At 46.9% G+C, this 144179-nt stretch overlaps 4 protein-coding genes and 1 pseudogene across 4 annotated transcripts; 1 reads left to right on the top strand and 4 right to left on the bottom strand.

Annotated features, from left to right (window-relative positions):
- Positions 1-11212: 11212 nt before the first annotated feature.
- On the bottom strand, positions 11213-14255 carry LOC149342138 (uncharacterized). The gene is made up of 3 exons (XM_089546758.1): positions 14098-14255; positions 13076-13250; positions 11213-12329 (listed from the first exon to the last, which is right to left on the bottom strand). Exons 1-3 carry the CDS (start codon positions 14253-14255, stop codon positions 11994-11996), a joined length of 669 nt encoding a protein of 222 aa, XP_089402884.1. The 3' UTR covers positions 11213-11993.
- A 5056-nt stretch (positions 14256-19311) lies between these two features.
- LOC149342137 (cuticle protein 10.9-like) lies at positions 19312-26161 on the bottom strand. The gene is made up of 3 exons (XM_089542117.1): positions 26150-26161; positions 24380-24451; positions 19312-19668 (listed from the first exon to the last, which is right to left on the bottom strand). Exons 1-3 carry the CDS (start codon positions 26159-26161, stop codon positions 19414-19416), a joined length of 339 nt encoding a protein of 112 aa, XP_089398243.1. The 3' UTR covers positions 19312-19413.
- A 10883-nt stretch (positions 26162-37044) lies between these two features.
- Positions 37045-42763, top strand: LOC149342136 (uncharacterized; annotated as a pseudogene).
- Positions 42764-50652: 7889 nt separating this feature from the next.
- LOC149342135 (cuticle protein 10.9-like) lies at positions 50653-77865 on the bottom strand. The gene is made up of 3 exons (XM_089542116.1): positions 77734-77865; positions 53292-53357; positions 50653-51755 (listed from the first exon to the last, which is right to left on the bottom strand). Exons 2-3 carry the CDS (start codon positions 53325-53327, stop codon positions 51495-51497), a joined length of 297 nt encoding a protein of 98 aa, XP_089398242.1. The 5' UTR covers positions 53328-53357; positions 77734-77865; the 3' UTR covers positions 50653-51494.
- A 14228-nt stretch (positions 77866-92093) lies between these two features.
- On the bottom strand, positions 92094-105170 carry LOC149342134 (uncharacterized). The gene is made up of 3 exons (XM_089546757.1): positions 104743-105170; positions 93508-93760; positions 92094-92631 (listed from the first exon to the last, which is right to left on the bottom strand). The coding sequence occupies exons 1-3, from the start codon at positions 105168-105170 to the stop codon at positions 92167-92169; spliced, it is 1146 nt and encodes a 381-aa protein (XP_089402883.1). The 3' UTR covers positions 92094-92166.
- Between the last annotated feature and the right edge of the window lie 39009 nt (positions 105171-144179).

The raw sequence follows: 144179 nt of genomic DNA, 5'->3' as shown, positions 1-144179 counted from the left end.
GCCATCACGACGTTGACAGAAGATTACTGAGAATTATGCTGCCATTTTAAACTCAATACGAAATAAACCCTGTCGTGCGTACTGGTGTACTGTCACTGGAGTGCAAAACTGCCTTCTGATGTGCGGCACGGCACGCCACAAACTTATCGCACTAACACAAACATAACCAGGATTGTGGAAGAAAAAAATGTCTGTGAACTGCACGTAAATGAGGTAGTTATCATGCCTTTTCAGCGAGTAGCTTTGTTCTGTAGGTGTATGGTAATGCTGCGTTTAGTTGCAATGTGAGTTATAGATTACAGCTGATGCACCGTTACCACACACTTACATAGGGAATTAGTTTCCAGGCCCAAAAAGTATCACAGCGAACGCGCCTGTGCCTTACTTTCGAGAAGGTGTATCAATACACTGCAATACGGGATAGCCTGCAGTCCTCTGGACGGTAACGTTACCCTACCAAAAGAGGCGTAAGGATGCACCTCAACGAGCAAAACATACACACTTGCAGAGCAATGTTACGCCGACTGATACGGTGCAAAGTTGCACTTCGGGAGCGCTGTTATAAACTGATTAGGTAGGTTTACCTATAGCCCTTGCGAGGGTAAGTTTACGCTTAACATTACCCTTTCTAACACGGTGTAATGGTGCACCTGAAAAGATCAAAACCATAACCTATTGCAGAACAACGTTACGCCCATTGATAAGGTGTAAAGTTGCACTTCGGGAGCGTTGTAGTAAGCTCATTTGAAAGGCTTAATTGTAGCCCTTGTGAGGATAAGTATACGCTTTGAGATCGAGCATAAGCTTATTCCGAGTGGGTGCAAACATGCACCAGAAAGTAAAGCATATGTTTGCACTTTCACGGCCTAAGCGTCAGTCTTTCTGAGGAAGGGTAACGTTAGTCATAAAGGGCTTATACTTACACCTGATCAAACGGAATAACATTAGTCCTATTGCAGCCTAAACTTTACACCACACAGACTTAGTCCCCCGACGATGGTGCAAATTTGCACCAAAAGGGGCTCGCCACAGCGTCAGTGGATTTACCCCCTTAAAGGACTAAAATCACACCTTTTTTTCTTAGAGTGTGATATCATGTAGAAATGGCAGATTTGACCTGTACGTCTAGGTGCTACACTAACAGATAGTTTGCTCGACAAACACCCACACATCGTCGGTTTTGAATTGCTCGATGAGAACAGTTCTAAGAACTGCTTGTTATCAGTACGTTTCGAACTTCATACTCTTGCCTACCTCATGCTCTGAAGAGTCACAAACCTGTGAACCAAGATATTTAGCGGGCCCAGATTTCACCTCGCTCCTTGAAGCTCTTTCAGAACGTTAACGTAAGAAATTGGGCTAATTGGTACGCATTCATGGTTTAGGTGCACGATTGCTCTTTCAGAGCATTCGTGCACCTAAAGACGAGCAGTAAGTTACATCTGCAAATGAACTTTATTATATAATAACAAATTCTAATGTACATTTGTATTTTCGACCGTACACATAGAGGTTCGTGGTTTTAGTACATCTGCCATAAAAGCGATGTATTCAGGGCACCATGCTGACGAAGATATTTTCATTACCTTGTCGGTGCTTGTAGGGAGCAGAACCACCGCACTTAACACTTAATAGGGCCGCTGCTCACGAAAACTATACGGAAGCTTACGGAGCCTCTGCTGTTGTGTTTCGTTGATCAGCACCTTCCTGCTGATGCCAGCTGGTTCAGAATTCAAATCCGGAATTCCTTTTCCCGCTCCAACGAGCTTCAGGGAGCGCCAAAAGCATTGAAGAAATGGGAGCGCATCACCCTCTGCCTGCTCCGGTCATTGTTGAGGTGGCTTGCCTGCTCTGCTAAGAGCAAATCAATCACAGTTTTTAGCCATAAGGTCGAAATGAGTGTTTACAATTCTTATTCATGCATCCCGAGGGACAAGGCGATGTCCAAGAGCTGAAATGATTATATGCTGCGATGGCGGACTGAAAAAACAATTTTGAAGCATTAAATGCACCCGTGAATGTGATATGTGTCCTTTTGTGTTCCTCGTCTAGTTTTTGCGCTGAATTCCTCTCATTAATGCTTTAGCTATCCTTCTCAGCAATCTCAGTAGAACAAATTGAAATCACGGCGCAAGTGGAGCAGAAAGCGAGGCGAATTTCCGCCCTAATGGTAGTCATATATGCCGCAAAAAATTTGAGAACGCATTGGCAACCCTAGTGATAACTTATTGTGATAGCGATGATGGTGGTGATGATGATTTGCTGGGCAGTCGCTTTGTAATGAGTGGACATGCATGATTTCTCCCGGCGAATGGCGTGCGTGCACATCGCGCGCTATCTCTCGGTACACCACGCCACGCTCGTAGTTCCGGTGGTCGGTTACATTAGGACAAGTCAAGCGGATTTCGGTTACTCCTATAGGCTTTGCTAATTTGCATCAAGAACTGGTGACGCTAATTCAACGTTTAACTAACTACATGCTGTTAAACTCTTTGTTAAGTACTCTGCGGTGAGTGGCGCTCAAAGCCCCCTTTTATCGCGCTCAAACCAAACTCCTCTGTGGTCGAGGTGTAGAGCGCCTGGCTCTCTACCCAAGGGGCACGGTTTCGAGTCACGACCCGACCACTTTTCTTTTCTGCGCAGTTGTTTTTTTTTCTTCAGAGGCACTACGTAATGGCGGCGGATCGACGTCGCAGCCCGGTAGCATGATGAGGAAACGAGCATTAATTGACCTCGATACTGTTACACTTTGTTATCATTGTGGGGCGTTTGAATTAACTGCGCTAAGTCATCTGGTTGTGACGTCACATAGTCACTGATTAATGGGAATTTCCCTCTCACTCGACCGGAGCCGGGAATTTAGTTCTCACAACTAGCTTGCTGTTGAAGGTGCTTTATTATGCGTTGAAGGAGCTAGTATGCCCTTTGGCCGCCCCAAAGGAAGAAAAAAAAAAGAGAAATATTCAAGTTTGTTGCTAAGGTACCATTCGTTGAAGAAATGGCGACGTGAAAACCGCATGAAACTTCTTGCCAGCAGTAACGGAGCTTATCGCATAGGATACTCTGATATCTTCAAAAGTCGGTTAGAAAGGGACTCAGTTTATGTGCATGGTGTGTCATCTTCCCCGGGCCGCTGATGATTATGAACCCTGGAGTCCTGTTTTAACTGCCGTATTTCTGCTGTCGCTTGATATCCTCGAGCTCCGGTATCACTTCGCAGTGGATAGGGAAAACAGCTACAGATGACTGGAATATTGTTGTTTCAATTGTTCGTTCGCCCCTTACCTACCTGCTTCCTCTCAAGGCTGCCAGCCTTATGCTGGAGAGTACATAATACTCAATTGCAAATGATTTGTTGACGTTATTAAAAATGTAGGTCGGGAAGATGTTATTTCACTGAGGGCATAGTAGAGGCGCGAAAAACACTCCTCATGCAAAAACAATGTTCGCAATATTTCATACTTCAGTGAACATTATTCATGAACGTTTGAAAATTTCGGCTTAATGCCTTCCAAAAGCAACGACGTTACAAATGTGAATTAAAGAGAAGCTGAAATGTTTTTTTTTTAATTTGAGGTACTCCAAGAATTTGAATGCATGAAGCTTCTAGGTAAAGCATGACTAGTAGTTTAGTTTGCCGCTTGCATTTCAAACGCTGACCTATGATGTTCAGGCTTCTCCTCACTGCGCTGGAGAAGAGCGGGGAAACACGTCATGACGTCATTGTAGCCGAAGTTTCAGATGCCCGCTGCTTTCATCCACATGCTGCCGACCTCGCTCGATCCGCCAAACAATGCTTTGTGGTCTGAACCGAAGTTTAAGACCACAAACAAGGTTATGGCTCTAACAAACCGTTCGTGCTTTTACCTGTACATTTATTTGTATTCTGCCTGTCTACGTATTTCATGGACTTTGTATTCTACACCCGCTGATCAGTGGGACCATTGAAAATGATTAGACCGGACTTAATTATGCTAAAAGTGATGCCCAGAGCGTCTCCACAATAATTAACCAGTCTGCAAATCTTCCTGGCTATCAGCTAATAGTACAATGCTGTCCGCATACATTAAACCGGAGAGCCGCTATTCTACGGTCTTTCCGCCTGATTTGTACTGCATATTATAGCCTAAATTAATGTCATGTAGCTTTTCATATTTTTGATATAAAGCGTGAAGAGCAGCGGTAATAGAGCACAACCCTGCCTTAATCCTTTGCGTGGCTCGGCAGTCGTCTTACTTCTTATCCCTCCCCATCTATTTCTCTAGAAATGTAGCATCGCCGCATGTGACGTCATCATTGCGGCCTGTTCACGTCACTGTACACTGCAGAGAAGCCTGAACGTCGACGCGGCTGTATGCGGCAATTACGCAACAATTTAAAATGTAAACACGAAAAGAGTTCGCATGCTTTTCCTGAAAGCTTCACCCGTTTGACATCTTTAAACTCATGAAATTATGAAGCCTCTTCAGTTGCCCTTTTATAATAATGCCTTTTTTTTTGCTTGCACTCACTCGCTAAGCACGCACGCATTATGTTCTAGTCGGAAAACAAAACGCTTTTGAGCATTACTAGACAGGGTATCTTGTGAAGACACTGAAAGCAGTATCTTGTGTGCTTTAACAAGGCTAAGTTGGTATTCGTCGGCCCTGTGGTAGAAATAAAATATTATGTCTTTGCCATCTCTTCAACTTAACCCAGAGCTGATTGAGCGATTGAAGCCAAGTAGGCGACAGCAGCTTCTGTCAGTGCAAGGTGTCACGACCCAGTGAGACACATTTAACGAAGCTAGTCAGAAGCTACAGCACAAAACTCAGCGGGAATGCATTACAGAGGCCGCAGCATCACGGAAGTGAGATTACTCCCGGGACTCTCCCTCTCTCTCGTTGCATTGCATTAGTCAGGCCGGGGCATTACGGAAGTGAGATTCCTCGAAGAATTCATTCTCTCATTTCGAAGTGTGGGCGCCTAAGTCAATGCTAGTAAAAAGAAAATTCACGGTGGCAGCCGACTGCAAACATCGCGGAGCGCCGCAGGTCGTTAAGGCCGTGCAATCTCTGTGACTCGCCTACGTCGAAAGCGCGTCGCCGCAGCGCACGAACACTGTCCAGCGCTTGGCCTCCACGAACGTGGGTCGAGTAATTCATGGGAAAGTGTCAACTGCGAAGAATGATGTCCTCCCTCCACACTAGACAGCGGCGCCACCTCGACTATGGGAGCGAAGACGAAAACTGGGTCTACGTGCTTGCGAGGAGGACAGAGTAGAGAAAAAGAAGGTCGTTCTCTTGCCCTCTTTCTTGCAAACGTAGCTTGCGATGAATTCTAACAGGTGGCGCTGTCTTCCCGGACAATATATGTGATGGTATCCATCCGGATGTCGATGCAGGCACAGTCGCTCTTTCTGAGGCCCTAGGGTTTAAAGATAACAATGGTCATGTAAATAAATCTGCAGTGGAAGTCAGCAAAAAGCGATTGGAGGATTGGTGGCTGAAAAGCAGAGATGTGGCATAAGGTTAGAATAGTAGGAAACCGTAGGCAAAGGTGATGGAGAATCTTAATGAGAATTGCCAACACAGTAAACAAAAAAAATAATAAATAAAGAAAAGCTGAGCATGGCGGCAATTCCCACCACCCCGTTTCAAAGGGGGCGCTCCTATCCATCCATCCATCCATCCATCCATCCATCCATCCATCCATCCATCCATCCATCCATCCATCCATCCATCCATCCATCCATCCATCCATATAAGACGGTAGGGTAAGGCGACGTTATTATACGACTGTCGTCTTCACGTTGATTTTATTTCTTACGAGGCTTTCACGACACACAACGCTTGCATTGAATTTTTGATGATTTAGGAAAGACATTATAGCGAATTCTTAAAAATTGGATGAGGTTCGAACTACCACTAGTTTGGACGATATTATAGACAGCGTTCTCTTCCGAAAAGTTTTTCTTTGAGAGCGTATCAATACCAGCACGCGAAGTTGAACATTTTTTTTTAAACTTCGCATTAAATTTGCGTTCATCGTTGGCATGGGGGCTCTGGCGTCTATTTTCTCTTGGTATCCGTTAATCCTTATGACGGATCCATGTATCTATTTTCTCTTTGCATTCACGCTCTTTTTGTTTTCATCCACGTGGAATACACTGCGTAGATTACAAAGTATACTGATCTTGCTGAGTAATGTTGAAAGTTGCATGCCAGTTACGATTTGAGGGTAATTACGGTCAATGAATCATACGTCCTTAAGAGAGCTTGTGACGTTTGGGAGTAAACTGATTAATGCTGTGTTTGTTTCCTATGCGCTTTAGTATTTTGACCGATTGCGTGTCTCAAAGTCGGTTAATTATAAAACTTCTTTTTTGTGCGGAGTGAAAAGCGTTGTGTAGGGCGCAGAGCTATCAGCTTACGTTTGACGTAACTTCGGCGAGAGGTTACGAATTCTGATGCGCTGAATAAACATTTTTGAATTCCTGCCTTCCTCACTATTTTTCGCTGCAGGATAAAATAATACGAGTATTTTTTCTAAACAGGGCAGGAAAGTTCCCAATTACAAAAACAACGTCTTTGTGATTTATTGGGAAAAAATCTGTTAGCAAGAAAGCTTCAGCTTGCCAGCTGTCGCTTATATTTGCCTCGTAAACTTCACTGAAAGCTTTTCAAAGCCTGCAAGGGCTCTAGTTAAATGAATTCTCACAAATAAGCCCGAAGCGCAAAAATACGCGAGGCTCGGAATTCGTTGCCTTCGTTTTCATTAGTTCTTTTCTCTCGACTGTTATCTGGTTGGCTGTCATGATTGGTCAGCACTCTGGCACTAGTCAGACAAGAAGCGTTGTTATGTGGCAGGGGTTTAATGAACGCAAGGTGAAGGTTTCTTTCAGAGGTCCCGACCTGCTGCAACTTTATGAGGATACCTCCGCAGATTCAAGTGGTTGAAAATAGTAGGCAGGCATGTAAGTGAGTAACGTAATGAGGGTGCTGGCTGAGAGAGGATGTAGCTGTCTATGAGCACAGTGGACTACTTGGGCCCACTGCCGCTTGCCAGAACAGACGGGAGAACCTAAATCTCAAACTTATCGACAAAAATGCTGCTGGTTAGCCAACTCCGTATTAAGGTTCAAGCGTGCTAAGAAAAGTCAAGCATAGGCGCTCTGTGAGTGATATTTCGAGAGACAAAATTCGCGTAGACCAAACTCTGCGCCATCTAGTGACCTTGTACTTCATTAGAGGCTGATATCTTTCGACACTATGTTCCTTTGCTTTGGAACTTTGCGATAAAAACGGCCTAAAGATCATGTTTCGTAATGCTTTATCGCAGTCGACCGCTTACAGATGCCAGCATATATGCAACTGCCTCCTTTGATTTAGCTCCAAAGAAATAGCAACCGGGAACATTACCATAGCTTGGACTACTCCTGTGCTCGCACGTAAGCTTTAGTTATCTGGCACAGAGACTCAGAATGTTTTTGAAATGGTAATGACTGTGGACAAGGTAAACATGCACAAAACGGGCTTAAGTTTTCCGTGTCTTGTGAGGTACAGCTGTCATGTTCTTTTCCATTTGCGTCAACGGGTCAGTTCTGCCGTGTAGATTAGGCCTTTGTGAAGAAGCACTAAAATAATACCTGGATTTAAAACTGAGAAGAAAAAGAAAAATTGACCTTCAAATTAGTGGATGGAATTATACATTACGAACAAAATATTAACTTTCCTTTGTTTTCGATATGCGCTGTGTTGCGTGGTTTCCCAGTCGTAAAAGAAAAACGACACAATCCTGCCCAAAATGCGGCAGAATCTTTTGTCGTTCTTTAGTAACCACACTTTTTCTGCAGTATTACAATTTTTTCCTGTAGGATTGCAGTATTTTTTTCTAATACTGTTGTATTCTTTTGTAGTTCTGCCGCTACAACAAGGGACAGCGCTACATTACAGCACTGTTGTTGCTACAGTTCATGTCCCCGCCGCCGCGGTGGCTCAGCGGTTATGGTGCTCGGCTGCTGACCCAAAAGACGCGGGTTCGATCCCGGCCGCGGCGGCTAGAATTTCTTTGGAGGAGAAATTCTAGAGGCCCGTGTACTGTGCGATGTCAGTGCACGTTAAAGAACCCCAGGTGGTCGAAATTTCCGGAGCCCTCCACTACGGCGTCTCTCATAGCCTTAGTCGCTTTGGGACGTTAAACCCCATAAACCAAACCAAACCAGTTCATGTCCCAGAATACTGACGTCTGTGTTGACGACAGAAAATTTGCTGTAGTGTTTTCGAGAGGGTTCATTCAGCTTCTGGTCTCTTGCACGGCATGGAAAGGTCGCGAACCTGCCCCATTCCGTAAGCACATGTAGCATGCATAACAATAAGTAAATATCCGGTACACCCACACTGCCGGAGAATTAACAGATATATTGGAAATGCTATGGGGCCAACTCACTTTTACGTCAACAACATAACAACTTTCTCCCTCTCCGTATTCCTCACACATTCGCATCTGTGCCCCAGCACTTTGGTGTTACATGACATGCTATAGCCTTACTGCAGCCTTGGCGACATGTAGCACGCCTTGTATTAGACAGAGAAAATTAGTTTCTTCTTTTCTCGCTTGTTTCTCCTTGCATGTTTTCTACCTGTGCGAGGGTCTATTCTTGCAGAAAGTGACGCTTGGAACTGGAATTTTTTTTTCATTTTAGTGACTTATTTTCTATTAAATTTGACCCTTTGTTTTTATTTTTGCTGTATTCAAGATTACAAAGCGCATGCCGCCAGAAATAGGTACAAAACTTTCCTCTTTGTTTTTTTATTTATTGCTTGGATAGAAAATTAAGCGTGCAAGGAAAGAAGTCCGAGAAAGTTATGACCTTCCTAATGAACTGAGCGTGATACATCCATTCGCGTCGCAGGACGCGGTCTTCGTGCTTGAGAAACTGCGTCGTGAGCGAAAACGCTCAAACTCTGTAGGTGGGAAGCGGAAGATCACTCGTTCGCAGTGAGATTTAGCCGATGTGGGCTTTGCGGAGCTTGAGTGCGCCAGAAAGGAGTAGATTAAAAATTAACCTAATACCATACCGTGTGTCACATGACCAAAACAAAGAAATCTCTCGTTCTGACGACCGAAGAGTGGCCCAGCATGTCTGATTCTTGGTAGAGTTGGTACCTATCCTCACCATCACCAGCACTGTGAAATGGTAATGTTCAGTAAGAACAACTGGATTATGGAAATGACTTCTCGCTTGTACACAACCTGTTCACGGTTTTGTACTTCCCGCAGAAAATTTACTCCATTTGCTTACTTATGCATATTTTGAGCACCGTTATTGAATTAAAACGGTTCTTTCAATGGTGGAGTTTTTTAGCGATGGTGTAATAGTGAATGCGGTTTTTCAATATTAGGTCTGGTAAAATGAATTTCGCGTCGTGACGCGATAAACACGAAGTAGGAGAGAAGTGTCTGTGCCACAAAACCCTGTCACCTGAGGACAAATTGTTATTCAAGAGCTCGTCTTTCCAGAAAAGGCTTACATTCTATACTTAATGCTTGCTGCAGAACTCAATGTGGCGGGAAAAAACGCGGGAACCTACATTTCTTGGGCACTTCATAGGCCCACATATTTTAGCCGGTTGAATGTCTTCACTGTGAATTCGCAATGATACGTATTCAATCGCGAGAAGAAAAAACCAATAACGGAAGAAAGTAATTCGGAGGCTGCAACCCACAGGCATGGTTTAAAATAACGTGCTTTTTATTTATTAGTTGTTCATCTCTTTTTTGTGGCAGTCTTTAACCTTCTTTTGGGAAGTTCCTTATAGTTACGTATCGCCCATATAGCGGTATCAGAACAGCAACGATAACTGTAAAGGCTGGAAGGCATGCAAAAACTGCGACAGTGAGACGCGTAACAATTTTCTTGTTTCTCTCTTGGTTCGTGTCCTAACAAGAACACCACGAACGGCACCATGTCTGCCTTTTTGAAAACTTTTTATTCGTCCTCCGTCTCATCACTTTGTTATTTTCAGGTTTAAGCATTCAGTAACTGACTGAATACGACGTCATTATCTGTCATTTAAAAGAAAAACTTCGGACGATTTTTCTCGAAGACTCTTGAGGAGCGATGTTTTGCTATCCTCAGAAAAATTGTTGCCAGTGCCTTCAGTCTAGGAGACAAACTCAAGTGATAAATGGCTTTGGATGAACTTGGCGCATTGTGAGCGTGCCCAGTCGGAAATTGCTCTTCACAAAGAGATTAAGATAGATGAATGGTTTGAGGGGGTTTAACGTCCCAAAGCATCTCAGGTTATGAAGGACGCCGCGGTGAAGCGCTCTCGGAAATTTCGACAATTTGGGATTCTTTGACGGGCACTGACATCGCACTGTCCGCGGGCCTCTAGAATTTTGCCTCCATATAAATTCAACCGCCGCGACCGGGATCGAACCCGCGTCTTTCGGGTCAGCAGCCGAGCGCTAAAACCGCTGAGCAACCCCGGCGGCAAAAGATAGAAATAAATACTTTAACACATTTACTCATGTTCTATCTGGGTCCTCTGCCACAGGGGCAGTGAAGAGGTGCTTTGCAATTTAAATCCTTTATCAAGCTTCTGGTGGGTGCCTTCGCATAATGCCAATTATGGGTGCTAATAGCCACCGCCTTGAAAGTCTTTAAAATATGCGTAAGCAGTGGTCCAGCTCTTCCTGGACTAGGGGCATTTGGTGGAAGTTGATGGTTTCCACTCTTCTGTTCTCCTGCAGAATATGCTGCGAGGGAGGCCGAAAAAATGAAGAGTGAGTTTTGTGACTCTTGTAGCCGGTATTTGGTTCTCTAAAGATTATAAGCTGGGATGTTCACTATACCAAGACGAGGCAGCACCTAATTTTGTCCTGTGAAAACAAGGGGAAAATATTGCGATGGCTTGCAATGTCTTTCGCATTTCCTGGAGCGCAGCGATGATCTGTTAAAATGCGCGAAAAAATCGAGAGATGAGGATCGAGACATAGCGAATGAATTGGTTTGCAATATTCTAGTTTTTTATTGTGGTGTAAATAAATAGGCGACAGACGGTACAAAACACACATACAAGCAGAAGCGACGAACAAGGGACAACGAGCACCATACCGACGCGCAGCACGAAAAGACGCCACTCGAAAGCCAAGTGAGAAACCCCGATGACTCGAAACGAAAAGGAATTCGCGGCTCTTTACGGCCGGAAGCCCATCGTTGAGCGAGTCAGGCAGCCTCGGCGTAAAACCATCGCAGTCACATTCACGCAAACAAGCAGTAGCGCTGCCGTTCTCGTGTGCACATACCAACACAAAGAAACATCACTCGACGACAAGTTGTGCAAGTTCTCAGGCCTTGCAATGCTGCAGAAAGACGGACAGGAGCAGTGAGCGCGAAATGGCCTGATGCAACAAAGACAGCTAAAGCACTGAAGGAACAATAGCCACATTAAAGACGTTACAGAGAACAGCGGCAGAGACCATTGAGGAAAGAATTCTGCTTCCCGACGCCAGAGAGCCTTCGTCCCCTCGTATGCCCGCGAAGCCCGCCGCCCAGTGGCTCGGTTGCGTAGGAACTGGAAAAACGTGGCCAGGTCGCTATCGGAAGCCCTGTAGTGGCAATGACGCGCGGAAAACTACCGATCTGCCACGGTGGCGTAGCGCCGCATGCTGGAATGCACTGCCTGAATGCGTCGTAGATCATGACTACGCTCTCGTCAAGAGCGCCATGTCTGCACGTTTCTTACTGAGGCGCAGGCCGCCGCGGAACTTACGGCGCGTTGTCTGTCCACAAGCCCAGAACACAGGTACCCTCACGATTCGGATATGGCGAAGAACTCGGTCATGAAGATGTGTCCCTACATGAACGAATGAACTTGGCTGTTCCCTAAGAAGGGCGCTTTTAAGTGTATGCCTGTGCATGGCAATAGAGGAGGACCTGCGTTCTGTACAAGTGGGAGGAGCTTTTTCCGTCGTGCGTCATTCGTGACCGTTGGAGGGACAGGAACTTAGTATTTGCCGTAGTATCCCGGTACAGCGTAGGTGGGGGCCAGGAAGGCGGCGGCCGCCTTCACGTGGTGGTGCTTGTCGACGACGGCGACGGGCTTGGCATCGTAGACGGCTCCTCCGGTCTCACCGGGAGCGGTGCCGGGCTCGTTGGTCTGCACGGTGGCGCGGAAGCCAGCGGCGTCGGCGACGTAGTTGACCTGGCGGTAGATGCCGTTGGCGTCGGTGTAGCCATAGGAGCCCTTCTTCTGGTTGTTACTGTCGCTGCTCTCCTGGCGGGTGAGCCGGGTGCCGAACTCGTCCACAGTGTCGTAGCCGAACTCGTACGGCTGCGGGGGCTACGTGAAGACACCAAGAAGCAAGCGCTCGGTGTTAACAGAGTTGTACTTTTAACACGCCTCAATGACACTAGCATTCGCCTCGATGGTTTAAGGCTGGTCGAGGACAGCGAGGAGACGATTGACTAATCTTACATTCGGCGGGGGCGCAACATTGCAAGGTTGACTGTTTTTCAAGACATTCCTTTTTAGACCGCCATGATTACCTGGGAGTAGATAGGATGGGGTACATGACACATGAGTAGAACGAAGGAGTGTCCTTCATATCCTCCGCGAAAAGTGGAGCTTTAGTGCTTACACAGTAGCTCAGAAAGAATTTTTCGGAAGTAACCAGACGCACAATATGACGTCGCATTCAATTCAAGATTCACATTACTTCTTTTACCTAGGTGCTGGTCGCTAGTTATTGCAGCTATTCTCGGTTTACACCGTCACTGGTAAGTGTTCAAGGCAGGACCATTGAAGCAGAAGCAACGCTGTTACCGGACAGAAGTATAATGAATACGATAAGTTTACTCAACTTACTTGTGGCGTAAAACTATATACCAGCTTGAAAAGCGTAATGTTCTTAACAGTGCACTCTCGCTGGATGAAGGCCGCAGCACAAGCTGAACGAGAAGTAAAGAAAACGGTGCCTTTAGTCATCCATAGTCAACTAGTCAAATCTTTTACGATGTTTTCTGCCCTCTTTAGAGTTCGGTTTAAGTTTACCCCAAATAATAATATTTCGCCAACACTCCACTTACATAGACGGGTTCGGCCGCGATGGCCTTCACTACAGCCGGGGCAGCGATGAGTCCTCCACCGTAGCCAAAGGCGCCTCCGCCGTAGTGTCCTGCGCCGGCTCCGTAGTGCGTGGCCAAGCAGGAGGCGTATCCCACCAGAAGAGCGAAGGTCACCTGCGAAGACAGCAGCGCAGTTTGTCAGGTTATAAATGAGTTGGTGTAGTAGATTATGCTGGCTTTTTTTTTGTGGCAATAATTTTCAGAGAGCAGTTAGGACGCGCTTTTACCCCTTACCTAGCCTCTTGACTACGTGTCATGCGTGTCTGTATTCATATTTCTAAGTTCTTCTTATGGATACCCATTTTCAGACTTGTTCCCTCAGTGACATAGCTTACGAAAGAAGTTTTTGTTTAACTTTGTCAAGTGCTCAATTTGATGTACCATCAGCTTTTTTCGCGTGGAGATTAATTTCTTTCCCTCTCTTCCTTAATGTTGCATGCTATGTAGCAGAAGTGCCTTCAGTAGCATAAACATTAACGAGTTCTCGGCAGAAATTCCCTACTCCTCGATTGGAAGCTACTCCTGCGATAAAACATTTCATTCTGCTACAGTTAATGGATATAAGTGTTTTGCGACAGCAAAATGTTATTCCTTGTTCCTACAATAGCCTTCAAGAAAGCCTCCTTAGCTTAATCGCACATCAAATTTCTGTTGCCTACATCACGAGTCAGGATTAAAAAATGGTCTCATTATAAAATCTATTAGTCCAACATTATTATTATTATTATAGATCTTATCTCCTAACGACCAATTTCGGCGCTCAGTTTTGACCAGGAGAAGTTAATTACCATTTCGCTAACCGTAATATCTTAGTTTAATATTCCCATGCTGATATCATAAATACAATTCCGAAAATAGGGGAGAAGTTGAGACATAATACTACTAGCTTGCTTTAAACAAGCAGAAATCCTGGAGAGAGTAGGGAGTGAGCAAGAAAAAAAAGGGCTGCTGTCTTAATTCCTTACTTCCCTTTACTCACTTACTTGATATCCTCACTTCCACTTTCGACTTCGTCTTGCACGCTCCTTTGAATGCTGTCGACGCTTTTCCCTTCGATTCCCCCGGTACCCGTGAATCCCGCGCCTTCGTGACTCGGGACCATCTGAGGCCTATGAGCGTTCACCTTTGCAGCGCGGTGCATGGGCACTACCACTGCGACTTACCTGGGCGATCATTATTCCTGCGGAGGAGATGGTTAGAGGAACCTGGGAGCTGAAACAGTGAGGAGCGGATAGCGAGCAGCAGCGACTGACGACATGTTGCCGGCAGCCGGGGCCTTCTTATACCCGCGGGTCCACGCGGCTCGCGGTGTGCGTCCATTGTCCCAATTCCGAGGTCACGCGTTTCGCGTCTCCGGATCGTCCGTCTCCGCCTTCGCTCGCCGCACAGGCGAATCGCCGGAACCCCAGCACCCTCTCGCCTGCGTCAGTAACGGCAGCGGTAGGGTGGCGGCGGAAAAGCAGCAAGTAAGGCGAAGTCATGAAGAACGCCGGCCATGTAGCGAGGGAAACGCGCGAAAAAGTAATAAACATTAAACACCCGCGCAGAGAGCGAAGGCAGTAAGGGAAGATGATGTGGACGACGTGGTTGACGACGAGAGCCCTTTCTTTTCTGCATTATTGTTTTTCTCGCTGTCTCGACGCAAAAAATAAATGCAAGTGAGGTGTCTCCCCTTCGCTTGCCCTCTTCCGACGAGGCGTTTCACTTTCACCCCGTACAAAAGCCCGCCCTGTGTGTCCGCGGAGACGGAGAGGGCACAAACGCGCAGGAAGGCGGAGAGGTGCGAGGTTTTGCATCAGCCTGCTACGACCTTTGTGTCGCGCGCAGGAACCGGGGCTCGCCCCGTCGTCTACAGACGGAGCAGCAAGCTTTTTGATGCTGCTGATTGCCGCTGAACGTTGGGCCATTGTGTCGCCGGACGACCGGCGCGTATAGTCAAGGTAGCGCGCAAGGACATGACAGGAAGAGAGAGAACTTCGATGATGGTGGCACGGGGCGGCCCGCTAACGCGTGCCCGCGTCGTCAGGTTCACTCCGTAACCCAAAGTTGAATATGGATCCAGGCGCCCCGTCATCTCGCGCTTGACTGGCACAAGCCGCGCTCTCGCCGAATGTGTGTCAGCGTAACACGCTCGGCTTTCTCGGAGGACGGGATGCTTGGCGGCGGGACGTTTTTGGGAGGCGGCGGCAGCCAAGGTTATTTCCGCGCTGAGTTGTCTGACGTGCGATGGAGAGATGCGGGGACTTGGGGCCCCGTGAGTCGACACTTGAGTGATTAAAGAGGGCGTGAAGCGGGGGCCTTCGCTTAAAGGAGAACGGAGCAGAGTAGAAGGGACACCCACCGCCCTCAACTTTGAGCTGCAATGATTGAGTTCGCCTAAACGCGGCGCGAAAAGCATGTTCGCGCTGAGATGCGGGCTGGATAAACAGGAGGAACTGGCTTTATGCACAGTGCGTCCGCTGCTCGTGGGAGATCGGAAATGAATTCACGTGAATATGTTCTAGCACGCCCACGCGCTAAGCGGAAAGAGCCATGCTGGTGGCTAATTATAGTGCGCCAGCAGTACAGCTATATAAAGCCATGAATGACTTGCGCCCATACAGGAAGGCGTCTTTTTTAGATCGCTCTCGGGCGCGCCATGCTATCAACGTCAAGTGCACAGCATGATATTCTCTTATTCCTGCAAGCCCAAGGCAGCGCAACGCTGAAATGTGCCCGTCAAGGCGCTTCCATCAGGGATAGTGTTTTGTGGGTGTGAGGAAATAGATTAAAAGCTGCATCTTACGCATCCCGACAACTACCGAACTTAGGCGCTCTTTCATAACATCATCTTTAAAGTTCTGGATACACGCACCCGCCAGTGTGGTTAACGGCGTTCGTTTGAAGCAAACTATGTTCGCGGAATATCACGTCAGGTAGTTCTTGACGAGTTTGTTTGTGCCATTGGCTATGTTGGCCACGTTCCGCGGCAGTCCTGACCTAGAAGTGTCTTGGTTGCGCGAAGTACAAGGACAAGAGATTAAGAAAGCGTATGTCTTCGTGTTCCGATCGGCATGTACAACTAGACTATCAAGGACGTATGCTAGAGCGTGCCGTGCACACTTAATGTTTGATACCGAGGCGGCAGTCTCAACTGTGACCGTGAACAACCTTCTTGTGCGGATTAGATGATAGTATAGACGGGGCGGACAAGATTTCTGACGCCTGAACTTGGCATATTGTGTAGCGATATATTGGTTTACGCGTGGTAGCGGCAGAAAGAATGACGCTCGTCTCCACATAAGAACGAAGATTGAACTTGTGCCCAGTAGTAGCATGCGGAAACAACACTGTTACAATCCAGCCAACTACCATTGAACTAGCAGCTCAAAATGAGTGAAATGTTTTTCCTACTGTTACAAGCCACTACTGAGACGGGAAAATGGACCGGGTAATTCAACGCTGAACTATACAGAAGCATTCACAACACGCATTTTTCGGCCTTTGGCACTTCCTGCTTTCTGTTAGGCAGCTCATATTTTCCACAAGAATAGTGGGCACATGCAAGTAGCTCTATTTCACAAGCACAGACAGAAGAAACACGGGGATATATCATAGATGATTTTTGCTTTAAGGATTAGCTTTTAAAGTATGGATTGGTGATTTTAGTGTGCAGTCCTTGAGTGTGATTTATTGTCTAAGGCTTTCTTGGGATTCTTCAGCCACGCAAGACTTACCTGCTCCGTTTTAACAATACTAAGTGTGTAAATGCGTGTGTGTCTAAGAGAGAGAGATACTTTGGGGGACTGTGCATCAGTTCCTGTCTTATCATCTTGCCAGGTGCATCACTAGGGTGACATGTGTCACGATTGAGTAGCGCACTATCTTTGCTCGGCCTATAAATTATGGTCGAATAAAGGTCTTTCACTACTACTACTGCCTTTGCAGCTTTGTTGTGCCAAGCAGAGTCATTAAGGAAGGCGAGAACCGTAGGATGACTTCGCAGGTCTACAGAAGTCTGAAAAAACAGCCACGACTTGCAATGAGAGATACTATTCCATGAATTATACCCTAAAGGGTAGCCTCTCACCCATCGTAGTGCACACCATGTGGAATGAGAGCTATAACAATTGATTCTTAAAATAACATGTTTGCAGAAAATGCAGACAGCCCGTCATCTGAATGATGGAACATTTTTCTTTCATAATATCGCGCTAGTTCTCGCTCAGCCTCATTTGTTGCGAATTCTGCAAGTTTACTCCGAGCAACTTTCGCGCTACAAATTACAGAGCTGCTGAGCCGGGGAAATATGAACAGGGCAGGAAAAAAAACGTAAAAGACTGTGCTGGCTCTGCGCCGCACGTTTTCGTGTGATTGCTTTTACGGAGACGCGGAACAGCGACTTGAGGCAGAGTTGCACTGAGCGAAGTTTATAGTATCTTTGTGTTCATAATAATTATTGTACTGCCTCACTACGATACTCAGTCGCTACGCTCGGTGTAGTAAGTACTGTAGTGAATGTTCGTTTCTGAAACTCTGTCATGTTGGACTTAATTGAAACGGAGTGTCCTTACCATGCTGTGAAGTCTACGTTGAATTTCTAGTTCTTTCAGTGCACTGGCACCTTTGTTTGAAGTCCACAGAGCTTTATGAAGAATTTTTATTCAGGTTTATGAGCGTATTAGGCTTCTGGTATGCTGTGCATAAATGAAGACAAAAATTGATTCAGCGGTTCTTTTTATTGTTTTTTTTCTGTACACAACACAAAACACTTGGACGATGCACAACAAAAAGAAAGCTATGCGATAAACTAGAGACTATTCCCTGAAAGAGATGCGTTGTCAGCTTGCTTGACTGAAGCATTTAGTAGGCACTTGTCCGAATGTTGCAATTCTTTAACGCGTGTTTATGGTTTAGTCTGCCTCAAGATCAATAGAATTTAGTGCGATGAAGTATGTCCTTATAATTTGGTGTTCGTTAAAAGGATAACATGCAAAAGTAGCAATTAAATTTAGGTGGTTTATGAATAAAGCCTATCCTAAGCAACAATGATGGTTTGTGGAGAGAAAACCCAGGCTCACATGCAAAACAAAAGCGCACATCGGAAACAGGACAAACACGATCTCTGTAAGTGCTGCACCAGCAAGCTAGCAGCTGCAGTGTGATGAGAATTTTACTAGTGAAAACAAGGAAAGGCAGACGACAAAGGGTTACAACAAAGCACAATGGTTTAACAATGCATACTGCATTAAACAACGACCGTTTGGACCTTTAGCAATGCAGTAGTAGTACTGGAACTGTAGGGTTGCCTTGAAAGCTCAGGCAGTGTTATGCAACAATGTTCCTATCCCTGCAAATGCACAGTCGACACAAATGCTAACCACAAACACACAAGCACGAACGAAACGAACATACAGTGTAGAGATGTGAACAGAAAGGTGACAAATAAATAGACAAACGCATCACTTAATTACAAATGCTCAGACGAAACAACAATACTACGCACAAGAAATACGAAGACTAAAACCGCGATGTTTTTCATTTTGTTGTTTTTGTTGATGTTTCGGTTATTTCGATTCATCTACGCCGGTTGTCTCTCCGTCACTCGCGGCGTCTAGCGCGTGTAAATCCGCAGTTCTTTTAAGAAAAACGTGGGCGACTGCAGATAATCGCGATGCGCAGTGTTCAGAGAACCAAGTATAAAGTCAGCAAGCGATCGTACCCGCCGTGTAATGAAAAACGTGCGAGAATTTAACATAATATCACTAAAATTTGCTGAGGTCGCAGTAGTTAGGAATTTTTAGGGCATGCAATTTCAGTGTCTGTAGACATCTTCCAGATAATTCACATCTTTCGTAACGCTCAGATTCAAGTCTTCTTAGACTGATGCAAAGGGGAACATTGGAAGCGATTTGACAGCGCTTAGATTTCAGTGAGCCAGGGCCTTATAACCTCACAACGTTCGACTGATAACAATTTCTGCAACGTTCCGTACTTTCGAATGGGATTATTTTAATTCTCAAAATGTGGCGGTTTCTTTTTAACAGGCTGACTTTTGTCCTAGCAAAAAACGCTTTTAAGTAATAAATTTACCCGTACATCCGCGATCAGAAAAAACAAACTGTAGCAGTTTCCGCTCAGCATACCCTGTCAACCCCGAGAAAGCTAATCGTTCCTTCTGAGATCTGTGCTAATAATCGTTCCGTATTTTTTTTTTCACGCCGTCAAAGGGGGCGCGGGAGGCCGTGGGCGTTCGGAATGACAACCAGCCCTGTCTTACGTGCGGCTAGCTGAAGCATGTCAGCTGTTTTTTTTTCTTTTTAGTGGGAATAAGGGGAGTTGTAGTGCACGTCAGCCGGAGCACTGGCGGCGGTTCCGGGCTCGTTGGTGGTGACGGTGGCACGGAAGCCCCCGGCGTCGGCCACGTAGTCGACGCGCCGGGTGATGCCGCTGGCGTCGGTGTAGCCGTAGGAGCCCGTGCGCGAGTTGGTGGCGTCGCTGGTCTCCTCGTGGTAGTGGTGACCACCCTCCAGCGGGTTCACGCTGTCGTAGCTGAAGTGGTACGGCTGCGGGGGCTAGAAGGAGAGAAGCAGATGCAGAAAGCACATTGAAATTTATGCCATTCATTGGATGGAGTAGAAAGGAAGGGAGGGGGGACCTTATTTTGGTGTTTGCCTGGTAGTCTACCTGGCAGGCTGCTCCTAATGAGGGTGAAAAAGTTGAAATGAAACACTTGAGCATAGAACTTTCGCGCGCTATAGAAACAAAACAACATTTTTACAGATGTTGTGTTTGTAGATCTGTTAACATTTTTACACAGAGTGTGTGATACTCGTAGCCTGAAGACAGTTTAACAAACCTTCTTTCTTCCCTGTGACGCCTAAGATGCGTGTCAGGAACAAGTGTATGAACTAGGCAGAGTGTAATCCTGGGATGGCCTAAAATGACTGCAGTGGGAGACCAAGCGTGAACGCGCTGAAGACCAAGCGAGCAACACGCCCCTCTTTCATGCCTTGTGTGCATGTTGTACACCAGCTTTCTTTTGTCTGACCCGAGCGTTACTTTCTCTCACTGCCGTTCCCGGTTCACCGTCGCAAATTGTACGCAAGAGCTGCTGATTTCCTATGTCGTTTCCTTTATAAACTTCTTCGCAGTTTATATATTTTCGGGCATAAACGTGAAGTGAAGTTCTAGGCATAAAGCTCCTTTAAAATTGAAAAAAAAAAACTGCATACTTGTAAGTACAAAAAGCTAGCATAAAGTTAGCTCGTGATTTTGTTGTTTGTTTGTTTTTTTTTCCTCTGCAAATGGAAACCCAGCAGCTCGCGGCGTCTAACAGTGGTTATAGTTACTGTCATAAATATATGCAATATTTGAATCCTTTCACAACAATGGACTTGCGGAGAAGAAATGATAACTGTTTTGCCTTGCATGCGGGTGAGAAATGATTGAATACAAGTAACTGATGAGTCTGCTGACAAAAAGCCTTTGCGTGATTAGGAACTGAAAGGCTAGCACCGTACTGTTCTGTATGACCTGAAGATATCTCTACTTTGCGAAACTGTTTTACTGCGAAAGCAGCTGTAACTCAATGCGTGCCGAAGTGTGCCCGGTTTCAATGTTTGCCAGGAAAGGCGGCAAGAAAACCAGGTTTTTACAGCAAGCGATCTCTCAAACCCTCTGAAGAAACGGGATATTGAAGAAAAAAAACAAAAACTGAAAGCATAAACAAACACTCGTGGTAGGAATGAGGTGCCGTATCACTGCGGGCGGCTAAGCAAACAGGATAACAGCAGGCTTACGTGACGCTGTGCATCCGGCTTCGGTTACCTCAATTTCCTCCTTCACATTCTGTGACGCGTTCTAGCTTGAAGTTAAGGCACTCGACGGTGTTACCTCGTTAGGCCACGTGCCGGAAAAGCGGCCTGGGCCCAGCACGGCACAGTCACAGACGCGAGAAAGATCCCACACGCAATACGAAGAGTAGGAGCAAGAGAGAGAACATCACGACTGCGTAAGCAGTGAAAACGAGACGAACTCGGGGAAATCTATTCACGGATCGCTAAATGGAACTGTAGGCAACGGTGCCTCGGTTTTCCGCGTCATGAAATGTTGAAAACATAGAAAAGGGCAATGCGGTACGTTGCCAGCGCTCACGTAATAGATGAAAGAAGGATTTGTCGTTGCTTTTCGCAGAGATTCGCCATGCAATAGGAAGAGATGGCGGAGGTATTCGTGCTTTCTGATGCAAAAAACAATAACAACCTAAAGTGGCATTTTTGATGCGTTAGCTTCCCGCGCGTGCGCAAGCATGTCTTGCTATTTGTGTGCTCTATTTACTTTAAGTTACCAGAAAGCGTATTGGTATGAATAGTCCTGTCGTAAACATAGGCTGTCGGATAGCTCCAGACGGTACCATTCCCTTACAAAAATTGCTTTAGACAGTCTATAGACTGTCCATAGACTTTTGTCTATAAAGTCTATAGACACATTTTCTATAGACAGTCTATAGACTATAAATAGAGAAAGGAAATATCTATACGAAAGCGACAGAGTATATAAGAAGCCTACGGACACTTTATAGACCATTTCTGTAAGGGTTTTCTGCGAGGTTCAGCTGTGTTTGGGGGCAGAGGGGCCATACTTTTTAAACCGAAAGGACAACATTCAAATAATATTGGAGAGGAGCCGAAGTAGCAAACCAGAAATGAGGATGGGCAGAAAATGAGACTTTTCGATTCTTTATATTTCTTTGGGGGGGGGGAGAGGGGGAGGGGAGGGGGGTGTTAACGTTGCAAAGTAACTCAGGCTGTGAGGGACGCCGTAGTGGAGGGCTCCGGATAATTTCGATCAGATGGGGTTTTTTAACGTGCACTGACAGCGCACACTACACGAGCCTCTAGCATTTTGTCTCAGAAATGCCACCGCCATGGCCGGGATCAAACCCACGTCATTCGGATCAAGGGTCGAGCACCACAACTACTGATCCACCGGAGTGGTTTGACAAAGAATGGATCACAGTAGACTCACCCGATTAAACTATAATGGCTTGCTTCTGATTCCTTCACAGTTGACTTTCTTTGTGTTACATACCTTTAAAAGGCACCTTCGGAATAGATATCCCCATTTCAAATTATAAAGGACACTGCAAGGGCCTGCTGATACTGTCAGGTAAAATAGAGTATTTTGGCATCAAAAGTATCTTCTGGCGGGTAGTTGGTTTGAATCATTCATAATTAAAACTGCGCGAACAAAAACAAGGACACGAGCAAGAAAACAGAAAACACACACAAGCACAGACCAACAGGAACGCGGAAAAACAACTCTGAGGTCACTACATTGGAGCTAAAAAAAGAAGCTAAAAAATTTTCAATCTCATACCTACATGAACAAAAGCCATCTGAAACTTGTTTACACTTGTTTCATGTTTCAGATGGCTTTTGTTCCTGTAGGTATGAGATTAAAAATTTTTTAGCTTCTGTTTTTGGCTCCAATGCTGTGGCCTCAGAGTTGTTTTTCCGCCTTCCTGTTGGTCTGCGCTAGTGTGTGTTTTCTGTTTTCTTGCTCGTGTCCTTCTTTTTGTTCGCGCAGTTTTAATTATGAATGATTTGGCATCAAGCTTGGCGACAATACTCTGCAGCGTTTTTTCATTTCTGAATAGAAGGTGCGGTGTTCAATGTGCTCGCTACCATGCACGCATACCAGCTGAGTTACTACGGATGTACTATCAGTAATGAATGAAACGCGAACAAGAAAATTAAAACGCAAATACAAAAACAGAAATATATTAGCTTCTGGGGTGTTGATACCAGCGAAGTTGATTAATACTTGCGAAGGACAGTCTTCGCACCCTGGAAGTGAAATCAACTTGGGCTAGAATTGAGCTTCCCCCGGCTAAGATTTTTTCATTGTTATGTTCGTGTTTCAAATGTCTTGTTCGTGTTTCATTCGTTGCTGATAGCACGTCCATGTGCATCTCTGTCTACAGCTTGCTTATCCAAATCAACGAATTTCTAGCATCTTGTCGCGCATCGCTCTCGCGGTGTCGTAACAACGTGCTGCTTTCCACCTATCCTCCAGAATCCATCCGCGCTTTGAAGCAAGGAAGACAACCGCATGGGCGTGTAGTCCTGACCTTCAGCTGACAAGGTATTTAGGACGGCCTAACCAGAATGCGGGAGAGCGCTTGCAAGACGGGGTAGGGACAATCTCGCTCGAGCGTTTTGATTTTCTTTTGACGCTATGCGAATAGTTTGCCACGAAAAAACAGTGTGACAAAGAAAACAAAGGCGTTAAACATAACTCTTATGCGTGCCAAGCTGAGTAGAATACATCGGTTAGAGGATGTCATCGATATATTAAACGCCGAGCGCTCGTAAAAGAGGGCATGTATCGTTAACTCTTCTCGAACTATCAAAAAGCAGTATCGCGTATTTTGTGACATTGTTTATCTAAACGCATACAAAACACTTCTCAATTTCGATAGTTTCGACGAGAAATTCTATGACTTGATGGTCACATCAGGCGTATGCCCGTATAGGTCCGGTCATTTTCCTATCGTTGTCGCTGATTTTTTCCAACAGTTTCATGGCTAGCGTTGAATTAAATGACGCCGTTGCTGTCATGCTATACAGAACACTTTTCTAGGCCCACCTTATTCAGCACGCTTGTGTTGCAGCTGAAGTGAGGCCCGTAGAAGAACGTATCGCAGAACACTAATTTCATCCTCCTTTCGGCATGTATCATATACAAGATTTTCTCGCTATAACTAGACTAAGCTGAAACCCTTCAAATATTTTTGAGTATTCTTGATCGCATAGGTATTTCGCGCACGCAAAGAGGAGTATTCATTTCCGAACGTGCGATAAGACTGTTTAAAGGCATTTGTTGCGGCGCGCAACATTACTTTGCGTCCCACGCTTCCCACCGCTCGCCGTCCATTGTTCTAGTGTGCAGTGGCGGCTCCTTCCGCGACTGCGAAAGGCCGTTACGCGTTTTATTGCCACGAGCACCGCAGACGTGTCTGGCACTGTCGGGGTCGCCCCGTGCATTCTCAAGAGGTGAAGGCGAATTTCGGGCCACCTGCAATCTTGCCCCCAGTGACCACATATGTCACTGCGTTACCCGAGTGCTTTTTTCTTTCCCTTTTCTCTTTCTTTCTACTCTGTAACGACCGCCGATTCCTCCTCGTTAAAATACTGTAAGTAACCCTGCCGGGAACAGTGGCTCCATTGTTCGGCCGGCACCGACACCTGGTGCAAGCAGCGAGAGTAACTAAGTGCTTACGTCAACGTAGCCGCCGCCTGGGTAGACAAGCACCTGGGACATGGTGCAGGCGATCACCGCCAGGAAGACGATCTGCGGAAAAAAAAGAAACAGGAATCAAGTGAGCAAAATCTCAGCGCACTTCTTTTCCCAACTGGATCGATACTGTTGAACACGTCATCGCCGTAGAACGCAACGCAGCCTAGTGACTTTTGCGTTGGTTGTGCGGACTGTACTACACTTTACAAGGCGTGTTAGGCCCTCTCAAGAACTCTGGAGCTGGTGCGTTGGGCGAAGAAAGCTACACGCCTGCATAGCTGATAACTTTGTAAGTTAAGAAAGTTAAGATAACATTTTGGGGGGGCAAGTTGTAAATTTGGCCTAGTGGCTTCATTTTTGAAAGCATAAGGATTAATGAGACGTTCAGGATGAGTGAAGGGACGCCACCAGTGCTTACATAGTTATTCTGCATTATGAGCATTATTTTATGCCTTTGGCGGCGCCTAAGTACTAAAAACCGCCTAAATAAGGCGTTCTCACTTCTTGTTTTTATTTTCGAGGTAATAACATGTACTAAAATATTGCTGATATGCTACATCGCTGAGAATTTTCAGACTGTGCACTGTGCACAGACTATGAGATGATAACAGTAATAAAAAAGCCATCACAACTCTCAAGGAATATGCTTGCACCTCTTCAGTAATCACAACACTTGCTGCCAACCTCATAAAAAAGTGAGCAAATTTCTAGGGTGTGAGAAATAGCTGACGCTCAAACGCGTTCAGCTTTCACACTAAACGGGCTGCTTGAAACCGTAATACTGTGCACACAGCGATTTATCAGAAGCATCACATGCACACAGTGCCCACTTTGGCTACAGAGCCATTCTAGTGCTATACATAAGAACTCATGGAACGTTAGCTTGGCTTGGCTAGGGTCGCCTTGAGATTAGCGCAAAATGTTCTCGAAAAGGAACATTTCCTCTTTTACAGGCGCTGAAATGTGGATTAGTCGAACAAACCTTCATCACTCAGTCGACTGACGTAAAGATAACAAAATATGTCCAACAATCTCCGTCAAAAATATAGAAAATTGAAAAATTCTAAGATATTTTTACGCAAATATTCAAGATAATGTTTCATTCCTCTGATATGTAGCAAATTCTTTCTTCTAAAGTGTTTCCATCGATAGCAACGTTAATAGAAAGAAAAAATACTAGACTATCGTCGGGTGATCTGGGTATATATTGACTGGTTTAGGGAAATCTTTCAGTACGTGAAAAACTACGTTCATAAACGGCTTCCCGCTAAAAAATGCTCCTGTCCAGAATTGTTGGGTATGAAAGCGGGGTTTCTAATTCTCCAACACAAGGTGAAGAGAGCTATGAAACGAACATTCTACTCAGTTTGAAAATTACTCCTTCTGAGTCACCAATCATTCAATAGGCGATAACGTCCCGAATGTTGCGCACAAACGCTTCTTGGGCCATTTCCGTTCACAGTCACATCACAGCGACCAGGACTGCGGTGGCAGCAACGTTCTGACCGGTTCTAACAGCGAGAAGTAGCGATAGGTGCATCCTTGTACGAGACGAACGACGAACGGTCATCGATGCATCGCTTTGCTCTCTGAGAACGACGTATTCGGTCCGTTACACCGAGAATAAGTTGCGCACAACCGCTTTTGCCGCCGGTAGAGACGTTGCGGACGAGGCTTCGAAGACGATGTCAGTAATCCGGGGGACCGCCGTCGTATATCCGATGCAGGCTGGCCGCTGGGCGCGGGACTCACCTTAGCGAGCATCTTTAGCTGGTTGTTGAGCTAGCCTTAGCGCTGCTTCAAAGCGACCGTTGGGTTTCGGAGGGCTGTCGGGCCGTATGGACACTGGAGTGACACCGTTCCTGCCTGAAGTCGCTTATATATCCCGCGTCGATCCAGGTCCCAATTGATTACGACCCTCCCCCGATATCAATGGGGTAATCTGGATCCACCCAGGCAGCCAGCAAAGGGGAAGCGAAAAACGCAAGGGATCCTCTTCCTTCCTCGCCCTTATGCTCCTCCTGTGGCCCGCGCAGCGGACAGCTACCGGTGCGCGTTAAGTTATTCTGGAGGCATATGCGGGTTGGCATCCTAGAAAGATAGCGCCTCCGAAAGGTCGCTCCTGCCTTCATGAAATCGAAATCCCCCCCGCGAGGGCTACTCGGCCGATGGCGAGGTGCGAGAGCCTCGGATGCTGCTGGCTTTCGACGCCTTTCTCGCCCCGAACGCGCTTTGGAGCCGGGCTTACCACCTTTCCCTCGGCTATCCCCTTCCTTCTACTCGCATCAGTGGCGATCCTCGTGCGTTACGTAGCCTGGAGAGGACGCGATGCGCGATAGCTCAACTCTCCGGAACAACGCTGCGAGGCCCCCTCGCTCGGCACAATTTTTTTCTTTTCTCTCGTCGGCGCCCCTTCTGCGCGTGTTTCGGCGCTGTTCCGCAACCGTCGATATGTCTGGCTCGCGCGGTTTCCGTGGGCCGCTGCAAGAGATCTTGCTTTCTTTGTCATAGGGCAGATACCTTGTTGCGGTTCTTAGCGCGGGTGTTTTTCGTATTTTGCTTCGGCTGGCTCCCGTTATTTGTCTCACTCATTCACTCCGAGAAAGGGATCAGCGATCGTATTGTGTGCCAAGGCGAAGAGGGTGCAACGTGGTATAAGGAATGCTGAGCTGCCTGCGCGGTATCTTTTATGGCTGCACATGAATTTCAAGCTGCTGATTGCAGCTTTATAGATTCATACGTATGAGGGCTTCCGCAAGCGGTAGCCGTCATTGCGTGTATTTCGCTTACTATACGTTCGGTCTTCGCTCTCTTGCCGTGCTCTCCAATAAATATTTACAATTTCTCCGGATATGGCTGCTCGAAGAAGTGGGCCCTTGTTCTGTCGTATATGTTTTTTTTCTCATTGTATTAGTCTTTACCTTAATTTCCACATTTATATAGCTAGCTGCATGCTGCTAGCCTGTAGGAATACGGAGTTAGCTGTAGCATTCCACGAGGACATCAATATACGAAACATACCAAAGTTCACAACATGCCCCCGTCATAGATCTGGCGAAAGTCATGCAAAGTCGTGGGTATGTGGTGGGTGAGTTCGTTTTGCGTGCATTTGCTAGGATTTTAGAGTCGTAGGTGACTTCGGAGAACTGAGCTGTTGACGTGCTGACAGTAAGGTATCTGAAATGCTGGCAGGACCAATTAAGCAGACAAAGTCAAGGGACACCATCTCCGTTAGTACATGTTAACTGAACGTAGAGATCAAATCAGCTCAGCCAAGGGGCATCGCCTGGCTGACGTTGCTCCGTGTGGAAACCACTGTCGTTTACAGAGAAAACTCAGTATCTGCATACAGGATAAATGCAAATGTACGAGGGTTCCTGCATAGGATGCACACAAAAACCAAGTGCGATGAGAAATTATTCAGGCTATAAAGTATTGCTCACTGCCTGGCCACAACCTCAAGGCTACTGTCATGACGATAGGCCGCTTGCGTGCTCGATAGTCTTGGGCCGCCCCCTACCCATCTCTATCTCGAGGAAAGATTCATTGCAGCGGTAGGTGAAAGCGCATGCAGTTGTGTCCTTAGCACGAATTTGCACACGTAATGCCGTTCAGTTTGTTTGCACATTTTACTAGAGTTCCCTTATTGCTGCATTCTTATCACGCTCTGCGTGCCTACAAAAGCCACTCTCTGGCTTGGTGCTCATCTTTATCGCAACTACATCACTGGAGACTGAGCAAGTCTACGCTCTCGAGCGATCGAATTCCTGACCCTGCAGGCAACAAGCTCCTCGCCATTGGGGAATTACCTTTGTCGAGGATCGTACGGCGTAAACTTTAATCCAGCGCTGCCGATGTCGTAATTTCAGATTGTCCCGATTAGGACCGTGACACCAGGCGCATACAGCCGATCCGATGTTTTGAGGCTGACCTGATTCATCGCCCAAAGAAATTAGTAAATATAGGAGTACTGGCATAAGGATTCCTTCATTTTTTTCCACGGAGGAAAAATCTTCAGCTCCTAAACACCTCGGAGTGGAAATAAAAATATTCTATACGAATGTAACATAAACTACGGTACAGTCGCTTAAAGGTCACAGCAAATCTAAAACTTCAAGCGTTCTTTTATTTTCTTGGTTAGTGTTACGAGTATAAGAGTCGCAGGGACGTAGTGCCAACAAAGGCTCATGCTGCATAACATCTTCTGGGATTATCTTGTTAATTTTCTATCTTCACAAAGCGCCTAACACTGTAACAATGCATCATTCATTTAAAATAACTACATAATATTCGGCTCTTATGCATTTAATCCTTGTGAGTTAAGAGTATCACATTATTCACAGTTCGCTGTATACCGCTGCTGCTAGTCGTGAAAAAAGAACATTTGTGTCGTTAAGTGCCGGATGAATTAATCCTACCACTTTATATACAAACAATAGCTGATTCGATTTTCGTGTCTGGGCACTTGCATGACAAAAGGGCCTCAAGATGCCATCTTCAAGCATATAGTTAATCAAATTCATTCTATGTGCAGGTCGATGCAGAGCCAAGGCTTCCAAGGCTTCCGACCAGTTATTCTGGCGTATGAAAAGCAGAACGTGTGCCTATCAGACCACAGTTCTTATTTATGCTTATACTGTCCTGATATATAGTGAAAAAAGTTTTTGTCTTCTTGCGCTGGCACGGTGCAGGTTAGGGAAATCTGAGATCTGTTCGTGTGTTTCTCTTTTCTAGATAGTATTTAGTCAGACCCAGCTCATGCTTGTGGCACACAAAGTAGAACCCTTCGTTTCATTCCGCTGAAAGTACTGAACGCGGCTCTGACACCTTCATTTTATCTTTTTTGGGTGCTATTTTGTTTTCGCTGACGATTACTGAAATAATGAGTTGCATTTCATTTCTTTTTAGCTTTCGTCGGCTCTGATTTTGGCTTCAAACACATTGAACAGTTTAACCGAGCAACATTGGCTTTGGGTCCAGTGGCGATGTTTCAAAAAGTGGAGTATCTTAGCTGTTCTTTATGCATGCAGAAGATGCGTAAAGGTAATTCGCCATTAGCACGCACAAAGCATTATATGGAGCCAGCCATGCATCGGGCGAAGATTTCGCAAAGTATAGCTCGAACCCAGGCCCAATAACGATTATTCTGCAGGTATAAATTACCGGGCAAAACAAAGTGCTTCCGAGCGAGGATAGAGCTTCCCAGTGCATCGATTATTAAAGCAGCCCTGAACAGTAAATCTCAGTTCTTTTTTTTTTTTTTTGTAGCAGATAATATTCGGAAACACTAGTAGTAGTGACGCAGAGAACACAAAGTTCTCCTTACACTCCATAGACAGTCTGTAGACAGTCTATGGTATCTTATTTGAAATTTATGTTAGGATAATATTCTCTTGCGGAAGGCTTGTGGCTGAGCGCAAAAATCAAGGATATCTCACCGTTTTTGGGTGACTAAGAGTGAATGCTCATTGCATGAAAATGTCGTGCTCAGTTATTTCGAAATATGCTTGACCGCAGTGTAAGTGCCTCATTTCACGCAATCCTTTTGATTTTGGACCGAACAGTGTTACCCTCGACCTAAATTGTGCCCCTCGACCCAAATGACCATGTCTCGAAGGCCACTTTGAAAGCGCTTAAGACATGGATGCTCAAAACTACAGCGGTGCAGTGCGAAAGGCGCACTCTGCTCATTAATTTTAATAGCCTTTCTTCGTAAAAGCATCATCAATTTTAGGCAGAGCGGCTTTAATTGAAATTCTTTTCCCTCGATATGAGAATTCTGGATGAAGAACAGACAACACCCGTATAAAAAAACTACGGAGAGGCGATTGCTTCCGTTTTCATTAGTTTAAAAGTAGTGCGGTCGTACATAAGGCCTGATTTCTTAATTAATGCGTTCTGGCAAGCAATTTTCAAAAGTGAGTCAAACTCCAAAGAAAAAAATAAACATTGCATAGATTTATAGAAGGTTTGATAGATGGCTCTACGCTCCTTGTCGTTCACGTGATAGATTGACGATGCGAGGAGTCAAACTGCTGATTCAACGTTATACCTGCTTGATGGGTGATGAGATTCAAATCAGTAAGATCTCATGGGCACTTCCTACATCTATACATCGCTGAGCAGCCAAAAATAATGAATTATAGCAGCATCCTCAAAAAAAAAAAAAACTGACAGATATTCATGCACTTCTTTGAAGGCGTAAATCTTACTTTCCTCATAAAGAAAAAAATCGTGTGTGAGTGTGTGTGTGTGTGTTTAAGCGCTGATGATTGCCTCAGGGCATAAAACGATATGTAATGATAGATGAGGATGCCTAAATAAATGAGAAAAGGTTCGCTGATCTAACGAAATCGAGCAGTGAATGATGATAAGGTCTTTGTGTCCAAGCGGTGTATGAAGCACTATTGTCGGGCGAAAGACCCGCTGCCGCCAGGTGCCGAACTCTTGTCAGCTTCAGCGCCGTGGAAACCACAGGATGTGGTGAACGTCGGTCTCAAGATTTCGGTTCTTGCAGACTGGACACACGGGGCGGGGATGTAAACCTTCGAATTGTGTGCGTGTGTATGTGTGTGCGTGCGTGTGTGGTGGCATTCGGTGGCACCCATAACACATGAGAGAGAGAGAGAGAGAGAGGGAAAGGCAGGGATGTTAACCAGAAAGGATTCCGGTTGGCTACCCTGCACAGGGGAAGGGAATGAGGGGAATTAAAGAGGAAAGAGAGAAGTAACGGGAAATAATCACAGTCTGTCAATTAAGGCAGTCGCTCTCAAAAAGCGGAAGAGTGCCTTGTAAGCCTTGATGGCAGTTGACTGTTGTGGTCACGGACCGAGGATCTTGGCCTCTGTGAAAGGGCGAGGGTCCAGGCGGTCCAAAGCACATCGCAGTTTATGTCTTTCGGCTACAAAGGCAGGGCACTCACACAAGATATGGGTGATTGTCTCTTCACAGGCGCAGTTCACACAAGAAGGGCTGTCGGCCATCGCGATCCGGAAAGCATACTTATTCGTGAAGGCAACTCCGAGCCATAGACGACGCAGTAGTGTTGCTTCACGACGCGCTACATTACACGGAAGACGGAGGCGCAGTCTAGGGTCCAAAGTCCTGAGGCGACGGTTGCACAACTCACCACAGTTCCACGCTGAAAGTGTGAGCTCCAGCCTCAAAGAACGAAGCCCACACGCTGCGTCAGCTCTCGTTACGGGGATATTAACGGGGATTCCATCATTGTGGGCAGAACGGGCAGCTTCGTCAGCCTGGTGATTGCCATGAATGCCGCAGTGGCCCGGCAGCCACTGGAAAATTATGTTATGTCCTTTCAATGTGGCGTCATGGTAGAGCTTGCGGATTTCGGCAACGAGTTGTTCGTGTGACCCACGGCGTAGTGCAGTTTGCAGGCCTTGAAGGGCTGCTTTAGAATCGGTGAAAACTGTCCAGTCATCTGCAGATTCCTGACTAATGAACTGAACTGCAGCCCGTAGGGCAGCTAGTTCTGCACCAGTTGAAGAGGTGAGATAGGTAGTCCTCACCTTCATTAAAAAAGACCTGGCCGGTATCACCACAGACCCAGCAGAGCTTGTTGAAGTCACTGAGCCATCTGTGTAGACATGTATGCGGTGTTTATGGTTAAAATGCAAATGATGCAGTGTCAGTTGCTTGAGAGCAGGCAATGATAAATCAGATTTCTTATTAATTCCAGGAATAGATAGGTGCACCCGGGGTTCATGGAGACTCCATACGGGTGAGCATGATCTTGATGGGTGGGCGAACTGCGAAGGAAGATAGGCACGGTGAGCTTGAATGACATTTGCAAATGCAGTATGTGGTCTGAGTACGGGAAGAGCTGCAAGATGATGACTCGGAACTCGCGTGAGGTGCCGAATGTGTGTTCTCATGGCTTCAACAGCAATGTATGAAGTAACAGGATGCTCCCCAGCGACAAGAATAGTGGCTGCCGTTGAGGCACATTTAGGTAGCCCAAGGCAGATTCGTAGAGCTTGCGCTTGAACACTTTGAAGTGTCTGAAGGTTTGTCTTTATGATATTGTTTAAAATGGGAAAGCTATACCGCATGTATCCCAGGAACAGCGAATGGTACAGTTGAAGCATCGAGCGTACAGATGCACCCCTGGACTTTCCCCCGAGGAAGGAGAGAATATGAACAATCGCTGTCAGTTTCTTTCGCATGTCGTAAAGATGGGGACTCCACGAGAGTTTCCTATCGATAACAACGCCAAGGAAGCGATGGTTTTTCTCATAGGGAATGGCGTTGCCATTAATATATGTGGGGTAACTTGTCAATTTTTTTCGCGTGAACGCCACGAGGGAACACTTCTCGGTTGAAATATTTAGGCCCTGCTGACGAAGGTATAACGTCAGTATCGTTGCCGCCTTTTGTAGTCTCGCACGAACTTGGGGACGGGTCACGCTTGATGCCCAAATACAGATATCATCGGCGTATATTGAGATCTGGACTGATTGTGGCAATGAGTCAACCAGGCCGACGAGAGCTATGTTGAAAAGAGTTGGGCTGAGCACTCCACCCTGCGGGACTCCGCGCGAATTTAGATGCGAAGAGGTTGGTCCGTCTTCAGTCTGGACAAAACACGACCTCCCTGACAAATAGCTGCGTATCCAGCTGAACATGCGGCCTCCAATCTGAGCAGCTTCTAATGCGTCCAAAATGGCCTGATGCGTTACGTTGTCGTAGGCGCCCTTGATGTCCAAGAATAGTGCCGCAGTCAATCTTTTCAAGTTTTTTTGGTGCTGGACGGACGATACAAGGTCAACCACATTGTCAATGGAAGAGCGGCCACGTCTAAACCCAGACATAAATGCAGGGTAAATTTGGTATCGCTCCAGGTACCATTCCACGCGTGTTAACAGCATTCTTTCCATGACTTTCCCGACACTGCTGGAGAGTGCAATTGGTCGGTATGCTGAAATGTCGAGTGGTGATTTTCCCGGTTTAAGGAGTGGTACGAGACGACTGGTCTTCCATGCATTAGGAACTATGCCCTCGCACCATGACTTGTTGTATGTGTCCAGAAGAACCCGTCGAGCCTCTTGGCCAAGGTTGGCGAGCGCGGAGTATGTCACACCATCGGGCCCCGGCGATGACGACCTTCTGCAACAAGCCAGCGCAGCGTCAAGTTCCTCCATGGAGAACAAGTTATCCATTCGTGAATCCCGCGAGGGTGGAACATCACTGCAGTGCAGCGTTGTGGATGGGTTCGGTTGGCCTGTTATCCTTGCGCCAAATTCTTCGGCTACCGCGACCTCGCTGCGTCTTTGGTGGAGCGCGAGGGATTTAAACGGGTGGCGCTGTTGAGGGGACGTACGAAGGCCACGGATCACATTCCAAACGCGTGACAAAGGCTTTCGTGGGTCAAGTGTCTCGCAAAATGTTCTCCAACGTTGTGTCTGCAGGGCTTGAATTCTGCGCTGGATTTTCTTCTGCAGGCGTCTTGCATCTCTGAGGTCTAAGCGCGACTTTGTGCGTCGGTATCTGCGCTCTGCCCTGCGCCGTAGTGCCCGCAGTTGTTGTAATTCAATCCACATGCAACCTGGCAGGTGGCGGTTAAATGAATGATTGGTAGGGCGAGGCGGCTCGGGAAGATCAGCATGGATCGCACAAATTCCCCCGATGGCAGCACCTGTCACCCCAGGGCATTGGCGCATCGCTTAACCGCTGCACCATGGCACCAGGAGTGGTATGAGAACTCCCTGGGATCTATGAATGTTAAGTAGAGAATGACCAAGCCCAGATATACGGGCATTAACCCATTGGCTGTCGCGTCGTATCCTTAAAGGGCTACTGAAGCGGTTTTAGAATTCGATGAGTTTAAGGTTGCCGAATGTGCGAAACGTGCACGTAAGGCCTGCGAAATTGTTTCGCTCTAGCATTTAAAATGGTGACGTAATCGCCGAATAAAGTCGTAGTCGGCGTTCAGGCTTCTCTGAAGTCCACAGCGACGGGCAGAGGCCCCGATAATGACGTCATGTATGACGGCACTACGTTTAAAGCGAAGAAACGGTTATTCCATGGAAGAAAACCGACGCCATCGAAGGTGAAGCTCACAATGCATTATTTGGCGCCATCTGACGACACACAGCAGCATGCAAGCGTAAGCAGCGGACATCTCAAATTTCGGCAACAATGACGTCACTGCCGAGTTTCCCCGCATTCCTCCAACGTAGTGAGAAAAAGCCTAAACACCGCCACGGTTTTAATCGATGATTATGACGTCATTTTAAATGCTAGTGCAAAAATTATTTTCATGCTTTATCTAGAAGCTTGATAGATTCGAATTCTTGAATAACCTCGAATTCTCAAAAAATCGTTTCAGCTTCCCTTTAAGGCGGAGCGCCGGTCGCGGTAGGGCGGCGAGTGTCTTCACGAAGTTAGCATGCAGATCAGAAGGGATACGACGGCATAGCGGCAGAGGCTGCGTGAAACCATGCAGACTTAATTTCCAGTTGCGTGGCATCAGGTAACGTAATGCCACAGTGCGCTGCGACTGCGCTCACAAAGTGAGCAGGCGGGCTTACGCCTTATCAAACGTAAGCAGTCTGAAGTGTCCCGGCCGACTTTTGTTTAAGGTAGTAATAAATACAAAAACCGCAATAATTAACTCTTTGGACACATTTTGGAAGCTGTCTATTGTCGCACGAATAGCCGATTTGAGTGCTTAAAATAAGAAACAAAGAGACAAATGAGAGCCAGGTACTCATTGGTAAACAGCTGAAAATGGTTGAAAGTAGGTTGGAGTAATATACTTAACTCATTGAAGAAATTACTATGCTTGCCAGTTTAGGGTGAGGTTGTAGCACAGTTTGAAAAAGAAAAAAACATCCATGGAATGCGGCTTTTGCACAGACATGCCCGAATAAATTCGTATTCTTCTGTTGGAGTTCGGAAGGAATTCCGACATTTCCGCCGAAGGACTCGCGCGCTACCCTGTCAATGTCCCTTTTTCTAGGAGCAACCTTTCAGCCTATAAGCGGGTCTTGCAGCTTAGGCGTTGCAGGGTGCGGTCTCCCTATAGAGAACACGATGTGATAACAATGTTACAGTTCGGCAGTGCCTTACGATGCAGCAGTAGCCACGCAACCATGTAGGTTGCCTGCCCTGCCCCTTTTGATACATTTATTTTTCTTTCGCGTAATCTTTTGTCTTCCGCGTGTTGCGCGAGTCGTGCAATCTCGTTCTCTGGAGAGCGCTCCTAAGTGAAGGTCGTACGTGATGCGTAGCCGCCGCAGGACGAGGAGATAAAAACCAGTGACGTCACTGTCTCCGATGGCAGTCTCGCTTTTCACTTCCGCGAAGAGAGGAAGAAATTTCTGGGACCGGAAGCTAGCGACCCGAGAAAACAACAGTCACTAGCAAGAAAAGAGAACGCCACAGAAAACACATAACGCAAAAACTGGCAGAGAGATCAAGAAGAAGGAAGAGATGGCGACTGATGATACTCGCCGGGTCGTCGCCATAGATTGTCGCAACTGAAATGTCCCTTGTTTCTTCCAGACCGTCGTCGCTGAAGACTCGCACCGACCGAGTCTGCTTAGCTCGCCACGGCCGATTGTGCACTGAAAGTGCCGGGCATTGTTGGTGCCACGTGGGAGACCGCCCAGTCGTTTGCAGGAGAGTGCGCGAAGTAGGCTGAAGCGCTCCGAGAGACGGGAGTGCCGAGATGGCACAGGGGGAGGAGGCCAAGTGTCAATGCGCCTGGCACCGGAAACGATCTCTGTGCGAGGGGCCTTGATGCCCGCCGGTGTCGCGCCCACAGGCACGTATGACTGCGATATTTCGTAACCCCTCTACGTGTGAGGTCGTGTGAATTGATTTACTTCACAAAGGTAAAGAATCAATCCGTGAGGTCAACGGGGACGCGAAGGAGATTTTGAAGACTTCGGTGTCGTAATTCTGACACGTCTGGTACCTCTTCCGATGTCAGCGCCGCGTTCGTGTTTCTCTCTGTTTGGAAGAGGACATTCCGGTACCTGGCATCCCGCGTGGCTTCGCAAAGTCATTTTTGTTTTTGGTACAGAATATTTTTCTTTTTTTTTCTGTGATCGTGCCAAACGCTTCTGAGCTGTGGAATTTCGAAACGCAAAGCAACAGGGCAAGTAAGCAACAGGACGCAGAGCAATAGGACGCGTACAGGATGCGTGACGTACGCGTTCAGCATGGTACTGAAGAGTTAGTTGCTTGTTATGCTGCTGTGAGCCGCTGCTATAAATTTGTGGAGCGTGTTCAATTCTTTCGCATCCTGCGGTTTACTGAACAGGCCACTTATGGGCAAATGCTTCAGTTAAGGTGGCATCGTCTATTTCGGCACAGAAGGGGCAAAAAAAAAAAAATCAAAGCAACCTGCTTTGTACTTGTAAGCTGTCAAAGTCTGACGAGCGCTGCAGCCGAACGACCTGAAAAAATGCATTTGACTGCGCCGTTCTCCGCTTCAAGATATGCCAATAGTATGCGCACTTGCGCTGAAACTCGGCTGAATGGAAATAGGAATGCAAGCATTGCCGGTCGTAGTATACAAACGTGACCTACGACCTTGGCTTCATTTCCTGTATGTTAAGGCTCTCGCGCGAATGGAGAGCTCGGTGAAAGTTGTTTTGAATTCGAAACACGCAGGGGCAATGGCGGTGCGACATTTCAAGGTCTTCTGGTTTGAACGAGAAGAGACACGTTCTCGCTGCACAAGAACACCTTGTTTGTAACAGGCGACATGTTGTCACGGGGTACAAAAGACGAACACGCAGAGGTGGCCATGAGCCAGTTTTAACTTGAAGAGTGCCACTGCCCAATGAGACTAGCTGTCTCATTCGGCGATTCAGCACTGACCTTTGAACGCGACTACTGTTTAGGTATACGCCTTTATATTTTTTTCCATCGGTAAGTTCGTAAACGGACGTTTCATACTGAAAACAGCATAATTGACAAGTGCTCTAGCAGGGTTATTTTTATTTATTTTGAACAAATGAGACATTTGAAACTGCAGTTAACCGGAATTTGATGCAAAGAAGGAATATAAAACGAAAACATGCCAGCTATTCATCTTTGTAACGAACAGAACAAGGCGTTAATGTTTAAATGGCTTTACTGGCTGGTTGATTTAGCTTGCCTGGGCACCAGAACGGCAGCCAGGTAACAACGAAATTGGAGAGGTAAAAAGAAAGCAGGGAGGTAGAGCAGCAGCCTGTTCAAATCCCCAATATCAGAAGCTGCAGAAATTAAATGGAAAATTTTATTTCAAAGTGAATAAATTAGCGACACTCACTTGCCCTAAAATACGCACGATGCTACGAAAAATTTTAATGACGAGGCATTAACTACGAAAGAAGGTAAGGTAAAATAAATATTATTTCGCGAGGCTAGGGGTGAGGGGGGGGGGGGGGGGTCATCGCTCCCATCTGGAAACAAACTAGTTAATCTGTGGAGTACGCTTCACTGCAGACAGGCGGCCAGACATAGTTCTGGTCAAGATGTGGGCCTGCGTAGCCTTATTCTGTTCCACACCGTAACCCACATGTAATATTTAGACTTGGCACTGATAACAGTAAACAAGCATGTCTGTGGCAGAACAAAAAGAAAATACGCAAAGAATAGCCCAGAGTGGCTGAACTCTAGTACCACAAAAGAAGGGCGTGATCTACTGCGGACACAAGGTGTGCAAGTAAGACAGCCCTGTGAGAGCCTCTTCATAATGCTTCGATATATGAAAAAAAAAAGCCATGGGTAAATACAGCGCGCCGCAGAACAGAATACAACGAAAGGCGCAGCAAGGAAACAGGACAGAGAAATGAGGGGAGGACAGCAAAGAACACCACGAAAAAGCACCACACACACACAAAAAAATGCGCTGGCGATCACACGAGGTGATGCGAGAAATCTGCGTTTAGTGCTTAAGGTTTAGTGCTGTGTTAGTGGAGGTAAGTTGTTAATAGTGGGTGCAGCTTTCCTAGGGTACGCGTAGGTATGTTAGCTGGTGGTGGGTGGCACCCTCTTGACGGTGAAGGTAGGTGAAGCCCTACTGTAGGGTGGAGTTGGGGTCAGTGGTGGGTGGAGAATTCTGGAGGGTGGCGATGGGGGAATGTCAAAAGTGTACAGGTAATGAGCGGAGCAGTGCTGTCATAGGCGGGTGCGGTCCGCGCCGAGTACAAAGCTCGAGGAGGTACAGCTACAGCGCAGGGATGAGGGGATGGGACGCAGAGCTTTTTTCAACTCTTAATGAACTGGACCTCTAGAATTTCACCTCCATCTAAATGCGACCGACGCGGCCGGAATCGAACCCGCGTCTTTCGGCGCAGCAGCTGATGACCATAAACACTGTGCCACTGTGGCGGCTCTACAACTCCTGAATTGGAACTTCAAAATCTTGAAGCTAATATTTAATATATAGAAAATAGAGTATTTGCTAAACTGACCGCCCCACACGACTAAACAGCAGTCATTTGGTTTCGCTCGGCTAAGTCGCTCAGTCTTTCATGAACCTTCGTTTTGTTTTTGTTGGGACGCCCGGCATGCTGCCAGGTCGGGGTGACAGCAGTCAATCGATAGGAAAGACTGGCAGATATGCGTCGTACATTACCCGTGATTTTTAGGCGGTGTCGTGGCCGCTAACACCAACTCGCCGACGGCGATAGCAGCAAGTGCGCATAGCGGTCGACGAAGCACAGAATCATCAGCGCTCGCTGCTGCGCTCAGTTTAATGCTGAGATTTTCGCAGATAAGGCACTGAAAGCACCTACAATAATCTCGAACAACCTAGATGCAGTTGCGCGCGGCTATAAACATTCGAGATCAGTCTGGTTGTATCTGGCATCGCAGAGGGTTAAAGCCGCGTGCCGGAGTCTTTGAGCATGAAGAAACATTAGAAAGCTATTTGGCATTACCCTTCTTAAATGTTACTTGAGGAATTGGGATGCTAATTAAAAGAAAGCAAGCCAAAATGAAGATCGAAGAGAGAAGCGCTAGCCGCCCATTAGTGCTCGTAATGAGGTTTTAGGAGCCCTAGATGCACTACTTGCGGACGTGCACGACGCTTCTGGAATGCTCCACTCCATCGGGAATGACTTCGTAGCAACCTAGTCGTCGAAGTATCTGGTAAAGTTTGAAATAGCGTCGTAACAGTCCTCGACGGTGGATTGGTGTCCGTTTGCTGACTCTGCACCATGGCTTGCATATAGCGGCGTCAGCGTCGTCGTGAGTCTGCCGTCGCGCTTACTCTGCGCGCTAAAGGTACGCAGCGAGCTCGAGGTTATCTCCATGGTGACGTTTGGCAGCATGCCGTCGAGTGTGGCAGCAGTTTCTGTGCCGTGCCCGATTTGAACGGTGTCACCAGTGTTCTTTCCTGCACTGCAGTGCTGCAAGCCAACAGCACGAAAGCAGGATAACGACTCGGGTATCGTGCTCTTCGTCTACGTACACGCCAGCAATGGCTTCGTTAAGGCGTTCAGTGAGGCCGTTGGTCTGCGGATGGTATGCAGTTATTCGACGATAGATTGTGTGGCTGTAGAGACTGGCTTGGGTAAGCTAGGCCACAAGTGCTGCTCCCCTATCCGTGATGAGAACTTCCGGCGCACCAGGCGCAAAACAGTTCTGTGCGAAGGAAAATTTAGTGACTTCATCAGCAAAGCCATTCGGTAGGGCTTTTGCTTCGGTGACGCATCGTTATACTAGCCCTTCAAGTGTTAGGTTTGTCCGTGCATTACACCGTGGAAAGTAAGCTGCTGCCGGGACTGCTGTAGAACCAGCGGTAATTACTGGTCGGAAGACTCCGTCTTTGGGAGCATAGCGGGTCGATGGTCCAGCAATTCTACCGGACGTCTTCGTGTGGTGACAGCAGGCAACCAAGAAGGAAGACTGCTGGACTCGGAATTAACTACATGGTGCGGCCTACCTGCGACACCACGGTTTCTTTTTGATCAGCACGTCTCGCCGCTGATGCGCTGCTTCTAGCGTCCCTAATCCATTTTTGTTGCGGCCGGCGACGCTTACCCCCGATCACTCCGGCAGCGACGATAGCAGCGAGCGTCAGCGCCCAATGCGCGCCCTTCAACGGTTTTACAGGTTGGTCCACGAGAGCATTGCCTTTACTCTTGTTTGCTTCTGCAACCGCTGCCGCCCGGGTGTTCTGTGCTAAGGTCGTACTTGTCCCTTGATCTGCTACGCAGTAGGTGGGAAAGATAAGGAGTGTCAAGCGTCTTTCAAAGCGCTTTCCGTGGACGGTTCAGCCATGATGTCTATGAATGTGCTGAATCATATCACTGCAGCAAATGCACTGGCGTAACCCAAGTCATGGCAAAGAACAAAAGGAGGGTTCTGGCGTTCCTTGCAATTGCCAAAGCTGCTACTCATATACTTTCAAATGGTCGAAAAATGCCAAGTATCAGCCAGAACTTGATGCCTATGAAATCTTGAACTCTATTAATGAACGGTTGTCGAAGTTAGACGGGCTTCCGTAGAAAGTAGATAAAATCGAACAATATATCAGTATGATGTCCGAGAAATATGATTAAGTTCTTAAGGTGGGGTGAGACATCGTTTGGTCAAAAAATTAATTTTTGCGATATTTCAATCATCGACAGATAATTTCTTCATCTTTCAGAAAATATATTACTATTGGGTATTCGCGGTTTCAAAAATATTTTTTGTCCTTTTTCTTCGACACGTTCACAGGAAAAGGGGGTGTATCTCGACGCAGTCTCTTCGTTTCCGATACGTGCAGAAAATCAATGCTCTGAAGGTTTCGGTTTAGAATTTAATCTTTTATTAGTACATTTTTAAGTTACTAGAGCTCCTCCTGTTTCTCTTTTGTTTATGGCTGCGGGCTAAGCTTTGACGCTGTCCTCTTGTGCTGTCTATGTACTAACCATGAGAAGAAGTCAGCGACTAACGGCAAAGAGGAATTTTCATGCCAACCGGCCCTCAGCCAGTCGTCCAGAAGATTTAGGAAGCTCTTCGAAAAAGGTAAAGGTGGAACCACATGCTTCTTCATCTAAAATATGCTTGAATGCACTGCTCAATGATTCTTTTCAAGGCAGAAGCGCACTCGGTTATCGGATTTTGGACCTCGGCACGCTGTTCGACTTCATCAAAGCACAGTTTGCTTGTTCCCACTGTGGAAACTGTGGCAACAAGTTTGAGTGTGACAGCACATACAATGATTAGTTTGTGCTCTGAGATTAGTTTCAAGTGCACTGCGTGTTGCACCGAGAAAAAAATACGAACCAGCAACCCCTAAAAGAGCGGCCCCACATTTACGACATAAATATGCGATTTGCATATGCGCTCCATGCAATTGGCAAAGGACACGATGCCGGTTAGCTTGTGACAGCAATTTTGGATTTGCCACCTCCTGTGTCGAACTTACATCAATGCATCAATGCAATGCGGTCTACAACAAGCATATTTTCCGAAGAAAGTGTGAATGATGCTGCAAGGGAGTGAGAAGTTTGTGTAGAGAACTTGGTGAGAACAGTTCAGTAACAGTGGACGGAACATGGATGAAGAGAATTACTCATCAAAAAATGGCGTAGTGACCGTGATGTCTGCATACAACAGCAAGGTACGTGACAGATCAATTCTGAGCAAGCTTTGCCAAACCTGTGCAAACGGCGAAGCCAAACAGAACTGCTGCACAGCTAATTACAGAGGGCCTTCAGGTGGAATGGAGCCTGCTGGTGCAGTGAAAATATTCAATCGTTCCATTCAAAGATATGGTCTGAAGTACACCAGCTATATTGGTGATGGGGATTCTAGAGCTTACAGAGCTGTCTGAATGAAAGCCCAATGACGAGCTCACTGAAAAGCTGGAGTGTGTGGGTCACATTCAGAAAAGCTTTGGCACTAGAATGCGGGCACTAAAAAAAAAAGAACAAAAGGCACAAAGTTATCTGATGGCTTATCCCTAGGAGGAAGAGGTAGACTTACTGACCAAGAAATTGATACTTGGCAGTTCTATTATGGAGAAGCCATCCGTGAAAATACAGAAAACGTGCAAGCAATGAAGAGAGCAGTTTGGTCAACTTACTTTCATAAGTTATCTACGGGTGAAAGCCGACAGCACGGACTCTGCCCTAAGGGCGAGGACAGCTGGTGTGGGTACAACCGGAGCCTTGTAACAGGCAATCATTATGTGCATAAAAATTCTCTGCCAAAAGCTGTGATGGACGGTGTAAAACCCACTTACCGCGACCTTGCAGATCCCGCACTGCTTTCAAGATGCCTTCATGGGAGGACGCAGATGTCAATGAGGCACTACACCAGTTGATTTGGGTGAGGTGTCCTAAAACCACCGTTGTCCGTCTCGAAACAGTTTGGACAGCTGTTGATGCTTTAATGATGAAAATGTAGAATGAGTAAGGGTGCTGAAATAGACAGACGGCGTGTCAAAAAACGTGAATTCAAGCTGAGATCTGAAGCAAAACAGGAAAGAAAGGACCGAAGAAACAAAGAGAAAGGGTATGGCGATGCTGCTCCTTCAAAACACTACAGCCAGTGAATTTTCGAAGAATAAAAACGCTTTCAGAATTTACATTTTTCTCAAAAGAACATTTGTGGAAGTTTGTGTACCTTTTTCTCGGGATCTATAGGGCATAAGAAAACAAAATTTATCTGATGTGTTAATTAGTAGGTTACATAACTGGAACCAGACTCAATAGCCTAGGTGCAAGTTTATTTTTCCTAGCATAAAAAGATCTGTCATGAGTGGCAATTTTCATGCATCAGCACAAGCAAATAAAAAGCGCAACAAATCTAGTTTTTGTTGTAGGAGCACAATTCTAGTTCCACTTCTGTGAAGCATTTGTTGGTACCTTTGTAAGAAACTGGAACACTCTGTGGGTAGTAGATCTTAAATAGAAGGTACAAACGTATAAAAAAGTAAAAACAACAACAAAAATACTGCCTCAAAGTTTAAAACTAATTTTTGCCTCTAATGCAAGCAGCGTCTACCTTTAATAGTCCTTTTAAACTTTATGGCCATAGCTTTTATTACTACTGCTGTAAAGCAAAATCTTGAAACTTGATTTCAAAGTCTCACCTCTTTTAAGGTGGTGGCTAACCATGAAGCTGAACTACGGAAGCGAGTTGTGTTGAGGCGCGCGAAGACGAGGATGCCGTTGACAGACTGAGGTTGGTAATCAGTGACCTAGAATGGCGACGCAGGCAGCAGAACTTTGTAATTCATGGAATTCCTAAGACTGACGAAGAAAATTTGCTTACTCAAGTGAATGACGTTGTACGAGTTTTACTTTCTGAACTGAGATTAAACCAATGTAGCTGCTATTCATAGACATCCTGCGAAACCTGGCAACGATCCACGTACGAGGTCTGTTAGAAAAGTATCCGACTTTATTTTTTTTTACAAACAGCTGATGGATTTGAAACAAGCACGCTTGCACCAGCCTACCTCGAACCTTCGTGCGCATGTACAAATTTTTTCCCGCCTGCCGATAGCGTCAGTCGCTGGGACGCAGCGTTTGAATGAGGCAGTGCGCAGTGCTCTCGTCGGTTTTTTATTGCAAGGAAAATGGCGGAGCGACAGGAGCAGTGCTACTGCATCAAATTTTGCCAGAAACTGAGCGACAGCGAAGTGGAAACCATTAGGAATATTCAGACGGCTTTCGGTGACAATGCTATGAGCAGCACACAGATTAAGAAGTGGTACAGTTGGTTTAAAGACGGCCGCACATCGGTGCAGAGAGAGACACGCTCCGGTCGGCCATCAACATGCCGAAATGACCAGGTCATTGCCGAAGTGAACGCTCTGGTGACGCGGGACCATCATGTGACTATCCGAGAAATTGTGGAAGAGGTGGACATCGCCAATTTTTCTGCACATTCCATTATCACCGAAGATTTGGTCATGGAGAGAGATGCGGCGAAATTCGTGCCGAAGCTGCTCACGGTGGAGCAAAAGCAGCATATTGTTGAAGTCTCACAGAATATGCTGGATTCCACAAACAGTGACCCCGACTTCATCAACACCATAATCGCTGGCGATGAGTCTTGGATGTACAGGTAAGACCCGGAAACCAAATGCCAGTCGTCACAATGGCAGCATTCCACGTCACCAAGACCAAAGAAGGCCCGCCAAGTGCGCAGCAATGTCAGAGTGATGCTGACTGCTTTTTTTTTACTCTATCTGTGTGGCACACCACGCGTACGCACTCCGCAGGTTAAACATTGACCAAAAGAATACTACACGGATGTCCTCCGTCGCCTGCGTGGTGCTGTGCGGCGCAAGAGGCCGAAGTTGAGGTCAACTGAAAATTGGCGCATCCATCACGACAATGCTCCTGCACATTCCTCGCACTAAATTCATACTTTTTTCGCGAAAAACTAGACTGCTGTAGCTCAACAGACTCCTTACTTTCTTGGTATGATCTCCTGTGACTTCTGGCTGTTTCCCAAAATCAAGAGGTCATTGAAAGGAGCGCGATTTCAGACAAGAGAGGACATTAAGGCTGCAACGACAGCTGAGCTCAACTCCATTCCGAAAGGGGCCTTTTCGGAATACTTCTAATAATGGCAGCACCGCTGGGGGAAGTATGTGGAGTCTCAAGAAGACTACTTTGAAGGTGATGAGGTTTCCAACACTCCAGTTACGCCAGTTCTTTTTCTTCGGCAAAAGGTCGGATACTTTTCTAACAGACCTCGTATTCTGCGTTTCGCCAACCAATGCGTGAGAGACAATACTCATTATTCACTACAGCGCTAGAAAAGCCGCCGCGGTGGCTCAGTGGCTATGGTGCTCGGCTGCTGACCCGAAAGACGCGGGCTCGATCCCGGCCGCGGTGGTTGAATTTTTTTGGAGGAGAAATTCTAGAGGCCCGTGTACTGCGATGTCAGTGCACGTTAAAGAACCCCAGGTGGTCGAAATTTCCGGAGCCCTCCACTACGGCGTCTCTCATAGCCTTAGTCGCTTTGGGACGTTAAATCCCATAAACCAAACCTAAACCAAACAACTGCGCTAGAAACACTGACAAAAGGGGAGAATAGACAAAAGCAGCGTGTCAGTCGGCCTTCTGTATTGGTGCCAAAGAATGAACCTGATTACCTGAAGGGTGGCATCTTGATTGATAACGCGATTTAGGACGCGTCCAGTGATATCTTCCTCTGCCCAGAGTGTTGTTTTTGTTGTTGGACACGTGCGCATTAGTTCACACCTTGTATGCCGGTTCCGTTTGTGTTTGGTTATTTCGATGACAGCGCTTCTTTTGTCTAATTTACCCTTTTGTCTGTGCTTCCAGCGCTATTGTGAATAATGAATATGTACAGAGGGCAAAACGCATGTCTAGAACACATTCTGAGCGTGTTTAGGGCTGATCACGCGATAACTAGCGATAAGATTTGGTTAAAAATGGTCTGGATGTAAACATGTGCAAATAAACTCCTAGAATGTAATCGTCAATTTTTGCCTCCTTGGTCGCAGCGGCTTTGGGAGCGGTGGACAACACAGTTTGGTTGTTCTAGGCATGCGTTTTGCCCTCTGTACCAACTCGCCCAACTTTTTTACTCATCAGAGATCAATAGTTCGAAAGGAACAAACAGCTGAAGACGTCCAACTCTACCGTGAACCTGACCAAGGTGGATCGTGCGCTGCTTACTTCTGCTAGAAACTAGGCCAAAAGTGATGGTAACGAATATACATGGCATCATAGCCGAAAGCTGTTTGTGCAAAGATCCGCTCGTGCTCCCTCGCATTTGATGAAACGCGATGCGGATTTGACTGGGGGGCCTGTGTAGTGTTAGTGCCTCTTAGTATTGTTTCAACTGTTGGTAGGTACGTACATGAGTGGCGTATTCTGCAAAGAAAGCCTTTTCAGGAGACATCGAGGAGCTTTTCTACTTAATCTCTCACCACGAACTGTTCCATGCGGTGAGAGAACTTACTTAAAAGTACGGTGAATCAGCCTTTCAAACACGGTGCGGATTCATAAGTGAAATCTTTTTGGAGCACTTTGTTATGGACCTTTCTACGACTCTTGTTGAGTCTTAGAAAGTTCGTAAAGTAGTAAAGTTCATCTGTGAGGGCTTTAGAGTTCCTTATCCTTGGCCCGTCTTTTGGATAGAGCCCCTCACATGCAGTTGGATATAGCATCCAACCACCTTTTTCCATGAACCTGTTTCTATTACAGCGAGTCAATGGCCTGTGGGCCTGTTTCGCGGTCGATGTACGTCACCTGCCCTTGGGTAGGCGGTCTTTCCTTCTTCCGTGGAAGCTAGACACAACATTGGTTCCAATGGCATTGTTTGAGGCGTGCTGCCAACCGACGTGAGTCTTGGTAGCGTGTCTCATTTGTTCATGGATCTACGCAAGTGGTCTAAATTCAGTTCTTCCGTTAGCTGCTCTGCAGTGGACCTTGCTTTAGTCGGCTTCTTCAAAGCGCGAACAAAATGTTTCTCCATGTTCACCGCGGCTTTTTCACTAAACCACCCCACGGGAAGCACTACAAAGCGGCCTTCCTTAACTGACTGTAGAGATTCACGAGAGACGCTACCAGGGCTATTGTCGGATGGTAGCAAGCCTCACAGAATGTCTTTGGAACCAATGTCGTGTCTGGCTTCCAAGAAAGAAGAAAGAACCCACAGTTCATCGACTCGCTGTTGTCCAAGGGCCCAAGTAGAGTATTGCGCCCAACGTTAAGAAGCACGAGCTCCTGGCGGTCGTCAGAGGAGTATCGGACTTGGCTCCTGCCCAAGAAAAAGAGAGATACTTCTCGGAGATGTCTTCGGGAACCGAGACACTAATCTACTCACAGAAAGAAGCAAGAGCTTCGCAAAGTGGTCGGTCTTTTTTCTTGAGTAGGAGTTAGCTCTTCTACAGTCAGATAAGGAAGGTCGTTCTGTAGTGCTGCTTGTGGGGGGTTTAATGAAGAGCCGCAGCAGCCTCAGAAAAATATTTTGTTCGCGCTTTGAAGAAGCCGACTAAAGCAAGGCCCGCTGCAGACCAGCTACTTGAGGAACTGAATTTAAACCACTTGCGTAAATCCGTGAACAAATGCTCGGACAATTCCTTGAAGTTTTTTTTTTTTTTTCTCAACGAAGACGCGGAATTTTTCGGGGCCGTTGAGGGCTATAGTTTCCGAAGCAAGTTCCTGAAAAAAAGGCGGGTGGATTCTATCTCCAACACCCTCCAAATAGTCTTATCTAGAATCCCGGTAAGGGATAAAGAACTCTTAACACCTCCTAGAAGAACTCCAACAACACCTTTTAGGAGCAAAGAAAGCCTTTTCCGTAGACATCGAGGATCATTTCTACTCGATTCCCCACGACGAACTGTTCTATGCGGTGAGAGAACTTACTGAGGAATCCGGTGAATCGCACTATCAAACACGGTGCGTAATCACAAGTGAACGCGTTTTGGAGCTCCTTGATATGCACCTTCTTGAACTCTTGTGGAATCCAGTCTTTTTCCTCTTTTGTTCCCTCTTGTGCGCTCGCCTCTCTTTTTTTGATTTTGTTTGGGAGGCTTTGAAAATCCTCTTCAGCTTGCCATATCAACTGGCACACCATTCAGCCTTGCTTAAATTGGTGCGTACTTCCGTGCAAAACCAGTAAAATAAACAGACGAGAAAAGAAGGCACACATCTGTTGACCGGACCATCAACAGAATTTTATTCAAGAAAACACGTTTGCCGGCCAGCGTAACATGGCATGCGCTGCGCAGCCAGTATCAATCATCCGGCAGTCACAATGACAATGGAAGATAGATATACAGAGAGCAAATCTCTCGCCAGGGACATAAGGAGCCAAATCCTTTTTTAAGCAAGGAGACTGAGATTATGCTTATGCAGTCACCACCATGCATCCTGATCGTAGTATATGTTTGTAGAATTTCATTGTTATTGTGATTGGCAGGTGATTGAAGCTGACTGCACTGCACATGCCCTGTTAGCCTTGCCGGTATGCGCATTTTCTGCAATACAGCAGAGTTCACAGCCCCGTCACCATGCGTGTGCCTTCTTTCCTCGTCCATCGTTGATTTGCCTGGTCTGCCTCTTATGAATTTTGCAACATGTTTTATTCTAGAGCGAGTTGCGATGTTTGTTGTAGTGATGATAAGTACTACTGAGAAACTTTCCCTTAGCAGAGTTTTTGCGCTGTTCAGAACATTTGGTTTTGTTATAATTCAAACAGTATTGCTTTCTATAGCAAATGAACGTGTTTATCTTTAAATATACCGCCACTGATGATCAGCGGCGGAATAATTGACAATAATAATAACAACACCAATAATAACAAAGGCGGCGGAGGTCTAGTGGCCCAGAGCATTTCTTTTTTCTCGCCGTTTTTGTTTTGAACCAAAAGTAGAATAAACTGAAGTGAACGGAATTGAAATGGAATGCGGCGTGAGAAATTTCTTTTTTAGCCGCCGCGGCGGCTCAGTGGCTATGGTGCTCGGCTGCTGGCCCAAAAGACGCGGGTTCGATCCCGGCCGCGGCGGCTAGAATTTCTTTGGAGGAGAAATTCTAGAGGCCCGTGTGCTGTGCGATGTCAGTGCACGTTAAAGAACCCCAGGTGGTCGAAATTTCCGGAGCCCTTCACTACGGCGTCTCTCATAGCCTTAGTCGCTTTGGGACGTTAAACCCCACAAAACCAAAACCAAACCATTTCTTTTTTAGTGAAGCAACAAATAAGGTAACTCTGGCCTTTCAGCACAGATCTTTCAATTTCAGGAGTGCAATTATCTTGCTGTGGCCAATCCAAGCAGAATACTACACGGCTGATTGTTCCATTCAGCAAAGCAAAACAACGGGAAATTATCAGCCAGAGTTTTGCCTTATGTGAACCGCAAAGTTGTGGTTTTATGCCGCATAAGTACAAAATAAGTACTAGTGCGTTAGTCGAGCCTCTACTGTGGTAACCCTTTGCCTTGATGTCCTTATGTAACACTCTCTAACATGTCCTATCTATCGCGGCTGGACATATATAGGGAAAAAAACAAAATGAAAGTTTTCTGAGAATCAGTTTAACTTTGGCTTACATGAAAGCTCTTACAGCCGCAAAGTGTGTGCGCTTAAAAGTAATTTATAATTCAGTTACCGGACAAGTGTTTATAATTATAGCTTCGATGTGCACCTTAGGTTCATTCGTTGTACATTCGGTGCTCTACCACGGCCACTTTATGGCAATGTTGGCGCGCTTTCGTCTTATCGGGCTCAGACTTTACGGCCGCAGTGCATCTGACATAAAGCGTCTTGATCAAGGCAGCTGACTGTTTTTGAAATAATCAAAGTATTTTTGCTCGCTTGTCAGGTAGGCTTCTAATACGTATTTCCACCAGAGTTCCAGTTGATAATTATACACATTTTACCACTTCCTGATGGATTTAGCAGAAAAACTGTTTCCTTCCTCATCTTCACTTACCACGATTCGGCTTGATATAAGCCGTTGTCAAACATTGGAGTGCATTGTAGACTTCTTAGTAATATCCTTTTTAATGTGAGGTTGTGTCAGTTAGTTTTAAGCCAAGTGTTATTGCACATCGGGTGTCTGCGAACTACTTTTTGAGTTATTTATACACTGGTAGGCGCACGAAGCCAATAAAAGTCAGCTGAACAAATGGAAATTCATTTCCTGCGTGCCTTTCTAAGTGTGTTTCGCTGCTCATACCAGACAATTTAGGACAAAAGCGGTTTTGAACAGGAAAGAGCTTATGAACGCAACTTTTTCATATATTGTAAGGTTTCACTATAAAAATCACTGTATCCGCCGATTTCTTGTCTAGAGGCTTGAATATTTTTGCTATTAACGTTTTTGCTATCGTCAGAACCGTTCCCCAATAGTTTTATATGGAATTTTTAACTGCTCTATGCGAACGATAAAAAAACTTTAAAACAAACAAAATTGCTACACATCGTGTGAATGGATCATTATTTTCAATATTTCCATGATGGTACATTGCAATTTTTCAGTATTCAAAGTTTTTGTCCCAGAATGTTGGACATGTTTCACCGTGGCACTAGTAATAGCGCAGTTGTTAGTCTAAGCAACGCTTTTCTAATGCAAGAAACAAGTGATCTCTCAGACAGTGCTTAAAATTAATACAGGTGCTGGCTACAGCTTGGTTGAACATGGGCGCAGCCGTAAGCCTTTAAGTTATCGTTCCAGCACCACAGTATAACAGTAGCTCCTGCTGTTCACAGCACTGGTGCCTCCAAAAGCACCGATAGGTGCTGATGATAGCAGCCTGTCTGCAAGCAACGACAGTCACGGTTAGGTTTTTTTTCCGCAACTTGAATTACATGAAATTTATTCAGCTTAGGTGACAAATATCGTAGGAAAACTTTGTTTCACAATTTTCAAACAAAAATCCTTTTCAATTTCGCAATATCTTGCTGCATCCGCTCAAGGCGGCAGGTGAGCAAAAAAAAGCGTTAAGTTGCACTGAAAGGTAATTCCGGAGGGGTGAGCTTGCTGAAAGTTACGAGGGAGCTTTGCGATGAGTTTGATTAGTTAGAGGAAGGGCATGAAGCACGGAAGGGAGAGGGAAATACCGAAGTTATCTGCCTACAGACACTTAACATCTAAACCTTTGTGAATGTGACTTTTTTCAAGACAAATGAAGCACTAAAAAAAAAGAACTAAGCTTACTGGTCGAGTTGCAGGCAATATTAGGGGAATGCACTGAATCATACACAGACGGACAGAAGTGCCTTGTAAAGTAACACTTCTGAAAGCAACCGTGGCCTAAAGACTGGAGATTAAAGAAAAAATAGCGAAAGACGAGGCGACTATTTTTAGACAGCAGCACTAAACTAGGTTTGTAACAATACGGGACTATAACGATGTAAATAAGTAGAATAACGGACAGCATATTACTTTTTTGTATGCGAACGTAAAGAGTAGCGTGAACGGAAAGAGCGAGATCATTTGTAAGAGACTTAAATATGTTAGAAGCGATAATTTAGAGGAGAGGAACTCAAACAATATAAAGACCGCCAAGGTACCGTCATCAGTAGCGAGAGAAAGACGATGGGTGTTAGACGAAGACGAAGAGTTCGTTCGCGGCGGTATGCACTCGACTCTGAGCGGTGTTTTTTCGCTGGTGCGCTGGTGTTCCTTTATTGCGGCGAGCCTACGAGGCGGGCACTGGGTTGGAGTAGAAGGCGTCGGCCGGGGCGCTGGGCGCGGTTCCGGGTTCGTTGGTGGACACGCTGGCGCGGAAGCCACCGGCGTCGGCAACGTAGTCCACGCGGCGGTAGACGCCGAAGGCGTCGGTGTAGCCGTAGGAGCCCGTGCGCGAGTTGGTCTCGTCGCTGGTCTCCTCGTGGTAGTGGTGGGAGCCCTCCACGGGGTTGACCGCGTCGTAGCCGAAGTGGTACGGCTGCGCCGGCTCCTGCGTGTTCACGATGGATAGGGAACTGGTTAGATTCCATCAAAGTTCAAGTGGCTATAGGGGAGATGCCGTATTTTACAACTATTTATTTCCCTGCATGTTGTTTTGCCTTTTTGTTATTGGTCAGCCGTGTCTTTGATCACGGAGCCACAAACTACATTGATTCCTGGATATGAATTGTGACGTCACATATGAAGCTTCCAGTGATGAACGGAAAAAAGAATGCATTTGGCACTGAATCATCGTAATGTACTTTCACGGAATGCATTTCTGCTAAGCGCACCTTTAAAATGTTTTTTTTTCTTTAATTAAGCAGCTCCTGTGGCGGTTACACAAACACAGCCCAAAGGAACGTGGACACAGGATGGTGCTGCTCTACGAGACATACAGTCGCGAGCAAAAAAGATCAGCACAATGACTATATTAGAGCAGCGATACTCGCACAGCACGGCTGGCGCGGCGTAGTGCTTTGCAGAACACATATGTCATTTTTGTTATCAGCGTGTTCGACTTTCCTGTGTCTCTTACAAAATTTTCTTTAGACAGTCTATATACTGTCCATAGACATCTGTCTGTAAAGTCTATAGGCTCTCTATAGACAAATCCTAGAGAGGTCATAGGCAATACAAATGCTATAGACAGCTCTATACACAATCTATAGATTTATGGCCATACACTTTTAGTAGACTTGTCTATAGAGTGGCTATGGATAATGACTGCACAAAAGTAATATCTATAGGCGGGAAATAGTCAATAAGAAGTCTATAGACTCTCTATAAACTATTTTTATAAAGAATTACTGCAAGGATTGTTTTTCGTTGTACGGCACACCGGGAGCGACTGCAGGCTACTTTATTTCTGCTTTCAAATTTGTGACCCCGAGCTGTATGAAGCTGCGGGTAATGCCAAAATCGGTACCGAAGCGTCGTTAACCTTACGTATGCAATAGAACTCCATGGTAATTGTATAACTTGAATTAAGTAGGTGGCAACGCGATCTTTTAAACTGTTTTTGACAACGGGTTACTCATCCTTCAACTCGTATACGTTTCCAGGAGATGAGACCTATTTTAAAGCTTCTGACCACAGCAATGAAAACTTTGGGCATAGAAATTATATATTCATAAATCACTCGGTGCACGACCTTTAAAGGTATGCCTCCTCACAGATTTTTCTAAGGTGTGCTCGGAATGCAGATACAGAAAAACAGTGCCGGAAAGTTGCGTGTAACCACGGCTGCGCTAAAAAGTGGTGCACCTTACTATACAGGCAAAACAGCGGCACATTTCTGGCTTATAAGCAGAGTATTTGAAAGTGGGACGTTATAGAACAACGCATATTTAGCTGTTATTATTCCTCCTCTGCTTGGGCCTGCCATTTGCTTTTATACTGCGGTTTGACTTACGGACGCGATGCCGTATTTTAATCGATTGTTTTCTTTCGTTTGCAATTTAAAAGTGTAAACATAGTGGCGATAACAATGCAGGGATAACTCATTTACTACGCTGCAGCGGAAGTGACTTTTCTATGTACTTACGAAGACGGGTGCCCCCGTGTAAATCAGCTGCGACATGGCGTAGGCCACGAGGCTCAGGAACACGAGCTGCGAGAAAAAATTTTAGCAATGTGTTAGCAAAAATTCCGGTAAACGCATCAGCACGATCACGTGCTCTTGCAGCCTTTGTGAATCGCCATATTCTGATAATGTGATATGCGTTTGTAAGTAGGTACATGAATACTTTTACTCTTGTGACCTATGTCTTGCTTAATTAGCTCTTGGATGGACAACATGTACATTTACGGTGCTATTTTAGCAGCAGCACTTTAAAAAGAAAGAGTGAAGCCTTACAAAAACTAATGGTTGTTGCATGGTTGGTGCATGATGAAGTGAACGCTGGCGAAACAAGGAACCTGACAAGAAAGGGACACCACATGCGCATGCGGTGCGCATTTGGTGTCCCTTTCTTGTTAGTGTTCTTGTTGCGCCAGCGTTCATTTCTTCAGTAATGGTCACCATTATGTCTGTGATTAAAACACCTAATAATTTGTGTTGTACGGAGAGAAACGGTATAGCTAGACTCTCGAAAATATATTGTGCATGCATGGCAGCAGTGCTGAAAAATATAATAAATACGAGTGATGAGTTGAAGGTGATAAGGGCCATTGAGGGGGAAAAAAAATTAAAGACGCAGTTTAATTCCTCAGGGGCCAGAACTGTCAGCACGATTTCACGCCCTTAATGAGGGGAAAAAAGAGATAAGAATGCATGGTTTAATTTCAGCTGTTATGCATTGTATCGAGTAAACAATGAGGTAGCCCTTGACAAAAAGCGCGTTCGAGCGCCCGTAATAGAAAATTCTGATAAGGTATCGAGGTGGCAAAGTGCTCAACTCTGCCTTACAAGGGCATTGGAAAAAAAAAAGTGAGTTTCGAGATTCCAAAAAATTATTGCGCTACTGAACGGTGGCGACCGGTGCTGAAGTGTGCCTCCTGAAGGGAGCCCTGGACGACATAGGTACGGAACCAAAGGGTTAACTTAAAGGAAACAAAATTCAAAATGGTCTTGGTCTATCAAAACAGGAGGGTTTACATAAAAAGAAAATATCCTCTTCCACCGAATACCCCTACCAAATTTGAAGAGCACATAATCAGTCGACTGCAAACTAACACTCTGCCCAATGTATACTTAATCAGTGAATGGTACCCAGACACATACGATTCGTCCTGCCCTTCTGTGGAGCAGTTGACACACTCTTTCACACAGTTTTGGAATGAAAAAAAGAAGACTTGGACAGCAACCCCTATTCGACATATGAGCGCTGGGAGGCAACCCTTCATAGCCGCAGTCCCCGTGGCCAGAAATAATTGTTTGAGAGTGGCCAGATAATGATAGTGACCAATGGGTTTTCCTACCGAACCCACCGAATATTTATGTTTTTAATAAATGTTTTTCCTTCTCCTCCTCTACTGCCCTGCAGTAGAAACCGTCATCTCTAGAAACTCTGTTTAGGATCGATGCCTGAAATGCAGTGTTTTAAATAATAGGAAAGGAAGCCAGCACAGAGTCTGCAGAAAAAATATGCACGTGAATACTAACCGCTGTCAGAATTAAGGCGCTGCAATTATGTTTTCAAGCAGTTATTTAGGATGTCATGTATATCACAGATTGTAAAACTGGTTTAGTTTGGTTTATGGTGGTTTAACGTCCCAAAGCGACTTAGGCTATGAGGGACGCCGTAGTGAAGGGCTCAGGAAATTTCGACCACCTGGGGTTCTTTGACATGCACTGACATCGCACAGTACACGGGCCTCTAGAATTTCGCCTCCATTGAAATTCAACCGCCGCGGCCGGGATCGAACCCGCGTTTTTCGGGTCAGCAGTCGAGTGCCATAACCACTGAGCCACCGCGGCGGCCACAAATTGTAAAATTCAAAGCCAATGAAGCTGTTGATTTTTCACTCTGAAAATGAGTACTAAGCAATTCATCTGGTCAATAACCGTAGGCTTCTCTTTTGCCGTCCCTACGAATAGCTATTTTTAAAAAGACGCCCAAACTTAAGTGGCGTTATTTCGATCCGCACTATTACTGAAAGTGTTTGAAGCACTGTTGGCTGCTCTTAGTCGCGCGTCACCTTCCCCTTGATTTTGTCTGTTTTTAAGGGATGCTACTCGTATGACTTCCATGAAGATAAACGGAGCTGTGGGTCTGGCCTCTTCAGTGCTATTTTAAGAAAACCATTTTGGACAGGCTCTATGCAATGTTCTATTATGCCAGATATTGCATTCACATCTCGAGACTGTTTCGTTACTTCAGTAAACTCTTGTTCAATAACTAGCGTTTCTTCAAAACCGTTAGCAGATGAACTGATTCGATCGTTAATACTTTGCGGCAGAACTGTCTCCGTGAACATATGGTCATTAAAAAGGAGGTTGATTAAGATTTCATTACCTGCTTGCTTTAAACAATACTTTCTTTTTTTATCGCAAACATCTCAACAATTGTGTCAATTTACATTTCTGGGAGCCATTCTAAGGTTTGATATAAACGCCTGTAAGCGAATACATAGTTTGGCTACTAAGATGTTAATGTGGCTTGTTAAGGAATGAAAGATGCGAAGCGGAAAGTTTAGGTCCTTGTTATTAAACTTAAACGAGCTTTCACGGAGTAGTACTTAATCTAAGCCTATTCTAGCGAATGTCTGCTTCTAAAGCCTCTAACTGAACTTTAACATAACGTGACTGACCACCAGCACCTTTCTAGGTCCTTCCTGGTTAAATAAAACAATGCGACGAAGGGGTACGGACACCGTTCGCTGAAAATCAAAATCTCCGCTGTCACATCACGGTCGGAGCGTCGAACGTCACGGGCGCTTCAACAGACAGGCAGCACTGGTTTGTGGTAGATCGCAAGCGGGTCGTCGTTCTCGCCGTTGCCGTAGCGGACATCTTGCGGAGAAGCCGTCGTTTGAGCACTCACCTTTCCAAGCATTGTGTGCGGTGTGGTTGTCTCACGTTCACTGCACCAGATAACTGTGTCGTGGGAGGCCCGCCAAACGGGCTTTTATACCCTCGTAATGGCTCCCCAATGCCGTCGCCTCTCTCGAAGACGACGCGTTGCCGTGAATACGCCATCAATATTCCGCGCATCCGGTGTGCCACTTGTTCCCTTGACTTAATTTGCTCTTCGGGAGAAGCACCTGCTTTGAGGATTACAGGCAGCCTTGCCCGGGGGATGGGGGGAGATTCGGCTGCATTAATGGGCCCTGTGATTCCTAGATCCTTTTCTTTGTTTCTCTTTCACTCTCTCTCTCTCATGCGCACATACACGCACAAACTCTCTCTCTCTCTATTTCTATCTGGCAGAGACGAGACAAGGAGAGAACCCTGGCAGCATCCTCCACCGTCGCCGCCGAGGCGCAGGTCAATTGTTATGTGCGCGTTGTCACGACCGCGATCTTGCGCAACGAAGTGAACTCCCTCCCGTCCCTTCTTCCGAGAGTGCGCCCTTTTATCTCGACCTGCCGTTCCGCAACTTTTCCGGACGGTATAGTACGCTGAGCTTAGCGCCGCCGGAGCTGTATCGGGAGTGGAGACCCCCTTCGCGTCGCCACCGCCGTTGTCTCCGCCTGCTTGTTCTGCCGCTTTCACCCCGCGCAGGAGTGTAGTAGTACGTGCCCGGCCAGCGATAAAACGAAACGCTGTCGTTGTCGAGAGACCGAAGATTCGTGCATGTATACTAAAATACGCGTTGCCCTCCCCGGCCTCCTCTCACGGGAAACGCCCGAAGGAACCTGCCGGATGCAGTGTCGTTACCTTCTATGGACCCTCGCGATCTTGATGACCTGACGATGAAAGCCGAGCTGCAAAACGAGGAGAAAACGTTCGCCTGAATGTCTTTCGTGAAAGAACGAAGCGGATTCCTTGTCTGTGCCGCTTAGAATGCGTAGCCGGTTGTTCGAACTCTGCATTTTATTCGTCAATAAACAAGCATAACAGGCGTGGCTGCCTTTACTTTTTATCTTTTTATCTTTCACGGAGGTTGCGAGGAGCTTTTCTGAAAAGTTACTCATTTAGTAATGCTGAGCAATAAGATACTAAGTTTCCAAACCATTGAACAAATATGCTGCAGGAATTTTGTTAAAGTGGGGCGCCTTGACATGATTTACAATAGCTGCCACAACCTCTCTCTCTCTCTCTCTCTCTCTCCCTCTGGGCTCGAAGAGGCATATAAGTTCAAGGATACATGCGACAGACAGGTCGGAGGGGCACAGAGTTATCCGTTTCTGTATATGCGAACCGAAGTCTGCATTAGAAGACTTGTCTTATTTTCAGTTTAGATTCTTGATTATCACCTCTGAAGGAAAGAGCCAGTTGGGAAACTAACTTCCGCCTCTAACCCCTTCGCAACGAGAGGCTTACGTTGGCTGTTCCGCGAAGTATGAAAGTAAATGATGCAACTAAGTGACCGCTTATCGACAGCACTAATCATAGAGAAGAGGGTCTACACTTGTAATCGGCTTGTAATAAATCATTGCCAGCAACCGCAACATGTCCACAGACGGATCTTCCATTCCAGCGTAATAGTACGTTGCGGAGCTGTGAATTATTGCGGTGGGGATCACTAATTCATCGAAGGAATCTCCATGGGAGATGTTGCTATATGCGCATTACTGTTTCAAAAAGTAACATGTACCAAGCGCGTGCGGGCTGCGTAACTATTCCGCTGCTGCTTAGTTGTGCTATGCCCATGCGATGAAAATATCCGATTAAAGATCGGATAAAAGTGTTAGTGAACCACCAGCGTTTCCTCGTCGCTGGCTACATTAAAGAACTAAGCATTCGTTCGAGTAGGATTCACTTCACAAAAGCAGAAAGATCCTTGGCTAGAGTTCTTCCACAACGTATTTATTTGCAAAGCTTACAATGATAGTTAGAATTTTTTTATTTTAGCCTTACAGTGCATCAGCGAGAAGGTATCATTCCTTCCATGTAAAAGAAATGAGCTGCAGAAAAGACGGGTTTAAAGTGTAATTTTTTTATAAAAACCACATAAAATTGCAATAGGTTGTCCCAGGTAGCTGTATTCATAATGCTTATTAAAATTTCCGGTTTTGGTTTGTTGTGCTCATTTGGATTTATATTGCATACTGGTTGTGCTTACGCATACCGTATCATAGACAGTAAATCAGTAGAAAGTAAGTTAAAATAACCTCGTGACCTGTTAATGCATCAGTATGCCCGTCACAGTGTTACTGCCAGATTTTTTGGCTGGCGTTGTGTGCCCCTAACAGGTGTTTTCTGCATTTACTTGCTTGAATGTTTTGGAAAATGCTATGAAAAAGTTTTACAATGCCATATGCATTTGCAAGCATGAACGAAAGCTACTATCTTAAAGCTCGGTTCGGTCGTGATTCGCTGGTCGTGGACTAAGCATGTACTGTAACGGCATACATTTAATTTATTTGCTATAAAAATCTCCTTTCCTGCAATTAATTTCTTTGCTATAAGACTCAGTTAAGTGTCGCTTTAGGTGTTGCGCACTTCTTTATACTTTACTGGGGAACTTTGACCTCATTAGACCTTACTGTCTTTAGTCACAGCTCCCTCTATCGCCTGTGAAAGAAAAATAAAATTTCAGTGTCAACGCCAAATCTACAATGAACAATGAATATCGGATATATTTGCAGGATCAAAACATCACGCAAAACGCAGATCACTGCTATCAATGCCCGATAAAAATATTGCAAGTGATATTACGTGCCAAGCCCGAAAAATTTTGACACCTTTCTGTTGGCAAATTGGGTGGAATTTGTCGCCGTCTCCGGTTTATTTATGGTCTAAAAGTTTTCGCGGTTTTTCTCGTCTGGAATCGCATCGCAAGCAAATATTTTCAAAGGATAGTACTCACAGACGAACGCCACTGGCTTTATTTTAGCAAAAATTTTCATACAAATTTAACCACATCGTTCTTGGAACCATGCAAATGAGTTTTCTTCAAATACCACAAGGATAACGGAGTTAACATGTCTGGCCCCCGAATTCGAAGGTGAGTCGTGTGTAACGATATGCGCTCCCCGTTGCAAAGTACCTCACCAAAAGGCGACCAGCAAAAGCAATGGAAACATCTTGCAACACTTCTTTTGAGCGCTAGCTGTTAATTAGGGTGAAAGCGTTGTAGTGTTCGTTGCCAAAAAGTGCCCGTGACCACGTGACCAATATGTGCCCATAGCCGGTGCCTTGCACCTTGTACTTAGGTAGTCATTATTAGGCCAGCAAACAAGCGCTTCGTGATTAGGCTGACCAGCAGACTAACGTACATGAAAAACAGGCGAATAAACTTTATTACATTGTGTTGTACTGTGTTGTTTTAGTGTATTTAATGCATTATATTATATTCTACCGTAACCTGTTGTACTGTATTGTATTGTAATCAGATACAGCCAAATGCTTTGAAACGCTCTTCAAGAAAACATCCTCAAATGACTGCCCGACGTGGCATACCGCGTGCCTGCGCAGTAGCAGCCACAGTAATTATGATAAAGCGTCCAGATGTGACATGGTACATGGGTTACGCTGCGGGAGGGCTATGGATGTAGCCGAGGCGGAGCATCACGCTCCGGACTCTTTACGCACGTGGAAGGCAAGAGGTAGAAACGTCCGGCGCGGCGAACAGGGTACGGATTCTGCCAGGACGCTGCCCGCAAAGGGGCTGCACGACAAAATGATCAAACCCATACCCACACGTTTTCCACACCAATGGAGCACTGACTGTAACCCTGCAGAAACTAACGCAAACGTCACCCACTTATGCGTGTCCGCAGCATTCAAAGCAAATGCAGCAACTGGTAAACAACAATTTCTACAAGCAACGCTCATCGTTTCCATTTTCGATGGTGTAATCCTCACTGACTTTTTTAAAGATCAGTTCATATGATGCCGAGCTATTGTTGGCTGCACACTGTTAGACAAGCGTCATAACTTCAAAGCATCGTTAGTCACCAGCTCCATGTGAAAGACAAGACTGACGTGAAGCAAGGTGACAAAGAAGCAAAGCGTTATTTTGAAAGACAAAATTGCGGAAAGATATGTCCCTAGAGGTTGTGAATATTGCGTAACGCAGGTATTCTAACTACATGCACGCTGTTTCGAATCCTTTTCTCGGATCAGTGCTTGAAGTAATGCCCCTACCAACACGGTTTTCACCCGTTAAGGGGTACCATTCTTTCGCCTCCGTTTGTGCCGTCACGCGTGAATAAATCGCTCAGCATACACTGCCCACCTGTCACTGTGTATGCTGCAGACAAACAAGAAGTCACCTGGAATGTACCTAAGATAAACCTCGCAGTTCTCGCGTCAGCGCTTCGGTGCCGTCGCTTTAACCTGTCTGACGGCATGTTGGCGGGAAGCTAAAAAAAAAATAGAAAAATGGGCAACTCAAAAAGTGTGCTTTACGCAAGCTGTGTTTCTGTGAAACTTTGCAGCAGTTACGAAAACGTCCAGAACTTATCGCAGCACCTTGAGGCTCTGGCAAGAAACATGCGGCCGGTGCAAGCGAGCGGTGGTCTCCCAGCACCGCCGAGGCGTGACGATAGAGGCTTGCGCGGCGGCACCCAGCGAAGCACACGGCGGGCGGTCCAGCTCAGGCGCCGCTTCTCGGTCCTCCGTTGTTCAGCGTCACGACGTGAGCCTTGATTTCCGATGCCGGGATTATTTGCCTTCGCCCGTTGGATGGGGGCGGCCCAGACGCTACGCTCAACGACTGCGCACGCCACTGGGTCGTATACACAAATTATCGTGGCGCGGAAAGGAAGCGAGCTTACACAGCTCTGCGCACACCTGGTGTCATCAGTATACTGCTGGAGCCAGCGCTTCCAGCAGTCGTCCATTTGCATCGCTATGCTTGGCAACAGTGCTTCGAATACAGAGCAGCGCGCCTGATGAATGAGGGCGTCCCAGCACTGTATACACGAAAGAGTGCTCCTTTTGCCATCCGAATAGGTAGGTTCGTGCACTGGCCCCCCATATTCATCTCAGAGCACGACAGGGTCTAAAGAGCCCCAACAAAACAAAATTTGGTTACAATGAAGAACTGCGGACGCAAGAAACGCCTCATTTGGCAGGGAGTACTAAATAAACATATCCGATCGGACTGTGAGGACGATAAATGTAAAACGTGTGGGACGAGAGGAACCTTCGACCATATAATTTCGGAGTGCGCTTACTCCCCAGGCAGGGCGCAAAACATTAGGAGTAGGGAAGCATGGGAAACCTTGTTGCGGAGCTCGGACCCTGAGCTCCAACTCACCGCCGTCCAACTGGCAGATGAGGCCGCCGGCGAAACCAACCCGGCCAGCATCGAATGCGACCATCCCGTGCGGCTGGGCCGCTCCTAAGTCCCCTCCCCCGTAAAGGGGGCTGAGACAGAGCGGCCCAGGCGGTGTGGTCCTTATCTTCAATAAAACTGTTGGACAATAAAAGTTTTCCACAACAACACAACATTGGCAGGGAGACATCACGGACGGGAGTGTTCCAAAGTAGTGACTTGTAACTTGGTGATGAGGCAGCAGTGGAGCTCTCCGGATAATTTAATCCACCTGGGGTTCTTTATCGTGAACCTGGGGTTCTTTATCTGGGGTTCTTTATTTTGGTAGCAGTGGTTGCGGAAAGCGGACCCTACAGATACTAATTCCTGTCAACTGCTTCATTCAGGAAATCGGCGACTTGGACGTTGGACGGAATCTGCATGCGATCTGATCCCTCGACAACCACCGCTCGTGCACAGCTACCTGCCTGGTCATCAGGACCAGCCTGCTGCGCCTGACACCTACCGGCCAAGCCTACTATAAGTGGACGCATCACGCATCGCTTCTCGTCATTTTGGCAGCAGTGGTTGCGGAAAGCGGACCCTACAGACACTAATTCCTGTCAACTGCTTCATTCAGGTTGGTGTATCATTATTTGGTTCGCATTGTTAAAGTATTGACCTAATCTTCTGCTGCTTCCACTGCTGCCTAAACTGACTTTAGGAGTGATTGAACCATGCCGTCTTGTGCCGAGCTTGCAAAAGAAATTCAGTCGCTGCGGGATGAAATGGCTGCGATGAAAGAAACCCTAGCCACGTTCACTGATCAGTACGAAACAGTGAAAAAAAACAACGAATCCCTCACCGAAGAAAACGAAGCACTGAAAGAAAAAAACGAACAACTTACACAACGCTTGTCTGATCTTGAGCAATACTCACGCCTAAATAACATCGAGGTAAAAGGTGTCCCAGCGACGCAAGGTGAAAGCTGCGTATCGATTGTTCAAGGCATTGGTGACAAAATTGGCTGTCCTGTCAACCCCTGTGACCTCGACACTGCACATCGCGTTCCTGCCAAAACAGACACCAATATTATCGCGCGGTTCCTATCAAGAGACAAGAAAATTGAGTTCTGTGCTAAAGCAAGGAAGGCTAGGTTGTCCACAGCAGATATCGGGTTCCCACAAAGCTCGGAAGGCCCACTGTATGTGAATGACCATCTGACTCCAGAACGAAAACGACTTTTTGGGCGTGCACGCGAGCTCAAAAAGGAAAAGCAGTGGAAGTACCTGTGGACCGATAACTGCACAATCAAAGCCAGGAAAGCTGATAAGAGCAAGGTCTATCGTATATCGTGTGTTGCAGACCTTGCCATCTTCACGTAGGCGCTTACAGCTGTTCTGTCATCTATCACATTCGCATGAGCGTTTATTCTTACCATCAAGCAAAATCTATATTCCAAGACAAACAGGTTTCACTATCATTACTGCATCTTAACATCCGGAGCATACGCAAACATTATGATGACCTTGTAACATTACTTACTTTATTAGACCACTCCTTTTCCTTCATCTGTCTGTCTGAGACATGGTTATCGCAAAATGATGGAAACTTATACGGGCTGACAAACTATGTCTCAGAATACTGCAATCGTGACAGTTGTCGTGGTGGTGGTTCTGCCATGTTTATCAGATGTGACCTGATCTATACTCGTCGCCACGATATTTCATTTAACGCACTTCCCTGCGAATCCATTTGGCTAGAATTTGAGCACTCTGTGCTGGTATTGAATAACCGCAATACTATAGTTGCCTGCATTTACCGTTCACCGTCGTCTTCTTATATCGAGTTTTGTTCGCAGTTGCAAATAATCTTTAATACCTTGGCACATGAAAACAAGAACATAATAGTGTGGGGCGACATAAATATCACTATTCTCAACCCTAGCAGCTCATGCTGTTCTGAATATGTACAATGTATGCTGAACTTTGGCATTTCTTCTTTAATTCTTTCTCCTACTCGATCAGACATAGCTGGCTCGAATACATTATTTATTTATTTATTTATTTATTTATTTATTTATTTATTTATTTATTTATTTATTTATTTATCTTTTACCCACAGCGCCATTTGGCATTACAGTGGGGGGGGGGGGGTTGATACAGCAACACAGCACATAAATGCAGGTAAATACAAAAAAAGAGAAACAGCAGCCCAAGCATTCACAAAGTAAGCAAAGAACAAAATTGACGCAATGCGCATCTATGTACAGAATTTGTACATCTATGTACATTAATTTATCACATACTGACCAATACGGATGTTGATTACACAGCAGGAGTAATTGACTGCTCAATTACTGATCATAATCCCATTTTTGTATGTCTAGGTTCAAAAAACAAAAAAACCCGTGAATAGTTATAACAAAGCATCATTTAACTACGAACAATTTGTCGAACTTATTCGCCGGATCGATTGGAATTCTGAGTTGGAGGAGGAATGCCCAAGTAAAGCGTTCGAACAATTCTCAAATAAAATTGCCACATGCATTGAAGAATGCCCCACATATACTACTTCTGTGCGGTGGTTTCAAACACCGAGAAATCCTTGGATTACTAACTCACTGATCCGTTCTATCAATAAAAAAAAATAATCTCCGCAAAAAGCTTAAAACCCAGCCTTTTAACAATGCTTTGAAATCTCGGTTTAAAAAATTTTCCAATACACTTTCGGCGGTACTGAAACTTGCTAAGCGTAATTATTATCAAGATCGCGTTCTAAAAAATGGCAACGACACTCGACGCAATTGGCAACTTATTAAGCAATTTCTTAACAGTGATAGTCGTGAAACGTGTCTCACAAAGATAAGATATGAAAATGCAACATATAATAACCCTAGTGACATTGCCAGTGCCTTTAGCCAGCACTTTAACTTTTCCCACTCTTTACAGGACGTAACCACTTTACCTTCCTTGCCACGTTGCTCCCGCTCTTTTTACTTACGTCCTACGTCAACGGAAGAAGTCCATCAAGTCATTAAATCTCTCAAAACAACCGGTGCAGGATTAGATTCGATTCATCCTTCTAAAGTTAAGCTCATTTCAGAAGACATATCCCCAGTTCTCACCATAATAATTAACAAAATGTTCATAGCAGGTGTGTTTCCAGATTGTCTGAAGACTGGTAAAATTATCCCAATTTTTAAGGCAGTTGATCGTAACTACATCAATAATTACCGTCCCATTTGCATTCTCCCTTTTTTCAGCAAAGTAATTGAGAAGCTTTTTTGCACGCGTATAATGAACTACCTTACTACATTTAAACTTTTATCTCCTCAACAGTTTGGCTTCAGACAGGGTTATTCTACCGAACTAGCACTGATAAATTTCATTGAAAATGCCAAACAAGCCATTGATAATGGCTAAATTGTAGGAGCAATCTTCATCGATCTAACAAAAGGTTTTGACTCAATTAACCACCGCATACTTGTTCATAAGCTAGAATCTTTTGGTATTTCCGGTCCAAGTCTTCAGTTCATATGCAGTTATTTAAATAATCGATCACAAGTTATTGCTATAAACGACACTTTTTCTACCTCTCAGATTATAAACCAAGGTGTTCCGCAGGGATCAATACTGGGACCGTTACTGTTCTTAGTATTCATTAATGATCTACCTATCGCACTAAACCACATAAAATGCGTAATATATGCGGACGATACAACCATTTATACTTCAGACAACTCCACCATCACACTTCAGCATAAACTTAACATAGACCTAAATAATATCAGCCAGTGGTGCAAAAATAACATGCTGCAAATGAACCCCAAAAAAACAACTTTCATGCTATTTCACTCTCCTATAAGAATCATAAATATTCCACCATTACTAACACTTGATAGCATGCATGCACTGCATATTTCCGAATCTTTCAGATTCCTTGGGGTCACTTTAGATAAGCACTTGAAGTTTCATCTCCATGTTCAATCACTCATGCATAAGGTTTCCTTCGGCATTCATATCATAATCAAAACACGTGCATACTTTCAACCGCACATCTTACGTTCATTATATTATGCATATATCCACAGTCACCTTAGCAACTGTTTGTCCTGCTGGGGAAATACATATTTCACTCGCATTGAAAGACTTCAGCGCCTTCAGAATCAGGCCATCAGGCTCATGTCATTCAGTTCATTCCTAACACACTCTTTACCACTTTATCATAGCTTGCGCATACTTCCACTCCAACAGTTATTCGCTGTGAAATTATCCATCATTATCTACAAGGTAATTAATAATCATGCTCATATTGATGGCTTTCCTGATCAGCTTATAAATACTAATTCTACTAGGTTTCAACAGCGTAATAATCTTCTGCTACCTAAAGTGAGGACTAATTATGGAAAATTTACCACAATATTTGCCGGCATATCCTGTTGGAATACTTTGCCATGTGAAATTAAAGAGTCGTTTACTGTTCACTCATTTCATCACCGCATTAAAGAGTACTTAATTAATTTCCTGTGTAGTTCACATGCCTAAACAATAGTAATCCTTGTTTAAAGTCTCATTTTCTTTGCATTGTTTCAAAGTTGTTGCTGTATATACTTTTTGTTCCGTTTCTCACACATAACATTGTAAATTTTTTTTGTAGATTGTTTATTTATGCTAATTGATACACTGCCTTCCATTCTTTGCAATTTTACCCCACTTGATTTGTTCTAGGAGGTCCCCCCGACAGTCGTGTACTATGGGACCTCCTTCTGTACTGATTTTATTGTATTTGTATTACTATGTGCGTTTTAAATAAACTTTAAACTTGAAACTTGAACTTGATACCACACACTACGCGGGTCTTTAGCATTTCGCCTCCATCGAAATGCTACCGCCGCGGCAGGGATCCAACCCGCGTTTTTCGGGTCAGCAGCCCAGCACTATAACTATAGCCGAGCTTCATATATGTAATAATAATACACAAAACATGTCTTGTTCAAAAATTCTTGTTCAAAAGATGTCTTGTTCAAAAATTCAAGAGCGCAAATGTTTTTGTTTTTTTTTGTAGTGGACATGAAAGCATAGGAAATGAACAAATGTATTGCATCAGGTAAATTTGGGACTCTTAACACTATGCATTTTGAGCTATTTTTGGGGCCCCGCCGCGGTGGCTCAGAGGTTACGGCGCTCAACTGCTGACCCGAAAAACGCGGGTTCGATACCGGCCGCGGCGGCCGAATTTCTTTGGAGGAGAAATTCTAGAGGCGCGTGTACTGTGCGATGTCAGTGCACGTTAAAGAACCCCAGGTGGTCGAAATTTCCGGAGCCCTTCACTACGGCGTCCCTCATAGCCTTAGTTGCTTCGGGACGTTAAACCCCAATAAACCAAACCAAACCAAACTAATTCTGAGCATTGCGTTGCGCAGAATTATAAGAGGTGTTTTCCCACGCGTTCTAGCCTGTTAAAAGCATGAATTTATTACGCGACATTTCATAACTTCAATGAATCAGCAAGAGTAGATCTGTACATTCAGGCCGCAATGAAACGCGAACACGCATATGGTGTACTTTTCTGCTTTGCGGCTGAATATTTGCTTACAACCGGTTCATGAATACATGATTCGGTCGGCCCTTTACCCAGAAATATGGATCAGGCTTGTTGTATACTGGAGCTGAAATTTTTGTTTAGTTCACAGGCGCTGTTCGTGTTGCATTGCGGCCTGATTGTACAGGTGCACCAAAAGTAAAACGGAGCCCGCGAGCTCTGGATGAAATGGTAAAACTGCATGCCAGTGCGCTCTATCAGCAGATGCGCAGCAAAGAGCCGGAGTGCGTCGGCAAATCCGGAAGACCCACCTCGATGCCTGATGCTCGAATTATCGCCGTCACGAGCGAAGCCGCACCGCTGCCATCAATGCCCACCAAGAGCGCTTTCAGTGCTTCATGCAAGCGTTTGTTTGCCCGCATCTGCAGAAAAGCTGGCCATCGGCGGCGTGCGCTTTCTGCGTCGCCAGGAATGCCACCATTTTCAGTATGCGTGATTGCCGTGTTTCGCGCTTCACTCGGCGGCGAGTTGATTGCGCTATAAAGTATGAACGCTTCTGCATCGGTTTCGCAAGTGCGGTATGAAATAAGGAATAGCATGCATATGTTGGTTCCGTTTTCTTTATGATATGAATGCTGAACTGGACAGTAATTGAGGCAATTGAAGACCACTTGCTTCAGCACAGATTGGCTTTCTTAGACTTGGGAAAACAAAGTTAAACAAATCTCCATAGAAAATAAGGTTGTCTCTCTTCGAGTCGTCCTCGATCGGTTATATTTTGAGCATGTATTTATATCATAAATACAACGCAGCCATACATGCATGTTATTGTTTTTTTCATGTGTTCCCTAGAGCCAAGCGAAATTACAGCCGCACTTGGCAAACTCGCCGCGAAGTGAAGTGCAAACCGCGTCGGTCACGCAGACTGAAAATGGTGGCATTCCTGACGAAGCAGAAAGCGCACGCGCCTAAGGCATGCTTTCCTGCACGATGCGGGCGAACACTAAACCCTTGCTTGAAGCATTGCAAGCGCTTCTGGCAAGCAGTGGCCGCATTTGTTTATCCAGTCCCGGACTACTTGCTGGCAGGTCTCGGCTTCCGCTCGGACAGGAAAAGCGTCATGGTCACATGACCTACTTGCCATAGGCTGCTTTCGAACACGGCGCCAGAGTCGGGCTCCCCCTCGGTTACCGTACAAGGACGCTGTCATCTGCTAGCAGACGATGCAAGCCACGGCCACTACGACGCCGAAGCAACGCCGTGCGCTCGATCATGATACTGAGTCGATTTAAAGACTGTACTGTCAGCTTAGCGTAGGTGCATTACAGAACTCAGCTTCGGAGGTATGCTCGCCGCTACTGCTTGCGGCGAAGTTCGCACAAAGTAGCCCAACTCGTTGCGGAAAGGCGGATAGTCGAAAGCCTCCGCAAAAATGTTGACAACAAGCTCTATAGCTGCTCCAGTATACGAGTGGTTCACCTGCGATGCTTTCAGGTAAGCGTACAGACAGCATGTGGCAAAACAAGCGAACAAGAACCTCTTGACGACACGGGCAAACAATACGCGCTCGCAGCTCCGAACGCGCGTCCGTGTGCGGTGGATTTCAAGAAAATAAACGAAGATGCAAGAACAAAAAGTCTTGCGATGGCTCAGAGAGGAGCTACGGAGCTCATGTGAAGGTTTAACGCATGATATCGACCTCCAGGGACACGAAAAGCACTCAAAATGCACACGGAGTCTAACTTAATATGGCTGCCAGCGCGGCGAGCAGCTATCGTCTGCTGCCTTCTCAGCAGCCCCAAGGAGCCCGCGGGCTGCCATAGGCTAAAAACGAACGCGTTGCTATGGCGATGCAAGCAGGTGGGCGGAGCTTTCGGGCTGCCCGAGAAAAACAAATACCGGACTCGAGTCCGCAAGTAGTCCCGGACAGTCCGGGACTGAAAAACAAATGCGCCCAGTGATGGTAGCAGCGTGGCTTCTCTCGACCCGACGATAAGGCGAGCATCGGATCGTCGAGACTAGATGGGCCAGCCTGATGTGAAGACGCGCCCTCGTTCTTTGCTGAGCATCTACTGATAGAGCGCGCTGGCATGCGGTTTTTCGCAGTTCGTCCACCGCTCGCCTGCTCCGTTTTACTTTCGGTGCACCTGTGCATTCCTTTTGCATACCTTTTGCTTTCACTTGCCAAAACAACATAATAAATAAGCTCAATACGGTTGCAGCGTGGCTTAGCCGTGGCGTATCGTGGATTGAACCAATCACTAACTAATAAAAAAAGCAGCATGGAATCGTAAAAAAAAAACGTTTATTATTTTGAAACAAACTTAGGCCGATTTTAAAAAAAAATTATTTTACTCAGTGACACCGTTTGCCACATTGTCACCTCCACACCAAAGCCAATGATTGCTGTTATCAAGACCGGATTGTGCCTGGCATTTAAACGTCGGCGGGATAAACTTCCGCCACTCTAAGTTCCAACACTACAGCAAATTCTATTGGTATTGCATCAGTGTAATGCAGCCTTTGCCAGATCATTATCAGCTACCTGCGCGTAAGTGACCTCTAGTATCTTGCAGAGGTGACAGCAATGTACGTTTCGCCATGCATACAGGAGCAACTTGCGCGCAATACTAAATGTCGGCATGAGCGTTTCAACATGGACGTTGAAAGGCTTCAGTCTGACCGAGCTACCGGTGAGACACATTCCATTCCTCAATGTCATCGAGTCACCTCTTTTAAAATAAGGCTGGACTTTCTGTGCACTGCTCTGCGACGCTGACATCATTTCTACGGATGTGCTTCGGAGGAGGAATGATGACATTTCGTACAATGTAGCCTTCGCTCTAACCTTCGCATGCTGCGCCCTCGGATAAGTGACGAAACACGGCATGATGGGACAAAAATTTCTGAATTTTCTTTTTCTGTCATTTATCGCTCAAAACCTAAGCGGACAAACCTGCTATAGTCCAGAGATATTCAGACCAGCATGCTATTCTGGAGCATAGTTCTATTGCAACAAAAGACTAAGGATAGAGAGAAATGAGGACGCGCAAGTTCTGTTTATGTCCAGCTCTGCCTCCTCCTATTGTCTTCAGATGAGCTACAGCTGAGTAATAACGTACAGGCCAAGTTTCGACGTTAACAAACTATTCTGGAGCCTCTCATCTTTTCACAACACACGAGGATCATGTACAATCTCAAGTAGACTCGGGTATTAAGCATCTGAACAGGCAAATGTGTCTCCACTCAAATATTCCTTAGGATGCACACCGTGTGATGTACGAACCTCAAACCCTTGTCGTCTTATAGACTTCCTCGGAGGGTGTGATATGTAGAACTTGCACAAGACCATTTTTCTGGTACACGTTCTCGGCTCAGTGGGCAGAGCCGCCTGGTAGCCGCATCGAACAGAGAAGCCACCGAAGTTTTTGTTATAACTTTAAGGCAGCTTTCAGTGCGGACGATTTTTTTTACGTGCGTACGCATGATGTATAATCCCTCCATATTGAATTGCTTTGTGTTGAGTACCATGCTGGACTTGTGGCAGCATGGTGCCGCTAGCGTTTATGCAGCATGTGACCATTTATAAAAGTTTACGGCACATTTCATCTGAAAACACGGTGCCTTCGTTATCTTTATACAAGAAGTGTAATGTCATAGAAAGCTTGAGTTTATCTGTGGAATATGAGACTAAAGGAACACCACGTTATATTCACATGTCGCACTGAACGCGTTCGCAATCAAGTTAATCAAGAAAGTGAATAACAATCTCGAAACCGGAAGAAATGCCGGATGTCTCTAGACAGTTTGCTCGTGATCGAAGTATGTCCTATATGTATGGCGAGCTTTAAAAGCTCGCCTGTAGCTAGTACTTCCATTCGAGAGCATCTGGCACATTGGCAAATGGCACATTGGCAAGTAACCGGTAGCATTTCGTAAAGAAGTAACAAACGCGTGTGTCACCTTACCGCTTCACTCTGACCGGTGCTGGTTGGTAAGGCATATTTTTTCATTAAGCATAGTTTTATGTTTAATGTCGCTCAAGAACCAACACGCTGGCCTTTTGCTTGATACCGGGAGCATCGCTGTGGACTGAAAATGTTGTAGAGGTTTAATTATTTATTCTGATGTGCCCGCTAACGTCCATCGGCTGTTTACAGTGGTGCACGAGAAAATAACAATGAAAAGAATAAAACAAGAAGGAGAAATGTGCAATTAAAGCAATGCATAGGACTATAACGACAATAAATGGTACAAAATAGGAGTCAAAATGCGTTATAGTCTCAGCGAGCACATTAGCTTTCGCCTTAAAGATTTAAAATCGTGATGAAATATATCAAGACCACATGATGTCTTGGCATGTGCGTACACATCACTCCTACAACGCGGCTTATTTTGAAAGGTGACACATCAAAAACGCGGCTTTGTTGTACGGACCGTCCAGGTAGCTGAAGCTTGATCGAAGATGCTAGCTGCATGCAGCTAATATGTCCACGTAACTACTTGAAGAGGAGAACAAGGCGCCGCGCCTGTCGTCTAGTGTCGGCTAGTACCAGAGATCGTAGGACAGCCCTGAAATCGTTTCGGGTAGTAGATAAGCATGCCGCAGGGTCCAAGGCGTTGCTCACAAGCCACGTTTGCACGTTTTCGAGGGTTTTCGGCAGATGCGATTCTTTTTCTTCCTGTTGCGTTGCGATCACCCGCCACATGACAGACACTAGTTCTTAATAGGTACCCTTCATTACCGGCTTTTTTGCTCCCTCATTCATGAAAGTTTCGGCTTTCTGCGATTGATTTGTTTGCATATTACAAGAAAATTTTTCTTCTCCTTATTATAAGTTTAGCTAAGTAAATGCAGTTGTGTAATGCACTTTTTTCATTCGGACACTCCACGGCTTTCCCAAGCGTTCCTGCGCTGACCTCTAAACATCTGCTGTTTTCCTGCCTTCCTGTTGCCCCTCCAAACAGTAATAGGTTTCTCCTCCAGCACGTGTATATCCGTGCGACCTCCGAACTATGACCGTTGCGGAACGAGCTGGCCGTGACTAACGCCAGGCACGTTTAAACGGTAACAAAGACAACGTTGTACCCAAGACAAGGACATCCGCTTGGCACACCAGTGAGCGTGGCAAAACGTCAGTGAGGCGTCCCGTTGTACGTTATCCCTCACTCAAAACGCGATGCTCTACAAGTCAAACAACGCGACGCACGCATCGACTTTGAAGGCGGCGGTTGTTTGAACTGCAGCGGCGGGCGCAAGATGGCGATGGAGAGAGCGAAGGCACGACGCGCGGAAGAGAGTAGGCGAGCGTTGTTCCTGTGACCAGGTCATCCCGTGACGCAATCGTGGAGGTGTTGGCCGAAGGGGGAAAGAGGAGGGGCGAAGGGAGGAAAGTGAAACGGCTGTGGCGCAGATGCCCGGGCTCCTTCTTCTCCGGAAGAAACCATCGTCGTCGCGGCCGTTCCTCCGCCACCTGCTGCGTCGGGCACGGGCAAGAGTTCGCTGTCGATAAACCTGTAGCGGGGCGGCCTGTCACACGCCCTCTTGACGAACCGGCGCGGTCCGGAACAGCTGGTCTATCCCGAATCACTCTGTCGCTCTCAGCGACGGACATGAGGTGCCACGGTGGCAAGGGCACGTTGTGTTGGAATATTTGTTCTTCCGCCATCCTCACGCGTCAGAGAGAAGCGCCAAGGCGCCTCGAAGCGTTGGCGACACGAGCAGTCCGACACCGCCCGCATGTGTCTCCGACACTGCGCTGAAAGCCGATCGTGCTCGACCACACGCTGGTTGTCGCCCGCAGCGATCAGCGGTCACCGGAAGGGTTGGGGGTGTTTGCGAATCGTTCTCACTACGAGCTCCGTATGATTGAAAGCGCTGAGTTTAAAGAGGAAGGAGCGCCAGAGAAGAAGGCAGAGAAGGACTACAGACGCAGCCCTGTTTTCCATGCGAAAAGGTATACAACACGGGTTGAGAAATACCAACCCGATCATTGCAACATCAGCCGTCACTTGCGACAGCATAGTAAGATAAAATTATTCGATTCATTTCTGTTTTTTTAACTTAGCGCGGCATGTCATTCTGCTTTCATTTACAACTATTTCTAAGGGAACAGATGGCCAAACATATGAAAGGGCCGCTGCAGAGTTGAGTAATTGTTGGTCTTGGCTTAAAACTAGGGGTGCTCAGTGAATTGTGTTTCTTTCACTTCATTTTTTTACTAATCTATATATATAGAACAAAATGCTGTTGCATTGCAATGAAAGTTTGCGTTTTTCTCTGTCAGAGAAGTGCCAGACCCACCTTAAAGTCAGCACCTCGGGCTATCGGCTTTCTGCCAGTTTCTAAATATGTAATAATTAAATAAATGCACAAGGTTTCGGGCTCAGTGAAACTGAACGAAAGGACTGCGCCATTTGTGTCTCCAGCACCCACCTAAGTTCGTCTACGGTGGCAAGCAGGGAATTGAACGCCTTAGGCTGGTGTACATCATCACTGTATTATGGGCTGTACCCAAATTCAAACGCTTCTGGGAACTAGGGTACCCAGAACTTTTATTTTATTGCCGATGTTTTCGATTCAATTACTTAAGAAAAATTAGAGCCTAGAAGGAAAACCTGTGCTGGAAGTTGTGTTAATTAGTCGGTTTGAAAATGGACATGCAAATATGCAGAAAAGTACTTGTATGATTCATTTTTCCGTCGTCACGCATTCTACCCAGAACTGATCACATACAAAAAGGTTGGTACGCCTAGGCCATAAGTGACTGCTCCTTCAAATCATTCTTGTACAGAACTTGTACAAATTAGAATCCCCTTTCGAAAGCAGACACTACTACTGCTGACAACAGTCACTTTAAATAATAGTTAATTCAACTTTTTTACTTTGGATCACTATGACCACCTTTCCTGATGAACACCGCCTTCTGTTGTCTAAAGGGAAAGGCAAAATAAAGATTGACAGTTACAGGGGTCACTAGAAAGGTGAATGCCATACACAACGCAAAACTGCTGCACGAATATCAAAGCAACTATGCGGAAATGGCACAGGCATTCGATATGACCCCCTAAAGCAGAATAAGGAACATTTACTGCACCCAAGCTCGTAAAACTGCTGTGCAGCACGTCAAGAAAAGGAATGGAAAAACACAGAGTAAGGGTTTCAGGCGAGTGGAAGAAAAATAAGTTTAGAAAAACGGCAGCGAAGTAGCCGCAGGCAACGCCAACAGGGTCGACGGCACCGTAGAGAGTACATAAGCAAGGCGACACGGAAAGGATTACAAAGGTCACGAGAACAGACTCTGCCTCGGGCGATATCCACCACTGCACAGGAAGAGCTCCTAAAGGCAGAAAAGCAAGCTGCCACTGCCCCAGGCTATAGCCTGGAATGGCCGTAGTGTGTGGAGATGACTTTACTTCGAACTAGGGTGGGGATAAGGCGAATATTAACGTAGCTTAAGCGTAACACTGACTCCATTAGTTTAAAATGGCGTACCTGTATTCTGATTGGACATACTCCGAGCTCCGCAGTCTTTGAGCGTGAGTATTATGTCGCAATTGTCAGCAACTGTTTAAGGTACTTCACTGAATTTTTGAGGTACATTTGAAGGGCTTTCGTTATGATGCTTTTTCTGTGCAGTCTAGAAAAAAAATATGAAACTTGTGTACGTTCTTTTAAATGAGCAAGATTTGTGCATTGTTACTTTGTAAAAGCGATCTTTCAAATTATTAATGCGTTAGCACTACGAACATCTGTACAAGCGGTAATGGCGTCCGCCATCACGCCTGGCCATATCGGATATAACGAACGCAGTGTACTACCTGCGGTATAAGGAGCTTCGGTGTGTCATCTCGAATATAACGAACTGTAATGTGTTAACCTCAGATATAAAGAGCCTAAGTGAATCAACTCAGATATAACGATGTTTAATGTGCCAATCTCTTATATAATGAAAGTTTTGCTGCTAACGTTTTCAAATGATACACCGAGGATCACCTACTAGTTTTTCTTTTTTTTTGCTTAGAATAAAATTATGACCCCATCCAGGTTTACTGACGTACTGTCTTCAAAAGGCTTCTCCGTGGTGCAACGAAATGACTTCATAAGTTAGAATAATCTCTACTGCACAACCAGAACGCAACTGAAACAAAATTCTATGCCTTCTTCATTAGTAGAATTTCTCATTTTCTTAAAACTTCGACTAATACAATGGGATCATTCGTGTGAGTTCTTCATTTGGGCAAAAATACTTTTAAGCCACAATATTTTCTAAGCGATTTGAAGAAAGAAATGAGGTGATTTGTTCCACACAGTTCATTCCATCGAAGCTTGCCTTGCGTTGTTTGCTACACCTGCATTTAACGTTGCGACGTTTAGGTCGTATGCGTAAGTAATATAAATTTTCCCACATTTTATACAGACCGCACGCGGTGCAGTAACATTTGATGATTGGCGGTACGTGTGCTTCACCGTGCTTCTCAAATGTGAGCCATCCGGCGCTCAAGAGAGGGCACATGTCTTTGAAATTTCTCCGAAAAGTTTGTGAGATAAGTCGCTTTACATGAACTGTAGTGGCTGCCGATGCAAAGGCATCATGGAATGCGTAAACCACGGCAGAAGAAGATGCGGCGGGATACTAACGAAGTGTCAGTAATAATGACAAAAACAATAAATATTCAACAGGACTGCCATAGTGGTCCCTATTCATCTTAGCTGATTGTGCGTCGAAGATGACCTGTTTTGTTTTTATCTCTGCCATAAAAATATTCCCCCAAGAATTTCACGCATTTATCCATTTTTCCAAGGTTCGGGGATTGAGTTAAGTGCTCATGGAATAGCACGTAGTGCCTCTTTGCCAAATCGTGTTTAAGCCTAGAGGAGCTCTTTCGAGTTTATGAGAATTGGAGTGCGAGGTATGTCGAGAAGAGATTCCAAATCTCGCCATTCGAATAGAGGTTGGAAGAGTTTCAGCCATTTAATATGGTGGAATATTCCTGTTTTGCAGCTCTGCCCTGCAGCATTTCTTATTCGTGCGCATTGCAGAGACACTTCTCCTGTGCTCGCACTTTACGCCAGCATTGCTGTTGTAGAAAGCCAGCGCTTAAATAAATAAAAACTAAATTATACATCAAGTGGGCGTTCTATTGCGGCTATCTTTATAGGCCTGTTTTTACTTTTTTTGCAAAGCACAACCAAGGTGAGCAGAATCGGCGTACGGAGAGTGAACCTAGGAAACGCGACTGCACACGCCCAGAACGTTTCAGGTCATGGTCAAGAATCGAGGTACTCTGAATTCCGGTTTCGAAATGCGAATGGAAAATATTCCAATCTTGAGAGAGGCACGGTTGGAGAGCGTGAAGAGAGGGAAGACGATGTTTAGTATTACAGCTCCTCTCTTACAGCGTGGAGGACCGTTTGAACGACATGTCGAAGTCTTGCTGGTGAAATCTGTTCAGCTCGTCAATGGGTCCCTAATGAAAGACGGTATTCGTCAGTAACATATTCATTAAGGCAGCAGCGTTACTGGATCTATTACGAGGACATCTGGCGACTTGTGTTAGTGGGCGTACTCGGAGATTGTGCAGAAAATCCAGCGATGGCATGAAAAATAGGGTGGCGTCATCAAGTGGCCGTAGCACGCAGACAACAAGACGAGCATCGCCATTTCAGGCAATCATATGCATGTCGTTCGTCCCACTAGCCGACGTCATTGTGGCGCTACCTTTCCCGATTGCATTCGTACCAAAATTATGACGCAATCGCTTTTCATAGAGCGTTCTGGGTGATGACATAGGATTTATCGTTTCCCATGGCTTGCATGTTAAGTTGATGGCTGGCTTGCGACAGGAATTCGTGCCGACAACATTTGCACCTTGAATTGTATGCCTTCGCGGTTGAGGTGTCCACCGAGATGTGAGACAGTTACTGGGCCATTTCCTTTCCCCAAGAAGAGTTTATTATCAAAATTGTGGTGCAACTGGTCGTCGTACAGCGCTCCGGGTGGTGTAATACGAGCGCGCGCGTGTGTGGCTTGTTGGGTGTCAGTGCACCCAGAGACAACAATGCTTTTGCATTCCCACACGTAGACAGTGTAAATTTTCTCAGCCGAATTTTATAATGAGGTAAATGCGATTGCGAACACTATTGTTATTTCAAGGTGATTCGTCGATGCATTTTTGTATTCTGTCTTTTTCAATGCCTCCAAGTGTTGGAATTCAGCTCTGACCACTATTAGGGACCATTCGCTAAAGTATACTAACTTGTTCTCCTGCCTAAACTTTTGTGCGACACTACACACTACATGAAATTCTTGGGGTACATGTACTCATAATAATTTTAGTCTTTTGCAATCCATTTGGCAGTTAGAAGGCAATTTAGGCTATTTCCAGCGAATCTCCGCTAAAGTATAGCGAGCAGCTGAATTGGCTCTAGTTTCACAGCATACTTCGGCATTCATTCATTCATTCATTCATTCATTCATTCATTCATTCATTCATTCATTCATTCATTCATTCATTCATTCATCAGTCTTTTGTATCGTTTCTTGCGGTTGCGACAGTTGGAGTTAAGCTAACCCTAAATATTACGGTGGCCATTCGTCAAAGTATGCCAAGGTGTGTCACCTTACTCACCTTTCGCAAGGCACGAGACAGCGCATAGCATGTAGCGACAGCCGCCAGCAGAATACGGAAGAATGCGGCGCACGATAGCGAACAGCAGCGGCCAGAGGCGAGCCCCGCTGCCAGGCATTCCGAGAAGCGGTGTTTTCCAAGGGCACCGCCTAACGACGCTGACCACTTTCTCCTTCGCGGGAGCCCTCGCTTTCGCGCCGACGCCGCCGTCACCGAGCGCGCATTGCGCCTGACCCGAATGGAAAGCTCCTCGATAATAACTGTGCGAGCGAGACGCGCTGCGCCCTCTTCGGCTGCGACGCGACCGACGTTTTGTCTTCACGCGTTTATGGTCCTTCCACTGTCCCACTCACCTGTTTTGCACGGCGGTGAAAGCCGGCAGTCCGGGACAGCTTTTCTTACTCTTTATTGCCCGTTATGTCGACTTCATGGCTCGGCTGAAGCGGGTCTGTTGCGCCACAAATTGTTTGACGGGTCAGACTTTACAGAACAGTCAGGTGTTTTTTGGAAGACCGTTGTTTCAGTCCTTACAAGGTCAAGCTGTAATACTATGTAATGCCTCCGAAGGTTGTCTATTTGTATTTAAAGGAGTAGGGACCCGAAAGATTTCTTAGTGTGTATTTGTTTTCGAATGATGCGCAAGAAACTACATGAATAACCACGTGAGTCGTGTACTGAGCCTACGCTCAGGAGCTGACTGATAACTGAATTGATGCTTGCATATAGTTTCGGTTTCGGCTTCAGTGGTCGGAAGACATTTCACGAGCTAACACCAGATTAGGTGAGGCACACTGAAATGTCATATAATAGTACTTTGTTCACCTTTTGTCATTCCAACTTCGAGCGTAGTTTAGCGTAAGAGTTTAAATAAATTAAAACTGCAAAGCAACCGTTGTATTCGTTTTTGTATGCCTCATGGGATCTTATACATGATTTTAGTTTCGATACCTGGGCGCCGCCATGTTTGTTTTACTCGAGCGCCGCCTACCGCCGACGCCATCTTGGACTGATAATTTGCAGCCGGTGGACTGCAGCCGAAGCAGCATGCGATCTCTGAAAGTGTCATTCACCCGTTTTATTCCTGCCAAGCCTACAAATTTTGGGTGGGCGTTCGCCTCGTGTCCATCCTCGTGTGTGCTATGCCATTAGCTCCTGCAATAACCAACTGGGAACAAGCGACCATTCCTCGACGCAGCGAACGATCAGCATCGGTGAGTGCCATGCTCGCAGTTCACGCGTGCTTTTTTGTCGCCGGTTGCCTGTAGGGCAAACGTGGCACGGTGTTGCATGTTAGAAAAACGAAAGCAAAATGTGTTGAAACACAAGGTCGCGGAGGGCAATGATTATCTAGTTTTTCGTGGAGCGCAGTTTTTCATGAACGCTTTAGCTGCCTGCTTGGACATGGCGAGTGTGACAGTTTAGATGCTAGGCTTGCGACAGAGTACCCCGTTTACAAACTGAACATTTTGGAAACAGCGAGTACATGATCGAAACGAATCCACTTCTGATGATTAGAATGTTTGTTTGCGGAGATACGCGCTATGAAATTGAAATCCGGCTCCTCCTGCCGCTTGCGTAAGGCTGTTCGTACTACGAGCGATACAAGCCAGTTAACCGAAAGCGATTCGCATTCTCGCGTTCTACGCTTCCGCCAGCACTTACTGGTGCACAAATACCAGAAAATGTGCAGTTACACGATCTAATAGGTTGGTACGCTAATGGAACGCTATTACCACTTACTGACAGTCAGAATCGCCGACCTGTGTTGAGAATTCCTATCTCAATCGGGTCGGGGCACTGCTCAAGTCGCTGCGTTTGTTGTATCTCTGGCACGGTTATGCATAGTGCGGATTTTGTTTACAGTGCATTCGATGCGATTTCAGGCGAATAATTTATTACAATGCATGGCAGAGTTTACCGTCCTGTGCATGCCGTGTATTTTTTTCATCTTACGTTGCCATGGCTGCATTTTTTCTCACTTTGCAGTTGGGTAAAAGTTCATGTCGCCGCTTCTATTCATGCCATGCTGTGCAAATTAAATTAGTATTTTTGCACTAACGCCATGTTTTTTTTTTTCAGGTGGTGATCCCCACACGTACCCTCCCGATATTGACGATCGTGTGGGGCGGCGAAAAGAAGTTGTGGCCATATTTGTGAAGTCCTCACATAGTGTACTGCTGAATTAAAAAAGAGCTCTGCCAAGGCCGTCCAAATACTTGATCTCTTAAAATTATGCACAGATTATAGTTTGGTAACCCAGGCGCTGCGCTTCGTTCCGCGCCCGATATTAGGCACAGGCAGTGGGTTTGTTTCTGTCTGCATTTCGTTCACAAAGTGCGCTAACGTTTAGCTTTTTGTTGGCGCAAGTATTTTTTGTTCACCAACTACGTCCACTGCCAATGCAAATCGGGACCGGCGGAAAAGCGGTGAAGAAATGGACACCGCAGACGTGATGAGACCTTCGCATAACATGGTGCGCGTGCATACTAGCGGCGTTTGTTTTTTTCTACTTTCGTCTACTTTTTCCGCAACCGACAATAAAACAGTGATGTCTAGAGGACGTTCGTGTTCCGTACAACATTGCTGCTTTTGTTGTACAGACGCAAACATGCGCTTGACCGGTAGCTAAGCAGCCGCGGACGTTGCTCCGCGCGCCGGATTATCAGCCCAGGGGAGGACGGCAACAGTGGGGTGTCGCGCGCCGCACGTGTTTGAAAGTATTTCTCCCTCTCCTGCCCGCTCCTCGTAAAATTGTGTATACTCACTTGTGACGACTCAACCATTGTCTGACAACTGACACCGAAACTGAAACTATAGATAAAATTTAGTTACAAATTACGTATTGAGCGTTGGCAAATACAACGTGGTGATCCATGTTTACTAAGTTGGTATAGCATCACTCGAGTAAAAAGACAATCCGGAAAATTTTGCGTCTGCGCTTCCTTAACGCCACCCACTGTGGTTATGTTAATTCTTAGCGGCTCGCATGCTTCCACATGTTAGTAGCTTTTAAGGGAGCGTTAATGGATGCTTTAATTGATGACGGCACGCTTCCCCTTGTAATGGTTTGAGTGAACTGTCTTGTTCTTATCTGGTGCCATGGAGAATAGCTCCATAGTTCTTTTTATGTTTCATTAAGATACACCTTCCGGTGTTCCATATTATATAGTGTTTTGCGATCCAGATCTTTATGAATACGACTCAAATAAACCTTGGAATAACATTGGCAAGCAGTCAGCGAGATTTTTGATCAGTACGGCTAAGGACAGCACATTGTTTTAGATGAATAGTGATTTAGGATCCAGGAGATTAAAAGGCTACCTCATTTTTATTCTAAGCACAAGCACGAATGAAGCTCTTCCTTCGAATTTGCCTTTGGCTTCTTTCAGAGCAACGTTCGGTGCTCACTTCTAGGTTGTTAGGTTTGGAACTAAAGCATAAGCTTGCAGCGCTTAGTTACCAGCGCTCGCAGCGTTTCCAGGATATACCAGTTTGATAAGATTTTATTTTCTTCTAATTCTCATGTCCTTTTCACGATAGTATAATTGATTTTATATATTTGTTATTTTCTTAATCAACACCTATTGTCACCACGCGGAAGCTAAAAGTGGTATAATGTGTTCCCTGACTAAATCTGCAGTCCATGTAACTCATAAAGACCATGCGAAATGACTTTATATATTGTAATGCGCGCACAATGCACATAAATAGAAAGACAGCTTTAAAGGGACAGAAACATACAAGAATATCACATACCAGAGGCGGCCGGCACCAGGCTGATATAGACAATTAATTAAAATACCTCGACAAACATTGACAAACAAGGGAGAAAACCGGGAAAATGTGCGGCCTATACCTATTTACAAAGCGCGCCGTGAATATTTCTCAGGAACTGAACATTCGTGAATATAAAAGAAATAAGTTAAATGAAACTTACAGAATTCAACTTACAAACTTTCAAAGAGAGCGCGTTTGTTATTTTACGAAGGTGGAGTAATACTTTGATAGATTCAGAGCTTACCGTTGCCGTAATTTCATTCTCCATAAAACATTTGAACTGAAACACTCTTTTGCAGATGTCGTTGTTTCATTATTTCTTATTCACTTTTCACTGCTTCAATGGTCAAATGTGCAATAAAATTCTGAAAAGGTTAGGCCTTTTGCTGCAGAGCAATTCTGTGAATGTTCTTTAGGAAAACCACTTGGCTGTTCTCATCATTTGATTTGAACATTTTCTTTAAACTTTACCATTATTTCCTAGCTTGCGGGAACAAATATGCCGGGACAAATCCATAATAAGACTGCCAAAGAACTTAGGCGAAAAGATCTTCAACATTTGAGAACTCGCAGACAGTCAGATCGGCAAGGTGCAGCAGAGACTGCAACTAACGGTACGTTTTCTGTGTGTTGCGGATAAAAGCCTGTTCACAAGATTCCAAGACTAACATTAAAATTTGAGCTCGACTTCAGACGCAAAGGGAAGGTACGTGAACAATTAAAGCTCGTCACAGACAAAGGAAAGAGATGCGGAGATAATATGAGGAGAGAATCTTGCCTGTTACAACTTGTCATCACTTTTATTATGGACTGAAATGGTGTGGCATAACTGCCGCCACCATTTAAATTCTCGCATCTGTACTGGCGTTGAACGAAGTTTCAAAGCTTGCCATCAAGACGCGATTTGATCGGTAGCAATCATGGAAAGCCAACGATCTTTCCGTGCTTTTTCAAGATGCAGAATTATGATCCGTGATTTCGCAAGCTTTTCAGGGGATTCTCGCCGATATACTCGTGCCTGGAGAAGAGCTTGCGTATGAGAGCATGCATATACGTTTCCGTAAGAGCATGCGTATAAAAAAGCGGTTCCTACGGGATCTGCGCCTCTGCTCTCCAGCTCCTCTCGTCACCAGCGCCCCTACACAAGCTCGTGCATCCATGGGCGCCACATCAAGCTCGCATGCCGGGGGCGGTGCCTTTTAATGCACACTCGATCTCATATGCCGATGGCGTGATTAAGAACGCCAGTTGCCCAACGCTGACTACAAAATAACAGGAAAAAAAAGAAGAAAGATAAACACGCGCAGTTCTCCCGCATTTGCAATGTTTATCTCGCATTGGAAAGAAATTACCTCGAGCTATCATTGCCCCAGATCACGTAACGGACGACCCTGGCAGCCTTGTGGCCTGGCTGGCTCCTTCGCTTGTGCTTCGCGACCCTCCGCACACCCAACCTCTTTCATCTCCTTCGGCAGGCTCTCAGAAGGACGCGGATTTCTTCAACAAAAGATCGCGTCGTTTTGCGCGTACTCAGGAAAAGAAAAAGGAACTTTGTCGTACGGTTAGTCGTGTAGCTTGAGTTCGAAATCGCTACCGGATGCCCATGAAACGCCCGGCATCTCGGCATTCCATGTGAGCGGCGTTCAAAATAAACGATTTTCTGGGACATAAGGTGGCATTAGAGAATCTTGGGGGTTGAAGTGGAGTTGTTACGGACGTTTGTTCCCTTGTGAGCATTATTTGGGTGTTCTTTGCAGCTTTGGCTTGCCAGGAGCTGCGTTTCAGAACCATTAGAGCGAGCGAGAAACGTCCATGAAAGATTGAAAGGGCTGATCGCTTCATGCCTGTAGTGTTCTTTTGCACTCGTCAGAATAGATGCACTTCAAGGGTGATTCGTCCTTTAAACAGACAGAGTTAGAGGCATTATACATGCGTATTTCGCCTTCAAAAGGGGTGAAGGTGTCTCAGAATGGTACGCTGATTTTAAACTCGATGGTGGGTTAAGCTACCTAAACGATTGCGACGGGTGCGGGAGCTGTTAAAGTTTATAGCTTTGAGCAAAAGAGTTAGAATGGTATTGTTGTAGCTGCAAAAAGATGCCTTACACCTGACAATACTGAGAAGAAAAACGCATTGTAAGCACAAGGTTGTCAGGCATTACGTACGTTTCATAACAGCTCACACGAAAAGAAGCTCTCGAATCATCTCTCGCTTTCAAAACCACCTGGGGGGAAGGGGGGGGGGGCGCAGGTAAAAAGAAATAAAATTAATATTGCGCAGCTCGCACCGCATGGAGCATAACGGGCTGGCGTTAATGTACGGGCAGGATTAGCCTTACTGTGGCCTATCGACAACTGCTCCACCTAATGCCACCTGCTTCGGGTCCTGCGCTGCGTAAATTATAACGACATGCAGTGTGCAATTGCATCGGGCAGGAATATTGTATTAAAGCCTTCACCTTCGGTTTTCAGCAAGACGCAATGTACTTTGAAGGCTTGGTACGCTCAATGGGTACCATTCCAGCTGCGTAACCGGCTTTGTTACTATGTACGGTACGGAATGTGTGAAAGTAGCCTCTCCTGGCCCAGCATGCTGCTTCTGTGAGAAAGCAAACAAGTCCGTCTACTAGCCATCGGTGTCACTGTGATGCCCTTTGCGAGCTTTGACCAGAGGATCACAGCAGGCGGCTGCCTATTTTTGCGTATCCTTATTTTTGCCTTCAACCGATGAGTACAAGCGTACTTATCTGAAAGCTTAAAATTTGATTCTTCTATTTAGACAGTTCGAAAAATCGTCTTCCAGCTTCCTTACTGCACTCTTTCGATAACTATAATTGATTAAAAGTTTGCGTCCCGGCCGCGACAGTCTAGTTTCTGTGGAGGCGAAATTCTAGAGGCCCCTGTACTGTGCGATGTTAGTGCACGTTAAAGAACCCCAGGTGGTCGAAATTTCCGGAGCCATTAACTACGGCGTCCCTCATAGCCCGAATAGCTTTGGGACGTTGAACCCCCCAAGCCATAAGCTATTAAAAGTCTGCGAATGGTCGCCAACGTTACGACAACTGCTCGCTTTGCTTTATTCCTTAACTGAGTAGTTACTTGACCTGGCACTAGTTACTATTCCCGCAAGGAGTAGCTGAAGAGGTGTTTCCTTACTGTTACTTTATTTACCTTTCGTTGGTGCTACAAGCTCGGCCACAAAGGGGGCACGTTAAGGTGTTCAAGCCATCAATGGGAGCTCCCGGTATTTTCTCGCTCGGGATTAAATGAGGCATCTTCATAGAGGCCACCTTTTTGTTGCTATGTTTTACCTCGGGGTTCCGCCTGGCTTAGTCGTAAGGGTAGACCAATGCAGCTTGATCGGTGAGGTCTCGTAATAATGATCGATTGGACTCTCCGCACAAAAGCCGCGCTCTTGCGGTCGGGTCTGTGCATCCTCGTTCTCTTCTTCACAGCTTAGCGGGTCGCCTTGAACCATAAACAGCATTCACTGCCTATTGCATGCGTGTTGCTTATTGTCACCAGGACAGTTTCTCTTCCAATGCTTGCGCGTTATTTTGTAGCGGAACTGCTTTCACTGGTGCCGCAGGATGAAAACAATATAGCTGTTTCATAGAAGTTGATGTGTGCTTTCGTTTCGAAGTCTGTGGTCTGAAGGCCCATTCAGGAATGTCCTTGACACGCTGTGGACTTGCACTCCGGAACGCATTCTGCTCAGCCTCTTGGCATATGCTGAGGCTGTTTAGCGAACAAATCAAGCTTAGCATTCCAATCAACTTCGCCTGAGGTCCTTGCAGTGAAAGCGCTTTTATGTGACTCAGGGGAGGAGGGCGATCTCCCGGACGCCTTGGTCGTTTCCTGTATTAGAGATAGATTAAGTGATAACTGGTCTCCTTTATCCCAGCCAGACGCAGCCTCAAGGCCGGCAGACCCACGTGTGCTCTCTTAGGCTTTGTGTGTTGGTATTGTGCTTCGAGCACATGATGAATATAGTTGATGAGCTGATAGCAGGGTTTTTCCTGCTAGCATACTGCAGATATTTTACGGTTTTTCTGGTGTGGAAATGTTCGTATGGAAATCTGGAAGTACATGAAGCTGCCTCAATACACCGTTTCATATTACACAACAACTGCATCGTGTCAGCTGGCTGAGCGTACTGTGCATGCTAAAGGCGTTGCGTGTTCGCTTTCAAAAGGCACTTGCTTATCGTGCATAAGCTAGTCGGTGCTGAGGCTTGAAGCTGCATGCCATAATTGAAAAATATGCTCACCGCACGTGCTCATGATCAAGCAGCAGTTGTTTAATATTTTTCAGTTGCGGCTGTGATGATGATGATGATGGATTTTTACGGCGCAAGGGCATCTAAGGCCAAAGAGCGCCATGGCACAAGGTATTTTTCTTCTACTCAAGGTGGGGTCAAAGACGCATTTGCTAAGCTTTCCATCCTAAAGAAGCCGAGCACCAGGCAGGGGAAAGCTTGTACCCACTGTATCACCGGTGGGTACCCTTCAGCACTGGGGATCGAACCCCACACCTCTCGCGTGCGAGGCGGATGCTCAGACCACTCGGCCACCTCTGCGTTTATTTTTTATTTTTGCAGTTGCTGTGGACAGCATCTAAATGGATTTTAAAGCACACATAGCATGCGCTTCGACATCTGCTCGCCTCGACTGCCAGCAAGACCTCCAACTATGGGCCAGCGAGTGTCGCTGATCTTGATCGTTTTCCTGATACGTAGCTCTAGCCAGTGAACTTCTTTGCAGCCCGAAAATGCAAGCTTTCAATAACCCACAGGAACGTTCGGTGTTGATGATGCAATTTAACGGAACCGGTATGCACCTACAGTGAATTCAAAGGCAGTTTACAAGGAGCTGTCGCTGTCAAGCTACCACATTTCTTACGAGTGGCGCATTGGAATTTGCTCTTACTGTACATACGTTAAAAGAGTAAGGCATGTCTTCTCCTCCAACGATTCCTATTTGCACAGTCCGTGCAGCACCTTGCGTCGCCATCAGCCGGTCGGTAGGAGGAGCGTACCTCTGGCAAGCTATTTCTCATTAGGAAAAGACAAGGGGAAAGAAAGAGATAGAGGATGTAGATGGCGGGTGACGACGTCATTGTACAATGAAGTGGTGCACCCAATGTCCTAAGATAAGGCACATGTACACATACAGAGAGAGTAGCATATAGTATCCCGCAGGGCGTTAAAAGCCAAACATACGTTTGCACGTGCTATTTTTTTTGTTTTTGGTTTTTTGGGAAAGAAAATGGCGCACTATCTGTTTCACATATCTCGGTGGACACCTCAACCGCGCCGTAAGAGAAGGGATAAAGGAGGGACTGAGAGAAGAGGAAGAGCTGGACATCCGAGTCGATGCATACGAATAAAAACTAAGTGTGTATTCACCTATCCAGGTGAGGCACTGAGAAGTAACGGCGATTAAAGTTCAGAGCGTGACCCATCGCTCGCTCCAGTCTTCCTCAAGTTACCCTCTCCACTCCTTCTTTCCCTATTTGCTCTCTCTCTCACTCTCTCTCTCTCTCTCTTATGAGCACTTGCACTCGCATTGCGGTGGTGCGAAGGGAACATAGGCCGGCGTAAAAAATTCTCAGTAAATTCTTGCACAAAACGGTCGCCTTCACGCATCTCAAGGCAATTCGTTTCCCCCAGGAAAAAAAAAAAGAAATAAGCGCAGTACCCTATGTCAAACGAGTGCTCGTCCGTCGCATTTCCCGCGAGCTTCTCAGAAAACAAAACTACTTCAACAGCGAAGATCTGCGTCTTCGTGCTACCAACAACATACCCTGCTTTGCATTCGAAAAGGCGAAAATTTCCCTCACTACTTCATAGGTCGCACGTAGAAAAAGGCTACACCTGAGTGACAAAGCTTGAGTTCGTTTGCTCGCAAAGGCCGTCTTGGCGAAGCATGCAGTACTGCGAAGAATATAGGGCAGAGACAGCCGTGGTACATACGCCGAGTTGGATAGTTAGCGAAACCTTTGTAGAAAACACGCCCTCCTCATGTCCCAAGCAAGTGTAGCAACGGCACTTCATGGCGCACAACTGCAGGTGTGCGCAAACTAAAGCGGCCCACGCAGTGAAGGCCTACGCGAACGGTGACAGCGAGCGAGGTTTTATAAATGAAGAGGACGCGAGAAAAAACTGGCTTCACACTGAAAGAAGTGACTGGGAGCTTGAGAAAAAGATAGTGAGAAGAAAGAAAACGATACAGCCGGTTGCCGCTTGCGTAACTCGGGCCCGCCGAGTCGATAAATCGTCCGAGCGAAAGCGAAGACCGCGCTCAAGGCTCGCGAGCTGTGCAGAGGCGTTTCCATGCTGCGTCGCTGCGTTGTTGGGCTCGCGCCCTCGGTAGAAAAGCCGTTCAGCGGATGCGAGAAGTCGCCGTCGCGTGTCTATGATGAATGCCGCCGAGTGCGCGACCGGGGAAAGCAGGAGCGAGCCCAAGGATCGAGCGACACGCTCTTGGGAAGAAGCCTTCTCTCTGCGTTCCTCTTTTCACGAGCCGAGCGGAGCTCGTGCACGTAGTAGGCACGCGCGTGGAATATGGCTAGTGGGAGCGCGCCCACTCTTCATCAACGCAGTGCGTTTTGCGTGCGTCCGCAATGTGGGCATTTGAGAGTACGTCCCTTTGTGAGTGTGTTTGCGAACGAACATGCATATCGCAGCGCGAATCAAAGTAGAGCTGGCTGCCGGTGCCTCGTGCGCACTCTCGCGCCAAACCATGCGATTTGCATAATGGGCATCCACCGACCTGGCACTTCTGCGCGTGCGCGAGCCCGCTGTCCCTTCGCGGCTCGCTTGCTTGCCGAGGCAATACACTCCTTTTTTTATATATAAATACGGCGCAGCCCCCACCCCTCCTTTCCTTTCGTACTGAGATCTCATGGGAGTGAGGGCGCGGCTAACTCTAACCGAAACGATCAGGTCTATCTGGCGCGTTCCTTGGGTCAGGCCTTGAGGCGCGGTCTGGGGGATTATCTGCGCGACCTAAGCCGCGTTCGCCGCACGTGTGTGTTTTTTATTGATATGCCATACGGTTTTTTCTTTGCTTTTCTGGTTATAAACTTCTTGCTTAGACGTCACCGATGCCTGGTTAAGTGGTCGACAGTAGGTTTCCTTTGCACAGGAAACGGCAGCAAGCAGCCGGAAACATGTACAGTGTATCCGCCTGAGCCGAGACGAAGAAGAAAAGGGGTTTGCGGTAGACTCCCCGGCCACCTTTATACGTCTACCTTTGCGTCTTGTAGATAAGTCCTTGTTTGCCTGAAAATTTCGATAGGATTAACTCTGCTGCTCTACATTTGCTTGTTTCTGCTCGCAGCCTTGTCCTTATAAATGTAACCAAACTTGTAGTTCATTCCAAAAAATAAAAATAAAATCCAGTCGCGTATTTTGCCTGAGAAGAAAAAAAATTCTGGTGATATGCGTCGGACGTGTAGCTGAACACTGTACAACTGGAGTTGAACACTCGACAAGCATTGAGGAAAACAGCTCCGTTACCTCCTGTAGAGGGTTAAGAAAACTGGTTTGGTTTGTTGCGTTTTATGTCCCCAAAACCACTCGGGCTACGAGAGATGCCGTAGTGGAGGGCTGAGGATAATTTCGACCACCTGGGGTTCTTTAACGTGCACTGTAATCGTAGAGTACACGGGCCCCTGGCATTTCACCTCCATCGACATGTGACCTCCGCGGCCGGTATCGAACCCGCGTCTATCGGGTCAGCAGCCTAGTACCGTAACCTCTGAGCCACCAGGGCGGCTCACAAAATTGTTTCTATAGCTATTTATAACAGGCATAAATGAACTGGTAGCGCAGACACAGGCAGACATGACCATGTCTCTTGGCCTTGACACACTACAAATCGAGAAGCGCCCAAAGCGGGTTGAAGTATTTATACCTAACAAAATACCAAAACGATACAGATTCGCTGTCGAAACTTAATTATAAATCGAACATTGGATGTAAGCTCGAATGTTAATGACGGAAAAATGATTCCGGATCCGAGAGCATGCATAGCGATGAAATATACATTAACATTTTCATTTTTCCGAACCACCACGAGCTAGTGCAATGGATTGCCGAAGATTGTCGACAGTTGCAGTGTTGAAGCGTTTTCCCGTACTTTAAGCTAATGCGTGTGCAAAGCTGTTCCTTTATTTGTTTTTATTGCTGCTGCTAATGCCTTCATTTCATATAGCCTGTTCTTATGGTTGCTGTTGATGCCTTATTTATGCCTGTAATTTTTTCTTTGTTCTCAATTATACTTTCATTCAAGCTACTCTCAAGCATGTTAAAGTAAACAAGAGTTTAAATGAATAAATAAATTCCAGAGTTCCGTATAAACATCGGCGGCAAAGTCAGGACTCAATGTCCGCGGACTTACCTGTAGGATGTTTTTCTTCCATAGAATCTAGTGCATGTTAAATTGAAAAAACTTACACGATACGATTTTTTTTCTTGTACAAAATACAAAATAGAAGCACGGTTTTCCTCTCGTACAGTTTTATTTCATTTTCTGTGGTGTTGTCTCGAGTTCTCGCATCAGACGCAAACAATGCCTCGAGGAAAGCTGTTCCCGAAACACGTCATTCCCAATACTAGCGTGAAGTCTTCATCAGTTTTTCTCACATACATGCGAACGTACTCACGTTCGAAACTAGTTTCTCTCCCTGCAGGACTAAAACCGGTGCTCAGACAAAGTAATGAAATCGCGGGGGGAAGACTAGGCTGCAGAGTGAAGTGAAAAGATGAAGAGGCGTGGAAAGGAAGTGGACTTAATGCTAGGATGCACTGCGAGCATGGAACAGACCTAGGAACTTGCGAAAGTATGGCGTTATAAGCTCATTCTTGTGGAATGCGCTTGTGGGCGTAATGCGAGAACGGAAGGGGTGTAGTCTTTATTAAACGTGTGCTCCGTCTGTACGTGCGTCTGGAAAAGCTTTCGAGTAATGGAGGTCGAAATGTTGCAAGTTCGTTCTTAAACCCGTCTCGGGTCAAAGTTATAAAGGCATACTACGCGGGAACAGCCATTACACGGGCGCTAGAAAGAGGCTCAGGAGGAGTGCCCAAAATGACATAAATCTGTAACAAGTGCTTCCGCTGAACATTTTTTTTGCGGTTGGAAGGATGGTGCTCATAGAGGCATGAATATTCCGAGGTGAAAAAACGAGAGAAAAGTGTCCAAAACATGTCAAAATGATCTATTTTTCGTAACGACAGATTTTTTTGTATTATTGTAGTGATTTTCTGTTGTACTGCAGCAGTTTTCTGTAGTTCTCTGGCTACGAAGAGATACAGTACAATACTGCAGAAAATGTTTGTTGTTACTGCAAAAACTTCTGTGGTTACTACAAACACTTCTGTAGTTACAAGTTCATGGCCAAAAGTACTACAAAAAATCTGTTGTGATGACAGACAATTTTCTTTTGTGTTATTCTCTATGGCTGGGTCGGCTTTAAGGAATGAACGCTTCATAATACTTTTAATCTCTGCCGCTGTAGTGGGAGGCCCGAAGACAGAAATGTTACAAGTACCCTAAAAACAAACATGCGGCCATATGCAGCCTTCAAGTAGCCTGTCTGTGGCGCTTGAAGAATACACTTGGCAGCGACAAAAGAAAAATATTGAATGCACGCACGTGGCTTTCATTCTCCTCGCGCTCCTCTCAACATGTTTTGCTTATGTTAGAAACCTTGGCGTGTTTCGCTGCATGGTACCTTTCCGTTCTTTTATGTTATCGTGCACTGCCACGTTCATTGTGCTTTTCATAGCACTGAATCGCATTTGCAGCTTTGTTGAGTAAAACACTGGGTCGAAAAGCGACAGCAGAGGGATGCAGCAGTATTCCCAGACGTCAGTAAAATGCAAGGCCCGCACCACCCTCACTGCACTTGATACCGTTGAACATGTCATGCAAGAATATATACATATAGCCTAAAATTGCAGAATTTATGTCCAAGGTTCGCACTCTCGAAAAGGCTCTTTCCTTCACCTATCTTCTACTCCTTCTGCCACTGGTAACTAGCAATTCTGACGTCAGAGCTAATATATCCTTCAAATGATGTCACTCGTTTGGTCCGGTATCAAATTCCCCCCAAAAAAAACAATAAAAAATAGCTGGTGGTTTAGCATTGCTAAGCACCAAATATTTTGCGAAAACACGGATTTTTTTTGCAGGAGGACACCACCGCCAGGTACTTCAAAGTGCGATTGAGGCTTCCGCTGTTCCTTGGAGCCAGTTATCTACCTTTCCTCTCAAAAGCAACGTAGTGTAAACCTTCCGCTGGTTTTGAGAAAAGGAAAGGGGCATAAGTGCCTCAATTTATAAGTGGACGCCAGCGCCTTCTCACAGCGTGATTGAGGTGTCCACTGACCAAGTTACACTTGCTAAGAGAATTAACACAGACATACACACCGCTGAAAACCGGGGAGTGCTGCTAGAAGTTATTCCGCACTAAAAAAGCATGTGAACAGTTCTATAACGGAATCAATACAAAGCATGACCCCAAATCTTCTTTACGAACTATCTATCGGCGATGGTGTTAAGACCACAGACTATAGGAGTCTTTGAACCAGCATGGTGCAGCTTCCAGTTAAACAGTGTGTCCTGTTTGTACTGCAGTTTTAGCCGAGGCCTTAGTGGTAGAAGCCACCGAAGTGACCGTAACCACCGAAGCCTCCGAAGCCGTATCCTCCAAGGTATCCGAGACCGCCGAAGTGGCCATAGCCTCCGTAGCCTCCGAGACCTCCGTATCCTCCGTAGGCGAGCACGGGAGCAGCAGCAACGGTCGCCACCTTGGCGACCGCGGGCACGGCCGGCACTGCGGGGACCGGCGCGGCGGCGACAGCCGCCGTCTTGATCGGCGTGCGGAAAGCGGCGGCAGCGGGATTGGAGACGGCCGTGCCGGGCTCGTTGGTGCTGACCGCGGCGCGGAAGCCGTGCGCGTCGGCCACGTAGTTGACCTTGCGCGTGATGCCGTGCGCGTCCCGGAAGCTGTAGGAGCCGACGCGGCGGTTGTTCGCGTCCGACACCTCGTTGCGAGCCTGAGTGTTTCCGTACGGGTCGACCGTCAGGTAGCCGAACTTGGTGGCCTGCGGAGCCTGTGATCGCGAAGGAGACGAAGCAAGTAAAAGGTCAATAAAACGGAGAGTTGAGCTAGTTGGTACATGTTGCTTGGAAAAAAAACAGCGCTAGGACGAAGGACAAAGAAAGGAGGACAACAGGACCGGCGCTGACTATCAACTGAAAGTTTTATTAGAAACAACACGCAATATATACTCCATCGAAAACCAAAAGCGCATGGCAACACCAAAAGCTACAATGATACATCAATCAATATATTGCGTGTTATTTCTAATAAAACTTTCAGTTGATAGTCAGCGCCGGTCCTGTTGTCCTCTTTTCTTTGTCCTTCGTCCTAGCGCTGTTTTTTCCAAGTAAAAGGTCAGATAGAGTAACGTTTGAAGGCTGCATGATTATTAGGTCTCAGATCTATAAAACGTAACAATTACTAACAAAAAAAAATTTTGCAAAATAAAAAATAGAGAGACCGAGAGAGAGAGAGAGAGAGAAAAAAAGATTTTAATGCATACAGGTTACTAGCCTGGCATGCTATTCCTGAAAAAAAAATAGAAAAATTAAATATACTACACAGAGGTAACAGTCTTAATACGAATCTTCAGGTTTACTGAACTGATAAGGGCTATTGTCATTTCGTAATGAATGATTTTAATTTCCGTGTGTTTACTTGTTATCTTTAAATTCTTCTGCCAATAAATCTCTTCTGTTTGCTTCAGAGTGTGTTTCGAGGCTGTATCTGCGCTCTGCAATAAGATGGCAGTGTCCTGCGCAGATGATTTGTGTAAGTGATTTTTACTGGCCTCAGGGCATGGAGCTCTGGCTGGTGCAGCTTTCGGCCGGAGAGCCTAGATTTCTCGCATGTGCAGCCGGAAGTGTGGACCGTAAACCCCACTCACAACAAAGTCAACGGCGGCCTTGGCGACAACAGGAGCAGCGGCAACAACCGGAGCCTTGGCAACCACCGGGGCTGCAAGGGCCACGCCATAGCTGTGTCCGTAGCCGTAGCCTCCTAGACCGCCGAACAGTCCGAGCCCTCCATAGCCTCCAAGGACGCCAGCCGAAGCGGCAGCCACAGAGAGGCACACGAAGAATGCCTGCAATGCAAGACGCGCACCGAAGTAAAAATATTGGAAGAATATGTCTTTGTATCTAAGAACAAGTTCCTAAAGTATGCCCTCAGGAATGACTTCAATCAACTGCTGAGCACTTTTCCGCTGTCTTAAAGGAGTATGGACACCTAACTGTTGGATGCGTGTTTTCGTGTTTGTAAGTATGCATAGGACGTTATTATACATGAATAACCACGTGGTATTCTCCTACGATTGCAAAATAATTTATCATCAAATTTCTTTCTCGTCCCGTTTCGGTTTCAATTTCAACAGCCGAGGCATGAATACGACTACAAAGAGTAGTTATAGGTCACATGAGGCATGAAAAAACTGCAATGTAATCGCTCCTTCTACATTCAGTGTCATTCCAGCTCTTAAGGAAGGCTTGCTTCCGCTTTGTGGTGAATTGAAATGGTGAAGCAGCGATTATATCGACGTTTTTCTATGCCTCACGTGACGCATAATCACACTTGGACGTCACAACTATCGTTCGGCTGTTGAAACCGAAACAGCATGACTGAAAATTTTGATTATAAATTATTTAGCGGCCGAAGGCGAATACCACATGGTGGTTTATGCATAGTATCCTTGTAGAGAAGAAAACATGCCACCAAAATTAGGTGCCTATACCCTTTAAGCTTTCGTGCATTTCGCTTCTTTATGAAAGCTGCTAGTGGCATCCTGTGGTGTCATCAAGCTGCGTAATTATTATTATCGACATTTTTATGTGAAGCAAAAAAGACAAATAGGATGCTGAGGTGAGCAGACCCACATATACTTATTTTTCAAGAGGAGTGTGGGCAGTCTGACAACCTATAAGTATTTTCTTTTGCAGGGAGCGGTTCTCCTTTGTATGCAAGCATAATTTTGCGAAAACAAAATTCCAGGGCCTATTTATGTCGTGCAGGCTGTTTTACGCGTACAAACTTGAGCATCACTATTCTTGTGGCTCGACGCTAGTTATCAATGAATATGCCGTGAAGTAATGTTGTGTCAAACAGCAAGGCTTTATTTCTGTTTCTTCTACCGCAAAGCTTCTGAGACCAAAGGCAGAAAGGCTGATCGCAAAAATTTAGCGTAGTCTTTTGAATACTGAACTCACTGAACGCAGCTGTAATAGAACATGCATACGTATTGCCACCCAAGAACAGAACTCGTCAGTGTGATAAAACTGCGAGTACCTACATAACGAAACAACCACGAAATAAATTTTTCCTTGCGACAAAAATCTATAGCCTCTTAGAAGCGACAGCCAAATACAGCGTGAAAGTCAGATCTTGACCTGTCTCATTTACCCATTAATAACAAGACAAGGGAATAAGACCTTGCGCGTGATGCTAGTTGCAGGTAGAATAAAAATAAAGTCTGGCCGCCTGTCTGCATTGTTATGTGCGTCGCTGCGGTGGACCACTATATGCTCAAACGCTATTAATGAACAGCACGAACCCTGTCCGCGCTAATTAATGAGTGGCAGGTTAATTTACGAATGCGTTAACCGCAAAGTGCAGCTGACAGGCACTTTCATTGGGAACTCAAGTATTGTCATTGCCTGTGCGGCGCTGAATTTGATGGTGACGTCCTTAAACTCCGGAACGTGACAAGAAAGCGATGGAAAAGTGGCTTACAACAAGGCAGTGAAGTAAAATAAAAATAAGAAAAATACACAAAGCAGTGAAGTGCAAGAACCGTGAAAAATAACAGAAGGTATTATAGAGCCCAATCACACAACTTCTTGTTGCAACAATTTATTCTGAAAAGCAAATTGTATACGTTATTGGTTAGCGCCAGTAAAAACAATAGTGAAATAACTTGGCTCATAATAGGCAGAGACAGCTGGTACCCTAAAGAGTGGAGAGCGAGTGAGAGTTTATGAGCAGTATATTGTTTGTTCTTTTCCCTGACGCTTATAAAAGCAAGCAAAAAGACGCTAAGAAAGTGCAAACCGCTCACAAAAAAGTTAAAAAAGAACTAGCGCTGGCGGCTGACAGCTCACTTCCAATAATAAAAGAAAAGGTATAGACACCTATAGAAGATCGATTTACTCTCCTCAAAAGTGCGTGTATATTGAGATAGGGATCTCAGATAATATGGAAATGATGCCTTACCGGTGCGTGAAAAAAAAAAAAAAAACAGAACACTCTGGGGTGGTTTGACATTTGATTATGTTCATGGCATTAATATTGGCAGCAAGCACTGCCAGCAAAGATTTGCTGTGCCGATTAAGCGAAAACCTAAAACAACGAAGCATGTCAATACGCCACACTTTTACATCCACTACCTGCTGCTCATCACAATGCTTCATGATAAAAAAAAATCACCCGGCGGTTGGAGCAAAACCAGTCTAGCTAACAGAAATATCTTTTTTTTTTTAAGTCGGTCTGTTGCTGTTTCGTTTGCAGGCGTTCATTTCAGAAAGTACACAACTCCGGCTCAGCTGGCGCTACTCTCACGTTTCAAATCAAGAATTTAAATTTTTTAGAGAAGAAACGTTAGTAAAACACGGCTGGTAACAACGAGAAACTCACTCACTTGTGCGATCATGTCACGATGTGGGTCGCGTAATCCAACGCTTGCGGTGCCCTGAGCTGCTGGCGAGACTGTGTGCCCCACCTTATATAAGCGCGTATCGGAATACGGCCTAATTGCCGAGCGTTAGTCGCGTCCCGCTGCACTGGCCAATGGGCGAGCTCGTTGCGAAGTGCGTGCAAGCCTTTCGAGAAGGATAAAACAAAATGGCCCGCGGACAAAATAAAAGTAGAACAAATAGAAGAGGCCACGTGAAATAAAAAGTAAAAGCGTGTACAAGGGAATCGGCTTCGGAAGTGCCCGGCTATTAGTATTGCGAACAAGGCCGCTCATGATACAGCCGCTTGCCTTAGCTCTGCGAGCGTTGATGTATAGGGGCTGTGATGTGTCGTGATCGGTCTAGCCCATTTTCTTCCCATGCCAAAGGTTCTGTGCCAGAGTTTTTAAGTTTAAGCAGTATGTCAGCTACCAACACACTGTGTTAAAAAAACTTCTTCCACAATGTTCTTATGAGCACATCTGCATGTGTAATAAGGGCTAGCCCTACAGGCTCTTCATAGAGGACAGGTTTTCTTTTCATTTGGACTGGCAGTCCTTCAGCTGAGATTAAATCGGCTAGGCCCAAATTATCTTGTGTGCAGTGCACTGCGCCAAAGGTCATTATGGCGGTTGCGGATGCATTGATTGCTTTTTAACTGTTGTTTTGGCTACTGCGGTTGCGGGTCGCGTCGCAGTTGCCGTGTAATCGATTACCTGGGGCATGCCCTCGTCTACAGCTCTTTTCTTATTTTGCGTCTGCTCAGAATAAAAAGAAAGAAGCAAGAGGAAATGAACATATCTCGCGGGGTATCACCATAGCTTCCTCTTTAGGCAGCTCCTTCCGGTACACTGTGGCAAAGTACAACTGTATCGCTTGACGCCGAACCTGTAATTAGACGAAAACGCCTTTGGTTAGTGAAAGGATACCAGATACCACCCCTGCGCCTCTTAAGCTTTCAAAATGGCCCAGTTGATATGGGTTCAGACCCATATAGAAGCTGATGATGTTGCCTGTCACCGCTCAAAGCGTGTTCATGTTAAAAGTGGGCACAAACCACCGTTATATCTATTCCTGTTTATGGACACTTTCTTTCTAGCGCCATTTTATCAAATGTACGCACACCGCACTCCCAACACGTGACTCAATGATTTATATCCTTAGAGATCGTTAACGGCTCTGAAAAGCGTCTTTGTTTAAACGGGAGAATCACACACGGACACACACACATACACTCATTCAACCTGAACAAAATAGGCCATCAATAGGAGCCAAAAGAGGAGGCCAAGAACATTTCTTTGCGGAAGACCGAATCAAGCTGGAAGGCAAGCCGAATATCCATCTTCCGGTTCAGCAGATTCACAATAGTTTTTCTAAGTGTATGCGGTTATCGGGGTCATGGAGGCGTCTGACGTTGCGAATTTTTCCGAGCTTCGGGTTTTAGATCATCATCAAAACACTTAGTCTCAGGCGTCGCAAAAATCTAAGAAACTCGTAGATGTTTAACTCCTTATCGAGGTGAAGAAGTGGTAAGCACAGCAGTACCACCTTCACTAATAGCTCTTGAGGCACGGCATAGATAACGAACGGCTACTGGAGAACTCTCAAAAGCACCCCTTCCTATTACCAAGCCCGCGTCATACGCACGGTTCTGATTCACTTAGGGAGCACTCTCACTTTCGAACAAATGGGATCCTGGGTTGCGTAGGGAACAGCAGGAAATGCATAACGCAGGCAACGGATGCCATAGGACCAGAAAAGGCCTGTCAAAAAGGTATGGCTTAAAAGAAACAAAAGGAAAAAATAAGACACGCCGAAAAGGAAGACATGTAAGCAGTTCACAGCAAATTGGCGCAAGCGCACAGCTTTTATGTGGTCCAAGCAGCTTACGAGCTGCATTCAAAAAGTATCGAAACTTCTTTCCCGCGTAAACCAATACAGCAGGGTAGTCTTCTGCGGTTGCCATATGGAGGGAACATTCATGAACATGCGCAAATTTTTTCTCGCCTGCATAAAGCGTCAGTCGCTGCCAGTCGGCCTTTACGTGAGGCCGTGTAGTGAGGGGTGGTCAGGTTCCAGTAATTTGTAAAATGACGGGACAACATCAGCAGTGGTATTGCGTCAAATTCTGACAGAATCTTGGCAAAACCGAAGTGGAAATCATTCGCTAGATTCAACAGGCTTTCGGGGATGATGCCATGAGCTACTGATGGGCACAACCAACCGAGCAATGAGCAATGAGTCGTACAACCGTTTCAAAGATGGCAGCACATCAGTGGACAGCGAGCCGCATTCAGGCAGACCATCCACAAGCCGAAATGAGAATGTCATTAATGAAGTGCGTACCTCGGTCGTGGAGCTTAGTTCATAGTCGGTAACACAACCCGGAGTCCTTTAAGAACCTCAGGAGCGCTTTCACCGCTTTCCTTAGTTAGGAAGATTTTGTCCAAGGCCTCAGAATCTTGGATTCTGTTAGAGGACGAGAGTCCAAGCGGCGGAGAGTAGCAGCCAGGAAGGCTTGCTACTGATTTCGTTGCCGCTCTTTCTCCTTTTCTTTCCCTTTGTTCGCCTCCCCACGTCTAGGGCAGCCTGCTGGGCATCGCCTGGTTAACCTCTCTGCTTTTCCGTCCTTCTGTTTCTCTCTCTCACTCCTGGTCATAAAGGACCGTAATACCAGAGACCCAGAAGTTGCGAACAAGATAGGCGCAACATTGGACCTATACATCTAATTTTGACCTATGATTGATTGATTGAAAACATCTTTATTTGCTGCATTTTCTTAGACCATGTGGGTCGGCCGCCTAGTCCGGTAGTCCACTGGTTATTGCAGCTGCGCTGGCCCTCCCCACCAGCCAGTGCTGACGGTCAGGATCTTCGCTGAGCAGAATAGCCTCCCACTGCTCCTCTGAGGGGTTTGGAATGGGGTCAACTAAGGGACTAAATTGGCATACCCACACCAAGCGGTAGAGGTTAGCTACCTCTCCACAGTGTGGGCACTGCGGATAGTATAGTGTAGGGTACCACTGGTGTAACTTAGCTGGCGTTTGGCATGTGTTGGTTTGTAGCCTCCTAAGGGTGTTCTCTTCTAATTTATTGAGTAATTTATGCGGTGTTGAGTACTCCTTCCTGGCTATTCTGTATGGCGCGAGACTGTCAGCATAGACTGCTAAACCTGTTAGGTCGCGACCTAGTATTTGGGCATGACGAGAGTGTCCTAAAAATTCCTACCGAAACTGCTAACAGTGGAGCAGAAGCAACTCCGTCTGTAAACCATGCAGGACATGCTGGACAGTGCAAACAGGACTGCCCTTAAAGCCTACAAGGCTCTGTATAGCTTTCTGAGAGGGACTGGCTTGAGGCACCAGCTGTGTGCGCCCCTCGCCCCCTCTGTCTTTTCGTTTTCAATCCCCTCATCCCTCTACCCAGTGCAGGGTAGGCAATAAAAACATCCTTCTGGCTAACAACCCTGCCTTTCCTCTTCCTCTTTATCTCTCTCTCTCCGTGTTTCTGAATGCCGTGATCACAGGCGATCAGTCGTTGGTTTATGGGCACGGCCCAGAAAACAAGAAGTAGTCGTCACAGTGTAAACATCCCACATCCCACATCCCAGAGGAAAAACATTGCTAGGGGTTTAACGTAGTTAAACCGAATAGTAACAAATTGTGGTCACTCACAGCTCGATATGCGCGGCCGTTGAGATAAGGTCGGCACATGCTGATCGCTCAGGCTACCGCAAGACACTCCTTTTGTGTGGTCGAGAAGTTCGCCTGTGCTTTCGAGGAGAGCGGCTAGCATACGCTTTAACTTCCTCATTGCCGTCTGGCATTGAAGGAGAATAGCGCCGAGACCAAGATTACTAGCATCGGAATGAATTTCAGTGGCAGCTTGTTCATCAAAGCGGGCGAGTATCAGGTAGTCTGTAGGCGCCTTCGTAGCTCGTTGAACGCGGCCTCTTGATCGTCTTGCCATGCGAAAGGGATACCGTCTCTGGTAAGTATTGTCTCCGGTATGTATCGAATAGACTTTTTTTTTCGGCCGGAGCGGGAACTTTACCACAGCAGTAGTCTTCTCGGCGTCGGGACGAACTCCCTCAGCACTGATGACGTGACCAAGAAAACAGAGCTCCTAGAAGCTGAATTGGTTTTTCTGTGGCTTTATCGTCAACCGAGCGTAACCGATTGCCTATACCATCATTCGCAGCCGGTTGAGATGTTCCTCGAAACTAGCAGCAAAAATGACGACACTTATCTGAAGTTATCTGAGGTTATCTGAAGTCACTGTTTGTGCCTGGATTATGCGCAGGACGCTTGATCTTTCTTCTCGGGCGAGTTGTATGCGGTGGCTGAGCTGGGGGAGGATCGGGTACTCTGGGTTCTATTGTGGAGGGCTTGGGTCCATTATCTTGTAGTCTTCGGCGATGTTTGTACAGCAGTACTTTCCGCTACTCGTGGTCACAGGTGGATTCTATTTCTAATGAAGATGCCTCCGGTGTCCGTTCCTACGGTGTACTAGGCTCTAAGCCAACATTTACTACAGTGGCTTTTGACCAGTTCCTATTAGTGCGCAGCCACACGGGTTGACCGGGAGCAAGCGGGGGACGGTTCCTAGTATGCAGCTCAGCGTGCTTGTTTTGTTGCTTCTGCATTGCTTTCCGGAGCTTTTGGTGAGAATCAGTTGGAAAGCTTGGTTTGAAGGCATTCGGTAGAGTTGGTAGGAGCACTAGTGTCGAGCGGTAGTTTAGAAGCACTATTGCTAGTTCCTTGCCTTCCTTGGTTGCTTTAGTCATCGATATGATGGTCTGTATGGTTCTCTCTGCTTAACTGCTGCTGCGGGGGTGCAGAGATGATGGCTATTGTGTCAAATCCCAGTCGCGGAAGGACTTTGTGAGCTCTTCGCTGCCGATTGGTGGTCCCTGGTATGAGACGATTGTCGTTGGAATGGCAAACCCGGCAAAAGTTTCCCTTATTACCTGTATCGGTGAACTTGCTGTGGTTTTCGTCAACTGTCGTACTTCTATATTCTTGGAAAAATAACTGACAATCAGGAGATATGTCTTACCTCCAGGTGGAAGAAACCCATAGTGAGTTGATGCCGAGGTCGACCAGGAAGGTTTCCGTCCAATAAAGGCTAGTGAACATTGTTAGTTGGATGTAATTCACACATGTTGCAGCTTCTGACCATGACATCCATGGCCTAGCTTAATGTTGGCCATTACACACTTTGGCTAGCCAGACTTTTGCATACAACAATGCTGCGATGTGCTTGGTAGATCGTTCAAAGCTCATCTGCCTGGCATACAGTCTGTGTAACCAAGCGTTGGCCATAGCACGCGAAGCCTTCTGTTGTGTATAGCTCGTTTCTCGCACGATTGAATGGTTTGACTTTGCTGTCTACCTGTGAAAGTGTACCTGTTCCGGTCACACCACCTCTCCTTAGACTCTTCATGAAACAAGACCTCGCATCTAGCACCACCTAAGCAGTACCATCCGAACCCCAATCCTGAATAAACCTTAGTTCCTTTCCTGTTCACAACTTGGCTGGTCCGTGTCGTCAGTCTCTCCCACAACAACCGAACATAGCATGGTGTCCGAAGTGGGACAGACTAACGATACGGACTAGGCCAGTTGAGAACAAAATAGGAACCAAGGTTTTTCATGAACCAGACGAACTCCCTCAGTACTGATGTCGTGACCAAGGAAACAGACCTCCTGGAAACCGAAGTGGAATTTCTATGGTTTTCTCGTCAGCTGCGCGGAATGGATTGCCTTTAGCACTATTCGCAGCCGGTTGAGATGTTACTCGAAATTAGCAGCAAAAATGGCGACATCGTTGTTATGTTTGGTCGTTGTGGGAGAGACTGACGACACGGACCATACCGGTTGTGAACAGAAAAGGAAGTGAGGCATATTCAGGACTGGGGTTTAAGTGCTGTTGCATCGATGGCGCTACATGCGGGGCCGTGTTACGTGAGAGTCTATAGAGAGATGGCGCAACCTGAACGGATGTGGCGTTGCCGATGTGCGTGTAGATAACAATCGTCAAGGTACACTAGACATGCCTGTAATTTCATTCCAGAGGGAACGATGTCCATCATTCGTTTGAAGGTTGCTAGGTCGGAACAGGGGCCGAAGGGCAGCACTTCGAATTCATAAAAGCCGTCAGGGGTTACGAACGCTGTCTTCTCACTGTCCCTTTCGTCCACTTCTATCTGCCAGTAGCCACTCTTAAGGCCGAGTGAGGAGAAATATCTACCATTACGCAGCAAATACGAGCGTCTTAGATACGTGGAAATGGGTATACGTCGCATTTCGTGACGTGATTTAACTTTCGGTAATAGGCGCAGAATCGCAACGTGTTGTCTTTAATCTTGGTCAGTACTACAGGCGAACCCCGGGGGCTGGTGGACGCTTGGACTACGTCGTCCGTAAGCATTTCATGCACTTGGCTCCGAGTAGCCAGTCGTTCCATCGAAGAGACTCGGTATGGGTTCTGGGATATCGGGTTTATCTCCTCGTCGTCGATAATACGGTGGTGGGCTAGTTGGGGTGCGCCCTACCTTCGATGACTTTGCAGAGCACCCTGCGAAATCCTGAAGGAGCTCTAACAGGCGCTGCCTCTGTCGCGCCGGCAAGCCAGGATTAATGTCCACGGTATACAGAAAGTTGGCTACATCCCGTCTTGCTTGCGATGGCGACTACAGAGCTCATATTACAGCGTGCTTAACAAAGCCGGTAACATGCGACTGTTCCTTTCGCAGCGTGCTGAAACTCAATCCCGAAATGGGTAAGCAAAGGTGTCGCACAGCAATCCCGTAAACGAACAAGGTCTGTGGCATTGCAGATCACTTTTGCAGAAGGCTCACGTTTCTTTCTGCCACAACGTCGAGGTTACATGGTGAGTCGCTTTGCATTGGGACCATCATACGGCACCGTCAAGTCGTCAGCAGTGGTACACAAGCCGGGCATCTCGGAGTCGCCTCTGTCGGCTCTCGCAATCACTTAAGTCGGCGAAAGCGACACTCGCGGCTCTTATAAACTGAAAACTGCACCTCTAGCTTGCAAGAAGTCCAGGCCGAGTATGGCGTCGCGCGAACAACGGGGGAGGACAACAAATTCACAATCGCAGATGAATTCGTGGTGTTCAACCCTCGCAGTACACCGGCAGGCAGGGGTAATTAGGAGCCCCACAGCAGTGCAAATCTGAGGTCCAGTCCACACGGTGAAAGCTCCCTTGGGTTCCTTTGCTAGCATATTGTTCATGACTGAATAGTCCGCTCCGGTATGGACTAACGCCGTAACTGCGAAATCATCGATAGCAATTTATAAGTTCGAAATTGCATTTGCATTTTTGTTGTTACGTGTCTTTGTTTGATAGATGTCGTCTGGCCATAAATGCGATAGAGGATGTTCGACTGTTCTCTCGTCAGCGGCCTCACTTCCGCAGGCCGCTGGTTCTAGTTTTCCCGACGGGGGCTTGGTGAGCGGCCATGGGACGGGAGCTCTGCGAACTAGAGCGGACAGAGGTAGGTGAGCGAGGATCGTGACGAGGGAGATCAGAAGCGCCGGTACGTAAATGTTTAATCGTCAATTTCGCGTGGACGTTCACAATTGCGCAGGCACGGGGCACTGGGATGGAAACCACGAAGGCCAGCTCGGCGATAAGGACAAATCTCCAACTTGTGGCCCGCCTCGTCGCAGTGGTGAAAGAGAGGCCGGTGGTCGGGGGCCCGCCTCACATCAGTCTTCTGGAGGTTTGCTTAAGCCAGCAGAGGGACACGGCGGGTGCTCGGCTGGAACGCAATTGAGTTGGCACGAGAAGAGACGTGCCCGCCGTTCCGCCGGAGTACCGACGCGCACGTCTGCGGGATGGGCGGCGGTGGTAGGAGAGCAACCGCAGCTAGTTCAGGGACCGCGTGCATCACTTCATCCCGAATGACTTCCCAATAACATTTCAGAGAGATGCATTTTGAGTCGCTATTTTACAATGGATCGCACGATTTCCCCCAGGGCTTTGGGAGAGCCGCTGGAGCCTGACACAAAAACGGCTGATCATACAGTGTGTACGTTATGGTTGTATAGTAGCGAGCGCGTTGTGTTGCAGGGTGTTTTTCACGGTGGCCAGCTCCGCTTGACATTCCGAAGTGGTGCCAGATTGGTTGCGCACAAGTCCAGCGAATAGTTTGCACTTCTTTTGCACGTCCTTTTGAACAGGCGAGTCATGTCTTCAAAGTACAGTCTTTGTCAAAAGTAACCAGGCTGCACGTTTTTCTTCTCAGCCGAATATTGAAGCTGTTATGCCAGCCCTCAAGGTCTAAATCTCTGTATGGTAAGAAGAACCCCTGTTCTAACCTTCAAAGAACTTTTTGATCATTAGGGAAGCCGTGAGGGAATGAGAAGCAAACAATGGAGCCTGGTTACTTTTGACAAAGACTGTACATTGCGATGCTCTCATTCACTCACTGTTTCCTGGATTGCAGCCCAGATGCTGCCCGTTCCCTTCGGTTGGTGTTGGCGTAGGTCGCCAGCAGCTGGCTACGAAACCGGACCCAAGAAGGTAGCGTTGCCTCGTGGTTGTGGTACCACGTCCGCGCCGTGTCGTCGAGAGCAAAGTAAGCATTGAGAAGCTTCCGCTCCGCATCCCAGCCGTTGTACCTGGCGACGCGCTGAAATTGGTAAAGCCAGATCTGCACATCCTCGAACAGCTCGTCATGGAAGGTCGGTAGTGCTCGCGGCTGGAGGACCAAGAATTCAGCGGGTGAGCCTCCGCCGCTAGACGTAGCTGTCGCATCCGCAGCTCGGATCATAGGGGATAAGGGCCCGTACTCGGGTGACTGACCTTTGAGTCGGCGGCTCGCAAAGCGGTAGAATGGAGTCAAATTCGCGTTCATAGATGACCTGCGGTGGGCGCATAGGAATTGGAATGGTTGCTTGGTTTATGGGGTTTAACGTCCCAAAGCGACTAAGGCTATGAGAGACGCCGTAGTGGAGGGCTCTGGAAATTTCGACCACCCGGGGTTCTTTAACGTGCACTGACATCGCACAGTACACGGACCTCGAATTTCTCCTCCAAAGAAATTCAGCCGCAGCGGCCGGGATCGAACCCGCGTCTTTCGGGCCAGCAGACGAGCGCCATAGCCACTGAGCCACCGCGGCGGCCGGAATTGGAATCCGTTCAGCACCTCTACCAGAATGTATTACTAACAACTGCCGCCTCGGTGGCTCAGTGGTTATGGTGCTCGGCTGCTGACCCGAAAGACGCGGGTTCGATCCCGGCCAAGGCTGCTAGAATTTCTTTGGAGGAGAAATTCTAGAGGCCCGTGTACTGTGCGATGTCAGTGCACGTTAACGAACCCCAGGTGGTCGAAATTTCCGGAGCCCTTCACTACGGCGTCTCTCATAGCCTCAGTCGCTTTGGGACGTTAAACCCCATAAACCAAACCAAACCAAACCAAACTAACAACTGACACAATAACACTGGGATAGCAGAGAAGACACGGCTCCGACAAGAAGGCTAATACGTACGTACATAGCCACAAACAGACTTTGTCCTCGTCGTCTGCTCGCCCATTAGCACGCGGCAGTATGCATTATAAAAAAAATGCGAAGTTTTGTTTTTCAGAATTATTATAATCGATGTGTGCAGGGTGCAGGTTTGTTAGTGAATGTATAGTAGCTATCAAGATTGACAGAGGGGCCCAAACTCAGAAAAGCACACGAGAGGTAGTGCCTTTAAAACAGTCGCATCATTTTATCAGTGTGGCAAGCGCCAACTTCTTGCTCCGCTGCAAACCCATTATCTCTTCCGCCGAGTTGTAGGGAGCCATCCAAGTGTCGGAGGCCAACATTCAAATCAGCTTACTGCACGCTGCTCACCCGGATTGGCCAGCGTCAAGCCCACATACAGTAACTGCTCTAGGCCCTTTCACTAGGCAAAGCGAGCTTTCTTTTTTTGGCACGAGTGAAGGTCGCTAAAATTTCCCAAGTAGGACGTCTGAAACAAACAAATAATTGCTCTGCAACAAAGCGGCCACTGCTAACAGGATATCTGATCCACGCGTGTCTTCGAGCGAATCGACACTAGGAACTGCACTCGGCTCTGTACTGGCGGCGTTGAAAAGCAGCTATAGGCATCGATTCAAGCAGCGCACGTTATAGTCGAGGGCATGGCAACGCAGCTGCCTGAGAGGCGGCTGAGAGAGGGTTAAAATTCGCCTTGTCGGGGGTCCTGTGTGGTATATCCGCCCACTCGTTCGTGTAGCGGTTTTGTCTCGTGCATTCATGTTTTTTTTTTTTTTAACATGAGTGCACGAAGCAAAGCTGTTGCATGAATGAGAGGGCTGATATGCCGCACAGGACCTTCGACCAAGTGAATTTTCGCCAGAATAACAAATAAGAACAGTGACGATTATGCGCAATGCTTGAACGGATGCCTAAATCTGTCAATTTGAACGAAAGCGCCAAAGAGTTTAGAGTTTCTGACGCAATTGGTTTGGTTTATGGTTTTCGTTTATGGTGGTTTAACGTCCCAAAGCGACTCAGGCTATGAGAGACGCCGTAGTGAAGGGCTCCGGAAATTTCGACCACCTGGGGTTCTTAACGTGCGCTGACATCGCACAGTACACGGGCCTCTAGAATTTCGCCTCCATCGAAATTCGACTCCCGCGGCCGGGATCGAACCCGCGTCTTTCGGGCCAGCAGCCGAGCGTCATAACCACTGCGCCACCGCGGCGGCCTTTCTGACGCAATTATTCGTACACTTCTCGCCATATTCAGTTACAGCACCAAACTTCAAACGAAGGTGGAAACGGGCCAGAAGCAGTTATGGTTAGCTACGCTGCCGCTCACTAAACAAACCACAAAGGAAGAGTACGTTTGGTAACAGATGATCAGTCCAAACGGCGCCGCGCTGAATCTTGGCTTTTGAAGTACTACTCGAGAGATTCGATGGAGCTTTACCGGTATTGCCGGTATCAGGAACGCACGCATACCAGATGAGAAACTAGCCGCATACTATTCTAGTTAAGCGGCATCACCTCGACAGAACCAATATGGCGAACGGAAGCTGCACGCGCGATGTTGCCATGCCTTCATGCAGGTCCGCACATTCTGTATCGCTGAAGCGTATCATAGACTGTTTCTTAAACGTAAAACTTAGGCTGAATTAGCCCCCTTTACCTCTAACCAATTGCACTCTAATTCTAGAGAGCGTGGGCCATAATCGGTTTGTTCAGATTAATAAGGAAAAAGACAAGAAAGCTACAGTGGCACACTCGACAGCTGATCACAATTTTTTACAGAACGAAGTAGTAAGTTACCGCAAAAATTTTCCGCCGAACTGGAAAGGTGAGCGTTCGGGTCAAGGAATTTACCACACCTCTCTGGCCACGTCTCCTGCTTGTTCGGAAGTTTGCCTGACAAACGCCTAATGCTATGACGCCTCTGTTTGTTGAAGGTCAAGCCGAATATATGATAGGAGAATTTTCTGTTGGCATAGGATAGGTAAGAGTAGAACGCGTCAACAAGGAGAAAAATTCACTTTCAACTTCTAAGTAGACTAGGCACACCCTCAATATCATTTAACCCCCTTGGATGAGGCTGAAGAACTACCAAGACGTTGGCAGCTGGAAATAATTCTCTAAATGAGAAGCAGGTTTAAAAGTATACAGACTGATAATTTGGGAGAATTTCCTAAGCTGATGATATTTAAATCAATGTAATAATTATTCGCTTCATTTAATTACTCTAATTTTAGAGATGGAATTGTGCTCTGCGGAAAGCTGAGCAAGTACTACCTTGTGTGATTTCTTCCAGCCGTCGGGTTCGCAGAGGAAGCTAGCGCCAACTGGATGGAAGTGGCGTAGTCAAGCCGCTTCGTTCCCCTCTCACTTAGACCCACTCCTCTCTGGCACACATATCGCCGACCGCGCGAGTGAGCCTACCCGCGCTCCTCGTGCCATCTCTTGAACGGAGAGCGAAAGACACTCGCTTTAAATCGGCCTCCGTGAACTGCAGACCTATCTGAACGCTCCAGCTTTTATGAAGCCGTTTAATGTAAAAGGTCGCCATATTAGTATGGCGGGATTTTCAAGAATTAGATGGCTGTCAGTTGTAGCTATGAAGTCTTTCATGGTCAACGTTTTAGAAATGGGTGCGTTAGAGGCAAGGCAATTTTATTTCTTCATTGTTTAAAAACAGCGCTACCGAGACGAGATACGGAAGTAAAAAGTACGCTGATCTGTGTGTGTCTCTCGTCTGATCTGTGTGCGTCCTCTCATTTTCGCGTCCTCTAGTCTTCTGTATCTCATGTCTGGTAGCGTTAGCTGTTAAAAACCATGAATAACCACCAGTTCGTCCCGTCTGCCGTTCTACAATTTTATTTCTTCAGTGGTTCTCCCACAGTTATATTCACAGATATTTGGTGCTAAATGGCTTCTTTTCGTCAACCTGACTATTTACGTGCCAAAATGTTACCGTCGAGCAGACGAAATCTGACTGCCATCAACGACACATCAGGCCTTCTATCCTATTGCAGGGAGCCGAAAAGAGATGCATGCAGCTACTGTCATATTTCCCCGTGAATATGGCGGTGTCGGGCAGTTCTTCATAAAATAAGCTTACTTGGCATGCTAGAAAACAATTTATTCACCTATACTGGCTTTATATTAGTGTGTACAGACGATTCTCTTTTTTTTTTCTTGAGTGTGCCCTTTGTATATGAAGGCGCTGTGTACTAAAGTAGCGCGAATCATGCGTTCTCTACAGCCGGGAAATGCTCGCGATGCTAGAGGCACTCTGGAAGTAAGCTTACGTTCTTAAGGCAATCTTGCACCCCATTACACATTAAATGTTCATATTTAAAGGGGGACATTATAGCAATTACTTTTATCCGGAAAGATCCGTGGACAGATTGGCGTCATTAACTGCGATACCACTCCTTGGAAACCTTCCCAGTAACTTCTTTGTCTCAAGACAACACTCTAATTGGGGTAGCAGCGTTGGCTGGCAACCCATCTTGACTTTGCATGAAAGGCTAGGGCTCTCTGGTTTTGTACCTGAAATGCCGCGGTATGTCCAGGGAAGAAGAAAGTGCAAGGCTTGCTGACCTCTCGAGGCAGGCGTTTTTAAGCCAACTCGCTGGTTCCTGTTTTTTTTTCCTCACTTTTTTTGTCTTCCACGACCGGCTGCGGCCCTGACCGCATAGGCTTTCATACACACGATACGAGAAAGCCACCCTAGAAGTCATATTAAACGCATACTGAGGAGAAATTTCCCTTGGCCTGTATTGATAGATTATCGTGTTCTAATGGCGATGAGGCTACGTTACCTCAAAAGGAAGGTTTTGTAAGCAAAAATTCAGATGATAAAAAGTCACTAGCGCCACCATAGGGCGTTTTCACAAGCAAACGGCTGGGATGCCAAGGATAATGTCCCAGATCTCTGGGGCTAGGCTATTCTTGATGTCAAGGCAGTTACACCCGGATCTCTGATGCTAGGTTATACTTTATGTCGAAGCAAGTATCATCCCAAATCCCTGAGGCTGCGCTATATTTTATGTCAAGGCATATTTTAGTCTCGGATACCTTAGGGTAGGCTATACCTGATGTCAAGGCAAATTTTAGTCTCGGATACCTGAGGCTAGGCTATACCTGATGTCAAGGCAAATTTCCGTCCCGAACCTCTAAGGCTACACTATACATGATATCAAGGGAAATTTCAGTCCCGGATGCCTGAGTTTAAGCTATACTTCATGTCAAAGAAAATTAATCTCGGATCCCTGAGGCTAGGTTATACGACCGTTCACTTGCAAACGGTAATCAGGGAGTCGTTTTCGGTCTTGGTGTCGATAGTTTAACTCGAGTGGCGGGAACATTTTTAAAACCCATTTTCGCAGCAAGAGACGTGCCTTTCGCAGCCGAACAAACGTCAACACAGTCAGAAAAGCCATATTATTGATCTTCATTTGAAACAAAAAATTAGATTGGGCTTTCATACTTCCCTTTCAGAGGCATGAAATTATGTCGTCTATCACATAAATAAAAATAGAAAAATCGCACTTAAAATGATCATGTTAATTGAATGGCATCACTTTCAAGCCGTTGCGACCACTGTTTTCGTAGCAAAAAAAGAAAACAGGTACATATTTGCACCAATGACTCCGTAAAAAGATTTCAAATGTGATACGTATAGGTATGCCCCAGTTTTTTTGATGTAACAGTAGCTTGGTTTGGGCTAGTTGGTAAGAGTTCTTCGAAAACATAGTGCAAAAAGGACACGGACGACACAGAAGTGGACAGGACAGGCGCTAGCTTGCAAATTTATTAGACGTGGTGGCATTTCGAAAATAAAGTTGCAAGTTAGCACTTGTCCTGTCCACTTCTGTGTCGTCCGTGTCCTTTTTGCGCTATGTTTTCGAAGAACCAGATTTTTTTCTACCAATGAGCCGCCGCGGTGGCTCAGTGGTTATGGCGCTCGGCTGCTGACCCAAAAGGCCGCCGCGGTGGCTCAGTGGTTATGGTGCTCGGCTGCTGACCCGAAAGACGCGGGTTCGATCCCGGCTTCGGCTGTTGAATTTCTTTGGAAGAAATTCTAGAGGCCCGTGTACTGTGCGATGTCAGTGCACGTTAAAGAACCCCAGGTGGTCGAAATTTCCGGAGCCCTCCACTACGGCGTCTCTCATAGTCTTAGTCGCTTTGGGACGTTAAACACCATAAACCAAACCAAACCAAACCAAAAGACGCGGGTTCGATCCCGGCCGCGGCGGTCGAATTTCTTTGAAGGCGAAATTCTAGAGGTCCATATACTGTGCGATGTTAGTGCACGTTAAACAACTCCAGGTGGTCAAATTTCTGAAGCCCTTCACTACGGCGTCCCTCAATGCCCGAGTCTCTTTGGGACGTTAAACCTACATAAATCAAACCAAACCAACCTGCATTAGGTTTTAAAATTGCTTAAAGGCGTATTATGTGGCAGTTGACTGATGGAATAGGCTCTAAGGCTGAAGAATTTTGCCGTTACTTTCCTGTCAAAATGGGCCACTTTGAAGCGGATATCCGCGCCTATAATAATACATAGGACACCAAGGAGCCCAATTAGCGAAATATAAAAACACGCTCAGTGGTTGGTTTGATAAGTCGGTAGTTTTCAAGGCGAAAAGAATATGGTACGTAGGTGCACATCCGCTTGCCGGAATTTGAAGCAAGTGAGACGCATGTGTCCCGCTGTCCTACAAAGGGAACCGCGGTCTGAAAGCCATACAAATGTATTTTATATCAGATAAATGCATGTAGGAAAGCACGTGGCCGGACAACTGGCGGAAATTCCGATGCCCGGCGTGTGCACACCATATACAGGTATGTGGTGCTACTTTACGATGCTACCATATCCATCAATGCAATTCTTAAAAATGCGGCAACATTTTAGTGTCCCTCTGACAAAAAATATCCAGCTTCTCTGTCGCGAAGTTTCCACATTGGCTGAGAGAGATTGTTACCTTATGACGTCATCACAACTTGCCCATCATGGCAGGTGGCAACCTGCCTATCGGATTTTGCGTAGACTGCCGGCCAATTCAAAGCAGTTGACACCTAGGCACCACGGCATTGCGCATGAGCTTTACGGGAGCTCTGGAAGATCATCCTGGGTTTCAGAAGCCCCACAGGTGGCTTTGTTTTAAACAGCCACCTACCGGGGAAGTGCACCCCATACTGCGCCAGTGGTGGTATGATCCCTCCCCGTGATCTATGAATGTGACCAAGAGGTTTGGTTTGGTTTATTGGGGTTTAACGTCCCAAAGCGACTCAGGCTATGAGGGACGTCGTAGTAAAGGGCTCCAGAAATTTCGAACCCCAGGTGGTCGAAATTTCTCGACACCTTCACTTAAACCGAGAGGGTCGTAGCGTTATCAACCCCACGTGACCCACAGTGGACCAATCATCAGGCACTGCCAAATTTAAAAATTTTAGAACCCGCCCAAATTTCCAAGTGAGCCCAATCCCAAAAATTCCAAAGGATCCCAATATTTGGGAGGTTGGCCCACCCCAGAAAGTTAGCGCGGTTTAGCGAATTAATTAAGGTAGATTGGTTGATTGGATTAGTATAATGTCATGTGATAATCAAATGGAAGGTACTTGAACATTCTAAAAGATGAAGACTCGTGCATACCATGTAAGGGTGATGGAACCGGTTTCAGCCGGAGCTCTAATTTGCCGGAAAATCGCGGAAATACGTTAGAAACTCATTGCAGACACCATAAGAGGCATCCTAAATGCTATTGTTTTTTCTTCTTTAAGAATGTGGTTAAGAAGGCCCTCGAAGTTTTTGTGATTTACTAATGATAAACAACATAAGTGCGGGAATTTAGGAATAACAATTCAGAGGAACAGCGCCAAAGTAGACGATGGCACAAGCCAGACCCAAAAAATCTGCGCTTTTTACTGCGAATATTTGAAATGAACCAGCCGGCCCAGAAGAAAGTTTTAATTTCTCGTATCAGCTAACTGCTCAGTTAATATACTAATTTTAGCCGAAGGTTATATTAATATGGAATTTCACGCTTCCAATTGCATGTATTTACGATCTGAAACCCATCCGTACAAGTTCTGGAGGCCATATGCTGGGTCAGCAAGAACACTGACGAGAGTAAATTGGCGTTCCATTGTTTTAAAAAGGAATTTTCCTGAACGCGCTCTATAGAAAACGTGAAAAACGATCCCCAGATGTACCACCTACTAAGTGCCTGTTCAGTACTTCCATTCTTCCATAAACAAAAAAGTATACGCTCACAAAAAAAAAGAATTGTTTTCCTTTTTGTTTTTGCATGGAGGGAATACCTAGGGTGCATGACAGAATGGCCGAATTTGACCGCAGGGTCACCTTAAGAGCATTTGAAACCATTATGCACATTGGCTGGAGGTAATATAACTATTCTTTGAAGGGAGGAAACAACCCATAAGTCTCCTTCATTTTTAACTTGAATATTCCGCTGCTCCGTCAATCCACTAAACAACACCCCTAAAAAGAAAATCCAGTGGATTCTAGCCATGCAAAAAAAAAGGCGAAAACATAATGGGCGGTGCATCCATATAACAGTAAAATTCTTGGAAAGCAGACGCTAATAAATCATTATGCCCTTTCTGAAGAGCTGTAGCATCAATTACAGTTTTGATTCTGTTGCTTGAGTTTCTGAGCCGTTCGCAGTTCTGTTTCGTAGCGTGTAACTATTTAAAACCCATAAAAGAGAAGGTCTCTCTTCAGCCAGCATAGCTTTGCAATTAGGCATCTTGGTTTGTGCCACCCACACATTGCATCAGTGGTGCAGAAATTCTTATCGAAATCTGCAGTTGTTAACAACTTACGATTAATAATACACACAACATCTTTCATAGCGAGTATATAAGCATGGGCACGGAGGTATGAGCAAGGTGATTTTCTGGGCGTTGCATTTTTATGCTGTGTTGCAATGCCGTCTCCCCGAAGTATACCTTGACTATAGTCGAAGTAGTCTCCCCGAAGTAGAAGCTACTTCCCAATGCTGGCAGTGGGTAACTGCACAATAAACGTTCAATTTCTCTTCGATAGAGCATATCGAGAGAGCTCAAGGAAGTCTTAAATGTTTCTCTCTAATTTGTTTCAATATGGACGTGGTGGCTAATTTGCTATAGTAATTCAATAAAAAGCTCACTACCGAATCAATTTATTATGAAAAAGCTTTATTGAGCACTCTTAATGAAACGTCAATTAAAACTCAAAAGTATTTTTTTTAAACGGCACCTTTCCTCTTTTTGTTCTTTTGCTCTCTCGCCTTTTCTCTTCCTTCAAGGAGTAGTTGAGGTGTCCACCGAGAAGGGATACGGTTTATGCGCCTTTAATTTTCTGACAACCCACTTTTTCAATTTTTTTTAGAAATATTACGCTTGTGGCAATCATTGGAATCATCGTCAGCAGCAACAAAACGAGGTCCTTTGTAATGTTAGAAACAACCTGAGCAGGCACGCAGCAAAGTAGCCGGACTGCAAACTCCGTTCGTGATTTTATAAAACTTAAAGAAAAAAAGAACCGCTTTCCCAGTATGAATTCGCGTTTGTTGTTCGAACTTACGCACTAGGAGGAAAAGGACAGCATAATTTGACTTAGGGAAATCCGGCGATTTGATATATGGGACAAAAGTCGGTTAATGATTACCTTTTTGTTTTTCCTTTTCCGGTGACATAACAATCTGTCACCTCGTCGAAGGCGTTGCCCGCAAAAGTCGGGTACAATCGGAGGCAATTGTCCCCAAGGTTAGCGGCGGCATTCGAACAGGCGCCCAAACAGGCGTGGCAAGGTCATGTCTGCCCCGAGAATATATGTAAAGTAGGCGAATTTTTATTATCTTCACCTTTACCCTTCCCATTTCTGCGACGGCTTCAAGCTGTAAAACTCGACAAGTGATATACAAGGGTTACCAAGGCTCTAACAACACCATTTTCTCTTTTAATTTTTATTATTTTATTTTTTCTTACAATGCCCTTATTCTTACAATTCTTACAATGGGACAGGTGAAAAACAAATTTGTACATTCAAGAAGAGTACATGCAAAAGAAAATAATGACACAGATGCTTGTTGGATGATATGTGTGGTCATGGCCGTCTCAAAGAAGGACCTGTCTTCACAGCCAGCGATGGAGGGCGGAAGGCGGTTGCGCCGTTGTATCAAAACATTTTTTTTAATTTCTCATTTGCTGTTATCATTCGACGTTAACAGCCACACGCTATCAGGAAGAGTACACGGCATGAAGCTACTCAGCTGGGCTTCTGTCAGTGCTGTACATGACAGCACCAAAGTTCATGCAGCACCAAAGTTCCGCACCAAAGTTCAGAAATGCGGTGCATATGTGTTCCTAATCTTATCGCGCGGCTTGAATGGTTAGTCTTGAATGGATTGGATGGTTTGAATGAATTTGTTTTATTGAAAAGGTACTTCTACGAAGTTCTGAAAGTATTCATAATTTCCAGTTGGATGTGAAACTTGTAAACATTTCCGCCTTATCAAGCAGCACAGAGTGTAACTAGAGAGGGAAGAAAAATTAAGAATGAAAGGAGTTTAGATGATGCAGTTGTTAACTGAAGGAAAGTCTACTGCACTCCGAACGACCACACGCACACAAAAATGAGAAAAGCGAAGCGCGTGATGAAACACTGTTGAGGCAACATCAAAGTTTCACAATACATTATGCACTTGTTCTTTCTTGCTATAGGCTCTCTCTGTCTATTTTGCAGAGTCCTAGAACTTCGATATTTTCTGTCACATTCTCGTGTACACATATGCGTAATAACAAAATGTTTCGTCGCCTCCTTAATTTCGATTAGGAGATCAAGAAAGATTTATCGTTGAAAGTAACAAAGAACATTTAAAAACCTTTTTACGAGTGAGTTACACTACAGAGATATATTTTAAAGATGACAAACAAATAACTAAATATATTCGTAAGCTTGTTTTTTACTCAATTAACGAGGTTGGTTAAGAAACTGGGGGGCACTCAAGATACGCCTTTAAAGTTAAAAGGCAATAGCGTTAGTAGGTCACGTCAGTGGCTTCTCTTGCCCACGGAGACAGGTACACTGTTTCCGTATTATGTGAATGACAACATGACGTACATATATAGCCCCTCTTTAACGATGCCTAACGTACCTGAGGGGCGTATCATATAGTCTGATTCGCAACCCCAGGTTGATGGGTTTGTTTTCAAACAAATTACCACAATTAATTCTATTTTGAGCACAATTAATGTACTTTGTTTATTTACTTGTTATAATGACGCTTGAATGATACGCCTTGTAATCGCCGGTTTCCCCACGTTTCAATCACTTTTCCTTCCACGGCTTTTTGTATGACGTCGCGACACTGTCAACGCCGGATTCCACACTGAGCAAGACCCTTAACTTAAGGGAAATAAATAGCGCACAAGAGAAGACGGGACAAGCGAGGAGACTCTCTTCTTCTCTTGTGCGCTATTTATTTCCCTTAAGTATGTCATACCAACATGCCCAAGCCTCGTCTCTTCTAAGACCCTTAACGTTATCGAGTTAAATCTATAGGGTAAAATCTTCATTGAAATGCCGCAGGCCGGTTTCCAGTGACATGCGCTGCAGGAAGGTTTCAACAATATCCAGCGAACAGTTTCTTATCCTCTCTCCCACTTTCAGATAAGTTCAATGCTTTTTTTTTTTCGGCTGCTGGTCAGGCTGTACATTCACCAGTGCAAAATAAACTGACTCACAGCATGCAGTCAATGTTTGAATCAACATTTTTGCCACCTTGCATGGAAGACGATCTTCGCTCTGTTCTCTCCGGCTTTAGTGAACGAAAGTTTTCTGGCTCTGAGGGCATTTGAGTAACTGTACCAAGCAGACACTTTGGACTAATAAAGCATGTTTTCGTCGCGATTATTAAAGCAATTATTTCCACACACATAGGGCCAGGCGGCTTGAAGAAGGCACTCGTTATCCCTCTACATAAGAATGGAGTAAGAAACAAAGCCGAAAATTATCGCGCAACCTTGCTTTTACCATGCCTTGCGCTTGCTTTAGAAAAACACATTTCCATGGAGATAACCGCTTTTCTTGAAAATCATGACGTGTTCTGTTGTGGTGAGTTTGGTTTTATCAAGGGTCACGGCACGCAGAAAGTGCTTTATGACATCTCTGATCTTTTAAATAGTATCACCGGTGAAAATGAATTTTTTTGTCATTATTTTAGAGGCTTTCAAGGCTTTTGATTTTGCAAATAATGACGTGTTTTCTGGTAAACTTCATAATGATGGCTTTAGATGACCACTTCTTCGTCTTCTTGTTAACGATCTAACAGGTCGCAAATCGTTGTTCTGGGTAAACATAAAAGTTGTTTGCAACAACTAAGATCCGGTGTTCTGCAAGTATCTATACTTGCGCCTAAGTATATCTTTTAATGTATATGTCAACGATTTGAGATATCTGGTATGCTAGACACAAAGTCTATGTGACTGCATTGTGATGCGTTCAACACGATTGCAAGCATGTCATGAAATGGTTTACCAGTAACCTATTCAGAGCTAACGATAAAAAGACTCGGCTAATATGTTTTCATCATTATTCAAAGCCTATTTCTCATTAGTTGCGAATTTTTCTCCGCAGAACAAATTGCGTACATTATAAATGCTCTCCAGTCACGCCAGTCTCAATAGTCAAATACTTGGTTGTATTCTTTGACTCAGACATGTCTTGGAATAGCCATTTGTCTCTCGTGTGTTCTCAGGCCTGTAAAGTTGTGTATTTGCTGCATTCTGTTATGACCCTTTGCATATTTAAGTTCGTACGAAAATTGTGTACGCCCTAGCTTACAGTGTGTTACGTTATGGTATATCTTGACTTACGTTTGCTCGGCCTTTTGGGAAAAGTTCAACTGTATATTGAAATCCGCCCTTAAATCGCTAATGCTTGGCTTGTAGCGTGTTTAAGAATGCAGAGTTTTTCAATTTTTACTTATGCATGACTTTTCCCATAACTTAAACAAAACTGTTCTTTTTAAATATATCTGAACAAAAGACTTTAGTACACCATGTGCTTCCGTTCGCGATATTCGCACTCGCGATCTCTTTGTATTGCCTAGAGGGCGTGCTAGATATAGCAAGCGCTTGGAAAGTATTATACGCCACTAAGTCTTCGCTAAACACCTGAAGAAGTATTTTCCTTTCACGCTAGCAATAAAACGAAAGCGTTTCTTATTAAGATAGGGTGTTAACTTTAGTATTCTGTTTGATAGTTTGTATTTTTCTCCTTTTTCGCTTTTTTTTTTGCCAGATGCCCATGCAGTTGTTGCCAGATGCCCATGCATGAACTGGTTTACGGTTCGGCTCCCGACCAATGGAAGCGCAAGTTCAGACTACCGGTTATGTGCCATATTTCCCGCAGATACGAAGACAATCAGTCCCGCACATGCACGGCAATTTGGAGGCCTAAAATTTCTGCCCCGGAACCCGCATCCTCACTGAGTGAGAAAGCGAGAAAACAACACAGCCGGGAAAACACGTCAACTATCGCACAATAGGTACGATATTAATATCCCGAAAATGTTTATGGTTTTATGGTTTACGGGGGTTTAACGTCCCAAAGCAGCTCAGGTTATGAGGGACGCCGCAGTGAAGGGCTCCGGAAACTTCGACCACCTGGGATTCTTTAACGTGCACTGACATCGTACAGCACGTGGGCCTCTATAATTTCGCCTCCATCGAAATTTGTCCGCCGTGGCTGGAATTGAACCCGCGTCTTTCGGGTCAGCAGACGAGCGCCATAACCACTAAGCCACCATGGCGGCCACATCACGAAAATGCTGCCAGATGAGCACCCACTGCCCCGTGCGGGTGCACTCACTCCTTCAACGCTCGTATCAATCGTCAAGGTATACCGTTTAATATATGCAAGAAATAAAATAAATTTCGGCAAAGATAAGAAACTAGCGCAAGCAGTCAAGCGGTGACACGATTGCGCAGACCATCACGGGTGAAAAATTGTGCCAAGGCTGAGCCTACCGGAGTGATAACATCGGAGTACGTCGAACTGCGACAAGTGTCATCGGGCAAGACGACGCAAGAAGTGAGTGAGGCGACACTCCCGGGCGCATTAGGCACCTTCCTACTGCGCATCCTTCCTCGTCGGCTGTCAACACTACATCCTACAAGGAGATGCGCCCTCATTCCTGGTAAGGGTGGTGCACGTGGGCCGCCTAGAGCAACCCCCGTGGCCGCTGCGCTCAGCCGGACACCATCGGAAGCCGCGAGCGCGGAAAAGCTTACGCGATGGGCACGAGCAGCTACGCTGCGCGCAAATATGTGCCCAACCCTTTAGAAGCGCGCGCGTGCGCGTGCCATTGCCGAGCTAGTTCGGCCCACGAAGAAAGCTCACGGTCTCGCCGATCGCCCGCATCCGTTCGTCAGTGCGCTCGAGCCGTGCCTCTCTCGCGCGTAATCGGGGCCACGCGAGTTTACGCTGCTCAGCCTACTCGAGGCTCGTTTGCGCTGTCCCAGCCACCAAGGTGAGTCGGCGCAGCTGACGGGCCCGGCTTTTGACGCGGTTGTTTTTCAATCTCCCCGATAGTGACACGAGGCGCTGCGCTCGCTCCAGTGCCCGCGTTAATTTCGCCACCTGCGGATTCGATTGCCTTTTCGGGTGGGCGGACGGCTTCGGTTCCCACGCACTTCACACGTTCACGCAGACTGGCGAGCTTCTGCGGATCGGCGCGTGATTGACACAGCTGCGCGCTTTCCTCTCCAGCATTGTAGAGAGATACCCTGTGTATTCGTGATAGCGCAGGACAACACTGTTGCAGCTGTCTTCGCCATGAGGTCTTCATGTGCAAAAGCGAAAGATACGTACGAAGCTCGATATTTCTATCAAGCTGCCAGTCCTTCGACGCTTATTTTCTCTGCGGGTAGAATACGAATTCTGTGTTTTTGTGTAGCAAGAGCTAGGGTATTAGTATAAACACTTCGTACGTAAGACAACGGACGGGCGAATAGGAGGGACGAGCACTGAATATCAACTGAAGAGTTTACTCGTTGTGTTGTTGCTCTGCTTGTAGAAATATTTCGTCACCACTAGCCCACCTTTCCGCTTTACTGCAAGAGGGAGAGATGTACCTTGACAGCAGGGTTTGGGTCGACAAACCATTTTTAAATCAGCGAGATAAATTTCCCTTCCTGGAAATGCAAAAGTTAGTTCTTGGTTTAATGTTCGTCAACGAAACACCTGTTATTATCGAAAATAGATCAGAAACCTGGGCTAGTTGGTTTTGTAGCTCTCTAGTCTTCACCTAGTCGTTCGCTTTTTTGCTTTGTTCGCTTTAACTTGCTCGCTTGTTGGATCACTTGTGCGCTTTAACAAGTGGTCCACCGCGGCGGGACCAGTGCCGCATTTCTGTCGCAACGTTTTCAACGCCAACGCATGCAGCCACAAACTCAAAGCGCGACAGGTGTCCACTGACACAGGGAGCCAGTTATCCAGTGCGCGATGGAGGCCGCGACATCCAAGGGATCCCCGCCGATCTCCTCTAAGCCAGCGCTACCGGTCCTTGGACTGGTCCCCTGTTTTTGGCAGTAATAAAAGAGAACACCACCACCACCACCTTTCGTTTCCTCAATATTTACGTTGTGTTCACCTTCCGGTGGATTTTGAGAAAAGGAATGGCGTATAACTGCCTCAGTTTGAAGGTGGGCGCCACGATTTACTCAGAGCGTGATTGTCCACTGATCCAGTGAGCAAGTTACACTTGCTATTCAGAGGCTTCAGACACAAGCACCGGTGAAACCCGGGGAGCCCGCCTAGAATAGCTTTCGCATTAAAACTGCTGCCGTAAGCCGTTTGCACCGCTACAAACAGCGACCACATCCTGAAAAATTATACCAGCGTTTTCCTTGCAGCCACCGCGGAGGGTGTGAATTCCATGCAAACCCTTGTGTACTGACGGGACAATTTGGCTCCGTAACACGGAAGGTGGTAAAGGAAGGTCCTTACGTTCCTGCCCAGCTTTGGCTTGGTTTTGGTTTTTGAGGAAAAGAAATGGCGCAGTATCTGTCTCATATATCTCGGCGGACACCTGAACCGCGACGTAAGGGAAGGGAGGAAGGTTGAGGTGAAAGAAGAGAGAAATAAAAAGGCTGAGGCTTAACTTGGTTAAGCCTGGAGAATGCGAAGCATCCTCGTGTCGCGTAATTTGGAGGCGCACAACCACAGCGACAGCGCGAGGTGGGCCCCCGTTTCTCCACTGTCGTGACGTCATCGTGTCACGTGTGTGACGTCATGTATCACGTGATTTGGAGGCGCACAACCACAGCGACGGCGCGAGGTGGGCCCCCGTTTCTCCACTGTCGTGACGTCATCGTGTCACGTAGTGTGACGTCATGTATCACGTGATTTGGAGGCGCACAACCACAGCGACGGCGCGAGGTGGGCCCCCGTTTCTCTACTGTCGTGACGTCATCGTGGCACGTGGTGTGACGTCATGTATCACGTGATTTGTAGGCGCATAACCACGGTGAAGGGCTGAAGTGGTAGCTAAAGTAGTATGCTTCGCATAAAAGCTGCCGTACTGGAGATCTCCGGAATAATTTCGACCACCTGGGGAACTTTAACGTGCACTGGCATCGCACAGCACACGGGCGCCTCTTGCGTTTCGCCTCCATCGAAACGAGGCAGTAGACGAAGCCGGCCGCGCGCTCTCTCACCGGGCTGTTTTCTCCTTCCCACCCGATCAGGAACCCGATTTTAATCTGGTCTATACCTTCAAAAATATTCCAACATACTTTCAAGTTGTTTTCAAGACCCCCGCCCATGTAAAGGCCTCAAGAAGGCGGTTGAGCGGCTCCTTCTCCGCCTTCTCACCAATACATTGCCCGGCAGCCCGGCAGCACTAAAGCATTTTGGCCCTACTTTAGCGGCAGCTGCCCGCACTATAGAGCGGTGTCCTCGGACACCTGTCACAAGGTGTGGGCCTGCCCCTCCAAATCGCCTTTCCCCCATTCCCAACCCAACGTGGAAGGACTAGAAGGCAATCCCGCTCGGCTGCCACGACTTACAGGCCCAACAAGCCTTCGTCGGGTGCATCCGGGCGGTGGCCCCTCCACTGGGGTCCCAAACTGGGGGCCTCCACCTAGTGCTTGTAAGGACCGGTTCCTAACGGGCTGATCCGAGCACGCCTCACGTCCCTTCATTGCATAATTAATGTTTTCACCACCACCTAGAAAGACGCTTTGCTACGAGAGCTGATCGTCCTAAGTTTCACGAAGACCTGGCATGAACCCACCGATGCTCTGCCGTTGGCCGGCTTAACCGTCGTTTGCGGATCCAAGAGGAAGGGAAGCAAAGCCGCTGGAGGTTCCATTCACGTCCGTTCCGATGTACTAAAGGCGCTTGAAGAAAATTGAATTACCCAGTTACCACATCGTGTACGGGGACATGTGTTCCATGCGGCTTTCATGCAATATGGTTGTAGTGAACGCTTACTTGCCGGCAAATGCTTCTCAAACCGTTTTCCAACTGTTTACTAGGTTCTTCCACTGCGTTTCAGGAACAAATGAATGAATGAGCTGGTTTAGGAAGGGAGGCTCAATGCCGTTTGTTTGGGAGTTGGGCAGTTAAGGAAGGGAAAAGTAGGGGTCTACTGATACATGAAAGGACAGCATGGGTGGTCTAGCCACGCTTTACACTGCTTTGTAGAGGTCACTTAGCATATTTGTTGTTACGAATATATTTGTTGTCTTTTTGTTACGAATTTTATATTTCTTTAGTCATTGTTTAGTTTTTATTGCAGTCATTCTCTTGTTGACATTTCATGCAATACTTCTATGCTATTAAGAACTGCCTTCATAGTAGATTTGTTTCATACATGCCTGTATTTATATTTATTTATATTCCTAACAACTGTACCAAGTCGCTTACCTTCTGTGAACTTCCATTTGTGTTCCTTTTCTTTCTTTTTTTCTTTCTTTTTTTTCTTTCTTTCTTTCTTTTTTTTTCTCTTTTTTTTTCTGAGAGCTGTGTACAATTAACTTAGAACAATTTTCTCTTGCTGTATGCCATGCTGCCATGTAGAAAAGGGCCGTGGGCCTAGTCAAGCCCATAAAGAGGCTTTTTGTCCACGACCCTCAGCATTTTTGCGGTGGTGAAATAAAGATTTGATTTGATTTGATTTGATATTTGCCAATATCTTCCCAGATGCCGTTCGCTCCGGCACTGGTGAATGAACGAAATTCCTCGCCATCGGTGGGAAAACCATGCTTGGAGACATGGTCGGCGCGGCCCTTGAGGAACTCCGAACAATGCCAAACTAAGTGGTACAGGTCAGCACGAGACATACGCCACAGTACGGACACTTCATGACGTCTACATTGTCTCCTTGATGCCAGCGAGGGCCGGTAAGCCATTTACGTATGATGTTTGGCATGCAGGCGGCATCGGCGATGACCTTATTAATGAAGATCTGCTCATGTCGTGTGAGAGCAGCTGAGGTAGCAAGGTAACCCGGTGGTGTAACGGCCGTAAGTCGTGCACGGCTGCTGTGTTTGGCACGCTGTAGTCTGCACGTTAGGACAGCCAAGTTGTTGGACATATGAACAGGGTCGTCGGTAAAGGCGGGGTATTCCAGCGGAGGAAGGAACGAGACACTCTCCCGAGCTGCGTTGTGAGCGGACTGGTTCCCGTCGTCATCGCCCGTGTGCCCGGGGATCCACGCTAGGCGGATCCACACGTTGCGCGCTGAGAGTTCTGATTATAGAAATAATATGTTCTGCAGTAGGGTGGGTCGAGAATGGTTTGTGGAGCTCGCGTACAGCTTGAAGTGAATCAGAGACTATTCAGGAACGAAAAAATCATGTTAGTGTTTGTGGGACTCCTACCGAGATTCCTCAAAGCAGCCACTCTTTACAGAACGGTTCGAAAATGAGTTTGGATTTTCTTTGCAACCTCACCAAACATAGTTACGGCTGATCGAAAAACATATATAAGTCTAGTTTTTCAGACAGGTATATTGCTGCGAATCTTTGTAGCGTTTGTTTGTTGTGTTTATTTGTTCATGCTTCAAGGCTGCCGGCACGCCGCTTTATCGCTTCGTTTGTGACGCAAGACGCGCCTAGAATTATCTCGATTGATCGCATCCGGATGGAGCCGATTCTAGTTTGCGCCAGAATGTTCTAGCAACTTGCAGAGCTTTATCTCGAAGGTTCGCTATCAGCTTTAAAAAGAGCACGGCCGACAGCGGCGGTCAATTCTGTTCGACGACCGCCGAGCACGCTTGTTGCTACGCCGCCGCCGAGTGATTCAGTTCTTTGCGGGCGCAAGTCAGCCCGAATAAAGAGTTTCGTTTCGAAGACGTTCTCGCTGTTTTCCTGTTCGCCGTACTGCAGTCACCGCTACGTGACAATATAGTCCAAGGCACTTCTTGTTCCTCGAATAACTTCCGCGCTGATAAAAATTTACGAGGAACTTTAGCGACTACAGTGGCGAAATACGAAAGCCTGAGTGCTGCATTGTGCTACGCGATTGTTGCGCATGTAGCGATGAATGCTGCCACGAGTAAAGTGAGCGACTACACTTTCACATTCTGTTGGTGCATTAATTGACTGCCAATTAATGACGCTTAATCTTCGCCTTTAGGAGTGGAACACGACAGCGTGTTGTAGCGCTGCCAGGGAGTCAACGGAATGCCACCACCCGTTCGGTGCGATGCCTCGCCCTTTCAACGCAACGCTTTTTGAGGAAAGGAAATGGGGCTGTAATTCTCTGTCATCTCGGTGGACACCTGAATCGCACCGTGCAAGAAGGAAGGAAGTGGGAGTGAAAGAAGAAAGAGGAAGAGGGGCCGTAATGAAGAAAATGAAAATTGTATTTGAGGAAAGGTATTACGCAGTAACTGCCTCACATATCTCGGTGGACACCCATCGAAAATTGTATTTGAGGAAAGGAAATTAATTAGTAACTGTCTCATATATCTCGGTGGACGCCCGTCAAAAGCGGGACACATTTTAAGGCGAAAGCCTTTAATGCCTCATCGTTGTAAGCAGCAGTTGTCGACAGAAAATGTCACGCTTTTGAATTGGTCGAAGCGGCCGTGACGTCAGAGTGCGCGAATTTCAAACGGGGCCAATTGTACTTTGCCTAGTAACCATGCAACCAATTGAAGGGATCGTATAGTGATGCTCCAAGTAAGTGGTACTGAGCTTAGTTAATTGCTTAATTACCCAAATAGTCTAATTAGGTTCTCTAGTCAGGCCATATAAATAAATAAAACCGAGTAGGAAATTGGTCGAGCTCGGGAATCGAACCCCGGTCTTCGGCGTGCGAGACGAGCATGCTATCCACTCCGCCATGCCAGCTCGGTGGTTTGCAATGAACAAAGGCGCGTCTAGTGAATACGGTGTCTTCACTCACTCTCATCCTCCTCCATTTCCTTCCGGAGAGGTTAGGTGTCCACCGAGATATGAGAGACAGACACATTTCCTTTCCTCAAAAACCAACTTACGACGAGCGAGGCGGAGAACCGAATGGGAAATAGCGTTCTATGGACTCCCTGGCAGCGTTGCAAGATGCTGTCGGGTTCCACTCTTAGAGGCAAAGCTTAACATCTTAGCCACACATCAGTGACCGCACTTTAGGTCAAAAAAGTGCACCCCCCACCCCCTGAATTTTGACGGGTGTCCACCGAGATATGTGAGACAGTTACTCCGTAATTTCCTTTCCTCAAATACAATTTTCATTTTCTTCATTACGGCCTTAGTCTTTCTTCTTTCACTCCCACTTCCTTCCTTCCTCTACGGTGCGGTTCAGGTGTCCACCGAGATGAGAGAGAATTAATGCTCCATTTCCTTTCCTCAAAAACCGTTGCGTTCAAAGGGCAAGGCATCGCGCCGAACGGGTGGTGGCGTTCCGTGGACTCCCTGGCAGCGCTACAACACGCTGTCGCGTTCCACTCCTAAAGGCGAAGCTTAAGCATCATTAATTAGCAGTTAATCAGCATTCAGGCATTAATCAGTAATTAACCATTAATTAGTGATTTGTCATCACTTAGTAATTAGTACTCAATTACATGTGACGCCACAGTGCCACAGAAGAATTGAAAGTGGTGCGTAAAACGCTTTCGCCTCTTACGCACTTTAGACAGTCAAAGTGCCCCTGAATTTTTTGTTCACAACGATGAGCCATTAAAGGCTTTTCCATTAAAACAGTGTTTGTACTGTTGAAAACTTAGCCACATTGTCAACCACATTTGCACGCGGAAAAATACAACGTGCAAAAAAAATATTCTCAAGAAATTCTGAAAGGCATCTTTCGTAGTTAACCACATTTGCTCGAGTAAAAATATAACATGTGCAGAAATACATTTGCAGGCGGAAAAATATAACATGTGCAAAAAAATGTTCTCAAGTAATTCTGAAAGTCATGTTTCATAGTTGGACAGGGCTTCGTGAATGGAAAAGTGCTGCCACAAATATAACGCATTCATAAGCAGGGTTAAATCTTGCAGTTGGATACTGTGGAACAGCTAGTGCTTATGGATGACTGTGAACTGTAGCCTTAGTCGTGGTTGTTCAACGCCGCTGTGTTGCCATCAAGACCGCTTAAATGTGCGCATGCTTGCTTTTATAAGTGTCCCGAAATTCGCTTTTGGTTTCCTGTACAGATCACATTTGCTTCATTCCCAAAGCTTGATTTGTGAAACAAAGCAAATATGTTAACGTAACAGCGCTGGATTAGAATGGCTTGAAAAGTTCTCAGAATAAAAAGAAGACTTATAGTCTGAAAAATTAGGAAGTTGCAGTCATGACATTTTCCTAGTGGTTTTTTGAGGAAAGAAAATGAGCAGTACCTGTCTACCTTCTCAGTGGACTCTTCAACTGCCCTTGAGGGTAGGGAGGGAGGTATATAGAAATGAAAGAAGAAAAAAGAAATTTCCAAGAGGAGGAAAAAATTGGTGGGTGCTTAGCTTTGGTTAAGCCTGGTAGGTTGCGAAAGCGCACGCAGCGCCTCTAACGTAAGGAACGCGGCGCGTCTAAAGAAGGAACGCAGAGCGCCGCGTCTACAGGTCACGCGTGGCTACCGGCCGCCGCTGCGCGACGACTCCACCTGGTAGCCTATCTCTCACCCTGGTATGACGTCACGCTATGACCTCACTAGGGATGGCATGACGTCAGAGGTCATTCTAAACGTCACGCGTGGCTACCGGCCGCCGCTGTGCGATGACTCGACTTGGTAGCCCATCTCTCACCCTTGTATGACGTCACGCTATGACGTCACTTGACATGACATGACGTCATAGGTCAATCTAAATGGCACGCGTGGCTACCGGCCGCCGCTGCGCGACGACTCGACTTGGTAGCCCATCTCTTACCATGGTATGACGTCAGAGGTCATTCTAAAGGTCAAACGTGGTTACCGGCTGCCGCTACGCGAAAGGCCGTTCATGAGCGTAGTATTGCTTTCGGAATAAAATAAAGTATTTATTAAGAGCATAAATACTGGGAAGGTTCAGCTGGAGAACTCTTTGGTTGCCAGCATAGTCTGGCCTCTCTCAACCGACAATTTGGGGTCGAGGGGAGAGAGAGAGAAACAGCTTTATTTCCATTGAATGGCGGGATTTAGGGCAGGTGGGCTTGGTACGTGTGGCCCCCAAGTGGGGGCAACTTCCTGGGCCCACGAAAGGAGTGCCAGTTGGATGGCCTTGTCTGGCCTTCTGAGGAGTTGGTTCCATATCCCTCCTAGTAGGTAGCCGGCAGTAAGGCTCGAGGGTGGTGGTGGTGAAAACATTTATTACGAATAAACAGGAGGTATGTTTGGATCAGCCCGTAAGGGACCGATCCTTACAAACACTAGGTGGAGGTCCCTAGTATGGGACCCCAGTGGCGGTTGCCGCCGCCCGGGCGCGCCCGACTAAGGCTTGTTGGGCCTGTAAGTCGTGGCAGCCGAGCAGGGTCGCCTCCCAGTCCTCCCGGGTTGGGTTGGGGATGGGGGGAATAGCGGGGTTGGAGGGGCAGGCCCACACCATGTGATAGGTGTCAGATGACACTGCACTACAGTGTGTGCAGCTGCCGCTAAAGGAGGGGTCAAAATGTTTTAGCGCTGCCGGGCACAGCAATGTATTGGTGAGAAGGCGGAGAAGGAGCCGCTCATCCGCCTTCTTCAGGCCTTTACATGGGCTAGGGTAAAGGCGATGACAATTTTGATATGTTGTAATATCTTTGAATGAGGGGGCGGATTTGCCGTGCAACCCCAGGGGATATGCGCCTGGGTGGCGATTTCTGCCCGGTTAAAATTTTGGCAGATGGGGTCGCATTCCCCGTCTGTTATGAGTGAGTCTAAAATGGCTAAGGATGGAGTATGTCTGCAACCTGCGAAGCAAGGTGGCTTTCGCTCGATTTAAGTCGGGGTTGGGGGGGGGGGGGGGGTACCCAGACCGGGTTGTTCTTATGGTCGGGTGTGCAGCCGCAAGGGATGCATGCAGCGGGGTGGCAGATAAAGCCTGCCGAGTAATTTTGGATTGCTCTTTTGGAGTCGTTTAGGACTGTGCGCGTGCGTAGGTCGGCGACGGCGGTTTCTTCCACCGCTGTGGGAGAGTAGGCTCGTACTATAGTGGTGGTGGTGGTAAAACATTTATTGACTGTGTACGAAAGGAGGTGTTTCCGCACAGGCCATATTGACCCAGGTCCTCACAAATATAGGTGTAGCTCCTATTCCGGAGCTCCAATGGCGTCTAAGGCCGCTCGCGTCCTGGCGACCAAGGTTCGTTGGAACTGAAGGTCGTGGCAGCTGAGCAGCGCCCCCTCCCAGGGCTCCCTAGAAGGGTGGGGGATGGATTGGGATAGGTGGGGATTAGAAGGGCAGGCCGAGACCATGTGGAAAACGTCTGAGAACGTCGCTCCACACAAGCTGCAGCCCCCATCAAATAATGCGTTGAGGTGTTTCAATACTGCCGGGCACGGCATTGTATTTGTAAAAATTTTCAGAAGGAGCCGTTCGTCTGCTCTCCTGAGACCCTTACAGGGTTCCTGAAAGCGACGATGACTGTCCTATAATATGTAATGATGTCTGTCAATGTAACTAGAGATTAGTGGGCTAGGAGTAGGCTTCTAGAGCAAGTCTGAGTGCCCGGGGAGAGAGCGCCCGGGCCGCCTGATCGGCTAACTCATTGCCCTGGAGTTCCTGGTGGCCGGGAGCCCAAATCAGGATCCAGTTTGGAGGATCACTTCACCGACAGCAATTTTGTAAAATGCCCCAGGCAAGAGGAGGTATCCAACCTAGCTCATTATTCCGACAGGCACTCTTCTAGACGGTCATGGTTTGTTTCACTTGTGGGAGGGAGAGGGCGAGCGCAATCGCAATTTTCTCTGCATGAGTTGTGCTGTAGGCGCGGAACGTTAGTCCTGCCACGGTGTTGGTGTTGTGGACCACTGCAGCGGTCAGCCACCCCCCACGGTGGGTACCGACAATGCCCACGTAGTACCCGTGTTCTTGTCGACCATAATGTCGCTCCAGTGCTTCCGCATGCGCCTGGCGGCGGCCATTATGGTCAGAGTGTGACATGTTGCGGGGAATTGGCCGGACCCTGAGGACGCGTTTCCAGGGTTCTGGCGCTTCTTCAAGGGTAATGCTGTGTTGGATATTGTAGTGTTTGGGATGCCCTCCCCCCCCCCCTTCCCTGCCTAAGTGGATTAAGGCAGCGGACTTCCTTGACCGGGGTGACCACGGTGGCAGCGGCGAAGGTCGAAGACCGGCGAAGGCCGAAGATGGCAGCAGCGGGGGAAACAGCGGCGACGATGGCGGCGTCAGGTGGCCGAGTTTACCCTCGCGTCGCCGGACGACGAAGTAGTGCTACGCAAGGTCAAGCTGTTGTTCTTAATTGAAAGAAAGACGGCTGTGTCCTCGACAGTGGTCTCGTGTTTTGGACACCCGGCGGGGAAGCACGAGGACGTTCATTCACCTGCTGGTAGACTGCGGGAGATTCATTTCCCGCAGTGTTTGATGACTCTGCCTCTACAGCCTCTACCCCTTCCCGGCGACCGAGCTGCGAGAGAGCGGGACAGCCCAGCACCGCCCCTGCCGTGGCTGGTACCAACATTGTCCACAACTGTCCATCTGATTGGACGTCGTTCTTCTAACTTTATTCCCCAGTCAGGGATCTGGGGAATACGATGCCCATTTAACGAGGCGTTGAGTGTGGCCGAGAGACTCCCGTTGACTCCCGTTGGCGAAGAAGCTCTCTTCCACTGAGAGTCACTCTCAGTTGCTCCTTTTGTAAATCATGTAAATAGCCTGTATGAAGTTTTTCCTTCTTTTCTTCTTAACCACATCTCGGCCTTCCTCGTCCCCTCCACCGGCCCGACCACGCTGCCCCGATCCTAATAATATGGAGTCGGTCAAGAATGCGGCGACCGGATGTCATTTGTGACAGGCACGTGTATTGTTTGAGGAGATGTGTTTCTCGGAGTTCTCGATAGGTGTTGACCACCCCCAGGTCCAACAAACACTAGATGGATCTGGTAATATAAAGGTCAAGAGCCTTTTTGATGACTTTGCGGTGTTTGACCTCCAGTTGATCATCGTCATATTTGTGCATGCGAAGGTAGGGAGTTGAGTAGAGAATTCTATTCGTTACGAATGTATGTGCCACCCGCAAGGCATCTTTGCTTCGTAACCCCCCCCCCCCCCCCCCCCACGCTTATTGGAGACCCGGCGGACCCTACGGCCCACCTGGTCGCAGTACATGCGGAGTTTTGCGAGTGTTGTGTCCGGTCTGCATTGTTGGTGAATAAAGAGGCCGAGGATGCGGATCTCCTTGACCTCTCTAATTGGAACCGAAGGGAGCGCGAGGTGAATTGTAGTGTCGTCCCGAGTGGAGGGACGAATGTGAACAAACTCTGATTTGGTGGAAGCACATTGGAGACTACAGGATGCAGCATAAGCGTCCACTACCTCGGCTTCCTGTTGTAGGCAGGTCTACATGTGTCCGAGATTGCCTTCTGTTGCCCAGATAGAGATATCACCCGCATATAGGGCATGTCGGATGCCGGGCATGGAACTTGATTTTGCGGGAAGGTCTTTCATTGCGAGGTTGAAGAGGAGGGGACATAACAGGAGGGAGGGGAGGGGACATAACAGAGGAGGGGACATAACACCGCACCCTGTGGTGCACCCCGCGATCCGATGGTATAGGGTCCATGTGCCTCATCTTGAATTCGAATGTAGGCCTGTCGACCCGTGAGAAATTACCAGATGTATCAGTATTTATCGTGAGCAAAGTTGGTGTCTTGGAAGCTATTGAGTCTGACTTCATGTTTGACATTATCAAAGGCTCCTTTCGAATCCAAGTACAGGACTACCTTATCATTGCGACGGAATTCTTTGGGCTCCAGTATGTCATGATGAAATTGTACAAGGATGTCTTGTGCGGATTTCTGTGGTCGCAAACCGAACATAGTGTCCGCAAAAGTGTGATGTGTTTCGACTATGGCGGTGGTGACGAGAGTGGATTGTGGCGTGGCTGCACAAGCCACGTATGTGTTTGCATTTTGCCGTGGAGCGTCCGCGTATATTGCGTGTTTGTCGGCAAGATATGTGGCATCTAGTGTTTGGGCTTTCAGCTAGCGGCGGGTATCATGGCGGCCAGGTAGCATGTTTTTCGGGGATTGGTTTTATGATAAGGCGGCTATAGACCCTATTGGAATGGAAGCCGTGGGATTGACGTCGCCTACGAGGTTCATGTTGAGACGGCCAAGGATGAGCCGCCTGTCTTCGGTGCGGTAGAGGCGGTGTACTTGGACGGTGTTGTGTGCCTCTATGAGTTCTGTGAGTGTGTTGTAGATGCTGAGTTAGAGGAGGTGCTGTGTGCTGGCGTACTATGGTAGCCCCAGTGCCGCTTTGTACGCTGCACGTATAATGCTGTTCACAACTTCCTCGTTTTTCCGGCGAAGGTGATAGTAGGGGCAGGAGTATCCTGCTAATGAGGAAAGCTTGTGTGAGCCTCCAGAGGTCGTCCTCCTTCATACCTCTGCGGCGGATGAGGCCGTTGATCTGATTGGCTATGGTGTGGTCGAGGGGCCTGGTGCTTTGAAAGGTTACCTCCCAGCGCTCATATGTCGTGTGGGGATTGGTGTCCAAGTCAAGGTTTCCTTGATATTCCAAAACAGTGTGAGAGAGTGTGCCAACTGCTCTACAGAAGGGGCATGACGGATCGTATGTGTGTGGATACCATTCCCTCATGAAATAGAGGCTGGGCAGAGTATCAGTTTGTAGTCGCCTGATTATGTGCTCTTCGAATTTGCTAAGGCTTTTGTGAGGAAGAAGATATTTCCTTCTTATGCTCTTAAACTCCGTACTTTGCGCGTAGCCAGGTAAGGGTGAGGGGTTGTTAGTGGTCAGAGGGAGGCTGCGTGCAATATGCTCGGAGGACGAGAGCTCGAGCAGTTGTTATCCGCCTCATTGCCCTCGTTGAGAGGAGCCCTGGAGTCCAGAAGATTTGGACATTCGAGGGATTAGACGTTTCCAAAATTTTCCAACGTGGAGCGCTCTCGCAGCCCCTGACGGAATTGCGCACCGCTGCTTGTAAGTCGGACATAATCATTGCCTCGCTATTTTTGGATATCATTAGTGCGATAGCTTCTTCTTCAGCCAATGTGGTATCCAGCGCTTGGATAAAGCTGCTAGCGATTATATCCTCCAGGGGTGAAACTGCTGCAATTGCCGCGACCCCGTTAACGTGTTCAGCCGCGTCGACGTAGATCACGTCCTTGCTTCTACCCCAACAGTTAGATGTCAAGATCCGGCTAGTCTGCGTCGTCTGTTGTATTCTTCGTCTATGTGCTTTGATACGGGCGGAGTCGTTATGTGTGATCTCATTTGCATGGGCACGTCGATCTTGTCGGCGACTTCCCGGGGTGAACAGATTCTGAGCTTCTGTATATAGGCTCAGATGTTGACAGCCTGACAATTTGGTTTACACAGCGGACCTCAATGCGTCTGTCTATGGTGTTGCGGGTCGCTCCGTGGAAGTGCCGAAATGGAGCCTCAGCGCCGTCTTAACTACCTTTCGTATAATAACATTCACTTGGTCTTTCTCCTTTCTGCTAAGCCGCAAGTACGTGCTTTCGCACAGTTTCGAATGTAGTAAACATTATATGTAGTTTCCAAAATTCCAAAATTTGGCCCGGCCCACCCCAAAACTTGACCTTGGCCGATTTGTGCCATAATAAATGTCCAACCAAAATTGATCACACCCGACACGATGGCAACGTCCAAATTTCGCCTAGCCCATTGCCAAAACGCTATCGCTCGACCTTTGAGGATAACCATGGTTAAACACTGCCTGACTTTTTATTAGTGCGATAGCACTAATCTGTACCTAAAGAAAAAATTGTCGACGATTACGTTACGTGCTAATGCGAAATTCGAGCTCAGCTCACCAACTGTTACAGCTTTGCGATATATTGAGGGAAAGAATTCGAGCAAGATATGTATGTACAATTACAGACAACTTGTTATTTTTCACACATATTCCTTGTTCAAGAAACACTCCACTAACAGTTCTTTATTGTCATGAAGGAAGCTTCGTGGATGGAGAAATAGATGGATATATGCTCGACTTGCTGCACCGATGCCACGTTCTCAAACACGAGGTCTATGCAAGTATTATCGCGAGGTTATCACTGCCGCCGAACAGGGTTGGCATTGAAGGAGCAGCGACGCGAGCAATTAAGTTATCGGGGTAGCGCGTGGGCGCATAGGAAGAGATGGCAGTGACTGACTGATCACGCTGACGCTGCTAGCGAGCGAGTCAAGTGAACGTGGCTCTGCGTTATGGCTTGGGATGCACGCACCGTGATCCGCTGATGCCGAGCCGGAGCTTCGGCAACTCGAGAGTCCTCGCTGGTGGGGTTGGGGTTGAGAGGGGTGGAAGGTACATGGGTTGGATTGGAAGGCCCAAACCATGCGAAAGATGTTAGTCACCTCCCCGCAGAACTGGCACGCTCCATCAAAGGATGTGTTGAAATCTTTAAGCACCGCCGGGCACAGTACAGTGTTTGTGCAAATTTTGATCAGGAGGCGCTCGTCAGCGCGATCCAGACCCTTACAAGGTAGCGCCAGTGCTCCTCCTTGTAGTAATCGGTGATGTGTCTGAATGTAAGGGTCAGATTGTCTGATTGGGAGTAGCCTTCCAAGGACAGGGAGATAGCCCGGGAACAGAGTGCGCGGGCGGCCTGATCGGCCTGTTCGTTTCCCTGGAGTACTCCCTGGTGACCGGGGGCCCAAATGGAGGAACGAGCCTTGAAGTGTTTTCGCATTAAAACTGCTGCCGTAAGCCACCTGGGCTGCCACAAACGCGAGACCGCATCCGGGAAAATGGAGGCCCGCGTTTGGTTGAAAGCATTTTTTGCAGCCAAAGCCTGGCAGGAATGGAAGAACGTTCCTTCTCACTTCGCGGTGTTTTTGCTCTAAATCGCCCCGTCAGTAAACGAAGGTTTGTATTTAACTTATACAGGATCTCTCCAATAGTCTTGCCCTACTAAAGTTTAGGTATCTTCGAGCGCACTACGAAGACGTTCAGAAGGACGCTTTGCTCTAAGTTGGCCGTCCTGTTCCACAGATACCTGGCACGAACCAACCGTTGCTCTACCGATGCTCGGCTTCACGTTCGTTGGCGGATCCAAGAGGCAGCGAAACATCCGCTGGAGTTTCCATTAACGTCTGTACCGATGTACTAAAGGGGGTTGAGGAAAGTGAATTACCCAGTGACGAGCTCGAATACGGGGACATGTGTGCTATGTGGCTTCCGAACAATTTGGTTGTAGTGAACGCTTACTTGTCACTAAATGCTACTGACACCCTTTTCAAACTGTTTACGAGAGTCCTTACCTGCGTTTCAGAAACTAAGCAATCATGTTAGTAGGAGACTTCCGAGAAGGTTCTTCATACAGCCTCACTTTGTAGACTGGTTGGAAAACGAGCGTGGTTTCTTTTTAGCAACCCCACGAAACATGGTTACGACTGAGCTCATAACATGTATAGATCTAATCTTTGAGAACAGGTGTTTCCGGTTTCTAAAATTATTTTCGTGGTCACAAAACAGTATTTGTGCTGTCCAAAATTTAGCATTGTCAACCATAGTTGAACATGCAAAAACTGCGAAGGCTTGTGTTCTTCGAACATTGTAGACATGTTTAAGATGCTTGTCAATCAAACATGTTCGGCAAAATTTCTCAAGAGTTTTTGATAGTGGGACAGGGCTCCATAGGAGCGGAAAAGTGCTATCGCAGATATAACGCATTTACAAACAGGGTTAAACCATGAATAGTCTCTGTATTACTCACTGCATGTCGAAAGCAGTGCCAATACTTTTGATTACTTTTTGCAGCTAGTGCTCATGGATGACTGGATGGATGGAAAGCTGTTAAGAAAGCGAGTTTGGACCGTTCAAGGTCCCAGGGCCACCGCACAGCCCTCACATTACGTGCATGTGTCCAGGCCACGTAGGGCCATGGCATTGCCACCCCGGTTTACACAGCAAAGTTGCGTGTCCGGGTCCTGCGACGCAAGGAGGGCTCCCCTTCCTCCCATGTTCCGATGGCGGGCTGTCCCTTGGGGGGAGGATCGGCAGGGCAGCCAAAGAGAATGTGGTCCAGGGTCATGCCCGTCCGATTCCCCAGAGAGTGCACTCTGGGGCAATGGGGCGGAAATAGGATCGAAACTGTTTAGAAAATATCTGGATTGTCATGAAGGAACTTTTTTGGTCGGATATATAGGTGGATATATGGTCGACTTGCTGCACCAATGGGTGGTTCTCAAAGACGAGGTCTATGCAAGTATTTCACGAGGTTGTCACAGCCGTAGGAGGCGTTCTCAAGAGAATTTTATTGGACCCCATGGTTACACGATAAGGGACCACAGTCCCTCAAAAAATACAAGAGTACAGTTCGCAACTAGTGTCGCTCGATTACGGAAAAGCGATCACTCAAGACACGACGGCGACTCCTGTCGCCCTGCAAACAAAAGTCATTCACTGCACGTAATAATGTCCACAGTGTCCATAATGTCCGGATGCCGCGGGGGAAGCACGCTCCCTAACTAAATAAGAAACGCGCAACAACACCGCGCACTGCACACACTCAATAAGGCAGGAGCCGTACGGTCACGCGGCCCCTGTCGACGGCGATGAAGCGAGTGCTCCAACGCCGAAGGAACTCTTCCTCGGGGAGCATCACTCGGTCCAGGCACGCCTGTTGGAAGAGGCGCGCCCGAACCCGCTGGAGCAGGGGGAACATGGCTCGCTGCGGTCGTCCCTGTAGAGACGCGACGCCACGCTGGCGCCACAACACAAAAGCGCCCACACAAAGGAGCAGGCGCACAAAAAAGTCGCGCGGCCTAGTGCGCGCGTCGAGAGTTACAAAAAACATGCGGGACAAAAGTCTCCAAAAAGTGCGCGCCACGACGCACTCGAACATGGCGTGCTCGAGGGTCTCGGTCGCACCGCACTGAGGACACCGCGAAGAAGGAGCGATACCCCACGCGGCGATGCGGAGCCCCGTCGGAAGGACACTCCAGCCTCGCAGCCAGCCGAAGTCGCGGACGTCTGGTGGTAACGTGTGTGACGCCAAGTCCCGCCACCGTACCCGCCTGCTCCGCTGTAGCTGGTCGGGTGTAGCCTCCTGAATTGCCAGGTGCTCGCAAACGCGGGAGGCCTGCGTCTCAGAGACGTCGACCTCGGGCAGGGTGGCGGTGAGGGACTCGGCCGTCCGGCAGACATACCGGAAGAACCCCGGCTGCTGTTCGGCTGAAGGACCTGTGCAATTACCAAAAAAGAGGCGCCGCGAAGTCCCGAGAAGGTAGGCGAGGAGCCCTCTCCCCGGGTAGTCGGTGGCGTTGACTAGGTCGCGGACGCCTCGAACAGCAAGGACGCTGCACATAGTGCGCAGGTTGGGCAGGCTAAACCCGCCCATGCTCGTGGGAAGACGGAGGAGCGCGCGAGCGACGGACTCCGTCTTTCCCGCCCAGAAAAAACTGCCACATAGTGTGGCCAAACGACGCGTAAAAGTGCGCGGCGGGCAAGCGACGCGGGCGATGTAAAAGAGCGACTGAAAATCAGACCTCAGGGCCAGTTCGGCCTTAAAACCAAAACATCAGAAGAGAAGTTTATTAGGACTAACGATCATAAAGGGACATCCGTCCCTCTAGAAAAACAAAGAGTGGTTGGAAGAGTTGGACAACTGTGAATGGTCCTCAACAACACATTTCCAACGCCACTGTGTTGCCATCTAGACCGCGTAAATGTGGACAAGCTTGGTTTTAAAAGGGTCCCTAAATTCGCATTTGATTTTCTCCTAAGAGCAGTTTGCTTCATTCCCAATGCTTACTTTGCCAAACAAAGTAAATGTGTTAACCTAATAGCGGCCAGATCAGAGTGGCTTGAAAAGTTCTCAGAATAAAGACTTGTTGTGCTTGCAAAATTAGGCAGTGGCGACCATGAATGTTTTTAGTGGTGTTTTGAGGATGGAAAATGGCGCAGTACCCCTAACACTTATCGGCGGACACCTCAACAACCCGTGAGGGAAGGGACGGAGCTATATAGGAATGAAAGAAGGAGGAGAAATATTCAAGAGCAGTGGAGCGTGAGAATGGTCGCGGTACTCTGGTTTTCACCCACCTTTCCTCCTGATTGTAACACCAGTGGGGTGCCCAGATCCACACTTTTCCACTACCTTTGGGAATGTGCTTCCCCAAAGGCAATACCCCCCATCCCCAATCCCACTCATTCTTCCCGGGAGGCTGCTTTACGGACCACTCAGCCCGCCGGCCAGAAATGGCTAGTGGATCGGGCTTTACGTGAAGCGCAAGCCCGTGGACTCCTGGACCAGTAGGGGACCACCCTGAAAGTTTGTTTGTGTGTTTGTGTGCAATAGTGAGTGAGTGAGTGAACGAAAAACTTTATTTAAGCTCTAGATTTGATTTTTTTCTGCGGTTTGCATATGGCTTTGTCCATATACTTTCACAAAGATAAGTTGTCCTTAGTCCAGGGCTCCGCTGGATGCTGCTGTGCTGCCAGTTGTGCTCGCCGAATCAGACCTTCTGGGTCGACTCGGCGATCGCTGGAGAGCACTCCCTCCCATTGCTCCGCACTCGTGTTTGTTACAACGGGCACCACGCTTATCCTCTGGCATGCCCAAGTTATGTCGTATAGCGTGGGTGGTTCTTGGCACCAAGGGCAGTTGACAGTGTATTGTGTGGGATACAGTTTAAGTACGTATAGGTTCGGGTACGAGCCCGTTTGTAGCTGTCTCCACGCGACGGAGTCCCCTCTGCTAAGGGAGTTGTGTGGTGGTGGATACCGCTTTCTGCATCCCTTGTAATAGTTTAGTAATAAGGTTGTTTCCATCCTTCCATCCGACTCGTCCCTGCAACCATTCCTAGAAACAACAGGCTTTCTCTCAAACGTTCAATTCGGCTTCCGCCCAAACATCTCGGCGCAAGACGTACTTCTCGCGCTTAAAGAGACGTACTTCTCGCGCTTTTGCACTAAGCGTCGTACAGCCTCTACGCGAGCCATACTGGCCCTGGATATCCATAAGGCTTTCGACACAATAAGCCATGACCATATCCTCACGACATTAGCCACCACGGGGTGCGGCACCCGCATATGGCAATATATTCGGGCCTTCCTTCAGGGGCGCACGGCAGACCTCCACCTTGGGAATATTGCCTCCCAGCCTTTCCCCCTGCCTAACCGGGGAACCCCACAAGGGGCGGTTCTATCACCTTTACTCTTTAACATTGCCCTAGCGCCACTGGCAAACGCGCTTGCTGCTGTCCCAGGGCTCCACACAGCCATATACGCAGATGATATAACCCTCTGGACAACGGCAGGATCCCTTGGAACAGCCCAGGATATCCTACAATCTGCCATAGACATCACCACCACTCATTTAGCAAACACAGGCCTCCGTTGCTCTCCAAATAAATCGGAACTCCTGCAGCTGAAACCCCTCCCCAGTGACCCCCCGATTGAACTGCACATGTACGGGAATCCAGTGCTCATTGTGCCTCAGGTGAAGATTCTCGGCCTTCTAATTAACAACACACTCGATGCAACCGCCACCCTTCAGCTCTTGCAGAGACAGACCAAACAGGTCGCTGCACTTATCAGGCGGGTGGCAGCACGCAATCATGGGCTGTCTGAACGCGAGACCCTCAATATGACAAATGCACTAATCATTAGCCGCATTACATATCACCTTCCATACCACATACTCACTCAGCGGCAAAGACAACAGGCAGACATCCTAATACGCACGGCTGTCACCTCTGCCTTACGTCTTCCACGGACGGTTAGCACGAAACGTCTCCTGGCCACTGGTACCCACAATACAGTGATGGAATTAATAGAGGCTCAGCGCACCAATCAATTAGTCCGCCTGAGTCGCACGGAAACAGGACAATGCCTACTGCGACAGCTACGTCTCAATCCACCAATTCCCACCCCAACAAGTCCTACACCTTACATGATTTCTCTGTGCACGCAGGATCACATATATCAGAAGCCCCTACCGCGCAATATGAGTGCTAGTCTCCATCACGGTAGGCGGCAGGCACGAGCGAGCTATTACACGAAAACATACAGCAACCGCTCCGATATCCTTTATGTCGACGCGGCACAAAATTCTAAACCAGGATATTTCACGGCAGTCGCAGCCTATGAAGACGGCACAGTGGGGGCCGCTGCCACTATTCGAACTAATTCGCCTGCAGAGGCGGAAGGAGCCGCCATCGCACTTGCTCTGGCCCACTCCATCATTGACAAAAACATAACAGAAATTTGCACAGATTCACAGGCCGCGTACCGCCACTACCTACAGGGCGTGGCGACTCCGGCAACACACCGTATTCTTACCACGGCCACCTCTCTCGACCGAACGGTTACTCTGTCGTGGGTCCCTGGGCATGCCTCGATCCCCGGTAATGAGCGCGTTCATGCGCTGGCCCGAGAACTCTCCTCCCGGACCCCGGAGGATCAGGCACCCAACCCTGCGCAAGAAGCCCCTTCGGTCCTGTCTACATATCACCAAATTACCACATTTTACAAATTCAGCCGCATGAAACTGCCACCACCCCACAGTACCTTGTCGCCCTTATCCAGCGCCACATGGCGGCAATTACAGACAGGCTGCTTTATTTCACCCCACCGCCTCTCATGCTTTCATCCCACCTTTCCTCCTGATTGTAACACCTGTGGCGTGCCCAAATCCACACTTTTCCATTACCTTTGGGAATGTCCTTCCCCAAAGGCAGTATCCCCCATCCCCAATCCCACTCATTCTTCCTGGGAGGCTGCTTTACGGACCGCTCAGCCCGCCGGCCAGAAATGGCTAGTGGATCGGGCTTTACGTGAAGCACTAGCCCGTGGACTCCTGGACCAGTAGGGGACCACCCTGGAAGATTGTTTTTTTTGTGTAATAAAGTTGTTTCCATCCCACCCGATGACGGCAAAGGTTGTACGAAGCGCGAAGCTCGGGATACACTCAGGTGCTGCTCACGTAAAACAAAAAAGAAATGAAACAGGAACTTTGTTGCGAAAGCAAGCACTCCGACAGCCAAAGCGAGACCTCAGGTGGCCGCCTTACCTACACTGAGCTTGTTTCAATTGGTCGAAATGGTCGTGACGTCACAGTGCGCGAATTTCAAACGGGGCCAATTGTACTTTGGCTAGTAATCATGCAACCAATTAAAGGGATCATATAATGATGCTCTAAGTAAGTGGAACTGAGCTTAGTTAATTGCTTAACGAACCAATTAGTTTAATTAACCTTTCTAGTCCGACCAGATAAATAAATAAAACCGAGTAGGAAATTGGTCGATTTAGGGAATTGAACCAGAGTCTCCGGAGTGAGAGACAAGCACGCTAACCACACCGCCATGCCAGCGCTTCTTTTCTTTCATAGTATTTATCTTACATGGTTATGAACAGAAAGGATATATTTACATATGCGTGTGCGTATATACACAAAAAAACTATTTACAAGATGGTTTGGAATGAACAAAGGCGCGTACGTCTAGTGAATACGAAAGAGCCCGGACAACAGCCTACGCCAATGGGGTTCTGGACTGAGAGCTCCAACCGCCGCTACAACCTCTTACCCTGCTACTATTTCATTAAAATATTTTCACCACCACTAGTGAATACGTTGTCTTCGTTCACTCCCATCTTCCTCCGTTCCCGTTACGGCGAGGTTCAGGTGTCCACTGAGATATGCGAGACAGATAAATTTCCTTTCCTCAAAAACCAATTTACCGACAAGAGAGGCGTAGAGCCGAACGGGCGATGGCGTTCTTTGGACTCCCTGGCAGCGTTGCAAGACGCTGTGGTGTTCCACTCTTAGAGGCGAAGCTTAATATCTTAACCACATATCAGTGACACAAGCAGCAACACCGCGCTTAAGGCTTTCGCCGCACCGAACTTTAGGTCCACAAAGTGCCCCCCTGAATTTTTTGTTTGAAGAAACTAAAAATGCAGTAACTATCTCACTTCTCGAAAGTATTCCGGAGCCCTCCACTATGGCACCTGTTTCGCTTCTCTTTTACTGACCGCTTCCTCCCTTACATCGTGGCACGTGTGAGATGTCCACCGGGACAGTTATGCGCCTTTCGTTTGCTTAAAACCAGCCGCGTGGCTCAGGAGTTACCGCAGTAGTGACTCAGTGGTTAAGCCGCTTGTCTACTAGGCGAAGTGCCCGGGTTCGAACACGGCCGCGGCGGCTGCGTTTCGATATGCAAAGGCGCCAGTATGCTGTGGGATATGAGTGCACGTTGAAGGTCCCCAGATGGTCGAAAATATTCCGGAGGCCTCCACTACGGCACCTCTTCCTTTCTTCTTGCACACCCTCCTGTACCCCTTCCCTTCAGGTGCATTTCAAGTGTCCACCGAGATATGTGAGTCAGTTACTGAGAAATTTCTTTCCTCAAAAAGAACCTTTCAATTTTAAAGGGAGACCTCCACTGCGGCACCTCTTTCTCTCATTCTTACTTCACTCCCACCTTCCCCGCTTTCCTTATGGCGCGGTTCAGATGTCCACCGAGATGTGTGGGACAGATATTGCGCCATTTTCTTTTCCTCGAAAACCAACTACAAAAAAAATTCTGTGCCCACCGACATGTGTGAGGCAGATACTGCGCCATTCTATTTTCCTCAAAAACCAAATACAAAAAATTGGCTGAAGGCTTAGCTTGGTTAAGCCTGGCTGATTGCGAAAGCAGTAACACCTGGCTGCGCTTGGTTCTGCCTGTAGTTTCGTTTCTCGAATTCACGCGTAGCAGACTCGAACTCGCCAACTCTTATCGACGCGGCGTTTGAGCGCGGAGCGATCGGACGCGTGGTGCATCGGCTCCGTCGATTTCTCGGCTGGAACCACGGCAACCTGATGTAACGCCTATCAAACCTGTGCAACTGCAACTGTGAAGTCAGCAGGATCCTGGAGAACCCGATCACACCCAGGTACGCCGAATTTTCGGCCATTTCGAGCAACCCTCCGCATCACCACGTAGCGGTCGAACTTAGCCTCACGGCTCCGGCTCCTCCGCCGCTGGCTGCGGGGACGCCTGCCGGCCAACCTCAACCTCTCAACATGGCTCTGCCTGAACAACGCGGATACGACCCCACTACTCTGTCGTGGTCATCTGTCCCGGTAAGCCAGCCAGAGGACGGCCCATCCACCATTTCGGCGCAGCAAGCTGCCCTTTTCCAAGTCGTTGAGAGCCGGCGCCGCCGCCGGCAGAACTCACGAGGAGCGGCAATGCCAAAGACTCCTCTCAACAATTCAACAACGGGAGACGCTCGCGCTCCGCCTTCTACACCTCCACAGAAGACTTCTTCACCAGACTCGTAGTGGACTCCCAAGCCAACGGTCAGGATGAACCCTGACGACTACGTGGTCGTGCTGCGGCCACGCAGTACGGTCTCCCTAAAGACGGCCTTCCAGCAAGGTGAGCTCGGCGCTGCCATTTCGCAACTCATCGGTAGGCAGCACATGAACACCATCACCATTTCACCAAATTGGGAACAAAATATCATCGTCTGTGGCACGCAGAACCCAGAAGTGGTTAAAAAGCAGCTCACGGACATTCAACTCAACACCAGCAGAGGATCGCTCGCATTTCACGGCCACCTCAAGCTCACCGGTGATGTGTGTCGCGGTGTGATATCTGTTCACAACTAAGAAACCAGTGAGTCACTAAAACATAATGTGCAGTGGCGCGGTGGTGAACTAGTTCATGTGCGCAAGCTGGGACAATCAAACGTAGCTGTGCTGACTTTCGAGGGACGCACCGTTCCGCGTTACGTCCACTATAACGCAGAACTGACTCCCGTCAAGGAGTACAAAAAAACAGTGCCAGCGTGCTACCGTTGCGGTACACTGGGGCACCGGGTGGACAACTGTCCCACCCCGGTCAAGGAAAGATGCGGCCTTTGTGGCCAAAACGTGGGGCTTGGTACTGAGGGGATGGCCCCCCACGTCTGCAATCCTATGTGCTTAATCTGCGGGGGCCCGCACCTCACCAGCTCCCGCGAATGCACCGCCGAATTTATCAAGTTGCCGCAGCCAGGGCCCAGGGCGCCACCCAAGGGAGCCAATGCCGGCGCTACACGGGGAGGGCGGCAGCAAAACAACCAGAAGACGCCACGGCGTGGCGTGATGCCTCCCCCTGGCAAGACAGCAACAGTAACGCCACCACCCGGAGCAGCGGAGTTCCCAGCTCTCAGCGCTTCATCTGGCGGCGCCGCCTGCAACCAACCCAAGGTAGGCAGCTGGGCGAGGGTCGCCTCCTCTCCTTCCCCTCCTCCCTCCTCCACCACCAGCACCGCCGAGACTCAGGAACTCAAGCGCGAGCTCGCCCTCTTGCGAGCTCAAAACGAAAAACTAGCCCGCGAGCTTAACACGCTCAAATCCCAATTCCATACTCCGCCCGCGTCGAGCGACGAGGCAGAAAACATGACAGGGAGATCCCTCCTGTGGAGAGTCGCGCCGCGGCCCTGGAGACCCGGGTGACCGCAATTGAAACACAATTGGCTGACCTCCCCAAAATTATCCATGATACCATCGCGCGTCAGGTGGAGAGTGTCATCGCACAGGTGACACAAGCCGTAACGTACATTATCCAAAAATGGATAAAAGACAATCCGCGCGTCCTTAAACGCGTAGGACCCATCAGGGGCGCTAACCGCCCCCTCAAAATTCAATAGAGCTATTCCCGATGAGTTTGACTTTTCGGAAGACTCCTGCACGTCTGCGCCGGGCACTAGCGGACTGGGGAGTCTTAACAACGTGACCCCACCCTCCGCCTCCGACCATGGCCCCCAGCCC

Source organism: Amblyomma mixtum, chromosome 5 (genome assembly GCF_055824585.1).
Source record: "Amblyomma mixtum isolate Tamu chromosome 5, ASM5582458v1, whole genome shotgun sequence".
Classification (NCBI taxonomy): domain Eukaryota; kingdom Metazoa; phylum Arthropoda; class Arachnida; order Ixodida; family Ixodidae; genus Amblyomma; species Amblyomma mixtum.
Note: the sequence above shows the minus strand (reverse complement) of the source record. Positions and strands in the feature narration are given on the sequence as shown.

Excerpts from the sequence above, each read along its gene's own strand:
- LOC149342138 (XM_089546758.1), bottom strand. The coding sequence starts at position 14,255 with ATGCACCGCGCTGCAAAGGTGAACGCTCATAGGCCTCAGATGGTCCCG. Across the intron at positions 13,251-14,097 it reads AGTGGAAGTGAGGATATCAA|AACTGCGCTGCTGTCTTCGC; the intron begins GTAAGTGAGTAA and ends TATAACCTGACA. Across the intron at positions 12,330-13,075 it reads TCGCGGCCGAACCCGTCTAT|CCCCCGCAGCCGTACGAGTT; the intron begins GTAAGTGGAGTG and ends GTCTTCACGTAG.
- LOC149342135 (XM_089542116.1), bottom strand. The coding sequence starts at position 53,327 with ATGTCGCAGCTGATTTACACGGGGGCACCCGTCTTC. Across the intron at positions 51,756-53,291 it reads ACACGGGGGCACCCGTCTTC|GAGCCGGCGCAGCCGTACCA; the intron begins GTAAGTACATAG and ends GTGAACACGCAG.
- LOC149342134 (XM_089546757.1), bottom strand. The coding sequence starts at position 105,170 with ATGAACGCGAATTTGACTCCATTCTACCGCTTTGCGAGCCGCCGACTC. Across the intron at positions 93,761-104,742 it reads GGGCTGCAATCCAGGAAACA|ATACAAAGACATATTCTTCC; the intron begins GTGAGTGAATGA and ends ACTTGTTCTTAG. Across the intron at positions 92,632-93,507 it reads AGGCCGCCGTTGACTTTGTT|GCTCCGCAGGCCACCAAGTT; the intron begins GTGAGTGGGGTT and ends TCGCGATCACAG.
- LOC149342137 (XM_089542117.1), bottom strand. Across the intron at positions 19,669-24,379 it reads CAGGCGGCGGCTACGTTGAC|CCCCCGCAGCCGTACCACTT; the intron begins GTAAGCACTTAG and ends CTCTCCTTCTAG.